At 56.6% G+C, this 144,179-nt stretch overlaps 1 protein-coding gene across 4 annotated transcripts; it reads right to left on the reverse strand.

Moving 5' to 3' along the window:
• Positions 1-16,199: 16,199 nt before the first annotated feature.
• Positions 16,200-77,476, reverse strand: LOC140119685 (uncharacterized). 4 transcript variants are annotated; one of them, XM_072138972.1, is made up of 10 exons: positions 77,392-77,476; positions 64,498-64,612; positions 64,259-64,381; positions 55,988-56,257; positions 54,001-54,243; positions 51,796-52,047; positions 37,837-38,088; positions 37,475-37,729; positions 17,449-17,629; positions 16,200-16,772 (listed from the first exon to the last, which is right to left on the reverse strand). In XM_072138972.1, the coding sequence occupies exons 2-9, from the start codon at positions 64,520-64,522 to the stop codon at positions 17,496-17,498; spliced, it is 1,554 nt and encodes a 517-aa protein (XP_071995073.1). In that variant the 5' UTR covers positions 64,523-64,612; positions 77,392-77,476; the 3' UTR covers positions 16,200-16,772; positions 17,449-17,495. The 4 variants fall into 4 exon arrangements, with proteins under 4 accessions (XP_071995073.1, XP_071995072.1, XP_071995071.1 ...); XM_072138971.1 differs by having other exon boundaries at positions 17,492-17,629; positions 64,259-64,612; XM_072138970.1 differs by having other exon boundaries at positions 64,259-64,612.
• Positions 77,477-144,179: the final 66,703 nt, after the last annotated feature.

The following is a 144,179-nucleotide window of genomic DNA, read 5'->3' on the forward strand; positions in this document are numbered from 1 at the left end:
GGGACAGAGTGCACATTACTGGGGGGCAGAGTGCACATTACTGGGGGTCAGAGGGCACATTACTGGGGGGCAGAGGGCACATTACTAAGGTGGCAGAAGACACATTACTGGGGGGAGAGTGCACATTACTGGGGGGAAGAGGGCACATTACTGGGGTGGCAGAAGACACATTACTGGGGGGAGAGTGCACATTACTGGGGGGGGGCAGAGGGCACATTACTGGGGGGCAGAGGGCACATTACTGGGGGGCAGAGGGCACATTACTGGGGTGGCAGAGGGCACATTACTGGGGGGGCAGAGGGGACAATACTGGGGTGGCAGAGGGCACATTACTGGGGGGGGGGAGAGTGCACATTACTGGGGGGGCAGAGGGCACATTACTGGTGGGAAGGCAGAGTGCACATTACTGGGGAAAGCAGAGGGCACATTACTGGGGGGCAGAAGGCACATTACTGGGGTGGCAGAGGGCACATTACTGGGGGGGGAGTGCACATTACTGGGGGGAAGAGTGCACATTACTGGGGGGGAGAGTGCACATTACTGGGGGGGGCAGAGGGCACATTACTGGGGGGTCAGAGGGCACATTACTTGTTGGCAGAGTGCACATTACTGGGTGGGGGGCAGAGGGCACATTACTGGGTGGGGGGCAGAGGGCACATTACTGGGGGGGGGCAGAGGGCACATTACTGGGGGGGCAGTGGGCACATTACTGGGGGGGCAGAGGGCACATTACTGGGGGGGCAGAGGGCACATTACTGGTGGGGAGGCAGAGTGCACATTACTGGGGGGGCAGAGGGCACAATACTGGGGTGGCAGAGGGCACATTACTGGGGGGGCAGAGGGCACATTACTGGGGTGGCAGAGGGCACATTACTGGGGGGGGGAGAGTGCACATTACTGGGGGGCAGAGTGCACATTACTGGGGGGGCAGAGGGCACATTACTGGGGGCATAGTGCACATTACTGGGGGGGGCAGAGGGCACATTACTGGGGGGGAGGCAGAGGACACATTACTGGGGGGGGCAGAGTGCACATTACTGGGGGGCAGAGTGCACATTACTGTGGGGCAGAGGGCACATTACTGGGGGGGCAGAGGGCACATTACTGGGGTGGCAGAGGGCACATTACTGGAGGCAGAGGGCACATTACTGGGGGGACAGAGGGCACATTACTGGGGAGGCAGAGTGCACATTACTGTGGAAGGGCAGAGTGCACATTACTGGGGGAGCAGATGGTACATTACTGAGGGGCAGAGTGCACATTACTGGGGGCAGAGTGCACATTACTGGGGGGGGCAGAGGGCACATTACTGGGGGGGCCGAGGGCACATTACTGGGGTGGCAGAGGACACATTACTGGAGGTTGAGGGCACACTACTGGGGGGCAGAGTGCACATTACTGGGGGTCAAAGGGCACATTACTGGGGTGGCAGAAGACACATTACTGGGGGGAGAGTGCACATTACTGGGGGGGGGCAGAGGGCACATTACTGGGGGGCAGAGGACACATTACTGGGGGGCAGAGGGCACATTACTGGGGTGGCAGAGGGCACATTACTGGGGGGTAGAGGGGACAATACTGGGGTGGCAGAGGGCACATTACTGGGGGGCAGAGGGCACATTACTGGGGTGGCAGAGGGCACATTACTGGGGGGGCAGTGGGCACATGACTGGGGGGGCAGAGGGCACATTACTGGGGGGGGCAGAGGGCACATTACTGGGGGAGCAGAGGGCACATTACTGGGTGGACAGCGAGCACACTACTGGGGGGCAGAGTGCACATTACTGGGGGTCAGAGGGCACATTACTGGGGTGGCAGAAGACACATTACTGGGGGGAGAGTGCACATTACTGGGGGGGGCAGAGGGCACATTACTGGGGGGCAGAGGGCACATTACTGGGGGGCAGAGGGCACATTACTGGGGTGGCAGAGGGCACATTACTGGGGGGTAGAGGGGACAATACTGGGGTGGCAGAGGGCACATTACTGGGGGGGGAGAGTGCACATTACTGGGGGGGCAGAGGGCACATTACTGGTGGGAAGGCAGAGTGCACATTACTGAGGAAAGCAGAGGGCACATTACTGGGGGGCAGAGGGCACATTACTGGGGTGGCAGAGGGCACATTACCGGGGGGGCAGTGGGCACATGACTGGGGGGGCAGAGGGCACATTACTGGGGGGGGACAGAGGGCAAATTACTGGGGGAGCAGAGGGCACATTACTGGGTGGACAGCGAGCACACTACTGGGGGGCAGAGTGCACATTACTGGGGGTCAGAGGGCACATTACTGGGGGACAGAGTGCACATTACTGGGGGGCAGAGTGCACATTACTGGGGGTCAGAGGGCACATTACTGGGGGGCAGAGGGCACATTACTAAGGTGGCAGAAGACACATTACTGGGGGGAGAGTGCACATTACTGGGGGGAAGAGGGCACATTACTGGGGTGGCAGAAGACACATTACTGGGGGGAGAGTGCACATTACTGGGGGGGGGCAGAGGGCACATTACTGGGGGGCAGAGGGCACATTACTGGGGGGCAGAGGGCACATTACTGGGGTGGCAGAGGGCACATTACTGGGGGGGCAGAGGGGACAATACTGGGGTGGCAGAGGGCACATTACTGGGGGGGGGAGAGTGCACATTACTGGGGGGGCAGAGGGCACATTACTGGTGGGAAGGCAGAGTGCACATTACTGGGGAAAGCAGAGGGCACATTACTGGGGGGCAGAAGGCACATTACTGGGGTGGCAGAGGGCACATTACTGGGGGGGGGAGTGCACATTACTGGGGGGAAGAGTGCACATTACTGGGGGGGAGAGTGCACATTACTGGGGGGGGCAGAGGGCACATTACTGGGGGGTCAGAGGGCACATTACTTGTTGGCAGAGTGCACATTACTGGGTGGGGGGCAGAGGGCACATTACTGGGTGGGGGGCAGAGGGCACATTACTGGGGGGGGCAGAGGGCACATTACTGGGGGGGCAGTGGGCACATTACTGGGGGGGCAGAGGGCACATTACTGGGGGGGCAGAGGGCACATTACTGGTGGGGAGGCAGAGTGCACATTACTGGGGGGGCAGAGGGCACAATACTGGGGTGGCAGAGGGCACATTACTGGGGGGGCAGAGGGCACATTACTGGGGTGGCAGAAAGCACATTACTGGGGGGGGGAGAGTGCACATTACTGGGGGGCAGAGTGCACATTACTGGGGGGGCAGAGGGCACATTACTGGGGGCATAGTGCACATTCCTGGGGGGGGCAGAGGGCACATTACTGGGGGGGAGGCAGAGGACACATTACTGGGGGCTGCAGAGTGCACATTACTGGGGGGCAGAGTGCACATTACTGTGGGGCAGAGGGCACATTACTGGGGGGGCAGAGGGCACATTACTGGGGTGGCAGAGGGCACATTACTGGAGGCAGAGGGCACATTACTGGGGGGACAGAGGGCACATTACTGGGGAGGCAGAGTGCACATTACTGTGGAAGGGCAGAGTGCACATTACTGGGGGAGCAGATGGTACATTACTGAGGGGCAGAGTGCACATTACTGGGGGCAGAGTGCACATTACTGGGGGGGGCAGAGGGCACATTACTGGGGGGGCCGAGGGCACATTACTGGGGTGGCAGAGGACACATTACTGGAGGTTGAGGGCACACTACTGGGGGGCAGAGTGCACATTACTGGGGGTCAAAGGGCACATTACTGGGGTGGCAGAAGACACATTACTGGGGGGAGAGTGCACATTACTGGGGGGGGGCAGAGGGCACATTACTGGGGGGCAGAGGACACATTACTGGGGGGCAGAGGGCACATTACTGGGGTGGCAGAGGGCACATTACTGGGGGGTAGAGGGGACAATACTGGGGTGGCAGAGGGCACATTACTGGGGGGGCAGAGGGCACATTACTGGGGTGGTAGAGGGCACATTACTGGGGGGGGGAGAGTGCACATTACTGGGGGGCAGAGTGCACATTACTGGGGGGGAAGAGGGCACATTACTGGGGGCATAGTGCACATTACTGGGGGGGGCAGAGGGCACATTACTGGGGGGGAGGCAGAGGACACATTACTGGGGGGGGCAGAGTGCACATTTCTGGGGGGCAGAGTGCACATTACTGTGGGGCAGAGGGCACATTACTGGGGGGGCAGAGGGCACATTACTGGGGTGGCAGAGGGCACATTACTGGAGGCAGAGGGCACATTACTGGGGGGACAGAGAGCACATTACTGGGGGGACAGAGGGCACATTACTGGGGAGGCAGAGTGCACATTACTGTGGAAGGGCAGAGTGCACATTACTGGGGGAGCAGATGGTACATTACTGAGGGGCAGAGTGCACATTACTGGGGGCAGAGTGCACATTACGGGGGGGGGCAGAGGGCACATTACTGGGGGGGCCGAGGGCACATTACTGGGGTGGCAGAGGACACATTACTGGAGGTTGAGGGCACATTACTGGTGGGACAGAGGGCACATTACTGGGGAGGCAGAGTGCACATTACTGGGGGTAGGCAGAGTGCACATTACTGGGGGGGGCAGAGGGCATATTGCTGGGGGGGGGCAGAGGGCACATTACTGGGGGGGCAGAGGGCACATTACTGGTGGGGAGGCAGAGTGCACATTACTGGGGGGGCAGAGGGCACAATACTGGGGTGGCAGAGGGCACATTACTGGGGGGGGGGGAGTGCACATTACTGGGGGGCAGAGTGCACATTACTGGGGGGGCAGAGGGCACATTACTGGGGGCATAGTGCACATTACTGGGGGGGGCAGAGGGCACATTACTGGGGGGGAGGCAGAGGACACATTACTGGGGGGGGGCAGAGTGCACATTACTGGGGGGCAGAGTGCACATTACTGTGGGGCAGAGGGCACATTACTGGGGGGGCAGAGGGCACATTACTGGGGTGGCAGAGGGCACATTACTGGAGGCAGAGGGCACATTACTAGGGGGACAGAGGGCACATTACTGGGGAGGCAGAGTGCACATTACTGTGGAAGGGCAGAGTGCACATTACTGGGGGAGCAGATGGTACATTACTGAGGGGCAGAGTGCACATTACTGGGGGCAGAGTGCACATTACTGGGGGGGGCAGAGGGCACATTACTGGGGGGGCCGAGGGCACATTACTGGGGTGGCAGAGGACACATTACTGGAGGTTGAGGGCACACTACTGGGGGGCAGAGTGCACATTACTGGGGGTCAGAGGGCACATTACTGGGGTGGCAGAAGACACATTACTGGGGGGAGAGTGCACATTACTGGGGGGGGGGCAGAGGGCACATTACTGGGGGGCAGAGGGCACATTACTGGGGGGCAGAGGGCACATTACTGGGGTGGCAGAGGGCACATTACTGGGGGGTAGAGGGGACAATACTGGGGTGGCAGAGGGCACATTACTGGGGGGGCAGAGGGCACATTACTGGGGTGGCAGAGGGCACATTACTGGGGGGGGGAGAGTGCACATTACTGGGGGGCAGAGTGCACATTACTGGGGGGGCAGAGGGCACATTACTGGGGGCATAGTGCACATTACTGGGGGGGGCAGAGGGCACATTACTGGGGGGGAGGCAGAGGACACATTACTGGGGGGGGCAGAGTGCACATTACTGGGGGGCAGAGTGCACATTACTGTGGGGCAGAGGGCACATTACTGGGGGGGCAGAGGGCACATTACTGGGGTGGCAGAGGGCACATTACTGGAGGCAGAGGGCACATTACTGGGGGGACAGAGGGCACATTACTGGGGGGACAGAGGGCACATTACTGGGGAGGCAGAGTGCACATTACTGTGGAAGGGCAGAGTGCACATTACTGGGGGAGCAGATGGTACATTACTGAGGGGCAGAGTGCACATTACTGGGGGCAGAGTGCACATTACTGGGGGGGGCAGAGGGCACATTACTGGGGGGGCCGAGGGCACATTACTGGGGTGGCAGAGGACACATTACTGGAGGTTGAGGGCACATTACTGGTGGGACAGAGGGCACATTACTGGGGAGGCAGAGTGCACATTACTGGGGGTAGGCAGAGTGCACATTACTGGGGGGCAGAGGGCATATTGCTGGGGGGGGGCAGAGGGCACATTACTGGGGGGAAGAGTGCACATTACTAGGGGAGGCATAGGGAACATTACTAGGGGGGCAGAGTGCACATTACTTGGGGCAGAGTGCATATTACTGGGGGGCAGAGTGCACATTACTGTGGGGGGGAGGCAGTGGGCACATTACTGGAGGGCAGAGTGCACATTACTGGGGGGGCAGATGGCACATTACTGGGAGGGCAGAGGGCACATTACTGGGGTGGCAGAGGGCACATTGCTGGAGGCAGAGGGCACATTACTGGGGGGGCAGAGTGCACATTACTGGGGGGAGCAGAGGGCATATTACTGGCGGGCAGAGGGCACATAACTTGGGGCAGAGTCCCCTTTACTGGGGGGGGGCAGAGGGCACATTACTGGGGGGTCAGAGGGCACATTACTTGTTGGCAGAGGGCACATTACTGGGGGGTCAGTGTGCACATTACTGGGGGCAGAGTGCACATTACTGGGGGGGGGCAGAGGGCACATTACTGGGGGGGGGCAGAGTGCACATTACTGGGGGCAGAGTGCTCATTACTGGGGGTGCAGAGGGCACATTACTGGGGTGGCAGAGGGCACATTACTGGAGGCAGAGGGCACATTCCTGGGGGGAAAAGGGCAAATTACTGGGGAGGCAGAGTGCACATTACTGGGGGGGGGAAGAGGGCACATTACTGGGGGGGGCAGAGGGCACATTACTGGGGGGGGCAGAGGGCACATTTCTGGGGGGCAGAGTGCACTTTACTGCGGGGACAGAGTGCACATTACTGGGGGTCAGAGGGCACATTACTGGGGGGCAGAGAGCACATTACTGGGGTGGCAGAAGACACATTACTGGGGGGAGAGGGCACATTACTGGGGGAGGCAGAGGGCACATTACTGAGGGGGCAGAGGGCACATTACTGGGGGGGCAGTGGGCACATGACTGGGGGGCAGAGGGCACATTACTGGGGGGGGCAGAGGGCACATTACTGGGGGAGCAGAGGGCACATTACTGGGTGGACAGCGAGCACACTACTGGGGGGCAGAGTGCACATTACTGGGGGTCAGAGGGCACATTACTGGGGTGGCAGAAGACACATTACTGGGGGGAGAGTGCACATTACTGGGGGGGGCAGAGTGCACATTACTGGGGGGCAGAGGGCACATTACTGGGGGGCAGAGGGCACATTACTGGGGTGGCAGAGGGCACATTACTGGGGGGGCAGAGGGGACAATACTGGGGTGGCAGAGGGCACATTACTGGGGGGGGGGGAGTGCACATTACTTGGGGGGCAGAGGGCACATTACTGGTGGGGAGGCAGAGTGCACATTACTGGGGAAAGCAGAGGGCACATTACTGGGGGGCAGAGGGCACATTACTGGGGTGGCAGAGGGCACATTATTGGGGGGACAGCGAGCACACTACTGGGGGACAGAGTGCACATTACTGGGGGTCAGAGGGCACATTACTAGGGGACAGAGTGCACATTACTGGGGGGCAGAGTGCACATTACTGGGGGTCAGAGGGCACATTACTAAGGTGGCAGAAGACACATTACTGGGGGGAGAGTGCACATTACTGGGGGGAAGAGGGCACATTACTGGGGTGGCAGAAGACACATTACTGGGGGGAGAGTGCACATTACTGGGGGGGGGCAGAGGGCACATTACTGGGGGGGCAGAGTGCACATTACTGGGGGAGGCAGAGTGCACATTACTGGGGGAGGCAGAGGGCACATTACTGGGGGAGGCAGAGTGCACATTACTGGGGGAGGCAGAGGGCACATTACTGGGGGGGCAGAGTGCACATTACTGGGGGGGGCAGAGGGCACATTACTGGGGGGGCAGAGGGCACATTACTGGGGGGGGCAGAGGGCACATTACTGGGGGGCAGAGGGTTCATTACTGGGGGCAGAGGGTACATTACTGGGGGAGCAGAGTGCACATTACGGGGGGGCAGAGGGTACATTACTGGGGGGCAGAGGGTTCATTACTGGGGGCAGAGGGTACATTACTGGGGGAGCAGAGGGCACATTACTGGGGGGGCAGTGTGCACATTACTGGGTGGAAGAGGGCACATTACTGGGGGGGCAGAGGGCACATTACTGGGGGAGCAGAGGGCACATTACTGGGGGGGCAGTGTGCACATTACTTGGGGGCGGAGGGCACATTACTGGGGGGCAGAGGGCACATTACTGGAGGCAGAGGGCACATTACTTGGGGCAGAGGGCAGATTACTGGGGGGACAGAGGGCACATTACTGGGGGCAGAGGGTACATTACTAGGGGGCAGAGTGCCAATTACAGGGGGGCAGAGGGTACATTGCTGGGGGGCAGAGGGTTTATTACTGGGGGCAGAGGGTACATTTCTGGGGAGCCGAGTGCACATTACGGGGGTTCAGAGGGTACATTACTGGGGGACAGAGGGTTCATTACTGGGGGGCAGAGGATACATTACTGGGGGGCAGAGGGTATATTTCTGGGGGGACAGAGGGCACATTACTGGGGGGGCAGAGGGCACATTACTGGGGGGGCAGTGTGCACATTACTGGGGGGCAGAGTGCACATTACTGGGGGGGCAGAGGGCACATTACTGGGGGGCAGTGTGCACATTACTGGAGGGCAGAGGGCACATTACTGGGGGGCAGAGGGTATATTTCTGGGGGGACAGAGGGCACATTACTGGGGGGGCAGAGGGCACATTACTGGGGGGGGCAGTGTGCACATTACTGGGGGGCAGAGGGCACATTACTGGGGGGGTAGAGGGCACATTATTGGGGGCAGTGTGCACATTATTGGAGGGCAGAGGCCACATTTCTGGGGGGCAGAGGGTACATTACTGGTGGGCAGAGGATACATTACTGGGGGGCAGAGGGTATATTTCTGGGGGGACAGAGGGCACATTACTGGGGGGGCAGAGGGCACATTACTGGGGATGCAGTGTGCACATTACTGGGGGGCAGAGTGCACATTACTGGGGGGGCAGAGGGCACATTACTGGGGGGCAGTGTGCACATTACTGAAGGGCAGAGGGCACATTACTGGGGGGCAGAGGGTATATTTCTGGGGGGACAGAGGGCACATTACTGGGGGGGCAGAGGGCACATTACTGGGGGGGCAGTGTGCACATTACTGGGGGCAGAGTGCACATTACTGGGGGGGCAGAGGGCACATTACTGGGGGGCAGTGTGCACATTACTGGAGGGCAGAGGGCACATTTATGGGGGGCAGAGGGTACATTACTGGTGGGCAGAGGGTACATTACTGGGGGGAAAGAGGGCACATTACTGGGGGGGCAGAGGGCACATTAATGGGGGAGCAGAGGGCACATTACTGGGGGGGCAGTGTGCACATTACGGGAGGACAGAGGACACATTACTGGGGGACAGAGTGCACATTACGGGGGGGAAGAGGGTACATTACTGGGGGGGCAGAGTGCTCAATACGGGGGGCAGATGGCACATTACTGGTGGGGGGGCAGTGGGCACATTACTGGGGGGGCAAAGTGCACATTACTGGGGGGCAGAGTGCACATAACGGGTGGCAGAGGGTACATTACTGGGGGGGGGGCAGAGGGCACATTACTGGGGGGCAGAGGGCACATTACTGGGGGGCAGAGTGCACATTACGGGGGGGCAGAGGGTACATTACTGGGGGGCAGAGGGCACATTGCTGGAGGCAGAGGGCACATTACTGGGGGGGCAGAGTGCACATTACTGGGGGCAGAGCGTACATTACTGGGGGGCAGAGTGCACATAACGGGGGGGCAGAGGGTACATTACTGGGGGGCAGAGGGTTCATTACTGGGGGCAGAGGGTACATTACTTTGGGGCAGAGTGCACATTACTGGGGGGAAGAGGGCACATTACTGGGGGGGCAGAGGGCACATTACTGGGGGAGCAGAGGGCACATTACTGGGGGGGCAGTGTGCACATTAATTGGGGGCGGAGGGCACATTACTGGGGGGCAGAGGGCACATTACTGGAGGCAGAGGGCACATTACTTGGGGCAGAGGGCAGATTACTGGGGGGACAGAGGGCACATTACTGGGGGCAGAGGGTACATTACTGGGGGAGCAGAGGGCACATTACTGGGGGGGTAGTGTGCACATTACTTGGGGGCGGAGGGCACATTACTGGGGGGCAGAGGGCACATTACTGGAGGCAGAGGGCACATTACTTGGGGCAGAGGGCAGATTACTGGGGGGACAGAGGGCACATTACTGGGGGCAGAGGGTACATTACTAGGGGGCAGAGTGCCAATTACAGGGGGGCAGAGGGTACATTGCTGGGGGGCAGAGGGTTTATTACTGGGGGCAGAGGGTACATTTCTGGGGAGCCGAGTGCACATTACGGGGGTTCAGAGGGTACATTACTGGGGGACAGAGGGTTCATTACTGGGGGGCAGAGGATACATTACTGGGGGGCAGAGGGTATATTTCTGGGGGGACAGAGGGCACATTACTGGGGGGGCAGAGGGCACATTACTGGGGGGCAGTGTGCACATTACTGGAGGGCAGAGGGCACATTACTGGGGGGCAGAGGGTATATTTCTGGGGGGACAGAGGGCACATTACTGGGGGGGCAGAGGGCACATTACTGGGGGGCCAGTGTGCACATTACTGGGGGGCAGAGTGCACATTACTGGGGGGGCAGAGGGCACATTATTGGGGGCAGTGTGCACATTACTGGAGGGCAGAGGGCACATTTCTGGGGGGCAGAGGGTACATTACTGGTGGGCAGAGGATACATTACTGGGGGGCAGAGGGTATATTTCTGGGGGGACAGAGGACACATTACTGGGGGGGCAGAGGGCACATTACTTGGGGGGCAGTGTGCACATTACTGGGGGGCAGAGTGCACATTACTGGGGGGGCAGAGGGCACATTACTGGGGGGCAGTGTGCACATTACTGGAGGGCAGAGGGCACATTACTGGGGGGCAGAGGGTATATTTCTGGGGGGACAGAGGGCACATTACTGGGGGGGCAGAGGGCACATTACTACGGGGGCAGTGTGCACATTACTGGGGGGCAGAGTGCACATTACTGGGGGGGCAGATGGCACATTACTGGGGGGCAGTGTGCACATTACTGGAGGGCAGAGGGCACATTTCTGGGGGGCAGAGGGTACATTACTGGTGGGCAGAGGGTACATTACTGGGGGGAAAGAGGGCACATTACTGGGGGGGCAGAGGGCACATTAATGGGGGAGCAGAGGGCACATTACTGGGGGGGCAGTGTGCACATTACGGGAGGACAGAGGACACATTACTGGGGGACAGAGTGCACATTACGGGGGGGAAGAGGGTACATTACTGGGGGGGCAGAGTGCTCAATACGGGGGGCAGATGGCACATTACTGGGGGGGGCAGTGGGCACATTACTGGGGGGGCAAAGTGCACATTACTGGGGGGCAGAGTGCACATAACGGGTGGCAGAGGGTACATTACTGGGGGGGGGGCAGAGGGCACATTACTGGGGGGGCAGAGGGCACATTACTGGGGGGCAGAGGGCACATTACTGGGGGGCAGAGTGCACATTATGGGGGGGCAGAGGGTACATTACTGGGGGGCAGAGGGCACATTGCTGGAGGCAGAGGGCACATTGCTGGAGGCAGAGGGCACATTACTGGGGGGGCAGAGTGCACATTACTGGGGGCAGAGGGTACATTACTGGGGGGCAGAGTGCACATAACGGGGGGGCAGAGGGTACGTTACTGGGGGGCAGAGGGTTCATTACTGGGGGCAGAGGGTACATTACTTTGGGGCAGAGTGCACATTACTGGGGGGAAGAGGGCACATTACTGGGGGGGCAGAGGGCACATTACTGAGGGAGCAGAGGGCACATTACTGGGGGGGCAGTGTGCACATTACTTGGGGGCGGAGGGCACATTACGGTGGGGCAGAGGGTACATTACTGGGGGGCAGAGGGCACATTACTGGAGGCAGAGGGCACATAACTTGGGGCAGAGGGCAGATTACTGGGGGGAAAGAGGGCACATTACTGGGGGCAGAGGGTACATTACTAGGGGGCAGAGTGCACATTACAGGGGGGCAGAGGGTACATTACTGGGGGGCAGAGGGTTCATTACTGGGGGCAGAGGGTACATTTTTGGGGAGCCGAGTGCACATTATGGGGGTTCAGAGGGTACATTACTGGGGGACAGAGGGTACATTACTGGGTGGCAGAGGATACATTACTGGGGGGCAGAAGGTTTATTTCTGGGGGGACAGAGGGCACATTACTGGGGGGGCAGAGGGCACATTACTAGGGGGGCAGTGTGCACATTACTGGGGGGCAGAGTGCAAATTACTGGGGGGGCAGAGGGCACATTACTGGGGGACAGTGTGCACATTACTGGAGGGCAGAGGGTACATTTCTGGGGGGCAGAGGGTACATTACTGGTGGGCAGAGGGCACATTACTGGGGGAGGAAGAGGGCACATTACTGGGGGGGCAGAGGGCACATTAATGGTGGAGCAGAGGGCACATTACTGGGGGGGCAGTGTGCACATTACGGGAGGACAGAGGACACATTACTGGGGGACAGAGTGCACATTACGGGGGGGAAGAGGGTACATCACTGGGGGGGCAGAGTGCACATTACGGGTGGCAGAGGGTACATTACTGGGGGGGGCAGAGGGCACATTACTGGGGGGGCAGAGGGCACAGTACTGGGGGACAGATGGCACATTACTGGTGGGCAAAGGGCACATTACTGGGGGGCAGAGGGCACATTACTGGGGGGGCAGAGGGCACATTACTGGGGGGGCAGAGGGCACATTACTGGGGGGCAGAGGACACATTACTGGGGGGGAAGAGGGCACATTACTGGGGGGGCAGAGGGCACATTACTGGGGGGGCAGTGTGCACATTACTGGGGGGCAGAGTGCACATTACTGGGGGGGCAGAGGGCACATTACTGGGGGGCAGTGTTCACATTACTGGAGGCAGAGGGTACATTTCTGGGGGGCAGAGGGTACATTACTGGTGGGCAGAGGGTACATTACTGGGGGGACAGAGGGCACATTACTGGGGGGGCAGAGGGCACATTAATGGGGGAGCAGAGGGCACATTACTGGGGAGACAGTGTGCACATTACGGGAGGACAGAGGACACATTACTGGGGGACAGAGCGCATATTACGGGGGGGAAGAGGGTACATTACTGGGGGGCAGAGTGCTCATTACGGGGGGCAGATGGCACATTACTGGGGGGGCAGTGGGCACATTACTGGGGGGACAAAATGCACATTACTGGGGGCAGAGTGCACATTACGGGTGGCAGAGGGTACATTACTGGGGGGGCAGAGGGCACATTACTGGGGGACAGATGGCACATTACTGGGGGGCAGAGGGCACATTACTGGGGGGCAGAGGGCACATTACTGGGGGACAGAGGGCACATTACTAGGGGGGCAGTGTGCACATTACTGGGGGGCAGAGTGCAAATTACTGGGGGGGCAGAGGGCACATTACTGGGGGGCAGTGTGCACATTACTGGAGGGCAGAGGGTACATTTCTGGGGGGCAGAGGGTACATTACTGGTGGGCAGAGGGCACATTACTGGGGGGGCAGAGGGCACATTAATGGTGGAGCAGAGGGCACATTACTGGGGGGGCAGTGTGCACATTACGGGAGGACAGAGGACACATTACTGGGGGACAGAGTGCACATTACGGGGGGAAGAGGGTACATTACTGGGGGGGCAGAGTTCTCATTACGGGGGGCAGATGGCACATTACTGGCGGGGGCAGTGGGCACATTACTGGGGGGGCAAAGTGCACATTACTGGGGGGCAGAGTGCACATTACGGGTGTCAGAGGGTACATTACTGGGGGGGGGCAGAGGGCACATTACTGGGGGGGCAGAGGGCACATTACTGGGGGACAGATGGCACATTACTGGGGGGCAAAGGGCACATTACTGGGGGGCAGAGGGCACATTACTGGGGGGGCAGAGGGCACATTACTGGGGGGGCAGAGGGCACATTACTGGGGGGCAGAGGACACATTACTGGGGGGGCAGAGGGCACATTACTGGGGGGGCAGAGGGCACATTACTGGGGGGGCAGTGTGCACATTACTGGGGGGCAGAGTGCACATTACTGGGGGGGCAGAGGGCACATTACTGGGGGGCAGTGTTCACATTACTGGGGGCAGAGGGTACATTTCTGGGGGGCAGAGGGTACATTACTGGTGGGCAGAGGGTACATTACTGGGGGGACAGAGGGCACATTACTGGGGGGGCAGAGGGCACATTAATGGGGGAGCAGAGGGCACATTACTGGGGGGACAGTGTGCACATTACGGGAGGACAGAGGACACATTACTGGGGGACAGAGCGCACATTACGGGGGGGAAGAGGGTACATTACTGGGGGGCAGAGTGCTCATTACGGGGGGCAGATGGCACATTACTGGGGGGGGCAGTGGGCACATTACTGGGGGGACAAAGTGCACATTACTGGGGGCAGAGTGCACATTACGGGTGGCAGAGGGTACATTACTGGGGGGGCAGAGGGCACATTACTGGGGGACAGATGGCACATTACTGGGGGGCAGAGGGCACATTACTGGGGGGCAGAGGGCACATTACTGGGGGACAGAGGGCACATTACTGGGGGCAGAGGGCACATTACTGGGGGGGCAGAGGGCTAATTAGTGAGGGAAAGAAGGACCTTTTTTGATGTTACCAATTGGCCGCATTCAAACAAAGAGTGAAAAATGTGAAGGGGTCTGATTACTTTCCGTCCCCCCTGTAGATGAGGCTGAAATCATTGCCCTTGTTAGGGCTTTGTGAAGAGCTGCATTGAGCTACTGTTAGGCAGGACCAGACTTACTATCAGCAGCTCCAGCATCATTCACAATGTTTCTATCATTTTGTATTAAAATCTTAAAGGTTCTGTAAGAGAATATGTTCAGGTCCTGCATCATCCAGCAACATCTTAAAGACACAATGTAATGAAGGGACTGGGTTCCATGGGTACAAATAGTACAGTGATCCCTAAACTCCAGCCCCCCGTAGCCCTGCCTGCTTGCCTCTGCATATCCTAGGTGATACGAAACAACTATAAAGACAGACACGAAATACAACAAACAGATGAACACAATAAGATGGTAAACAATCCGGGTCACAGCTGATGCGGCATATCAGCACAGAATGACACACACAAGGGAATAGTCACAGAACAACAGCCAAATATCAGAAAACCAGCCGTGCAGAGGCACAGCGGGAGGAGCCGGATAGCAGCCAGCAATGACCGGGCAGCACCAGAGGACTGGCAGCGCCTCTCATCACAGCAGCTGAACCATTGCTGGACCAGAACCAGCACAGCAGCTGAACCATTGCTGGACCAGAACCTGCACAGCAGCCTCTTAATATTTCATGTCCGGTATCAGTGACGTCGTTGTGCTGCTTGTGTCGAGTCGTTTCTCGATCTTTGTTGCTCTTTGTATTTGAATCCTTAAGATGCACAATCCCCCAATTTGGTTGGAAGGTTTATCTACACGCACCTACCCCTGGTACTGGCTCTACGGTATAAGTGTACTGAGCTTTGTGCTGGTGCTGTGTGAGTGTGGTTGTAGTACTGAGTCTGGATCTCTAGTTACGTTGTATACCTGGTTCTGTATTGATTAAATGAATATGGTTTTAATTCTGTATTCAGCTCTTGTGTTGGTTTGTCTCAGAGCTTGGCTCTGGTGCTTTATTTATGTACAGAGCGTGGTTCTGGTGCTATTTTCATGTACAGAGCTTGGTTCTGGTGCTATTTTCATGTACAGAGCTTGGTTCTGGTGCTATTTTCATATACAGAGCTTGGTTCTGGTGCTATTTTCATATACAGAGCTTGGTTCTGGTGCTATTTTCATATACAGAGCTTGGTTCTGGTGCTATTTTCATGTACAGAGCTTGGTTCTGGTGCTATTTTCATGTACAGAGCTTGGTGAACTCACCCTGCGATGTCCCTGTGGCTACACCTGCAGCAGATAAGCTGTCCTGACAAGGACGACCCCACTATCGACCCCACAGGGTGGGTTCTGGGCTTCTGTTATGATCTTGGTTCCTTTACTTTATCCTTATAGTTTCTATTTCCCGTTTTCCTTGCGGCGCCACCTATAGGACTTTATCAATATAACAGAAAACCTCTTTTTTTACTTTCTTTTGATTACATGAGAAGAAGTATTGTAATATATAATTTCATATCACAGAGTACCCCGTAGTGATGGGGTGATGGGGGATGGGCACATTCTCGGGGTCACTGGCCATGGCTGAAGTATTTTCCAGCAGTTGTTCCCAGAATATTGACCACATTGGGGATAATGGTGACATTACTTCCAATCGCTGGACCCCCTTTGGTTGGAGAAGTTGGAGGACTGATCAAAAGGTCCTAAAGCGACTCCCAAAGATTTGATACAACATTTTTGGGCAGAATTGGAATCACACAGAAGGAGGAGTCCTGAGTGTGGACTGTGGTGGTCTCCTCCTCTCATGTCTTCTCACCACACCTGGTGGATCTCACAGGCTTTCTTCAGGACCACAGAAATTAAAAACAGAGAATAAAAGTCAAGGCGGTGGCCAAGCTCTGCGCCGATTCCAAATGCTAAGATTGGAGATGTCCAACAATTCATGGTCAGTATCAATGAAAGTGAGGAACATCACAGGCTGGTGACCAACAGGACATCTCAGGAGGCCTCACAAGAAGGTCCTGTGGACAGAGGAGACAATAAGAATCCTGCACCATAAGACTTTATGTGGTGGATATCTGGGGCATAGAGGGTGATGGGTGCTCCAGCACATGATGCCCAGTAGTCATCCATGTGACCGCGACAATCCATCAGCACCCACCAGCACCTTGTGTGGAGATTTACCCTTCCATCTTCTGGGTTAAACAGCAATGACCTGCCGTCTGTTGCTTTATATAATTCTTGTTAGCATAGCAGAGTTTCCCTGTACCGTGCCTTGTAGAGACTTCTCACTTTCTAGCAGAAGATCAGGTCATCTCGTCAGTCACTCCTTAGCAGAGACGGCGCTCGCATGATTATTGTGACGTTTCGGAGGTCACGCCTCCTTCCTCATGATATCAGTCTGCATTTAGAGGTATATCCTCAGAAGAGATTTATAAGAACAAGTGTTTCTGCGTATTGTACTGTTTATAACAAGAATTATATAAAGCAAAGACATTTTTAAAAAAAGAAAACTATTTTTGGTGGTTGGTTTTTTGCTTATATACTGATATTTCTGGACAAAGCAGGAAGTCCAGTGTGTCCCACTATCTATAAAGATTTTTGCCAAGTAATATTTATATATGGACATTACATCTAACCATATTATTATCATCATCATCATCAATCTTACATCATCATCATCATCATCAATCTTACATCATCATCATCATCATCCAGCTTGCATCATCTTAGGTCTTACATCATCACTGCTCCTTTATGGTGTTACGTCCAATGTAAAACGCAGCGATGAAGAGCGGAGAAGTGGTGACAACGAGGGCCACAAAGCCACCAATTAATGACTTCTGCAAACAGCTGAGGCACAGGGAGGCAGAGGCCACTGCAAAACAGAACGACTTTAGTAACAAGATAGAAGGAGAGCGAACGGGAGGAAGGAGCAGACAGAGGGAGAGCAGATGGGAGGAAGGAGCAGGCAGAGAGAGAGCCGACGGGAGGAAGGAGCAGGCAGAGGGAGAGCGGACAGGAGGAAGGAGCAGACAGAGGGAGAGCAGATGGGAGGGAGGAGCAGACAGAGGGAGAGCGGACGGGAGGAAGGAGCAGACAGAGGGAGAGCGGACGGGAGGAAGGAGAAGACAGAGGGAGAGCGAACGGGAGGAAGGAGCAGACAGATGGAGAGCTGACGGGAGGAAGAAGCAGACAGGAGGAGAGCGAACGGGAGGAAGGTTTAGATAGTTGGAAGAAGCAGACAGAAGGAGAGCGGACAGAGGAAAGAGCAGACAGAGGGAGAGCGGACGGGAGGAAGGAGCAGACAGAGGGAGAGCGGACGGGAGAAAGGAGCAGACAGAGGGAGAGCGGACGGAAGGAAGGAGCAGACAGAGGGAGAGCGGACGGGAGGAAGGAGCAGACAGAAGGAGAGTGGCGGAAGGAAGAAGCAGACAGAGGTAAAGCAGACGAGAGGAAGGAGCAGACAGAAGGAGGGCGGTGGGAGGAAGGAGCAGACAGAGGGAGAGCAGACGCGAGGAAGGAGCAGAAAGAGGGAGAGCGGACGGGAGGAAGGAGCAGACAGAGGGAGAGCAAAAGGGACGAAGGAGCAGACAGATGGAGAGCTGACGGGAGGAAGCAGCAGACAGAGGGAGAGCGGACGGGAGGAAGGAGCAGACAGAGGGAGAGCGGACGGGAGGAAGGAGCAGACAGAGGGAGAGCAAAAGGGACGAAGGAGCAGACAGATGGAGAGCTGACGGGAGGAAGCAGCAGACAGAGGGAGAGCGGACGGGAGGAAGGAGCAGACAGAGGGAGAGCAAAAGGGACGAAGGAGCAGACAGATGGAGAGCTGACGGGAGGAAGGAGCAGACAGAGGGAGAGCAGACAAGAGGAAGGAGCAGACAGAGGGAGAGCGGACGGGAAGAAGGAGCAGACAGAAGGTAAACGGACAAGAAGAAGGAGCAGACAGAGGGAGAGTGGACGAGAGGAAGGAGTAGACAGATGGAGAGTGGACGGGAGGAAGGAGTAGACAGATGGAGAGTCTATGGGAGGAAGGAGCAGACAGAGGGAGAGTGGACCGGGAGATAGGAGTAGACAGATGGAGAGCTGACGGGAGGAAGGAGTAGACAGATGGAGAGCGGACGAGAGGAAGGAGTAGAGAGATGGAGAGTGGACGGGAGGAAGGAAGAGACAGAAGGAGAGCGGAAAGGAGGAAGGAGCAGACAGAGGGAGAGCGGACGGGAGGAAGCAGCAGAAAGAGGGAGAGCTGACGGGAGGAAGGAGCAGACAGAGGGAGAGCAGACAAGAGGAAAGAGTAGACAGAGGGAGAGCGGACGGGAAGAAGGAGCAGACAGAAGGTAAACGGACGGGAGGAAGGAGAAGACAAAGGGAGAGCAGACGGGAGGAAAGAGCAGACAGAGGGAGAGCGGACGGGAGGAAGGAGCAGACAGAGGGAGAGCGGACGGGAGGAAGGAGCAGACAGAGGGAGAGCGGACGGGAGGAAGGAGCAGACAGAGGGAGAGCTGACGGGAGGAAGGAGCAGACAATGTTGGCAGACGGGAGGAAGGAGCAGACAGAAGGAGAGCGGACGAGAGGAAGGAGGAAACAGCAGGAGAGCGGACGGGAGGAAGGAGAAGACAAAGGGAGAGCAGACGGGAGGAAGGAGCAGACAGACGGAAAGCGGACGTGAGGAAGGAGCAGACAGAGGGAGATCTGACGGGAGGAAGGAGCAGACAGAGGGAGAGCAGACAAGAGGAAGGAGCAGACAGAGGGAGAGCGGACGGGAAGAAGGAGCAGACAGAGGGAGAGCGGACGGGAGGAAGGAGGAAACAGCACGAGAGCGGACGGGAGGAAGGAGCAGACAGAGGGAGAGCGGACGGGAGGAAGGAGCAGACAGAGGGAGAGCGGACGGGAGGAAGGAGCAGACAGAGGGAGAGCTGACGGGAGGAAGGAGCAGACAGAGGGAGAGCAGACAAGAGGAAGGAGCAGACAGAGGGAGAGCGGACGGGAAGAAGGAGCAGACAGAAGGTAAACGGACAAGAAGAAGGAGCAGACAGAGGGAGAGCTGACGGGAGGAAGGAGCAGACAGAAGGAGAGCGGACGGGAGGAAGGAGGAAACAGCAGGAAAGCGGACGGGAGGAAGGAGAAGACAAAGGGAGAGCAGACGGGAGGAAAGAGCAGACAGAGGGAGAGCGGACGGGAGGAAGGAGCAGACAGAGGGTGAGCTGACGGGAGGAAGGAGCAGACAGAGGGAGAGCGGACGGGAGGAAGGAGCAGACAGAGGGAGAGCTGACGGGAGGAAGGAGCAGACAGAGGGAGAGCAGACGGGAGGAAGGAGCAGACAGAGGGAGAGCGGACGGGAAGAAGCAGCAGACAGAGGCAGAGCGGACGGGAGGAAGGAGGAAACAGCAGGAGAGCAGACGGGAGGATGGAGCAGACAGAGAGAGAGCGGACGGGAGGAAGAAGCAGACAGAGGGAGAGTTGACGGGAGGAAGGAGCAGACAGAGGGAGAGCAGACAGGAGGAAGGAGCAGACAGAGGGAGAGCGGACGGGAAGAAGGAGCAGACAGAAGGTAAACGGACAAGAGGAAGGAGCAGACAGAGGGAGAGTGGACGAGAGGAAGGAGTAGACAGATGGAGAGTGGACGGGAGGAAGGAGTAGACAGATGGAGAGCTTATGGGAGGAAGGAGCAGACAGAGGGAGAGTGGACGGGAGATAGGAGTAGACAGATGGAGAGCTGACGGGAGGAAGGAGTAGACAGATGGAGAGCGGACGGGAGTAAGGAGCAAACAGAGGGAGAGCGGAAGAGAGGAAGGAAGAGACAGAAGGAGAGCGGACAGAAGGAAGGAGCAGACAGAGGGAGAGCGGACGGGAGGAAGGAGCAGACAGATGGAGAGCGGACGGGAGGAAGGAGCAGACAGAGGGAGAGCAGACGGGAGGAAGGAGAAGACAATGTTGGCGGACGGGAGGAAGGAGCAGACAGAGAGAGAGCGGACGGGAGGAAGGAGCAGACAGAGGGAGAGCGGACGGGAGGAAGGAGCAGACAGAAGGAGAGCGGACGGGAGGAAGGAGGAAACAGCAGGAGAGCGGACGGGAGGAAGGAGCAGACAGAGGGAGAGCAAACGGGAGGAAGGAGCAGACAGATGGAGAGCGGACGGGAGGAAGGAGAAGACAGAGGGAGAGCAGACAGGAGGAAGGAGCAGACAGAGGGAGAGCGAAAGGGAGGAAGGAGCAGACAGATGGAGAGCTGAAGGGAGGAAGGAGCAGACAGATGGAGAGCTGACAGGAGGAAGGAGCAGACAGGAGGAGAGCGAACGGGAGGAAGGAGTAGATAGTTGGAAGAAGCAGACAGAACAAAAGCGGAGAGAGGAAAGAGCAGACAGAGAGAGAGCAGATGGGAGGAAGGAGCAGACATAGGGAGATGAACAGGAGGAAGGAGAAGACAGATGGAGAGCTGACGGGAGGAAGGAGCAGACAGATGGAGAGCGGACGGGAGGAAGGAGCAGACAGAGGGAGAGCGGACGGGAGGAAGGAGGAAACAGCACGAGAGCGGACGGGAGGAAGGAGCAGACAGAGGGAGAGCTGACGGGAGGAAGGAGCAGACAGATGGAGAGCTGTCGGGAGGAAGGAGCAGACAGAGGGAGAGCGGACGGGAGGAAGGAGCAGACAGAAGGTGAGCGGACAAGAGGAAGGAGCAGACAGAGGGAGAGTGGACGGGAGGAAGGAGTAGACAGATGGAGAGCAGACGGGAGGAAGGAGTAGACAGATGGAGAGCTGATGGGAGGAAGGAGCAGACAGAGGGAGAGTGGACAGGAGATAGGAGTAGACAGAGGGAGAGCAGATGGGAGGAAGGAGCAGACAGAAAAAGAGCGGACAGGAGGAAGGAGTAGACAGAAGTAGAGCGGACCGGAGGAAGGAGCAGACAGAGGGAGAGCGGACGGGAGGAAGGAGTAGACAGATGTAGAGCGGACGGGAGGAAGGAGCAGACAGAGGGAGAGTGGAAGGGAGGAAGGAGCAGACAGATGGAGAGCTGATGGGAGGAAGGAACAGACAGAAGAAGAGAGGACGGGAGGAAGGAGCAGACAGAGGGAGAGCAGATGGGAGGAAGGAGTAGACAGAGGGAGAGCGGACAGGAGGAAGGAGTAGACAGAAGGAGAGCGGACGGGAGGAAGGAGCAGACAGAGGGAGAGCGGAAGGGAGGAAGGAGCAGACAGAGGGAATGCGGACGGGAGGAAGGAGCAAACAGAGGGAGAGCGGACGGGAGGAAGGAGTAGACAGATGGAGAGCGGACGGGAGGAAGGAGCAGACAGAGGGAGAGTGGACGAGAGGAAGGAGTAGACAGATGGAGAGTGGACGGGAGGAAGGAGCAGACAGAAGGTGAGCGGACAAGAGGAAGGAGCAGACAGAGGGAGAGTGGACGGGAGGAAGGAGTAGACAGATGGAGAGCAGACGGGAGGAAGGAGTAGACAGATGGAGAGCAGACGGGAGGAAGGAGTAGACAGATGGAGAGCTGATGGGAGGAAGGAGCAGACAGAGGGAGAGTGGACGGGAGATAGGAGTAGACAGAGGGAGAGCAGATGGGAGGAAGGAGCAGACAGAAAAAGAGCGGACAGGAGGAAGAAGTAGAGCGGACGGGAGGAAGGAGCAGACAGTGGGAGAGCGGAAGGGAGGAAGGAGCAGACAGAGGGACAGCGGACGGGAGGAAGGAGTAGACAGATGTAGAGCGGACGGGAGGAAGGAGCAGACAGAGGGAGAGTGGAAGGGAGGAAGGAGCAGACAGATGGAGAGCTGATGGAAGGAAGGAACAGACAGAAGAAGAGAGGACGGGAGGAAGGAGCAGACAGAGGGAGAGCAGATGGGAGGAAGGAGCAGACAGAGGGAGAGCGGACAGGAGGACGGAGTAGACAGAAGGAGAGCGGACGAGAGGAAGGAGCAGACAGAGGGACTGCGGACGGGAGGAAGGAGCAGACAGAGGGAGAGCGGACGGGAGGAAGGAGTAGACAGATGGAGAGCGGACGGGAGGAAGGAGCAGACAGAGGGAGAGTGGACGAGAGGAAGGAGTAGACAGATGGAGAGTGGACGGGAGGAAGGAGTAGACAGATGGAGAGCTTATGGGAGGAAGGAGCAGACAGAGGGAGAGTGGACCGGGAGATAGGAGTAGACAGATGGAGAGCTGACGGGAGGAAGGAGTAGACAGATGGAGAGCGGACGAGAGGAAGGAGTAGACAGATGAAGAGTGGACGGGAGGAAGGAAGAGACAGAAGGAGAGCGGAAAGGAGGAAGGAGCAGACAGAGGGAGAGCGGACGGGAGGAATCAGCAGACAGAGGGAGAGCGGAGAGGAGGAAGGAGCAGACAGATGGAGAGCGGACGGGAGGAAGGAGCAGACAGAGGGAGAGCAGACGGGAGGAAGGAGCAGACAATGTTGGCAGACGGGAGGAAGGAGCAGACAGAGAGAGAGCGGACGGGAGGAAGGAGCAGACAGAGGGAGAGCGGACGGGAGGAAGGAGCAGACAGAAGGAGAGTGGACGGTAGGAAGGAGGAAACAGCAGGAGAGCGGACGGGAGGAAGGAGCAGACAGAGGGAGAGTGGACCGGGAGATAGGAGTAGACAGATGGAGAGCTGACGGGAGGAAGGAGTAGACAGATGGAGAGCGGACGAGAGGAAAGAGTAGACAGAGGGAGAGTGGACGAGAGGAAGGAAGAGACAGAAGGAGAGCGGAAAGGAGGAAGGAGCAGACAGATGGAGAGTGGACGGGAGGAAGGAAGAGACAGAAGGAGAGCGGAAAGGAGAAAGGAGCAGACAGAGGGAGAGCGGACGGGAGGAAGCAGCAGACAGAGGGAGAGCGGAGAGGAGGAAGGAGCAGACAGATGGAGAGCGGACAGGAGGAAGGAGCAGACAGAGGGAGAGCAGACGGGAAGAAGGAGCAGACAATGTTGGCAGACGGGAGGAAGGAGCAGACAGAGAGAGAGCGGACGGGAGGAAGGAGCAGACAGAGGGAGATCAGACAGGAGTAAGGAGTAGACAGAAGGAGAGCGGACGGGAGGAAGGAGCAGACAGAGGGAGAGCGGAAGGGAGGAAGGAGCAGACAGAGGGAATGCGGACGGGAGGAAGGAGCAGACAGAGGGAGAGCGGACGGGAGGAAGGAGTAGACAGATGGAGAGCGGACTGGAGGAAGGAGCAGACAAAGGGAGAGTGGACGAGAGGAAGGAGTAGACAGATGGAGAGTGAACGGGAGGAAGGAGTAGACAGATGGAGAGCTTATGGGAGGAAGGAGCAGACAGAGGGAGAGTGGACCGGGAGATAGGAGTAGACAGATGGAGAGCGGACGAGAGGAAGGAGTAGACAGATGAAGAGTGGACGGGAGGAAGGAAGAGACAGAAGGAGAGCGGAAAGGAGGAAGGAGCAGACAGAGGGAGAGCGGACGGGAGGAAGCAGCAGACAGAGGGAGAGCGGAGAGGAGGAAGGAGCAGACAGATGGAGAGCGGACGGGAGGAAGGAGCAGACAGAGGGAGAGCAGACGGGAGGAAGGAGCAGACAATGTTGGCAGACGGGAGGAAGGAGCAGACAGAGAGAGAGCGGACGGGAGGAAGGAGCAGAAAGAGGGAGAGCGGACGGGAGGAAGGAGCAGACAGAAGGAGAGCGGACGGTAGGAAGGAGGAAACAGCAGGAGAGCGGACGGGAGGAAGGAGCAGACAAAGGGAGAGCAGACGGGAGGAAGGAGCAGACAGAGGGAAAGCGGACGGGAGGAAGGAGCAGACAGAGGGAGAGCTGACGGGAGGAAGGAGCAGACAGAGGGAGAGCAGACAAGAGGAAGGAGCAGACAGAGGGAGAGCGGACGGGAAGAAGGAGCAGACAGAGGGAGAGCGGACGGGAGGAAGGAGGAAACAGCACGAGAGCGGACGGGAGGAAGGAGCAGACAGAGGGAGAGCGGACGGGAGGAAGGAGCAGACAGAGGGAGAGCTGAGGGAAGGAAGGAGCAGACAGAGGGAGAGCAGACGGGAGGAAGGAGCAGACAATGTTGGCAGACGAGAGGAAGGAGCAGACAGAGAGAGAGCGGACGGGAGGAAGGAGCAGACAGAGGGAGAGCGGACGGGAGGAAGGAGCAGACAGAAGGAGAGCGGACGGTAGGAAGGAGGAAACAGCAGGAGAGCGGACGGGAGGAAGGAGCAGACAAAGGGAGAGCAGACGGGAGGAAGGAGCAGACAGAGGGAAAGCGGACGGGAGGAAGGAGCAGACAGAGGGAGAGCTGACGGGAGGAAGGAGCAGACAGAGGGAGAGCAGACAAGAGGAAGGAGCAGACAGAGGGAGAGCAGACGGGAAGAAGGAGCAGACAGAGGGAGAGCGGACGGGAGGAAGGAGGAAACAGCACGAGAGCGGACGGGAGGAAGGAGCAGACAGAGGGAGAGCGGACGGGAGGAAGGAGCAGACAGAGGGAGAGCTGACGGGAGGAAGGAGCAGACAGAGGGAGAGCAGACAAGAGGAAGGAGTAGACAGAGGGAGAGCGGACGGGAAGAAGGAGCAGACAGAATGTAAACGGACAAGAAGAAGGAGCAGACAGAGGGAGAGCGGACGGGAGGAAGGAGCAGACAGAAGGAGAGCGGACGGGAGGAAGGAGCAGACAGAGGGAGAGCTAACGGCAGGAAGGAGCAGACAGAGGGAGAGCGGACGGGAGGAAGGAGCAGACAGAGGGAGAGCTGACGGGAGGAAGGAGCAGACAGAGGGAGAGCAGACAAGAGGAAGGAGCAGACAGAGGAAGAGCGGACGGGAAGAAGGAGCAGACAGAGGGAGAGCGGACGGGAGGAAGGAGGAAACAGCAGGAGAGCGGACGGGAGGAAGGAGAAGACAAAGGGAGAGCAGACGGGAGGAAAGAGCAGACAGAGGGAGAGCGGACGGGAGGAAGGAAGGAGCAGACAGAGGGAGAGCTAACGGCAGGAAGGAGCAGACAGAGGGAGAGCGGACGGGAGGAAGGAGCAGACAGAGGGAGAGCTGACGGGAGGAAGGAGCAGACAGAGGGAGAGCAGACAAGAGGAAGGAACAGACAGAGGAAGAGCGGACGGGAAGAAGGAGCAGACAGAGGGAGAGCGGACGGGAGGAAGGAGGAAACAGCAGGAGAGCGGACGGGAGGATGGAGCAGACAGAGGGAGAGCGGACGGGAGGAAGGAGCAGACAGAGGGAGAGCTGACGGGAGGAAGGAGCAGACAGAGGGAGAGCAGACAGGAGGAAGGAGCAGATAGAGGGAGAGCGGACGGGAAGAAGGAGCAGACAGAAGGTAAACGGACAAGAGGAAAGAGCAGACAGAGGGAGAGCGGACGGGAGGAAGGAAGGAGCAGACAGAGGGAGAGCTAACGGCAGGAAGGAGCAGACAGAGGGAGAGCGGACGGGAGGAAGGAGCAGACAGAGGGAGAGCTGACGGGAGGAAGGAGCAGACAGAGGGAGAGCAGACAAGAGGAAGGAACAGACAGAGGAAGAGCGGACGGGAAGAAGGAGCAGACAGAGGGAGAGCGGACGGGAGGAAGGAGGAAACAGCAGGAGAGCGGACGGGAGGATGGAGCAGACAGAGGGAGAGCGGACGGGAGGAAGGAGCAGACAGAGGGAGAGCTGACGGGAGGAAGGAGCAGACAGAGGGAGAGCAGACAGGAGGAAGGAGCAGATAGAGGGAGAGCGGACGGGAAGAAGGAGCAGACAGAAGGTAAACGGACAAGAGGAAGGAGCAGACAGAGGGAGAGCAGACGGGAAGAAGGAGCAGACAGAGGGAGAGCGGACGGGAGGAAGGAGGAAACAGCACGAGAGCGGACGGGAGGAAGGAGCAGACAGAGGGAGAGCGGACGGGAGGAAGGAGCAGACAGAGGGAGAGCTGACGGGAGGAAGGAGCAGACAGAGGGAGAGAAGACAAGAGGAAGGAGTAGACAGAGGGAGAGCGGACGGGAAGAAGGAGCAGACAGAATGTAAACGGACAAGAAGAAGGAGCAGACAGAGGGAGAGCGGACGGGAGGAAGGAGCAGACAGAAGGAGAGCGGACGGGAGGAAGGAGCAGACAGAGGGAGAGCTAACGGCAGGAAGGAGCAGACAGAGGGAGAGCGGACGGGAGGAAGGAGCAGACAGAGGGAGAGCTGACGGGAGGAAGGAGCAGACAGAGGGAGAGCAGACAAGAGGAAGGAGCAGACAGAGGAAGAGCGGACGGGAAGAAGGAGCAGACAGAGGGAGAGCGGACGGGAGGAAGGAGGAAACAGCAGGAGAGCGGACGGGAGGAAGGAGAAGACAAAGGGAGAGCAGACGGGAGGAAAGAGCAGACAGAGGGAGAGCGGACGGGAGGAAGGAAGGAGCAGACAGAGGGAGAGCTAACGGCAGGAAGGAGCAGACAGAGGGAGAGCGGACGGGAGGAAGGAGCAGACAGAGGGAGAGCTGACGGGAGGAAGGAGCAGACAGAGGGAGAGCAGACAAGAGGAAGGAACAGACAGAGGAAGAGCGGACGGGAAGAAGGAGCAGACAGAGGGAGAGCGGACGGGAGGAAGGAGGAAACAGCAGGAGAGCGGACGGGAGGATGGAGCAGACAGAGGGAGAGCGGACGGGAGGAAGGAGCAGACAGAGGGAGAGCTGACGGGAGGAAGGAGCAGACAGAGGGAGAGCAGACAGGAGGAAGGAGCAGATAGAGGGAGAGCGGACGGGAAGAAGGAGCAGACAGAAGGTAAACGGACAAGAGGAAGGAGCAGAAAGAGGGAGAGTGGACGGGAGGAAGGAGTAGACAGATGGAGAGCTGACGGGAGGAAGGAGTAGACAGATGGAGAGCGGACGGGAGTAAGGAGCAAACAGAGGGAGAGCGGACGAGAGGAAGGAAGAGACAGAAGGAGAGCGGACAGAAGGAAGGAGCAGACAGAGGGAGAGCGGACGGGAGGAAGGAGCAGACAGATGGAGAGCGGACGGGAGGAAGGAGCAGACAGAGGGAGAGCAGACGGGAGGAAGGAGAAGACAATGTTGGCGGACGGGAGGAAGGAGCAGACAGAGAGAGAGCGGACGGGAGGAAGGAGCAGACAGAGGGTGAGCTGACGGGAGGAAGGAGCAGACAGAAGGAGAGCGGAAGGGAGGAAGGAGGAAACAGCAGGAGAGCGGACGGGAGGAAGGAGCAGACAGAGGGAGAGCAAACGGGAGGAAGGAGCAGACAGATGGAGAGCGGACGGGAGGAAGGAGAAGACAGAGGGAGAGCAGACAGGAGGAAGGAGCAGACAGAGGGAGAGCGAAAGGGAGGAAGGAGCAGACAGATGGAGAGCTGAAGGGAGGAAGGAGCAGACAGATGGAGAGCTGACAGGAGGAAGGAGCAGACAGGAGGAGAGCGAAAGGGAGGAAGGATTAGATAGTTGGAAGAAGCAGACAGAACGAGAGCGGAGGGAGGAAAGAGCAGACAGAGGGAGAGCAGATGGGAGGAAGGAGCAGACAGAGGGAGAGCGGACGGGAGGAAGGAGCAGACAGAGGGAGACGAACAGGAGGAAGGAGAAGACAGATGGAGAGCTGACGGGAGGAAGGAGCAGACAGATGGAGAGCGGACAGGAGGAAGGAGCAGACAGAGGGAGAGCGGGCGGGAGGAAGGAGCAGACAGATGGAGAGCTGACGGGAGGAAGGAGCAGACAGATGGAGAGCTGACGGGAGGAAGGAGCAGACAGATGGAGAGCTGTCGGGAGGAAGGAGCAGACAGAGGGAGAGCGGACGGGAGGAAGGAGCAGACAGAAGGTGAGCGGACAAGAGGAAGGAGCAGACAGAGGGAGAGTGGACGGGAGGAAGGAGTAGACAGATGGAGAGCAGATGGGAGGAAGGAGTAGACAGATGGAGAGCTGATGGGAGGAAGGAGCAGACAGAGGGAGAGTGGACGGGAGATAGGAGTAGACAGAGGGAGAGCAGATGGGAGGAAGGAGCAGACAGAAGGAGAGCGGACAGGAGGAAGGAGTAGACAGAAGTAGAGCGGACGGGAGGAAGGAGCAGACAGAGGAAGAGTGGAAGGGAGGAAGGAGCAGACAGAGGGAGAGCAGACGGGAGGAAGGAGTAGACAGATGTAGAGCAGACGGGAGGAAGGAGCAGACAGAGGGAGAGAGCGGAAGGGAGGAAGGAGCAGACAGATGGAGAGCTGATGGGAGGAAGGAACAGACAGAAGGAGAGAGGACGGGAGGAAGGAGCAGACAGAGGGAGAGCAGATGGGAGGAAGGAGTAGACAGAGGGAGAGCGGACAGGAGGAAGGAGTAGAGAGAAGGAGAGTGGACGGGAGGAAGGAGCAGACAGAGGGAGAGCGGAAGGGAGGAAGGAGCAGACAGAGGGAATGCGGACGGGAGGAAGGAGCAGACAGAGGGAGAGCGGACGGGAGGAAGGAGTAGACAGATGGAGAGCGGACCGGAGAAAGGAGCAGACAGAGGGAGAGCGGACGGGTGGAAGGAGCAGACAGAGGGAGAGCGGACGGGAGGAAGGAGCAGACAGAAGGTGAGCGGATGGGAGGAAGGAGCAGACAGAGGGAGAGCGGACGGGAGGAAGGAGCAGACAGAGAGAGAGCGGACAGGAGGAAGGAGCAGACAGAGGGAGAGCGAAGAGGAGGAAGAAGCAGACAGAGGGAGAGCAGACGGGAGGAAGGAGCAGACAGAAGGAGAGCGGCAGGAGGAAGGAGCAGACAAAAAGAGATCGGACGGGAGGAAGGAGCAGACAGAGGGAGAGCGGACGGGAGGAAGGAGTAGACAGATGTAGAGCGGACGGGAGGAAGGAGCAGACAGAGGGAGAGCGGAAGGGAGGAAGGAGCAGACAGATGGAGAGCTGATGGGAGGAAGGAACAGACAGAAGGAGAGAGGACGGGAGGAAGGAACAGACAGAGGGAGAGCAGATGGGAGGAAGGAGCAGACAGAGGGAGAGCGGACAGGAGGAAGGAGTAGACAGAAGGATAGCGGACGGGAGGAAGGAGCAGACAAAGAGAGAGCGGAAGGGAGGAAGGAGTAGACAGAGGGAATGCGGACGGGAGGAAGGATTAGACAGATGGAGAGCGGACGGGAGGAAGGAGCAGACAGAGGGAGTGCGGAAGGGAGGAAGGAGCAGACAGAGGGAGAGCGGACGGGAGGAAGGAGTAGACAGATGGAGAGCGGACGGGAGGAAGGAGCAGACAGAGGGAGAGCGGACGGGTGGAAGGAGCAGACAGAGGGAGAGCGGAAGGGAGGAAGGAGCAGACAGAAGGTGAGCGGATGGGAGGAAGAAGCAGACAGAGGGAGAGCGGACGGGAGGAAGGAGCAGACAGAGAGAGAGCGGACAGGAGGAAGGAGCAGACAGAGGGAGAGCGGAGAGGAGGAAGAAGCAGACAGAGGGAGAGCAGACGGGAGGAAGGAGCAGACAGAAGGTGAGCGGATGGGAGGAAGGAGCAGACAAAGAGAGAGCGGACGGGAGGAAGGAGCAGACAGAGAGAGAGCGGACAGGAGGAAGGAGCAGACAGAGGGAGAGCGGAGAGGAGGAAGAAGCAGACAGAGGGAGAGCAGACGGGAGGAAGGAGCAGACAGAAGGATAGCGGCAGGAGGAAGGAGCAGACAAAGAGAGAGCGGACGGGAGGAAGGAGCAGACATAGGGAGAGAGGACCTGAGGAAGGAGCAGACAGAGAGAGAGCGGACAGGAGGAAGGAGCAGACAGAGGGAGAGCGGACGGGAGGAAGGAGTAGACAGATGTAGAGCGGACGGGAGGAAGGAGCAGACAGAGGGAGAGCGGAAGGGAGGAAGGAGCAGACAGATGGAGAGCTGATGGGAGGAAGGAACAGACAGAAGGAGAGAGGACGGGAGGAAGGAACAGACAGAGGGAGAGCAGATGGGAGGAAGGAGCAGACAGAGGGAAAGCGGACAGGAGGAACGAGTACACAGAAGGAGAGCGGACGGGAGGAAGGAGCAGACAAAGAGAGAGCGGAAGGGAGGAAGGAGTAGACAGAGGGAATGCGGACGGGAGGAAGGATTAGACAGATGGAGAGCGGACGGGAGGAAGGAGCAGACAGAGGGAGAGTGGAAGGGAGGAAGGAGCAGACAGAGGGAGAGCGGACGGGAGGAAGGAGTAGACAGATGGAGAGCGGACGGGAGGAAGGAGCAGACAGAGGGAGAGCGGACGGGTGGAAGGAGCAGACAGAGGGAGAGCGGAAGAGAGGAAGGAGCAGACAGAAGGTGAGCGGATGGGAGGAAGGAGCAGACAGAGGGAGAGCGGACGGGAGGAAGGAGCAGACAGAGAGAGAGTGGACAGGAGGAAGGAGCAGACAGAGGGAGAGCGGAGAGGAGGAAAAAGCAGACAGAGGGAGAGCAGACGGGAGGAAGGAGCAGACAGAAGGAGAGCGGCAGGAGGAAGGAGCAGACAAAGAGAGAGCGGACGGGAGGAAGGAGCAGACATAGGGAGAGAGGACGTGAGGAAGGAGCAGACAGAGAGAGAGCGGACAGGAGAAAGGAGCAGACAGAGAGAGAGCGGACGGGAGGAAGGAGCAGACAGAGGGTGAGAGGACAGGAGGAAGAAGCAGACAGAAGGAGAGCAGACGGGAGGAAGGAGCAGACAGAGGGAGAGCGGACGGGAGAAAGGAGCAGACAGAGAGAGAGCGGATGGGAGGAAGGAGCAGACAGAGGCAGAGCGGATGGGAGGAAGGAGCAGACAGAAGGAGAGCGGACGAGAGGAAGGAGGAAACAGCAGGAGAGCGGACGGGAGGAAGGAGCAGACAGAGGGAGAGCGGACGGGAGGAAGGAGCAGACAGAGGGAGAGCGGACGGGAGAAAGGAGAAGACAGAGGGAGAGCAGGCAAGAGGAAGGAGCAGACAGAGTGAGAGCGGACGGGAAGAAGGAGCAGACAGAGGGAGAGCGGACGGGAGGAAGGAGAAGACAGAGGGAGAGCAAACGGGAGGAAGGAGCAGACAGATGGAGAGCAGACGGGAGGAAGGAGAAGACAAAGGGAGAGCAGACGGAAGGAAGGAGCAGACAGAGGGAGAGCGAACGGGAGGAAGGAGCAGACAGATCGAGAGCTGACGGGAGGAAGGAGCAGACAGATGGAGAGCTGACGGGAGGAAGGAGCAGATAGGAGGAGAGCGAACGGGAGGAAGGATTAGATAGTTGGAAGAAGCAGACTAAGGGAGAGCGGACAGAGGAAAGAGCAGAAAGAGGGAGAGCGTACTGGAGGAAGGAAGGAGCAGACAGAGTTAGAACAAACGGGAGGAAGGAGCAGACAGATGGAGAGCTGACGGGAGGAAGGAGCAGACAGATGGAGAGCTGACGGGAGGAAGGAGCAGACAGGAGGAAAGCTGACGGGAGGAAGGAGCAGACAGAGGGAGAGCAGATGGGAGGAAGGAGCAGACAGAGGGAGAGCGGACGGGAGGAAGGAGCAGACAGAGGGAGAGCGGACGGGAGGAAGGAGCAGACAGAGGGAGAGCGGACGGGAGGAAGGAGCAGACAGAGGGAGAGAAGACGGGAGGAAGGAGCAGACAGGAGGAGAGCTGACGAGATGAAGGAGCAGACAGAGGGAGAGTGGACGGGAGGAAGGAGCAGACAGATGGAGAGCTGTCGGGAGGAAGGAGCAGACAGGAGGAGAGCTGACGGAAGGAAGGAACAGACAGAGGAAGAGCGGACAGGAGGAAGGAGCAGACAGAGGGAGAGCGGACGGGAGGAAGGAGCAGACAGAGGGAGAGCAGATGGGAGGAAGGAACAGACAGAGGGAGAACGGACGGGAGGAAGAGCAGACAGAGGGAGAGCAGATGGGAGGAAGGAGCAGACAGAGGGAGAGCGGACGGGAGGAAGGAGTAGACAGAAGGAGAGCGGACGGGAGGAAGGAGCAGACAAAGAGAGAGAGCGGACGGGAGGAAGGAGCAGACAGATGGAGAGCTGACGGGAGGAAGGAGCAGACAGAGGGAGAGCTGACGGGAGGAAGGAGCAGACAGAGGGAGAGCGGACAAGAGGAAGGAGCAGACAGAGGGAGAGTGGACAGGAGGAAGGAGTAGACAGATGGAGAGTGGACGGGAGGAAGGAGTAGACAGAAGGAGAGCGGACGGGAGGAAGGAGCAGACAAAGAGAGAGCAGAAGGGAGGAAGGAGCAGACAGATGGAGAGCTGACAGGAGGAAGGAGCAGACAGTGGGAGAGCGGACGGGAGGAAGGAGCAGACAGAAGGTGAGCGGACAAGAGGAAGGAGCAGACAGAGGGAGAGTGGACAGGAGGAAGGAGTAGACAGATGGAGAGTGGACGGGAGGAAGGAGCAAACAGAAGGTGAGCGGACAAGAGGAAGGAGCAGACAGAGGGAGAGTGGACGGGAGGAAGGAGTAGACAGATGGAGAGCGGACGGGAGAAGGGAGCAGATAGAGGGAGAGCAGATGGGAGGAAGGAGCAGACAGAGTTTGCGGACGGGAAAAAGGAGCAGACAGAGAGAGAGCGGACGGGAGGAAGGTGCAGACAGAGGGAGAGCGGACGGGAGGAAGGAGCAGACAGAAGGAGAGCGGAAGGGAGGAAGGAGGAAACAGCAGGAGAGCGGACGGGAGGAAGGAGCAGACAGAGGGAGAGCGGATGGGAGGAAGGAGCAGACAGAGGGAGAGCGGACGGGAGGAAGGAGAAGACAGAGGGAGAGCAGGCAAGAGGTAGAAGCAGACAGATGGAGAGCAGACGGGAGGAAGGAAAAGACAAAGGGAGAGCAGACGGGAGGAAGGAGCAGACAGAGGGAGAGCGAACGAAAGGAAGGAGCAGACAGATCGAGAGCTGACGGGAGGAAGGAGCAGACAGATGGAGAGCTGACGGGAGGAAGGAGCAGACAGGAGGAGAGCGAACGGGAGGAAGGATTAGATAGTTGGAAGAAGCAGACAGAAGGAGAGCGGACAGAGGAAAGAGCAGACAGAGGGAGAGCAGATGGGAGGAAGGAGCAGACAGAGGGAGAGCGGACGGGAGGAAGGAGCAGGCAGAGGGAGAGCGGACGGGAGGAAGGAGCAGACAGAGGGAGAGCGAACGGGAGGAAGGAGCAGACAGATGGAGAGCTGACGGGAGGAAGGAGCAGACAGTTGGAGAGCTGACGGGAGGAAGGAGCAGACAGAGGGAGAGCAGATGGGAGGAAGGAGCAGATAGAGGGAGAGCGGACGGGAGGAAGGAGCAGACAGAGGGAGAGCGGACGGGAGGAAGGAGCAGACAGAGAGAGAGAAGACGGGAGGAAGGAGCAGACAGGAGGAGAGCTGACGGGAGGAAGGAGCAGACAGAGGGAGAGTGGACGGGAGGAAGGATCAGACAGAGGGAGAGCGTACAGGAGGAAGGAGCAGACACAGGGAGAGCGAACGGGAGGAAGGAGCAGACAGATGGAGAGCTGACGGGAGGAAGGAGCAGACAGGAGGAGAGCTGACGTGAGGAAGGAGCAGACAGAGGGAGAGCGGACAGGAGGAAGGAGCAGACAGAGGGAGAGCGGACGGGAGGAAGGAGCAGACAAAGAGAGAGCAGAAGGGAGGAAGGAGCAGACAGATGGAGAGCTGACAGGAGGAAGGAGCAGACAGTGGGAGAGCGGACGGGAGGAAGGAGCAGACAGAAGGTGAGCGGACAAGAGGAAGGAGCAGACAGAGGGAGAGTGGACAGGAGGAAGGAGTAGACAGATGGAGAGTGGACGGGAGGAAGGAGCAAACAGAAGGTGAGCGGACAAGAGGAAGGAGCAGACAGAGGGAGAGTGGACGGGAGGAAGGAGTAGACAGATGGAGAGCGGACGGGAGAAGGGAGCAGATAGAGGGAGAGCAGATGGGAGGAAGGAGCAGACAGAGTTTGCGGACGGGAAAAAGGAGCAGACAGAGAGAGAGCGGACGGGAGGAAGGTGCAGACAGAGGGAGAGCGGACGGGAGGAAGGAGCAGACAGAAGGAGAGCGGAAGGGAGGAAGGAGGAAACAGCAGGAGAGCGGACGGGAGGAAGGAGCAGACAGAGGGAGAGCGGATGGGAGGAAGGAGCAGACAGAGGGAGAGCGGACGGGAGGAAGGAGAAGACAGAGGGAGAGCAGGCAAGAGGTAGAAGCAGACAGATGGAGAGCAGACGGGAGGAAGGAGAAGACAAAGGGAGAGCAGACGGGAGGAAGGAGCAGACAGAGGGAGAGCGAACGAAAGGAAGGAGCAGACAGATCGAGAGCTGACGGGAGGAAGGAGCAGACAGATGGAGAGCTGACGGGAGGAAGGAGCAGACAGGAGGAGAGCGAACGGGAGGAAGGATTAGATAGTTGGAAGAAGCAGACAGAAGGAGAGCGGACAGAGGAAAGAGCAGACAGAGGGAGAGCAGATGGGAGGAAGGAGCAGACAGAGGGAGAGCGGACGGGAGGAAGGAGCAGGCAGAGGGAGAGCGGACGGGAGGAAGGAGCAGACAGAGGGAGAGCGAACGGGAGGAAGGAGCAGACAGATGGAGAGCTGACGGGAGGAAGGAGCAGACAGTTGGAGAGCTGACGGGAGGAAGGAGCAGACAGAGGGAGAGCAGATGGGAGGAAGGAGCAGATAGAGGGAGAGCGGACGGGAGGAAGGAGCAGACAGAGGGAGAGCGGACGGGAGGAAGGAGCAGACAGAGAGAGAGAAGACGGGAGGAAGGAGCAGACAGGAGGAGAGCTGACGGGAGGAAGGAGCAGACAGAGGGAGAGTGGACGGGAGGAAGGAGCAGACAGAGGGAGAGCGTACAGGAGGAAGGAGCAGACAGAGGGAGAGCGAACGGGAGGAAGGAGCAGACAGATGGAGAGCTGACGGGAGGAAGGAGCAGACAGGAGGAGAGCTGACGTGAGGAAGGAGCAGACAGAGGGAGAGCGGACAGGAGGAAGGAGCAGACAGAGGGAGAGCGGACGGGAGGAAGGAGCAGACAGAGGGAGAGCAGATGGGAGGAAGGAACAGACAGAGGGAGAACGGACGGGAGGGAGAGCAGACAGAGGGAGAGCAGATAGGAGGATGGAGCAGACAGAAGTAGAGCGGACAGGAGGAAGGAGTAGGCAAAGGGATGAGCGGACAGGAGGAAGGAGTAGACTGGAGGAAGGAGCAGACAGAGGGAGAGTGGACAGGAGGAAGTAGCAGACATAGGGATGAGCGGACGGGAGGGAGGAGCAGACAGAAGGAGAGCGAACGGGAGGAAGGAGTAGAAGGGAGGAAGAAGCAGACAGAGGGAGAGCGGACGGGAGGAAGGAATAGACGGAAGGAAGGAGCAGACAGATGTAGAGCGAACGGGAGGAAGGAGCAGACAGGAGGAGAGCAGATTGGAGGAAGGAGCAGACAGAGGGAGAGCAGATGGGAGGAAGGAGCAGACAGAGGGAGAGCGGACGGGAGGAAGGAGCAGACAGATGGAGAGCGGACGGGAGGAAGGAGCAGACAGAGGGAGAGCAGATGGGAGGAAGGAGCAGACAGAGGGAGAGCGGACGGGAGGAAGGAGCAGACAGATGGAGAGTGGACGGGAGGAAGGAGCAGACAGAGGGAGAGCGGACGGGAGGAAGGAGCAGACAGGAGGAGAGCAGATTGGAGGAAGGAGCAGAGAGATGGAGAGCGGACGGGAGGAAGGAGCAGACAGATGGAGAGCTGACGGGAGGAAGGAGCAGACAGAGGGAGAGCAGATGGGAGGAAGGAGCAGACAGAGGGAGAGCGGACGGGAGGAAGGAGCAGACAGAGGGAGAGCAGATGGGAGGAAGGAGCAGATAGGAGGAGAGCGGACGGGACTAGAGTGGACAGAAGTAACATCTGAAAAGTCCTTAATATTTTAGAGCCATATCACACAATCCATGTTTATTCTCCAATTAAACGGTGTAAATTGATCCTGTCATCAGGAAACCTTATTGCAGTTTCCACAGACACTAAACATTATTTCCCTAAAAGCTTTTATAAAATTCCTGCCATTTACTGTTTATAAGATAAATTAGATCAAATTTTAACCCGGCTCCCTACCAGCAAGCTTTCTGTGGCCCCCAGCTGCGGGAGCAGTTTCCACCCCCTCTGGAAAGATCTTGTCATGCTGGATTTTTAAAATAAAAACCTTTCCCCTTCCTCCTCCTATTCCTGTACTCACTGACCGCAAAAAGCGAAACTCGCAGTTGGGCGGTGACCTTCTTCTGCACCGCACAGATAGAGGAGAGACGGCTGGACCATCCTCACTGCTATCTGTGCATGCACCCCAGTGAGCCGCCTAATCAGGACCTCAGCCCTAGTCCAGTAGGGCTGGCTAGCTAGAGCCAGATTGTCTCTGCTGCTTGGGCACCAGGACACAAACTTCTCAAAAGGGAGTCTGATAAGTCTAACAAGAACTAAGCAGAAACACCCAGTAGCTTGGAATAAGCTCCTATCTGTAACCTATTACAGAAGTTTTTAAAGTATGGTGAGTCACCGATCATCAGCCTGGGATACTGTAGAGAAGACACCAAATGTTGTCACATAATGGAAACATCTTAACCTTTCAGTAGTAGGTATAGTGTACTGAAGGTGCCAATACTACAATCAGCAGTAGGGGGCAGCAAAGGATAGCTATGATGTCATATCAGGGGAACTCCAGTCTTAAAGGAGAAGATAGTTTGAAGGTGGCCAGACCCTCTCCAGCCAACAGGAAACCAACAGAAGCTAAATCAGTGATAACCCATCCAACAGGATATTACATGCCCTCATCTATTTTTGTCCTGTCCTAGGTGCAATGGGATGACCGCCATCGTTACCAGAGGACATGTGCATCAGGGTTATGGGGGTTCATATTAGGATGATCACTGATATTCTGCTTAGTCACGAATACCACAATATCACATAAGACAGGTGAAGCCATCACACACTCACCAGGACATGAATGACTTGTAGTATTGGTCACAGATTTCATAAACTTCTCCACAGAACAGGAAATATTCCATGGGCCTTTTGTGGACAATGTATAATTAAACCCCAGGGGAGATGATCTGTTATACGGAGGATCGATCTCTTCTCTATTCACAGTCAGGAGGAATGTGGGGGCGCTGCCACGGACCACCCAGCAGGTGACCACAGCACTGCCATTACTGAGGCAGGAGGCCTTCATTACAGGATCGGACAAGGGGGCTGTGCCAGGAAAAGAGAGAAGATGAGACTCACGGGAGAGGAGGAAGTGTGATGGCGTCGGGGGGACGAGTCTTTGCACCAGCGATTAGCGCTTGTGTGTAACTCACCTTCACAGAATACATAGGTGTCATTACTGTGCTCCTGGCTGTAGGAGTTCTGTGCAGAGCAGCTCACATTCACCGCCCCAGAAGTGAAAGCTATAGCATTTAGGGTGATATTTGGAACAATTAATCCATGACGGATTTCCCCATTCACAATCCAGCTATATGTGGCATTGTTCTCATTCTCTACTTCGCAGGCGACTCTGGCGGACCCATCGCTTTGACATGAGGTGGTAATGATGGGTACTGAGAGGGGCACTAGGGAGAAATTCAGGGAAGGGTGAGACAATCATGTGTGGTCCAGGTCATTCACAATGTCTGCACAGGTTATGACTTGAGGCTAATGTGTGGACAACTGGACAGATATTAGAGAGTGTTTCATCAAGAACTGGTGCACCCAAAAATACCGACGTCTGCATATTGTAGAGTGTAAGAAGTGAGAGAGGATGAAACGAATAGTGGGACGATAACAGAGTGTGTGAGTGTCAAGACAGAGCAGAGTCTGAGGAGTGAACAGAGTGAGAGAGTGCTGATCACTGGTACAAGCTGAGCACCGGCCCTGACCAGTGCTCAGTCCTGACTGAGCAGCTGGTCCGGGCTGAGCACTGGTCAGGGCCGAGCACTGGTGCGGACCGAGCACTGGTCCGGGCCGAGCACTGGTCCGGGCCGAGGACTGGTCCAGGCCGAGCACTGGTCCAGGCTGAGCACTGGGGCAGACTGAGCACTGGTACAAGCTGAGCACTGGGGCGGGCTGATCACTGGGGCGGACTGAGCACTGCTACAAGCAGAGCACCCGGGCAGGCTGAGCACTGGTACAAGCTGGACACTGGTCAGGGCTGAGCATTGTTCAGGGCAGACAACTGGGGCGGGCTGAGCACTGGTCCGGGCTGATCACTGAGGCGGACTGAGCACTGGTCGGGGCTGAGCACTGGTCGGGGCTGAGCACGGGAGGGGGAGAGCGCTGGTCGGGGCTGAGCACTGGTCGGGGCTGAGCACTGGTCGGGGCTGAGCACTGGTCGGGGCTGAGCACTGGTCGGGGCTGATCACTGGTCCGGTCTGAGCACTGGTCCGGTCTGAGCACAGGTACAAGCTGAGCACTGGTCCGGACCGAGCACTGGTCCGGACTGAGCAATGGTACAAGCTGAGCACTGGTACAAGCTGAGCACTGGTACAAGCTGAGCACTGGTCCGGACTGAGCACTGGTCCGGGCTGAGCACTGGTCCGAGCTGAGCACTGGTCTGAGCTAAGCACTGGTCCTGGCTGAGCAGCTGGTCCAGGTTGAGCAGCTGGTCTGGGCTGAGCACTAGTCCGGCCTGAGCACTGGTCCTTGCTGAGCACTGGTCCGGGCTGAGCACTGGTCCGGGCCAAGCACTGGTCCAGGCTGAGCACTGGTCCTTGCAGAGCAATAGTCCGGGCTGAGCACTGGTCTGCACTGAGCACTAGTCCAGGCTGAGCACCAGGGAGGGGCTGAGCACTGGTGGGGGCTGATCACTGGTCGGGGCTGAGCACTGGTGGGGGCTGAGCACTGGTGGGGGCTGAGCACTGGTCCGGGCTGAGAACTGGTCCGGGCTGAGTACTGGTCCGGGCTGAGCAGCTGGTCCTTGCTTAGAACTGGTCCTTGCTGAGCACTGGTTCTTTGCTGAGCAAGGGAGGGGGAGAGCACTGGTCGGGGCTGAGCGCTGGTCGGGGCTGAGCACTGGTCGGGGCTGAGCACTGGTCTGGGCTGAGCACTGGTACAAGCTGATCACTGGTCCGGTCTGAGCACTGGTCCAGTCTGAGCACTGGTACAAGCTGAGCACTGGTCCGGACTGAGCACTAGTCCGGACTGAGAACTGGTCCGGGCTGAGCACTGGTCCAGGCTGAGCACTGGTCCGAGCTGAGCACTGGTACAAGCTGAGCACTGGTACAAGCTGAGCACTGGTACAAGCTGAGCACTGGTTCGGACTGAGCACTGGTCCGGGCTGAGCACTGGTCCGAGCTGAGCACTGGTCTGGGCTGAGCAGCTGGTCCGGGTTGAGCAGCTGGTCCGGGTTGAGCACTAGTCCTTGCTGAGCACTGGTCCTTGCTGAGCACTGGTCCTTGCTGAGCACTGGTCCGGGCTGAGCACTGGCCCTTGCAGAGCGATGGTCCGAGCTGAGCACTGGTCCGTGCTGAGCACTGGTCCAGGCTGAGCACCAGGGAAGGGCTGAGCACTGGTGGGGGCTGATCACTGGTCGGGGCTGAGCAATGGTGGGGGCTGAGCACTGGTCCGGACTGAGAACTGGTCCGGGCTGAGTACTGGTCCGGGCTGAGCAGCTGGTCCTTGCTGAGAACTGGTCCTTGCTGAGCACTGGTCCTTGCTGAGCACGGGAGGGGGAGAGCACTGGTCCGGGCTGAGCACTGTTTGGGGCTGAGCACTAGTCGGGGCTGAGCACTGGTACAAGCTGATCACTGGTCCGGTCTGAGCACTGGTCCAGTCTGAGCACTGGTACAAGCTGAGCACTGGTCCGGACTGAGCACTGGTCCGGACTGAGCACTAGTCCGGACTGAGCACTGGTCCGGGCTGAGCACTGGTCCGGGCTGAGCACTGGTCCGAGCTGAGCACTGGTACAAGCTGAGCACTGGTACAAGCTGAGCACTGGTTTGGACTGAGCACTGGTCCGAGCTGAGCACTGGTCCGGGCTGAGCAGCTGGTCCTGGTTGAGCAGCTGGTCCGGGCTGAGCACTAGTCCGGCCTTAGCACTAGTCCGGCCTGAGCACTAGTTCTTGCTGAGCACTGGTCCTTGCTGAGCACTGGTCCGGGCCGGGCACTGGTCCGGGCTGAGCACTGGTCCTTGCTGAGCGATGGTCCGGGCTGAGCACTGGTCCGCGCTGAGCACCACTGGTACAACCACTGGTACAACCGGGCTGAGCACCAGGGAGGGGCTGAGCGCTGGTGGGGGCTGATCACTGGTCGGGGCTGAGCACTGGTGGGGGCTGATCACTGGTCGGGGCTGAGCACTGGTACAAGCTGAGCAATGGTCCGGGCTGAGCAATGGTCTGGGCTGAGCAATAGTCCGGGCTGAACACTTGCCCGGGCAGAGCAATGGTCTGGGCTGAGCACTGGTACAAGCTGATCACTGGTCGCGGCAGAGCACTGGTCGGGGCTGAGCACTGGTCGGGGCTGAGCACTTGTCGGAGCTGATCACTGGTGGGGGCTGAGCACTGGTGGGGGCTGAGCACTGATACGGGCTGAGCAATGCTCAGGGCTGAGCAATGGTCAGGGCTGAGCAATGGTCCGGGCTGAGCACTGGTCCGGGCTGAGCCCGGGGCGGACTGAGCACTGGTACAAGCTGAGCACTGGGACGGGCTGATCACTGGGGCGGACTGAGCACTGGTACAAGCAGAGCACCCGGGCGGTGCGGAGCACTGGTACAAGCTGGACACTGGTCAGGGCTGAGCATTGTTCAGGGCAGACAACTGGGGTGGGCTGAGCACTGGTCCGGGCTGATCACTGGGGCGGACTGAGCACTGGTACAAGCTGATCACTGGTCCAGTCTGAGCACTGGTCCGGTCTGAGCACTGGTACGGACTGAGCACTGGTCCGGGCTGAGCACTAGTCCGGACTGAGCACTGGTCCGGGCTGAGCACTGGTCCCGGCTGAGCACTGGTCCGAGCTGAGCACTGGTACAAGCTGAGCACTGGTCCAGTCTGAGCACTGGTCCGGACTGAGCACTGGTCCGGGCCGAGCACTGGTCCTTGCTGAGCGATGGTCTGGGCTGAGCACTGGTCCGTGCTGAGCACTAGTCCGGGCTGAGCTCCAGGGAGAGGCTGAGCACTGGTGGGGGCTGATCACTGGTCGAAGCTGAGCACTGGTGGGGGCTGATCACTGGTCAGGGCTGAGCACTGGTACAAGCTGAGCAATGGTCTGGGCTGAGCAATGGTCTGGGCTGAGCAATGGTCTGGGCTGAGCACTGGTACAAGCTGATCACTGGTCGCGGCAGAGTACTGGGGCGGGCTGAGCACTGGTTGGGGCAGAGCACTGGTCTGGGCTGAGCACTGGTACGAGCTGAGCACTGGTTGGGGCAGAGCACTGGTCGGGGCTGAGCACTGGTTGGGGCACAGCACTGGTCGGGGCTAAGCACTGGTCAGGGCAGAGCACTGGTCGGGGCTGAGCACTGGTCAGGGCTGAGCACTTGTACAAGCTGAGCTCTGGTGGGGGCTGAGCACTGGTGGGGGCTGAGCACTGATACGGGCTGAGCAATGGTCCGGGCTGAGCGATGGTCCGGGCTGAGCACTGGCCCGGGCTGAGCAATGGTCCGGGCTGAACACTGGTTTGGGCTGAGCACTGGACAGGATTGAGCACTGGATGGGGTTGAACATTGGGTGGACTGAGCACTAGACGGGCTGAGCACTGGACGGGGCTGAGCACTGGGGCATGCTGAGCACTGGTCGGGGCTGAGCACTGAGGCAGGCTGAGCAATGGTACAAGCTGGGCACTGATACAAGCGGGGCACTGGTCGAGTCTGAGCACTGTTCCGTGCTGACAACTGGGGTGGGCTGAGCACTGGTACAAGCTGAGCACTGGGACGGGCTGATCACTGGGGCGGACTGAGCACTGGTACAAGCAGAGCACCCGGGCGGTGCGGAGCACTGGTACAAGCTGGACACTGGTCAGGGCTGAGCATTGTTCAGGGCAGACAACTGGGGTGGGCTGAGCACTGGTCCGGGCTGATCACTGGGGCGGACTGAGCACTGGTACAAGCTGATCACTGGTCCGGTCTGAGCACTGGTACAAGCTGAGCACTGGTCCGGGCTGAGCACTAGTCCGGACTGAGCACTGGTCTGGGCTGAGCACTGGTCCCGGATGAGCACTGGTCTGGGCTGAGCACTGGTCCCGGCTGAGCACTGGTCAGAGCTGAGCACTGGTACAAGCTGAGCACTGGTGCAAGCTGAGCACTGGTCGGGGCTGAGCACTGGTCCGGGCTGAGCACTGGTCCGGGCTGAGCAGCTGGTTCGGGCTGAGCAGCTGGTCCGGGTTGAGCAGCTGGTCCGGGTTGAGCAGCTGGTCCGGGCTGAGCACTGGTCCGGCCTGAACATTGGTCCTTGCTGAGCACTGGTCCTTGCTGAGCACTGGTCCGGGCCAAGCACTGGTCCGGGCCGAGCGCTGGTCCTTGCTGAGCGATGGTCCGGGCTGAGCACTGGTCCGCGCTGAGCACTAGTCCGGGCTGAGCACCAGGGAGGGGCTGAGCACTGGTGGGGGCTGATTACTGGTCGGGGCTGAGCACTGGTGGGGGCTGATCACTGGTCGGGGCTGAGCACTGGTACAAGCTGAGCAATGGCCCGGGCTGAGCAATGGTCTGGGCTGAGCAATGGTCCGGGATGAACACTGGCCCGGGCTGAGCAATGGTCTGGGCTGAGCACTGGTACAAGCTGATCACTGGTGGCGGCAGAGCACTGGTTGGGGCAGAGCACTGGTCGGGGCTAAGCACTGGTCAGGGCAGAGCACTGGTCAGGGCTGAGCACTGGGGCGGGCGGAGCACTGGTTGGGGCAGAGCACTGGTCTGGGCTGAGCACTGGTACGAGCTGAGCACTGGTTGGGGCAGAGCACTGGTCGGGGCTGAGCACTGGTTGGGGCACAGCACTGGTCGGGGCTAAGCACTGGTCAGGGCAGAGCACTGGTCGGGGCTGAGCACTGGTCAGGGCTGATCACTTGTACAAGCTGAGCTCTGGTGGGGGCTGAGCACTGGTGGGGGCTGAGCACTGATACGGGCTGAGCAATGGTCCGGGCTGAGCGATGGCCCGGGCTGAGCACTGGCCCGGGCTGAGCAATGGTCCGGGCTGAACACTGGTTTGGGCTGAGCACTGGACAGGATTGAGCACTGGATGGGGTTGAACATTGGGTGGACTGAGCACTAGACGGGCTGAGCACTGGACGGGGTTGAGCACTGGGGCATGCTGAGCACTGGTCGGGGCTGAGCACTGAGGCAGGCTGAGCAATGGTACAAGCTGGGCACTGATACAAGCGGGGCACTGGTCGAGTCTGAGCACTGTTCCGTGCTGACAACTGGGGTGGGCTGAGCACTGGTACAAGCTGAGCACTGGGACGGGCTGATCACTGGGGTGGACTGAGCACTGGTACAAGCAGAGCACCCGGGCGGTGCGGAGCACTGGTACAAGCTGGACACTGGTCAGGGCTGAGCATTGTTCAGGGCAGACAACTGGGGTGGGCTGAGCACTGGTCCGGGCTGATCACTGGGGCGGACTGAGCACTGGTACAAGCTGATCACTGGTCCGGTCTGAGCACTGGTACAAGCTGAGCACTGGTCCGGGCTGAGCACTAGTCCGGACTGAGCACTGGTCTGGGCTGAGCACTGGTCCCGGATGAGCACTGGTCTGGGCTGAGCACTGGTCCCGGCTGAGCACTGGTCAGAGCTGAGCACTGGTACAAGCTGAGCACTGGTACAAGCTGAGCACTGGTCGGGGCTGAGCACTGGTCCGGGCTGAGCACTGGTCCGGGCTGAGCAGCTGGTTCGGGCTGAGCAGCTGGTCCGGGTTGAGCAGCTGGTCCGGGTTGAGCAGCTGGTCCGGGCTGAGCACTGGTCCGGCCTGAACATTGGTCCTTGCTGAGCACTGGTCCTTGCTGAGCACTGGTCCGGGCCAAGCACTGGTCCGGGCCGAGCGCTGGTCCTTGCTGAGCGATGGTCCGGGCTGAGCACTGGTCCGCGCTGAGCACTAGTCCGGGCTGAGCACCAGGGAGGGGCTGAGCACTGGTGGGGGCTGATTACTGGTCGGGGCTGAGCACTGGTGGGGGCTGATCACTGGTCGGGGCTGAGCACTGGTACAAGCTGAGCAATGGTCCGGGCTGAGCAATGGTCTGGGCTGAGCAATGGTCCGGGCTGAACACTGGCCCGGGCTGAGCAATGGTCTGGGCTGAGCACTGGTACAAGCTGATCACTGGTGGCGGCAGAGCACTGGTTGGGGCAGAGCACTGGTCGGGGCTAAGCACTGGTCAGGGCAGAGCACTGGTCGGGGCTGAGCACTGGGGCGGGCTGAGCACTGGTTGGGGCAGAGCACTGGTCTGGGCTGAGCACTGGTACGAGCTGAGCACTGGTTGGGGCAGAGCACTGGTCGGGGCTGAGCACTGGTTGGGGCACAGCACTGGTCGGGGCTAAGCACTGGTCAGGGCAGAGCACTGGTCGGGGCTGAGCACTGGTCAGGGCTGAGCACTTGTACAAGCTGAGCTCTGGTGGGGGCTGAGCACTGGTGGGGGCTGAGCACTGATACGGGCTGAGCAATGGTCCGGGCTGAGCGATGGCCTGGGCTGAGCACTGGCCCGGGCTGAGCAATGGTCCGGGCTGAACACTGGTTTGGGCTGAGCACTGGACAGGATTGAGCACTGGATGGGGTTGAACATTGGGTGGACTGAGCACTAGACGGGCTGAGCACTGGACGGGGCTGAGCACTGGGGCATGCTGAGCACTGGTCGGGGCTGAGCACTGAGGCAGGCTGAGCAATGGTACAAGCTGGGCACTGATACAAGCGGGGCACTGGTCGAGTCTGAGCACTGTTCCGTGCTGACAACTGGGGTGGGCTGAGCACTGGTACAAGCTGAGCACTGGGACGGGCTGATCACTGGGGCGGACTGAGCACTGGTACAAGCAGAGCACCCGGGCGGTGCGGAGCACTGGTACAAGCTGGACACTGGTCAGGGCTGAGCATTGTTCAGGGCAGACAACTGGGGTGGGCTGAGCACTGGTCCGGGCTGATCACTGGGGCGGACTGAGCACTGGTACAAGCTGATCACTGGTCCGGTCTGAGCACTGGTACAAGCTGAGCACTGGTCCGGGCTGAGCACTAGTCCGGACTGAGCACTGGTCTGGGCTGAGCACTGGTCCCGGATGAGCACTGGTCTGGGCTGAGCACTGGTCCCGGCTGAGCACTGGTCAGAGCTGAGCACTGGTACAAGCTGAGCACTGGTACAAGCTGAGCACTGGTCAGGGCTGAGCACTGGTCCGGGCTGAGCACTGGTCCGGGCTGAGCAGCTGGTTCGGGCTGAGCAGCTGGTCCGGGTTGAGCAGCTGGTCCGGGTTGAGCAGCTGGTCCGGGCTGAGCACTGGTCCGGCCTGAACATTGGTCCTTGCTGAGCACTGGTCCTTGCTGAGCACTGGTCCGGGCCAAGCACTGGTCCGGGCCGAGCGCTGGTCCTTGCTGAGCGATGGTCCGGGCTGAGCACTGGTCCGCGCTGAGCACTAGTCCGGGCTGAGCACCAGGGAGGGGCTGAGCACTGGTGGGGGCTGATTACTGGTCGGGGCTGAGCACTGGTGGGGGCTGATCACTGGTCGGGGCTGAGCACTGGTACAAGCTGAGCAATGGTCCGGGCTGAGCAATGGTCTGGGCTGAGCAGAGGTCCGGGCTGAACACTGGCCCGGGCTGAGCAATGGTCTGGGCTGAGCACTGGTACAAGCTGATCACTGGTGGCGGCAGAGCACTGGTTGGGGCAGAGCACTGGTCGGGGCTAAGCACTGGTCAGGGCAGAGCACTGGTCGGGGCTGAGCACTGGTCAGGGCTGAGCACTTGTCGGGGCTGATCACTGGTACAAGCTGAGCACTGGTGGGGGCTGAGCACTGGTGGGGGCTGAGCACTGATACGGGCTGAGCAATGGTCCGGGCTGAGCAATGGTCGGGGCTGAACACTGGTTTAGGCTGAGCACTGGACAGGACTGAGCACTGGATGGGGTTGAACATTGGGTGGACTGAGCACTAGACGGGCTGAGCACTGGACGGGGATGAGCATTGGGGCATGCTGAGCACTGGTCGGGGCTGAGCACTGAGGCGGGCTGAGCAATGGTACAAGCTGGGCACTAATACAAGCGGGGCACTGGTCGAGTCTGAGCACTGTTCCGTGCTGACAACTGGGATGGGCTGAGCACTGGGCGAGTCTGAGCACTGGTCTGGGCTGAGCACTGGTCGAGGCTGAGCACTGGTCCGGGCTGAGCACTGGTCGAGGCTGAGCACTGGTCCGGGCTGAGCCCGGGGCGGACTGAGCACTGGTACAAGCTGAGCACTGGGGCGGGCTGATCACTGGGGCGGACTGAGCACTGGTACAAGCAGAGCACCCGGGCGGGGCTGAGCACTGGTACAAGCTGGACACTGGTCAGGGCTGAGCATAGTTCAGGGTAGACAACTGGGGCGGGCTGAGCACTGGTCCGGGCTGATCACTGAGGCGGACTGAGCACTGGTCGGGGCTGCGCACTGGTCGGAGCTGAGCACTGGTCCGGGCTGAGCAATGGTCCGAGCTGAGCACTGGTCCGGGCTGAGCACTGGTCTGGGCTGAGCACTAGTCTGGGCTGAGCACTGGTCTGGGCTGAGCACTGATGCGTGCTGAGCACTGCTCCGGGCTGAGCACTGGTCCAGGCTGAGCAGCTGGTCCTTGCTGAGAACTGGTCCTTGCTGAGCACTGGTCCTTCCTGAGTACGGGAGGGGGAAAGCACTGGTACAAGCTGATCACTGGTCCGGACTGAGCACTGGTCCGGGCTGAGCACTGGTCCGGGCTGAGCACTGGTCCGAGCTGAGCACTGGTACAAGCTTAGCACTGGTACAAGCTGAGCACTGGTCCGGGCTGAGCACTGGTCCGAGCTGAGCACTGGTCCGAGCTGAGCACTGGTCCGGGCTGAACAGCTGGTCCGGGTTGAGCAGCTGGTCCGGGCTGAGCACTGGTCCTTGCTGAGCACTGGTCCTTGCTGAGCACTGGTCCTTGCTGAGTGATGGTCCGGGCTGAGCAATGGTCCGCGCTGAGCACTGGTCTGGGCTGAGCACCAGGGAGGGGCTGAGCACTGGTGGGGGCTGATCACTGGTCGGGGCTGAGCACTGGTGGGGGCTGATCACTGGTCGGGGCTGAGCACTGGTGGGGGCCGATCACTGGTCGGGGCTGAGCACTGGTACAAGCTGAGTAATGGTCCGGGCTGAGCAATTGTCTGGGCTGAGCAATGGTCCGGGCTGAGCAATTGTCTGGGCTGAGCAATGGTCCGGGCTGAACACTGGCCCGGGCTGAGCAATGGTCGAGGCTGAGCACTGGTCTGGGATGAGCTATGATCCGGGCTGAGCAGCTTGTAAAAGCTGAGTTCTGATCCGGGCTGAGCACTGGCCCCGGCTGAGCACTGGCCCGGGCAGAGCACTGGCCCAGGCTGAGCACTGGTCCGCTCTGAGCACTGGTCCGGGCTGAGCACTGGTCCGGGCTGAGCACTGGTCCAGGCTGAGCACTGGTCAAGGTTGAGCACTGGTCGAGGCTGAGCACTGGTCCGGGCTGAGCACTGGTCCGGGCTGAGCACTGGTCCAGGCTCAGCACTAGTCAAGGCTGAGCACTGGTCTGGGCTGAGCACTGGGTCCAGGCTGAGCACTGGTCCGGGCTGAGCACTGGTCCGGGCTGAGCACTAGGGTGGGCTGAGCACCCTTGACAGGACACTGCACATAGTACACCCTCCTCTTAGTACACACTACTCAAAGTACACACTACACAGGACATTGCACACAGTGCACACTCCCTGCGCATAGTACACAGGGCACTGCACACAGTGCACCCTGCACATAATACACACCCTGCACATAGTACACACTACACAGGACACTGCACATTGTACACACTGCACAGAACACTGCATATACTACACCCTGCTCTTAGTACACACTACTGATAGTACACAGGACACTGCACATACTACACCCTGCACATACTACACTCTACACAGGTAACTGCACATAGTACACTCTACACAGGTAACTGCACATAGTACACACTACACAGGTAACTGCACATAGTATACATTACACAGGTAGCTGCACATAGTACACACTACACAGGTAACTGCACATAGAACACACTACACAGGTAACTACACATAGTACACACTACACAGGTAGCTGCACATAGTACACACTACACAGGTAACTACACATAGTACACACTACACAGGTAACTACACATAGTACACACTACACAGGTAACTACACATAGAACACACTGCACAGGTAGCTGCACATAGTACACCCTGCACTGCTCTTAGTATATGTGCCCTGTTGTGCATTGGATTTCCTGTGATCTCTGACCACAATCCTGACCTGATCCTCCCTCTATGACCCGGGTAGGTCCTGGACTTGTGCTGCCTGCCCTGACCCTCTCCTGGCTGCCTGGTTCTGCCACTTTTCCTGACAGCATGCATGCCCGGTGTCTCTGTGCCCACTGGGCCAGCTGCTATCCACACCGGGACCACCACAGGACAAAGAGTGAGAATAAAGAAGAGAGAAAAGGAGAGGGCAGAACAAGACTGGAGAATAGAACACAATTATCAGTGCAGGGTGTACTATGTGCAGTGTCCTGTGCAGTGTGTACTATGTGCAGTGTGTACTATGTGCAGTGTGTACTATGTGCAGTGTGTACTATGTGCAGGGTGTACTATGTGCAGGGTGTGTTATATGTGCAGGGGGTGTACTATGTGCAGGGTGTACTATGTGCAGTGTCCTGTGCAGTGTGTACTATGTGCAGTGTGTACTATGTGCAGTGTGTACTATGTGCAGGGTGTACTATGTGCCGTGTGTACTATGTGCCGTGTGTACTATGTGCAGTGTCCTGTGCAGTGTGTACTATGTGCAGTGTCCTGTGCAGTGTGTACTATGTTCGGAATGTGTACTATGTGCAGGGTCCTGTGTACTATGTGCAGTGTGTCCTGTGTACTATGTGCAGGGTCCTGTGTACTATGTGCAGGGTCCTGTGTACTATGTGCAGTGTCCTGTGCAGTGTGTACTATGTGCCGTGTGTACTATGTTCGGAATGTGTACTATGTGCAGGGTCCTGTGTACTATGTGCAGTGTGTCCTGTGTACTATGTGCAGGGTCCTGTGTACTATGTGCAGTGTCCTGTGCAGTGTGTACTATGTGCCGTGTGTACTATGTACGGAATGTGTACTATGTGCAGGGTCCTGTATACTATGTGCAGTGTCCTGTGCAGTGTGTACTATGTGTGGAATGTGTACTATGTGCAGAGTCCTGTGTACTATGTGCAGTGTCCTGTGCAGTGTGTACTATGTGCCCTGTGTACTATGTGCAGTGTCCTGTGCAGTGTGTACTATGTGCAGTGTCCTGTGCAGTGTGTACTATGTGCAGGGTCCTGTGTACTATGTGCAGTGTCCTGTGCAGTGTGTACTATGTGCCGTGTGTACTATGTGCAGTGTCCTGTGCAGTGTGTACTATGTGCCGTGTGTACTATGTGCAGTGTCCTGTGCAGTGTGTACTATGTGCAGGGTCCTGTGTACTATGTGCAGTGTCCTGTGCAGTGTGTACTATGTGCCGTGTGTACTATGTGCAGGGTCCTGTGTACTATGTGCAGTGTGTCCTGTGTACTATGTGCAGGGTCCTGTGTACTATGTGCAGGGTCCTGTGTACTATGTGCAGTGTCCTGTGCAGTGTGTACTATGTGCCGTGTGTACTATGTTCGGAATGTGTACTATGTGCAGGGTCCTGTGTACTATGTGCAGTGTCCTGTGCAGTATGTACTATGTGTGGAATGTGTACTATGGTCCTGTGCAGTGTGTACTATGTGCAGGGTCCTGTGTACTATGTGCAGTGTCCTGTGCAGTGTGTACTATGTGCCGTGTGTACTATGTGCAGGGTCCTGTGTACTATGTGCAGTGTGTCCTGTGTACTATGTGCAGGGTCCTGTGTACTATGTGCAGTGTCCTGTGCAGTGTGTACTATGTGCCGTGTGTACTATGTTCGGAATGTGTACTATGTGCAGGGTCCTGTGTACTATGTGCAGTGTCCTGTGCAGTGTGTACTATGTGCCGTGTGTACTATGTGCAGGGTCCTGTGTACTATGTGCAGTGTGTCCTGTGTACTATGTGCAGGGTCCTGTGTACTATGTGCAGGGTCCTGTGTACTATGTGCAGTGTCCTGTGCAGTGTGTACTATGTGCCGTGTGTACTATGTTCGGAATGTGTACTATGTGCAGGGTCCTGTGTACTATGTGCAGTGTCCTGTGCAGTATGTACTATGTGTGGAATGTGTACTATGTGCAGAGTCCTGTGTACTATGTGCAGTGTCCTGTGCAGTGTGTACTATGTGCCGTGTGTACTATGTGCAGTGTCCTGTGCAGTGTGTACTATGTGCCGTGTGTACTATGTGCAGTGTCCTGTGCAGTGTGTACTATGTGCCGTGTGTACTATGTGCAGTGTCCTGTGCAGTGTGTACTATGTGCAGGGTCCTGTGTACTATGTGCAGTGTCCTGTGCAGTGTGTACTATGTGCCGTGTGTACTATGTGCAGGGTCCTGTGTACTATGTGCAGTGTGTCCTGTGTACTATGTGCAGGGTCCTGTGTACTATGTGCAGTGTCCTGTGCAGTGTGTACTATGTGCCGTGTGTACTATGTTCGGAATGTGTACTATGTGCAGGGTCCTGTGTACTATGTGCAGTGTGTCCTGTGTACTATGTGCAGGGTCCTGTGTACTATGTGCAGTGTCCTGTGCAGTGTGTACTATGTGCCGTGTGTACTATGTTCGGAATGTGTACTATGTGCAGGGTCCTGTGTACTATGTGCAGTGTGTCCTGTGTACTATGTGCAGGGTCCTGTGTACTATGTGCAGTGTCCTGTGCAGTGTGTACTATGTGCCGTGTGTACTATGTTCGGAATGTGTACTATGTGCAGGGTCCTGTGTACTATGTGCAGTGTCCTGTGCAGTGTGTACTATGTGCGGAATGTGTACTATGTGCAGAGACCTCTTATACGTCTTGTAATGTGATGATCATGTAGGTCACTGGGGAATGTGCAGCGCCTCACACAAGGGACATGCATGAAGATTGGGGCCCGGGCCCTGTATTCGGGGGTCCCCTGTGTGAGTCTGGGCAGGACCCTGTTTTGGGGATGAGAAGTTACAGGGTGAGAACCTCATGTTGGTGACACACGTATGGATGTAGGCAGGTTCCTGGGGTCTGCTAGTAGGACATGTCCGCACTCACGTGGACAGGCCTGGAAGATCTGTGTAGCATTCTTCTCCTGGAGGTGGTTTCTCACTGAGCAGTGCACGTCCCAGGGACCAGGAGATGACACTGGGGCCCTCGTCCTTCTCTCGTCCTTTGTGGTATTTTCTGATATTATTTCTCCATTCACAGACAGTGAGAAGACGAGGTCTGTTCCCTTCTCCGTCATGCAGGACACCTCCAGGCTGCCATTGTGACAGGAGAACTTCAGGACTGGGACCGATGGAGGAACTAGGAGACACAAACATCTCTGGTGAGAAGAGGGCACCACACGTGGGCCTCAGAGCTAACACTCATCATCATCATCCATCCCCACCACGTCCTCATCAACATTGTTCTCAATCTAATAATAGTGGATGAGTGCACGCGCCGCGGCCTTTATTTACTACCGGACATAAATCTGCAAAACCAACCTAGAAAAAACTTTATTCACCAGAACTTTGTATCAAACTTTATTAACAAACCTCAGATTCGCCATAAGACAAACTGAATTCAACCTAACAGGGAACTTTCCCCGGTACATAAACCAAAGGCCGTGACAAGAAGACAAGAAATCTTACAATACAATCACAAGGGCGGGTGACACGGTCAGGGGGTCCGGGGTTCAGTACTACAAAAGGGAGACTTAGCACTAACCCCGGACATGTGACCTTACTAGTAGCCAATGAATCCCTGTCACCAAGGGGCAGAAGAAGAGATCCCCCAGTGACAGCCTCCCATTGGCTCTGACATCACCGGGCAGACTTCAGCCCAGGAGGCAACAACAAAGAGCGGGAAAATTTTTCCCGCCAAATGACCTCAAACAGTTCACCATATACCTGCCCCTCATCCCTCAGGAACCCTCCTTATTGTCCGGATCCCCCACATTTCCAAGATAGGGTTAAGGGGTTTTACTGTATTTGTCTCTTAAATTTCAAAAATTTTGCTATGTGGGAACCTGGTCAAATCACAGAACCCCCCTGATTTTAAGCCGAACCACCCCAAGTTTAGTACGAGGTGAGAGGTAAAGGGATTCACAGTTGATTGGAGGGAATAGCACAGTTATCATCAAAAGTTATGGGGGATTTCATCAACTCGTCCTTAAAGTGGACCTCACTGAGGGGGGGGGGGTTGCATTAGCATGCGGACCTCCTCCTCTCTGATGTCACAAGCTGAGAGGAAGACCCTCCGTCTATAAATGCTGGGCTTATGGTGATGGACATTGCCAGTCATAGGGGGTCATTTATTAAGGGCCCGATTCGCGTTTTCCCGACGTGTTACCCGAATATTTCCGTTTTGCGCCGCTTGTACTTAAATTGCCCCGGGATTTTGGCGCACGCGATCGGATTGTGGCGCATCGGCGCTGGCATGCGCGCGACGGAAATCGGGGGGCGTGGCCGAACGAAAACCCGACGTATTCGGAAAAACCGCCGCATTTAAAAACCGAAAATGTGTCGCATAAGGACCGCTTACCTTCACCTGGTCCAGCTCGGTGCATTCCGGCGCGATGAGTTTACTTTCAGCGCAGCAGCGCCACCTGGTGGACGGCGGAAGAACTACCTTATTAAATCCCGGCCGGACCCGAATCCAGAGCGGAGAAGCCGCCGCTGGAACGCGAATGGACCGGGTAAGTAAATTTGCCCCATAGTCTATATGTTATGTGTGCATTGTACTTTTTGGTATATTAAATTTTACAATTTAATAAGTCTCTGCTTGTAGCCTTGGAGAAGTTTCGGAGGAGATTTACCAGAGGAAGTTGTCTGTGAGAATGAGGTGCCTAGAGTTTTCTTAGTAATGTGGCAGCTTGTCTTTGGGAGCTTAAATCCACCATCTCGGATATCTAGGTGGGGTTTATGTTGTTACACTACCTCCTGTAAGTGTAGCCACTGACTGAACTCAAGAGTGGGGGTTCATCACAATTCAACCTTCATCATTGGGATCTCCAGAGAAGACCCGAGAACCTCCACTTATATCACTGATCTCGTGGCAAAGGAGGAACTTCAGAGAATATAAATCTCAGACTGGATGTGGACATCGACCTCCTCATCAGTCATACTCAAGTTTAGTTCCTCAGTATCGTGATAAGCCATGTGTGGGCCCCCGCAACTATAACACACGTAGTCATGAGGAGAAGATCTCCTACACATAACCCACCATTCTTCTGTTAAGACATCCATAACCTTCATAGATGGACAGAAGACTCACCTGGACAGGCTCGGAAGGTTAAGTTCTTCTGCTTCTCCCCCAGGTTGTTCCTCACAGAACAATGAGCACTCCCAGATCCAGGTGATGACAAAGTGACATTAACTTCTGTAACATCTATTTGGACAACTGTTCCATTCACAGACAGTGAGAATATGGGGTCTGTGCCGTTCTCCACAGAGCAGGAGATCCTGGGGCTTCCATCGTCAAGACACTGAGCCTTTATCACAGGATCCGAGAGAGGAACTAGGAGACAGAAGAATAGCTAATGTGAAGAAACATATAGAAGGTGGTCAGCTGGGCTGTAACAATCTCCTGGTAGTCCACCTGCTGCATCAGGAGCACAAACTCAATGCTCAGTTTGGCAGAAGACACAAATCCCAGAATCCCAAATCTATATTTATAGACTTTTAACACAGCTCTGGAAGGTTCTAAGGAGCCAGCCGATCACAGCCTGCTTTACCCTAGAAAAGATAAATTTAGCATAAAACAAAGCATTAAAGGAAATCTACAATTACCAAAAAGTAAACAAAATCTGCAAATACCCACCTGCCCTCTTCATCTTGATCCTGGCACTTGACATGCTGGAATCACCATAATTAGCAGCCTGGAGCACAAGGATGAGATGGCCGATGCTTCGGGCTGCTTATTATTATGCATGCCTCCTCCATGATGTCACCTCCCTCTCCAATCATGCGAGAGGGGCAGTCCGGGGGCGTGCATAATTAGCAGTCTGGAGCACAAGGATGAGATGTCCGATGCTTCGGGCTGCTTATTATTATGCATGTCTCCTGCATGATGTCACCTCCCTCTCCAAGCATGCGAGAGGGGCGGTCCGGGGGCGTGCATAATTAGCAGCCTGGAGCACAAGGATGAGATGGCCGATGCTTCGGGCTGCTTATTATTATGCATGCCTCCTGCATGATGTCATAATTAGCAGCCTGGAGCGCCAGACACCTCATCATATAATTATAAGTCTTTTTTTTTAGGTAATCCCGGCGTGTTAAGATCCAGCGCACGGATCAAGATGAAGGATTTTTTTACTTTTTGATACTGGTGGATTTCCTTTAACTCTTTATGGTGTCCATTATACCGTAGCGCAGAGCAATGCGGCCCACCCAGAGGATTTATGTACTCGGATAGTGTGGGGTCTCTCCATGTCTGAGCCTCGTGAAAGCTGCATAAACAAAACCCATGAGAAAATGGCGCAAATTTCACCAATTTCACCGCATTTGGAATTTTATTCCCCAGGACACGGTACGGATAATAAATACCATCACTAAGAAGGACAAGTTTTTATGCAAACAATAAGCCCCCAACAGCTCTGTGCATGGAAAAATAAAAACGTTAGAGATTTTTGACAGTAAGAAGGGAAAAAAAAATTTAAATTTAAAAACCAAAAAAGGGGTAAAATGTGTGAGGAGTGAAAGGGGCTGGACCAGAGTCATTCTATATAAAAGGGGAGGGGTTAGCAATGTTATGTTTTTTGGTATGTTTTCTATTTTAAATATTAACCCCTTAATGACCGACGTATCGGGATTCTCCAGCCGCCATACTTCTTCTGATGCAATACCCTTCTACTGCGCCGCGTTTCTATAGAAACTCATGTGATCGGTAACCAGAACCCGTGTCTTGGTTTGTGAACAGAAAATTCCCGTCATATTCGTAGCACCAGTGCAGGGGGCGGGCCTCGCGTTTGCATGTGATTGGCAATAGATTGCATTCATTGGACGAGCAGCGCGCATGTGATCAGACCGAGCCCCGCCCCCTGCACTAGCGGTACGCGTGACCGCACCCTCAGGATCAGACAACAAACCATCGGGGAGTGATTGGTTCTCATTCAATGTTTTAATGTGAGACGTTTGGGGTGAGGCCGGTGACATCACAAGTTGGGGAAACCCCTAAGCACCCCTAAGAAGCCTCATCCCCTCCCCCATGAGAAGACCCTGGACTGATCCCCGTGGGGGTCTTCAGCAGGGGCAGCACTCACCTGGACAGGTCACTGGAGATTTCCAGATTCCTCGCTGACTGACCCCATTTCTCACAGAACATGTAATATTCCAGGGTCCTGGAGAGGTCACGGTATCATTGACCTCAGCAAAACCCCCCATAGACCTCCATGAAAGGGAGTTCTCCTTCAGTAACTCTCCATTCACCAAAATGGAAAAGCTTGGCTGGTCCCCGGCATCGGACTTACAGACAATGTCCAATCCACCATCCAGACGGCAGGAAAGGTTCAGGAGCGGCTCTGATACCGGTGCTGAGGAGAGAGGAAACATCAGGACCAAGACCTCCATCATCCATGATCCCTGAGGGACATGGACCACAGAGGGGTCCCCTATAGCTCCATGGTACCTCCACAATGGGGCTCAGGTGTAAGGTAAAGGGGTTATTTCCTCTATACGCCCCACTCATTCCTCTATACACTACACCCCTCCCCTGCTCATCCCTCTATACACTACACCCCTCCCCTGCTCATTCCTCTATACACTACACCCCTCCCCTGCTCATCCCTCTATACACTACACCCCTCCCCGCTCATTCCTCTATACACTACACCCCTCCCCTGCTCATGCCTCTATACACTACACCCCTCCCCTGCTCATTCCTCTATACACTACACACATCCCCCTCCCCCGCTCATTCCTCTATACACTACACACATCCCCCTCCCCCGCTCGTTCCTCTATACACTACACCCCTCTCCTGCTCAGCCCTCTATACACTACACCCCTCCCCGCTCATTCCTCTATACACTACACCCCTCCCCTGCTCATCCCTCTATACACTGCACCACTCCCCGCTCATTCCTCTATACACTACAGACATCCCCTCCCCTGCTCATTCCTCTATACACTACACCCCTCTCCTGCTCATCCCTCTATACACTACACCCCTCCCCTGCTCATTCCTCTATACACTACACCCCTCCCCTGCTCATTCCTCTATACGCTACACCTCTCCCCTGCTCATCCCTCTATACACTACACCCCTCCCCTGCTCATTCCTCTATACACTACACCCCTCTCCTGCTCATTCCTCTATACACTACAACCCTCCCCTGCTCATCCCTCTATACACTACACACATCCCCTGCCCCCGCTCATTCCTCTATACACTACGCCCCACCCCTGCTCATCCCTCTATACACTACACACATCCCCTGCCCCCGCTCATTCCTCTATACACTACGCCCCACCCCTGCTCATTCCTCTATACACTACACCCCTCCCCTGCTCATTCCTCTATACACTACACCCCTCCCCTGCTCATTCCCCTATACACTACACCCCTCCCCTGCTCATTCCTCTATACACTACACCCCTCCCCTGCTCATTCCTCTATACACTACACCCCTCCCCTGCTCATTCCTCTATACACTACACCCCTCCCCTGCTCATTCCTCTATACACTACACTCCACCCCACTCATTCCTCTATACACTACACCCCTCCCCTGCTCATTCCTCTATACACTACACTCCACCCCACTCATTCTTCTATACACTACACTCCGCCCCGCTCATTCCTCTATACACTACACCCCTCTCCTGCTCATTCCTCTATACACTACAACCCTCCCCTGCTCATCCCTCTATACACTACACACATCCCCTGCCCCCGCTCATTCCTCTATACACTACGCCCCACCCCTGCTCATCCCTCTATACACTACACACATCCCCTGCCCCCGCTCATTCCTCTATACACTACGCCCCACCCCTGCTCATTCCTCTATACACTACACCCCTCCCCTGCTCATTCCTCTATACATTACACCCCTCCCCTGCTCATTCCCCTATACACTACACCCCTCCCCTGCTCATTCCTCTATACACTACACCCCTCCCCTGCTCATTCCTCTATACACTACACCCCTCCCCTGCTCATTCCTCTATACACTACACCCCTCCCCTGCTCATTCCTCTATACACTACACTCCACCCCACTCATTCCTCTATACACTACACCCCTCCCCTGCTCATTCCTCTATACACTACACTCCACCCCACTCAGTCTTCTATACACTACACTCCGCCCCGCTCATTCCTCTATACACTACACTCAGCCTCCGCTCATTCCTCTATACACTACACCGCTCCCCTGCTCATTCCTCTATACACTACACACAACACCCGCCCCCGCTCATTCCTCTATACACTACGCCCCTCCCCTGCTCATTCCTCTATACACTACACACATCCCCCGCTCATTCCTCTATACACTACACCCCTCCCCTGCTCATTCCTCTATACACTACACTCCGCCCCACTCATTCCTCTATACACTACACCCCTCCCCCGCTCATTCCTCTATACACTACACCCCTCCCCTGCTCATTCCTCTATACACTACACCCCTCCCCTCCTCATTCCTCTATACACTACACTCCGCCCCACTAATTCCTCTATACACTACACCCCTCCCCTGCTCATTCCTCTATACACTACACTCCGCCCCGCTCATTCCACTATACACTACACTCAGCCCCCGCTCATTCCTCTATACACTACACCCCTCCCCTGCTCATTCCTCTATACACTACACCCCTCCCCTGCTCATTCCTCTATACACTACACACATCCCCCGCCCCCGCTCATTCCTCTATACACTACACCCCTCCCCTGCTCATTTCTCTATACACTACACCCCTCCCCTGCTCATTCCTCTATACAATACACCCCTCCCCTGCTCATTCCTCTATACACTACACTCCGCCCCACTCATTCCTCTATACACTACACCCCTCCCCTGCTCATTCCTCTATACACTACACTCCGCCCCGCTTATTCCTCTATACATTACACTCTGCCCCCGCTCATTCCTCTATACACTACACCCCTCCCCCACTCATTCCTCTATACACTACACCCCTCCCCTGCTCATTCCTCTATACACTACACCCCTCCCCCGCTCATTCCTCTATACACTACACCCCTCCCCTGCTCATTCCTCTATACACTACACCCCTCCCCTGCTCATTCCTCTATACACTACACCCCTCCCCTGCTCATTCCTCTATACACTACACTCCACCCCACTCATTCCTCTATACACTACACTCCGCCCCACTCATTGCTCTATACACTACACTCAGCCCCCGCTCATTCCTCTATACACTACACACATCCCCCGCCCCGCTCATTCCTCTATACATTACACACATCCCCCGCCCCCGCTCAATCCTCTATTCACTACACCCCTCCCCTGCTCATTCCTCTACACACTACACTCCACCCCACTCATTCCTCTATACACTACACTCCGCCCCACTCATTGCTCTATACACTACACCCCTCCCCTGCTCATTCCTCTATACACTACACCCCTTCCCTGCTCATTCCTCTATACACTACACTCCGCCCCACTCATTGCTCTATACACTACACCCCTCCCCTGCTCATTCCTCTATACACTACACCCCTCCCTCGCTCATTCCTCTATACACTACACCCCTCCCCTGCTCATTCCTCTATGCATTACACTCCTCCCCACTCTTCCCTCTATACACTACACTCCGCCCCACTCATTCCTCTATACACTACACCCCTCCCCTGCTCATTCCTCTATACACTACACTCCGCCCCACTCATTCCTCTATACACTACACCCCTCCCCCGCTCATTCCTCTATACACTACACCCCTCCCCGGCTCATTCCTCTATACACTACACCCCTCCCCTGCTCATTCCTCTATACACTACACACATCCCCCTCCCCCGCTCATTCCTCTATACACTACACACATCCCCCTCCCCCGCTCGTTCCTCTATACACTATACACATCCCCTTCCCCCGCTCATTCCTCTATACACTATACACATCCCCTGCTCATTCCTCTATACCCTACACCCCTCCCCTGCTCATTCCTCTATACACTACACCCCTCCCCTGCTCATTCCTCTATACACTATACACATCCCCCTCCCCCGCTCAATCCTCTATACACTATACACATCCCCCTCCCCCGCTCATACCTCTATACACTACACACATCCCCCTCCCCCGCTCGTTCCTCTATACACTATACACATCCCCTTCCCCCGCTCATTCCTCTATACACTATGCACATCCCCCTCCCCTGCTCATTCCTCTATACACTATACACATCCCCCTTCCCTGCTCATTCCTCTATACACTATACACATCCCCCTTCCCCTGCTCATTCCTCTATACACTATACACATCCCCCTCCCCCGCTCATTCCTCTATACACTATACACACCCCCCTCCCCCGCTCATTCCTCTATACACTATACACATCCCCCTCCCCTGCTCATTCCTCTATACACTATACACACCCCCCTTCCCTGCTCATTCCTCTATACACTATACACATCCCCCTTCCCCTGCTCATTCCTCTATACACTATACACATCCCCCTCCCCCGCTCATTCCTCTATACACTATACACACCCCCCTCCCCTGCTCATTCCTCTATACACTATACACACCCCCCTCCCCCGCTCATTCCTCTATACACTATACACACCCCCCTCCCCCGCTCATTCCTCTATACACTATACACATCCCCCTCCCCTGCTCATTCCTCTATACACTACACACATCCCCCTCCCCTGCTCATTCCTCTATACACTATACACATCCCCCTCCCCTGCTCATTCCTCTATACACTACACCCCTCCCCTGCTCATTCCTCTATACACTACACCCCTCCCCTGCTCATTCCTCTATACACTACACCCCTCCCCTGCTCATTCCTCTATACACTACACCCCTCCCCTGCTCATTCCTCTATACACTACACCCCTCCCCTGCTCATTCCTCTATACACTACACCCCTCCCCTGCTCATTCCTCTATACACTACACCCCTCCCCTGCTCATTCCTCTATACACTATACACATCCTCCTCCCCTGCTCATTCCTCTATACACTATACACATCCCCCTCCCCTGCTCATTCCTCTATACACTATACACATCCCCCTCCCCTGCTCATTCCTCTATACACTACAGCCCTTCCCTGCTCATTCCTCTATACACTATACACATCCTCCGCCCCCGCTCATTCTTCTATACACTATACACATCCTCCTCCCCTGCTCATTCCTCTATACACTATACACATCCTCCTCCCCTGCTCATTCCTCTATACACTATACACATCCTCCTCCCCTGCTCATTCCTCTATACACTATACACATCCTCCTCCCCTGCTCATTCCTCTATACACTATACACATCCTCCTCCCCTGCTCATTCCTCTATACACTATACACATCCTCCTCCCCCGCTCATACCTCTATACACTATACACATCCCCCTCCCCTGCTCATTCCTCTATACACTATACACATCCCCCTCCCCTGCTCATTCCTCTATACACTATACACATCCCCCTCCCCCGCTCATTCCTCTATACACTACACCCCTCCCCTGCTCATTCCTCTATACACTACACCCCTCCCCTGCTCATTCCTCTATACACTATACACATCCCCCTCCCCTGCTCATTCCTCTATACACTACAGCCCTCCCCTGCTCATTCCTCTATACACTATACACATCCTCCTCCCCTGCTCATTCCTCTATACACTATACACATCCTCCTCCCCTGCTCATTCCTCTATACACTATACACATCCCCCTCCCCCGCTCATTCCTCTATACACTATACACATCCTCCTCCCCTGCTCATTCCTCTATACACTATACACATCCTCCTCCCCTGCTCATTCCTCTATACACTATACACATCCTCCTCCCCTGCTCATTCCTCTATACACTATACACATCCTCCTCCCCTGCTCATTCCTCTATACACTTCACACATCCCCCTCCCCCGCTCGTTCCTCTATACACTACACACATCCCCCTCCCCCGCTCGTTCCTCTATACACTATACACATCCCCCTCCCCTGCTCATTCCTCTATACACTATACACATCCCCCTCCCCCGCTCATTCCTCTATACACTACACCCCTCCCCTGCTCATTCCTCTATACACTACACCCCTCCCGTGCTCATTCCTCTATACACTATACACATCCCCCTTCCCCTGCTCATTCCTCTATACACTATACACATCCCCCTCCCCCGCTCATTCCTCTATACACTACACACATCCCCCTCCCCCGCTCGTTCCTCTATACACTACACACATCCCCCTCCCCTGCTCATTCCTCTATACACTATACACATCCTCCTCCCCTGCTCTTTCATCTATACACTACACCCCTCCCCTGCTCATTCCTCTATACACTACACCCCTCCCCTGCTCATTCCTCTATACACTATACACATCCTCCTCCCCCGCTCATTCCTCTATACACTATACACATCCTCCTCCCCTGCTCATTCCTCTATACACTATACACATCCTCCTCCCCTGCTCATTCCTCTATACACTATACACATCCTCCTCCCCTGCTCATTCCTCTATACACTATACACATCCTCCTCCCCTGCTCATTCCTCTATACACTTCACACATCCCCCTCCCCCGCTCGTTCCTCTATACACTACACACATCCCCCTCCCCCGCTCGTTCCTCTATACACTATACACATCCCCCTCCCCTGCTCATTCCTCTATACACTATACACATCCCCCTCCCCCGCTCATTCCTCTATACACTACACCCCTCCCCTGCTCATTCCTCTATACACTACACCCCTCCCCTGCTCATTCCTCTATACACTATACACATCCCCCTTCCCCTGCTCATTCCTCTATACACTATACACATCCCCCTCCCCCGCTCATTCCTCTATACACTACACACATCCCCCTCCCCCGCTCGTTCCTCTATACACTACACACATCCCCCTCCCCTGCTCATTCCTCTATACACTATACACATCCTCCTCCCCTGCTCATTCCTCTATACACTATACACATCCTCCTCCCCCGCTCATACCTCTATACACTATACACATCCCCCTCCCCTGCTCATTCCTCTATACACTATACAAATCCCCCTCCCCTGCTCATTCCTCTATACACTACACCCCTCCCCTGCTCATTCCTCTATACACTATACACATCCCCCTTCCCCTGCTCATTCCTCTATACACTACACCCCTCCCCTGCTCATTTCTCTATACACTACACCCCTCCCCTGCTCATTCCTCTATACACTATACACATCCCCCTCCCCCGCTCATTCCTCTATACACTACACCCCTCCCCTGCTCATTCCTCTATACACTACACCCCTCCCCCGCTCATTCCTCTATACACTATACACATCCTCCTCCCCTGCTCATTCCTCTATACACTATACACATCCCCCTTCCCCTGCTCATTCCTCTATACACTACACCCCTCCCCTGCTCATTCCTCTATAAACTATACACATCCCCCTTCCCTGCTCATTCCTCTATACACTATACACATCCCTCTTCCCCTGCTCATTCCTCTATACACTATACACATCCCCCTTCCCCTGCTCATTCCTCTATACACTATACACATCCTCCTCCCCTGCTCATTCCTCTATACACTACACACATCCCCCTCCCCTGCTCATTCCTCTATACACTATACACATCCCCCTTCCCCTGCTCATTCCTCTATACACTATACACATCCCCCTCCCCTGCTCATTCCTCTATACACTATACACATCCCCCTCCCCTGCTCATTCCTCTATACACTATACACATCCCCCTTCCCCTGCTCATTCCTCTATACACTACACCTCTCCCCTGCTCATTCCTCTATACACTATACACATCCCCCTTCCCCTGCTCATTCCTCTATACACTACACCCCTCCCCTGCTCATTCCTCTATACACTATACACATCCCCCTTCCCCTGCTCATTCCTCTATACATTATACACATCCCCCTCCCCCGCTCATTCCTCTATACACTATACACATCCCCCTTCCCCTGCTCATTCCTCTATACACTATACACATCCCCCTCCCCCGCTCATTCCTCTATACACTACACCCCTCCCCTGCTCATTCCTCTATACACTATACACATCCCCCTCCCCCGCTCATTCCTCTATACACTATACACATCCCCCTCCCCCGCTCATACCTCTATACACTACACACATCCCCCTTCCCCTGCTCATTCCTCTATACACTATACACATCCCCCTTCCCCTGCTCATTCCTCTATACACTACACCCCTCCCCTGCTCATTCCTCTATACACTACACCCCTCCCCTGCTCATACCTCTATACACTACACACATCCCCCTTCCCCTGCTCATTCCTCTATACACTACACACATCCCCCGCCCCCGCTCATTCCTCTATACACTACACCCCTGTCACTCACCTTGTACATGGAGGGTGTAGTTGTGGCTGTATACCTCCTCTCCGGTGTTTGGGCTGTATACAGTGATTCTGTATTTCCCGCTGATCCTCCGGGTGACATTGAGCAGGGTCAGGTTCCCGGCCCCTGATGTCGAGTAGTTAGAGTGTATACTGAAGTTATAATCTTTCCTCTCACATCGTGGAGTATAACTGAGGATCCTCAGGGCTGGCGGTGACAATCCCTCATATTCCCAGTCATACCTGTCACATCGCTTGTTACTCTCATCTCTGTTCAAGCTGTATTTCAGGGGAAGGAGAACATCGAAGCCTGAAAGGGAGAATACCTCTGTGCTGACCCCGCCCCTGAGGAGCTGTCCTGCAGATAGAGAGACATTACACTATTGAGCTGGCAAGGAATGAGCATGCAAGGAATGAGCTGGCAAGGAATGAGCATGCCAGGAATGAGCGTGAAAGGAATGAGCGTGCAAGGAATGAGCAGGCATGGAATGAGCGTGCAAGGAATGAGCATGCAAGGAATGAGCTGGCAAGGAATGAGCATGCCAGGAATGAGCGTGAAAGGAATGAGCGTGCAAGGAATGAGCATGCATGGAATGAGCGTGCAAGGAATGAGCGTGCAAGGAATGAGCTGGCAAGGAATGAGCATGCCAGGAATGAGCGTGAAAGGAATGAGCGTGCAAGGAATGAACAGGCATGGAAAGAGCGTGCAAGGAATGAGCTGGCAAGGTATGAGCATGCCAGCAATGAGCTGGCAAGGAATGAGCGTGAAAGGAATGAGCATGCAAGGAATGAGCGTGCAAGGAATGAGCGTGCAAGGAATGAGCGTGCAAGGAATGAGCGGGCAAGGAATGAGCGGCCAAGGAATGAGCGTGCAAGGAATGAGCATGCAAGGAATGAGCGGGCAAGGAATGAGCGTCCAATGAATGAATGGGCAAGGAATGACCTGCCAAGGAATGAGTGTGCAAGGAATGAGCGTGCCAGGAAAGAGCTGGCAAGGAATAAGTGTGCAAGGAATGAGCGTCCAAGGAATAAGCATCCAAGGAATGAGCATCCAAGGAATGAGCGTGCCCCTGGCAAGGAAAGAGCATGCTCTCAGCCCCTGGCAAGGAATGAGCATGCACTCAGCCTCTGGTATGTGATGAGCATGCACTCAGCCTCTGGTATGTAATGAGCTTGCACTCAGCCTCTGGTATGTGATGAGTGTGCACTCAGCCTCTGGTATGTGAGGAGCATGTACTCAGCCTCTGGTATGTGATGAGCATGCACTCGGCCTCTGGTATGTGATGAGCATGTACTCGGCCTCTGGTATGTGATGAGCATGTACTCGGCCTCTGGTATGTGATGAGCATGCACTCAGCCTCTGGTATGTGATGAGCATGCACTCAGCCTCTGGTAAGTAATGAGCGTGCACTCAGCCTCTGGTATGTGATGAGCATGCACTCAGCCTCTGGTATGTGATGATCGTGCAACTCAGCCTCTGGTATGTGATGAGCGTACACTCAGCCTCTGGTATGTAATGAGCATGCACTCAGCCTCTGGTATGTAATGAGTGTGCACTCAGCCTCTGGTATGTAATGAGTGTGCACTCAGCCTCTGGTATGTAATGAGCTTGCCCTCAGCCTCTGGTATGTAATGAGCATGCACTCAGCCTCTGGTATGTAATGAGCGTGCACTAAGCCTCTGGTATGTAATGAGCGTGCACTCAGCCTCTGGTATGTAATGAGCGTGCAGTCAGCCTCTGGTAATTAATGAGCATGCACTCAGCCTCTGGTAAGTAATGAGCGTGCACCCGGCCTCTGGTATGTGATGAGCATGCACTCAGCCTCTGGTATGTGATGAGCATGTACTCGGCTTCTGGTAAGTAATGAGCATGTACTCGGCCTCTGGTATGTGATGAGCATGCACTCGGCCTCTGGTATGTGATGAGCATGCACTCAGCCTCTGGTATGTGATGAGCATGCACTCAGCCTCTGGTATGTGATGAGCATGTACTCGGCCTCTGGTATGTAATGAGCGTGCACTCAGCCTCTGGTATGTGATGAGCATGTACTCGGCCTCTGGTATGTGATGAGCATGCACTCGGCCTCTGTTATATGATGAGCATGCACTCGGCCTCTGGTATGTGATGAGCATGCACTCAGCCTCTGGTATATGATGAGCATGTACTCGGCCTCTGGTATGTGATGAGCATGTACTCGGCCTCTGGTATGTGATGAGCATGCACTCGGCCTCTGTTATATGATGAGCATGCACTCGGCCTCTGGTATGTGATGAGCATGTACTCGGCCTCTGGTATGTGATGAGCATGTACTCGGCCTCTGGTATGTGATGAGCATGCACTCAGCCTCTGGTATGTGATGAGCATGTACTCAGCCTCTGGTATGTGATGAGCTATCACTCAGCCTCTGGTATGTGATGAGCATGCACCCGGCCTCTGGTATGTGATGAGCATGTACTCGGCCTCTGGTATGTGATGAGCATGTACTCGGCCTCTGGTATGTGATGAGCATGCACTCAGCCTCTGGTATGTGATGAGCATGTACTCAGCCTCTGGTATGTGATGAGCTATCACTCAGCCTCTGGTATGTGATGAGCATGCACCCGGCCTCTGGTATGTGATGAGCATGCACCCGGCCTCTGGTATGTGATGAGCATGTACTCGGCCTCTGGTATGTGATGAGCATGCACTCAGCCTCTGGTATGTGATGAGCATGTACTCGGCCTCTGGTATGTGATGAGCATGCACTCGGCCTCTGGTATGTGATGAGCATGCACTCGGCCTCTGGTATGTGATGAGCATGCACTCAGCCTCTGGTATGTGATGAGCTATCACTCAGCCTCTGGTATGTGATGAGCATGCACTCGGCCTCTGGTATGTGATGAGCTATCACTCAGCCTCTGGTATGTGATGAGCATGTACTCGGCCTCTGGTATGTGATGAGCATGTACTCGGCCTCTGGTATGTGATGAGCATGTACTCAGCCTCTGGTATGTGATGAGCATGCACTCGGCCTCTGGTATGTGATGAGCATGCACTCGGCCTCTGGTATGTGATGAGCATGTACTCGGCCTCTGGTATGTGATGAGCATGTACTCGGCCTCTGGTATGTGATGAGCATGTACTCGGCCTCTGGTATGTGATGAGCATGTACTCAGCCTCTGGTATGTGATGAGCATGCACTCGGCCTCTGGTATGTGATGAGCATGCACTCGGCCTCTGGTATGTGATGAGCATGCACTCGGCCTCTGGTATGTGATGAGCATGCACTCAGCCTCTGGTATGTGATGAGCATGCACTCGGCCTCTGGTATGTGATGAGCATGTACTCAGCCTCTGGTATGTGATGAGCTATCACTCAGCCTCTGGTATGTGATGAGCATGCACTCGGCCTCTGGTATGTGATGAGCATGCACTAAGCCTCTGGTATGTGATGAGCATGCACTCGGCCTCTGGTATGTGATGAGCATGTACTCGGCCTCTGGTATGTGATGAGCATGTACTCGGCCTCTGGTAAGTGATGAGCATGCACTCGGCCTCCGGTAAGTAATGAGCATGGCCTGTGTGTTATACACTGTACCTACATCCTCTGTCTGGTGAAGTGTGCAGGTATCTATGATCTGTATACATAGTGACATACTGTAATAATGATACACAGCAGACTGATACCAGAATCTCTAGGTTCTGCTTCTATGCATGTTCTCCATAGTCTGCTCTACATGAATGGCATTGGAGAGTGATCCTCTCATATCCCGGCAGCAGAACTCCTCATACAGTGATGTTACCTGCATATGGCTTGTCTGTCACATCTTACCTCATACTAATGTGTCCTCTCCTGAGCGGCTGTCACACACCCCTATGAGAGGAGGAAAGAGGAGGAAAACTAGGCCGAGGTTATGTCCTCACCCATTGTCTCATATCTATTCTCCTGTGTTACCCCAGGATACAGATCCAGAGATCCACACAGATCCCAGGCCCAAGCGTTCCTATCATGGATCATCTCCAGACATCATTCTCTATTGCAGATTCTTGTCTATAGGAATATTACATCTCAGAGATGAAATCTGATGCCCCAGACCAGATCTTCCTTCTGAGGAAGGAGAATGTAACCACCAGTGGAATCCACTAAAGATCCTGAAGGGAAACAACAGGGAAAGGATGATTCTACTCTCCAGTCACTGATGATGACGTCTTCCCTACTCACCCAGTCCTGTCTATATATTCTCAGCGTGGATGGACCACACCTGATAACGGCATTAGAGGTCCAGTGACCGAGGGATGAAATCCTACTCTGTGCCACCATTGGCCATGTGACCTGTCACAATAGCTATCTGATGCTTCTGTTACCAGCATTAAGGATTCCTCTGAAGTCCTGGTGGCTTTGGTCGTGGTAAGAAGATCTGTATGGACAAAGCTCTGGAATAAGGACGCTCCACCAAAAGGATTATTGGGATTTGCAAGGTTTTTTGTTTAGGGCCCCCTGGAACATTTGTGAAGGGGACGCATGGTGAGATAGCCCCTTATATTACTTTTTATTCATGGGTTATTGTTTTATGTGGTGGTACTTAAGTGGTTAATCGGGAAGTCTATATTTCCCGCTTTTGGCAGGGTTTTTGCCGGTTACTGCTCACTTGTTCAGATTCTGAGGGCCTGAGGTACGCTCAGCCCGGATTGGCTATGGGCTGGAGCAATGAAATCGTTGTTACTATACTAGCTGGGCACGCTCAGCCCGGATTGGTTATGGGCTGGAGCAATGAAATCGTTGTTACTATACTAGCTGGGAACGCTCAGCCCGGATTGGCTATGGGCTGGAGCAATGAAATCGTTGTTACTATACTAGCTGGGCACGCTCTGCCCGGATTGGTTATGGGCTGGAGCAATGAAATCGTTGTTACTATACTAGCTGGGTACGCTCAGCCCGGATTGGCTATGGGCTGGAGCAATGAAATCGTTGTTACTATACTAGCTGGGAACGCTCAGCCCGGATTGGTTATGGGCTGGAGCAATGAAATAGTTGTTACTATACTAGCTGGGTACGCTCAGCCCGGATTGGTTATGGGCTGGAGCAATGAAATCGTTGTTACTATACTAGCTGGGTACGCTCAGCCCGGATTGGTTATGGGCTGGAGCAATGAAATCGTTGTTACTATACTAGCTGGGCACGCTCAGCCCGGATTGGTTATGGGCTGGAGCAATGAAATCGTTGTTACTATACTAGCTGGGTACGCTCAGCCCGGATTGGTTATGGGCTGGAGCAATGAAATCATTGTTACTATACTAGCTGGGTACGCTCAGCCCGGATTGGTTATGGGCTGGAGCAATGAAATCGTTGTTACTATACTAGCTGGGAACGCTCAGCCCGGATTGGTTATGGGCTGGAGCAATGAAATCGTTGTTACTATACTAGCTGGGTACGCTCAGCCCGGATTGGTTATGGGCTGGAGCAATGAAATCGTTGTTACTATACAAGCTGGGTACGCTCAGCCCGGATTGGTTATGGGCTGGAGCAATGAAATCGTTGTTACTATACTAGCTGGGAACGCTCAGCCCGGATTGGTTATGGGCTGGAGCAATGAAATCGTTGTTAATATAGTAGCTGGGTACGCTCAGCCAAGATTGGCTATGGGCTGGAGCAATGAAATCGTTGTTACTATACTAGCTGGGTACGCTCAGCCCGGATTGGCTATGGGCGGGAGCAATGAAATCGTTGTTACTATACTAGCTGGGTACGCTCAGCCCGGATTGGCTATGGGCGGGAGCAATGAAATCGTTGTTACTATACTAGCTGGGAACGCTCAGCCCGGATTGGTTATGGGCTGGAGCAATGAAATCGTTGTTACTATACTAGCTGGGTACGCTCAGCCCGGATTGGTTATGGGCTGGAGCAATGAAATCGTTGTTACTATACAAGCTGGGTACGCTCAGCCCGGATTGGTTATGGGCTGGAGCAATGAAATCGTTGTTACTGTACTAGCTGGGTACGCTCAGCCCGGATTGGTTATGGGCTGGAGCAATGAAATCGTTGTTACTATACTAGCTGGGAACGCTCAGCCCGGATTGGTTATGGGCTGGAGCAATGAAATCGTTGTTACTATACTAGCTGGGTACGCTCAGCCCGGATTGGTTATGGGCTGGAGCAATGAAATCGTTGTTACTATACAAGCTGGGTACGCTCAGCCCGGATTGGTTATGGGCTGGAGCAATGAAATCGTTGTTACTGTACTAGCTGGGTACGCTCAGCCCGGATTGGTTATGGGCTGGAGCAATGAAATCGTTGTTACTATACTAGCTGGGTACGCTCAGCCCAGATTGGTTATGGGCTGGAGCAATGAAATCGTTGTTACTATACTAGCTGGGCACGCTCAGCCCGGATTGGTTATGGGCTGGAGCAATGAAATCGTTGTTACTATACTAGCTGGGAACGCTCAGCCCGGATTGGTTATGGGCTGGAGCAATGAAATCGTTGTTACTATACTAGCTGGGTACGCTCAGCCCGGATTGGTTATGGGCTGGAGCAATGAAATCGTTGTTACTATACTAGCTGGGAACGCTCAGCCCGGATTGGTTATGGGCTGGAGCAATGAAATCGTTGTTACTATACTAGCTGGGTACGCTCAGCCCGGATTGGTTATGGGCTGGAGCAATGAACTCGTTGTTACTATACTAGCTGGGTACGCTCAGCCCGGATTGGTTATGGGCTGGAGCAATGAAATTGTTGTTACTATACTAGCTGGGTACGCTCAGCCCGGATTGGTTATGGGCTGGAGCAATGAAATCATTGTTACTATACTAGCTGGGTAGGCTCAGCCCGGATTGGTTATGGGCTGGAGCAATGAAATCATTGTTACTATAGTAGCTGGGTACGCTCAGCCCGGATTGGTTATGGGCTGGAGCGATGAAATCGTTGTTACTATACTAGCTGGGTACGCTCAGCCCGGATTGGTTATGGGCTGGAGCAATGAAATCGTTGTTACTATACTAGCTGGACACGCTCAGCCCGCATTGGTTATGGGCTGTAGCAATGAAATCAATGTTACTATACTAGCTGGGTAGGCTCAGCCCGGATTGGTTATGGGCTGGAGCAATGAAATCGTTGTTACTATACTAGCTGGGAACGCTCAGCCCGGATTGGTTATGGGCTGGAGCAATGAAATCGTTGTTACTATACTAGCTGGGTACGCTCAGCCCGGATTGGTTATGGGCTGGAGCAATGAAATCGTTGTTACTATACTAGCTGGGTATGCTCAGATTTGATTGGTTATGGGCTGGAGCAATGAAATCGTTGTTACTATACTAGCTGGGTACGCTCAGCCCGGATTGGCTATGGGCTGGAGCAATGCAATCGTTGTTACTATACTAGCTGGGTACGCTCAGCCCGGATTGGCTATGGGCTGGAGCAATGAAATCGTTGTTACTATACTAGCTGGGTACCCTCAGCCCGGATTGGTTATGAGCTGGAGCAATGAAATCATTGTTACTATAGTAGCTGGGTACGCTCAGCCCGGATTGGTTATGGGCTGGAGCAATGAAATCGTTGTTACTATACTAGCTGGGTACGCTCTGCCCGGATTGGTTATGGGCTGGAGCAATGAAATCGTTGTTACTATACTAGCTGGGTATGCTCAGCCCGGATTGGTTATGGGCTGGAGCAATGAAATCGTTGTTACTATACTAGCTGGGTACGCTCAGCCCGGATTGGTTATGGGCTGGAGCAATGAAATCGTTGTTACTATACTAGCTGGGTACGCTCAGCCCGGATTGGTTATGGGCTGGAGCAATGAAATCGTTGTTACTATACTAGCTGGGTACGCTCAGCCCGGATTGGTTATGGGCTGGAGCAATGAAATCGTTGTTACTATACTAGCTGGGTACGCTCAGCCCGGATTGGTTATGGGCTGGAGCAATGAAATCGTTGTTACTATACAAGCTGGGTATGCTCAGCCCGGATTGGTTATGGGCTGGAGCAATGAAATCGTTGTTACTATACTAGCTGGGTACGCTCAGCCCGGATTGGTTATGGGCTGGAGCAATGAAATCGTTGTTACTATACAAGCTGGGTACGCTCAGCCCGGATTGGTTATGGGCTGGAGCAATGAAATCGTTGTTAATATAGTAGCTGGGTACGCTCAGCCCGGATTGGTTATGGGCTGGAGCAATGAAATCGTTGTTACTATACTAGCTGGGTACGCTCAGCCCGGATTGGTTATGGGCTGGAGCAATGAAATCGTTGTTACTATACTAGCTGGGTACGCTCAGCCCGGATTGGTTATGGGCTGGAGCAATGAAATCGTTGTTACTATACTAGCTGGGTACGCTCAGCCCGGATTGGTTATGGGCTGGAGCAATGAAATCGTTGTTACTATACAAGCTGGGTACGCTCAGCCCGGATTGGTTATGGGCTGGAGCAATGAAATCGTTGTTACTGTACTAGCTGGGTACGCTCAGCCCGGATTGGTTATGGGCTGGAGCAATGAAATAGTTGTTACTATACTAGCTGGGTACGCTCAGCCCAGATTGGTTATGGGCTGGAGCAATGAAATCGTTGTTACTATACTAGCTGGGCACGCTCAGCCCGGATTGGTTATGGGCTGGAGCAATGAAATCGTTGTTACTATACTAGCTGGGAACGCTCAGCCCGGATTGGTTATGGGCTGGAGCAATGAAATCGTTGTTACTATACTAGCTGGGAACGCTCAGCCCGGATTGGTTATGGGCTGGAGCAATGAAATCGTTGTTACTATACTAGCTGGGTACGCTCAGCCCGGATTGGTTATGGGCTGGAGCAATGAAATCGTTGTTACTATACTAGCTGGGCACGCTCAGCCCGGATTGGTTATGGGCTGGAGCAATGAAATCGTTGTTACTATACTAGCTGGGTACGCTCAGCCCGGATTGGTTATGGGCTGGAGCAATGAACTCGTTGTTACTATACTAGCTGGGTACGCTCAGCCCGGATTGGTTATGGGCTGGAGCAATGAAATTGTTGTTACTATACTAGCTGGGTACGCTCAGCCCGGATTGGTTATGGGCTGGAGCAATGAAATCATTGTTACTATACTAGCTGGGTAGGCTCAGCCCGCATTGGTTATGGGCTGTAGCAATGAAATCATTGTTACTATACTAGCTGGGTAGGCTCAGCCCGGATTGGTTATGGGCTGGAGCAATGAAATCGTTGTTACTATACTAGCTGGGAACGCTCAGCCCGGATTGGTTATGGGCTGGAGCAATGAAATCGTTGTTACTATACTAGCTGGGTACGCTCAGCCCGGATTGGTTATGGGCTGGAGCAATGAAATCGTTGTTACTATACTAGCTGGGTATGCTCAGATTTGATTGGTTATGGGCTGGAGCAATGAAATCGTTGTTACTATACTAGCTGGGTACGCTCAGCCCGGATTGGCTATGGGCTGGAGCAATGCAATCGTTGTTACTATACTAGCTGGGTACGCTCAGCCCGGATTGGCTATGGGCTGGAGCAATGAAATCGTTGTTACTATACTAGCTGGGTACCCTCAGCCCGGATTGGTTATGAGCTGGAGCAATGAAATCATTGTTACTATAGTAGCTGGGTACGCTCAGCCCGGATTGGTTATGGGCTGGAGCAATGAAATCGTTGTTACTATACTAGCTGGGTACGCTCTGCCCGGATTGGTTATGGGCTGGAGCAATGAAATCGTTGTTACTATACTAGCTAGGTATGCTCAGCCCGGATTGGTTATGGGCTGGAGCAATGAAATCGTTGTTACTATACTAGCTGGGTACGCTCAGCCCGGATTGGTTATGGGCTGGAGCAATGAAATCGTTGTTACTATACTAGCTGGGTACGCTCAGCCCGGATTGGTTATGGGCTGGAGCAATGAAATCGTTGTTACTATACTAGCTGGGAACGCTCAGCCCGGATTGGTTATGGGCTGGAGCAATGAAATCGTTGTTACTATACTAGCTGGGTACGCTCAGCCCGGATTGGCTATGGGCTGGAGCAATGAAATCGTTGTTACTATACTAGCTGGGTACGCTCAGCCCGGATTGGTTATTGGCTGGAGCAATGAAATCGTTGTTACTATACTAGCTGGGTACGCTCAGCCCGGATTGGTTATGGGCTGGAGCAATGAAATCGTTGTTACTATACTAGCTGGGTACGCTCAGCCCGGATTGGCTATGGGCTGGAGCAATGAAATCGTTGTTACTATACTAGCTGGGCACGCTCAGCCCGGATTGGTTATGGGCTGGAGCAATGAAATCGTTGTTACTATACTAGCTGGGTACGCTCAGCCCGGATTGGTTATGGGCTGGAGCAATGAAATCGTTTTTACTATACTGGCTGGGAACGCTCAGCCCGGATTGGTTATGGGCTGGAGCAATGAAATCGTTGTTACTATACTAGCTGGGTACGCTCAGCCCGGATTGGTTATGGGCTGGAGCAATGAAATCGTTGTTACTATACTAGCTGGGTACGCTCAGCCCGGATTGGTTATGGGCTGGAGCAATGAAATCGTTGTTACTATACTAGCTGGGTACGCTCAGCCCGGATTGGCTATGGGCTGGAGCAATGAAATCGTTGTTACTATACTAGCTGGGTACGCTCAGCCCAGATTGGTTACGGGCTGGAGCAATGAAATTGTTGTTACTATACTAGCTGGGTACGCTCAGCCCGGATTGGTTATGGGCTGGAGCAATGAAATCGTTGTTACTATACTAGCTGGGTACGCTCAGCCCGGATTGGTTATGGGCTGGAGCAATGAAATCGTTGTTACTATACTAGCTGGGTACGCTCAGCCCGGATTGGTTATGGGCTGGAGCAATGAAATCGTTGTTACTATACTAGCTGGGTACGCTCAGCCCGGATTGGCTATGGGCTGGAGCAATGAAATCGTTGTTACTATACTGGCTGGGAACGCTCAGCCCGGATTGGTTATGGGCTGGAGCAATGAAATCGTTGTTGCTGGAGTGGTTTGAGTAAGCGTATTTCTAATTGGCTAATAGTTCTGTAGCCTCACCTTTATAAGAAGCAGTGGCCGGTGATCTTGGCCGGTCTTCAAGAAGAAGTAAATGAATACACACTATTTAAATCGTAAACATAACGGTTAGTGTAAACTATACCAATAACTTATTGATGAGGGACACGAAGTGCTCCTCTCACCTAATAAAAGGGTTCACTAGCACAACAAAAAAGGACATGTGAGAGGAATAATATGCACAAAAGTTTCAAACATTAATAAACAATTTTTATTAGTCAAAAATACATAGTAAAATTACATGTTTAAAAGGTGGCTTCAGGAAAGTAGAAATTCACATATACAACAGCCATGATACACAGGGACAATAATAAATTTTAGAAAAGGCAAATAAGGTAACCAACCTTTGTAAACTATGCCCATCCAGACCTCAAGATATCATCATCATTATCCATATAAATAGTAACAAAAAAAGCCCTAAGCGTGCATACATAAGTTAAATGTAGTGGTCTGGGTCCTTGTGACCATGAGTACCTGGCTGCAGGAGTCCCCCAACGCGCGTTTCAACCCGCTGGTCTTTCTCAAGGGATCCCTTGAGAAAGACCAGCGGGTTGAAACGCGCGTTGGGGGACTCCTGCAGCCAGGTACTCATGGTCACAAGGACCCAGACCACTACATTTAACTTATGTATGCACGCTTAGGGCTTTTTTTGTTACTATTTATATGGATAATGATGATGATATCTTGAGGTCTGGATGGGCATAGTTTACAAAGGTTGGTTACCTTATTTGCCTTTTCTAAAATTTATTATTGTCCCTGTGTATCATGGCTGTTGTATATGTGAATTTCTACTTTCCTGAAGCCACCTTTTAAACATGTAATTTTACTATGTATTTTTGACTAATAAAAATTGTTTATTAATGTTTGAAACTTTTGTGCATATTATTCCTCTCACATGTCCTTTTTTGTTGTTCAAGAAGAAGTAGTTTGGAGCGCCCGCCCGGCCAGTGTCGTCGCGGTGTTTATTAGTGGGAGCCGTTGCTGGGGAGACTTGGTTTAGTTTATTAAATACTTTGTGATTTTAGATATTGATGTATGTAAAATATTATGTAATGTATTGCTTTGAATTATTTAATTATTTATGGATTTATTTAATTAATAAATATTTTATGGTTACCTTTTAATAAACATCGCGGCCAATTTATTCCACTAAACTTAAGGAGTCGTGTCTATTTATTGTTATTGCGCATGATTGAGTGGGGCTTATGTCACCATGCCAGTCTAATTGGTTAGGTCCAGTCCAGTGCTGCCCCCCGAGGGCGGGACGTGTGTCGGGGTTCTTGTGGTAGGTGACTATTGGTCCTCATTGTGATGCTTATAGGTTCCTGTATTGGATTAGTAGGCACCTTGTATATACTGTATATATATATTGGATATTTATTTTGCTCTGCGCTGAGCACTTGTGTATCACATTCATAGATTTCTTCTTTTTCCTGTACTTTGTATTCTCTTTATACTAAGGTGTCCGTACTATAGAATTACGTCATTGGGACTAGTGGAGTATTTTGGGCTGTTTTTGTGACTATACATCAGTTATTTTGTGATTATTGGATAAATCTTATACTTTCTGATAAATCACTTGGTGACCAGACGCCTTTTTGGATTCAGTCTGAGTGTAGGTGTATCTAAGGCTGCGTTCACACGTTCAGTTTTTCAGATGCAGTTTTTGATGTCTAAACCAGGGATGGAGAAAGTGTAGGAGCAGCTTCTCTCCGTGATAATTTCTCACCTGCTTCTTGGCTTCAAAAACTGCGTCTGAAAAGTGAATGTGTGAATTCAGCCTAAACTGCGCGCCAGAATTTTTAGTGCGCGGATGACTTCCTGCGAGCCGCGCCTCTTTCTCACGAGCTCACGCTAATGGCGGCGCTGCCTTAGTCAGAAAAGTCGGAAAAGTTCAGAAAAAAGGTCTAAAAGCCTTGAAAAATGTGCTGCGAGGTGTATGAGAGCAGAATTGTACAACCTTGAGGTGTCTGGACCTGGTGGCAGCCATGACATTAGCATCTTCATGTGTAGGTGAGGTCCAGCTCCCAGATCCTCCCTGGTGGAGGTCTACTGAGGGCCCGGAGCCACCATTCTCCCCCATACACCTAGTAGACCCTGCACCGTCCTCTATGGGGTCACGTACCTTGTACCGGGGGCAGGAGGACGCACAGGAGGCAGAGACACCACATATTCCTGCTGCTCGCTCACAACCAAAAGGAGAAGTGAGAAGCGGAAGAAGTAGTGTCCTCCAGCAGCTCCACCGGACTTCCTGACCCTCCACATGTCTATACACGTCCCTGTCCTGGGAAATATATGCAGTATATACATGGTGTGGAATGTAACGACCCCCCCCCCCCCCATCACACGGTCCACAGAACCGACCCATATCATCCCCAATAAGAATGACTGTGCAGGTGGTGGCCACAAACTGAACCCTCTCCTCACCCTTCCCCATTCTTCTCCAGTTTCCTTGTCCCTACTGGTGGCCTGAGATGGTTTCTGCAGCCATTGCGCAGCACCAGAACCGCTGCAGCCCAGTCCAGTGGCTCCGCTAGACCCGCTCCAGGGTGGTACATCCGTATTTGGCATCAAGAAAAGGTATAATGTCGCTCCAGAGCAGATACCAGGACAATGCTGGAAACATAAGGTGGTTGCTGCAGTCCATCCTGGTGACCCAGCAAGTCCATGATCTCATATGTGACATCACGGTATGGGTGCTGGGTGTCCCCGATGTCATGGCTGCCATCAGAGCAATAACTCTCAAGGTTATATAATGTCTCCAGACAGCAGCATTTCTGGCCAACAGGATCCTGATACTGACACTATGTGAGATGTCCGAGGCCGTCACCCTGCAGAAGAATGGAATCTGCCAGGAGGGACCTGACACAATGACCCCCGGTGCCCCTGAGGCTGCTGAGGCTCATGACAAGGAGTCAGGATGAGATTCTTTTGGATCCAGTTCTGATGTATCGCAGAGAAGACTTAGGGGTCTGAAAAATCAAGGACAGATGCTTGGATACGAGAGGTCTGGTGGGGAGAGGAGACTGCAAAGACAATACTACAAGAGATCCTACAGCCTCTCCTGCTGCCGGTGACTGATCCTACAGCCTCTCCTGCTGCCTCTGACTGATCCTACAGCCTCTCCTGCTGCCAGTGACAGATCCTACAGCCTCTCCTGCTGCCGGTGACTGATCCTACAGCCTCTCCTGCTGCCAGTGACTGATCCTACAGCCTCTCCTGCTGCCAGTGACTGATCCTACAGCCTCTCCTGCTGCCAGTGACTGATCCTACAGCCTCTCCTGCTGCCAGTGACTGATCCTACAGCGTCTCCTGCTGCCTCTGACTGATCCTACAGCCTCTCCTGCTGCCAGTGACTGATCCTACAGCCTCTCCTGCTGCCAGTGACTGATCCTACAGCCTCTCCTGCTGCCTGTGACTGATCCTACAGCCTCTCCTGCTGCCAGTGACAGATCCTACAACCTCTCCTGCTGCCAGTGACAGATCCTACAGCCTCTGCTGCTGCCAGTGACGGATCCTACAGCCTCTCCTGCTGCCAGTGACTGATCCTACAGCCTCTCCTGCTGCCAATGATGGATGCTACAGCCTCTCCTGCTGCTAGGGACAGATCCTACAGCCTCTCCTGCTGCCAGTGACTGATCCTACAGCCTCTCCTGCTGCCTGTGACTGATCCTACAGCCTCTCCTGCTGCCTCTGACTGATCCTACAGCCTCTCCTGCTGCCAGTGACAGATCCTACAGCCTCTCCTGCTGCCAGTGACGGATCCTACAGCCTCTCCTGCTGCCAGTGACAGATCCTACAGCCTCTCCTGCTGCCAGTGACGGATCCTACAGCCTCTCCTGCTGCCTGTGACAGATCCTACAGCCTCTCCTGCTGCCAGTGACAGATCCTACAGCCTCTCCTGCTGCCAGTGACTGGTCCTACAGCCTCTCCTGCTGCCAGTGACTGATCCTACAGCCTCTCCTGCTGCCAGTGACAGATCCTACAGCCTCTCCTGCTGCCAGTGACTGATCCTACAGCCTCTTCTGCTGCCAGTGACTGATCCTACAGCCTCTCCTGCTGCCAGTGACTGATCCTACAGCCTCTCCTGCTGCCAGTGATGGACCCGACAGCCTCTTCTGCTGCCAGTGACTGATCCTACAGCCTCTCCTGCTGCCAGTGACGGACCCTACAGCCTCTCCTGCTGCCAGTGACGGAACCTACAGCCTCTCCTGCTGCCAGTGACTGATCCTACAGCCTCTCCTGCTGCCTGTGACTGATCCTACAGCCTTTCCTGCTGCCAGTGACTGATCCTACAGCCTCTCCTGCTGCCAGTGACACATCCTTCAGCCTCTCCTGCTGCCAGTGACTGATCCTACAGCCTCTCCTGCTGCCAGTGACAGATCCTACAGCCTCTCCTGCTGCCAGTGACAGATCCTACAGCCTCTCCTGCTGCCAGTGACTGATCTTACAGCCTCTCCTGCTGCCAGTGACTGATCCTACAGCCTCTCCTGCTGCCAGTGACTGATCCTACAGCCTCTCCTGCTGCCTGTGACTGATCCTACAGCCTCTCCTGCTGCCTGTGACTGATCCTACAGCATCTCCTGCAGCCAGTGACTGATCTTACAGCCTCTTCTGCTGCCAGTGATGGACCCTACAGCCTCTCCTGCTGCCAGTGACTGATCCTACAGCCTCTCCTGCTGCCAGTGACTGATCCTACAGCCTCTCCTGCTGCCAGTGACGGATCCTACAGCCTCTCCTGCTGCCAGTGACGGATCCTACAGCCTCTCCTGCTGCCAGTGACTGATCCTACAGCCTCTCCTGCTGCCAGTGACAGATCCTACAGCCTCTCCTGCTGCCAGTGACTGATCCTCCAGCCTCTCCTGCTGCCAGTGACAGATCCTACAGCCTCTCCTGCTGCCAGTGACTGATCCTACAGACTCTCCTGCTGCCAGTGACAGATCCTACAGCCTCTCCTGCTGCCAGTGACAGATCCTACAGCCTCTCCTGCTGCCGGTGACTGATCCTACAGCCTCTCCTGCTGCCAGTGACTGATCCTACAGCCTCTCCTGCTGCCGGTGACGGATCCTACAGCCTCTTCTGCTGCCAGTGACTGATCCTACAGCCTCTCCTGCTGCCAGTGACTGATCCTACAGCCTCTCCTGCTGCCAGTGATGGACCCTATAAGCCTCTTCTGCTGCCAGTGACTGATCCTACAGCCACTCCTGCTGCCAGTGACGGACCCTACAGCCTCTTCTGCTGCCAGTGACTGATCCTACAGCCTCTCCTGCTGCCAGTGACAGATCCTACAGCCTCTCCTGCTGCCAGTGACGGACCCTACAGCCTCTCCTGCTGCCATTGACGGATCCTACAGCCTCTCCTGCTGCCAGTGACTGATCTTACAGCCTCTCCTGCTGCCAGTAACGGATCCTACAGCCTCTCCTGCTGCCAGTGACTGACCCTACAGCCTCTCCTGCTGCCAGTGACTGATCCTACAGCCTCTCCTGCTGCCAGTGACTGATCCTACAGCCTCTCCTGCTGCCAGTGACAGATCCTACAGCCTCTCCTGCTGCCAGTGATGGATGCTACAGCCTCTCCTGCTGCCAGTGATGGATGCTACAGCCTCTCCTGCTGCCAGTGACTGATCTTACAGCCTCTCCTGCTGCCAGTGACTGATCCTACAGCCTCTCCTGCTGCCAGTGACTGATCCTACAGCCTCTCCTGCTGCCAGTGACTGATCCTACAGCCTCTCCTGCTGCCAGTGACTGATCCTACAGCCTCTCCTGCTGCCAGTGACTGATCCTACAGCCTCTCCTGCTGCCAGTGACTGATCCTACAGCCTCTCCTGCTGCCTCTGACTGATCCTACAGCCTCTCCTGCTGCCAGTGACTGATCCTACAGCCTCTCCTGCTGCCAGTGACGGATCCTACAGCCTCTCCTGCTGCCAGTGACTGATCCTACAGCCTCTCCTGCTGCCAGTGACTGATCCTACAGCCTCTCCTGCTGCCAGTGACGGATCCTACAGCCTCTCCTGCTGCCAGTGACGGATCCTACAGCCTCTCCTGCTGCCAGTGACGGATCCTACAGCCTCTCCTGCTGCCAGTGACTGATCCTGCAGCCTCTCCTGCTGCCAGTGACAGATCCTACAGCCTCTCCTGCTGCCAGTGACTGATCCTCCAGCCTCTCCTGCTGCCAGTGACAGATCCTACAGCCTCTCCTGTTGCCAGTGACGGATCCTACAGCCTCTCCTGCTGCCAGTGACTGATCCTACAGCCTCTCCTGCTGCCAGTGACTGATCCTACAGCCTCTCCTGCTGCCAGTGACGAATCCTACAGCCTCTCCTGCTGCCAGTGACACATCCTACAGCCTCTCCTGCTGCCAGTGAGGGATCCTACAGCCTCTCCTGCTGCCAGTGACGAATCCTACAGCCTCTCCTGCTGCCAGTGACTGATCCTATAGCCTCTCCTGCTGCCGGTGACGGATCCTACAGCCTCTTCTGCTGCCAGTGACTGATCCTACAGCCTTTCCTGCCGCCAGTGACTGGTCCTACAGCCTCTCCTGCTGCCAGTGACGGATCCTACAGCCTCTCCTGCTGCCAGTGACTGATCCTACAGCCTCTCCTGCTGCCAGTGATGGACCCTACAGCCTCTTCTGCTGCCAGTGACTGATCCTACAGCCTCTCCTGCTGCCAGTGACTGATCCTACAGCCTCTCCTGCTGCCAGTGACTGATCCTACAGCCTCTCCTGCTGCCAGTGACTGATCCTACAGCCTCTCCTGCTGCCAGTGACGGATGCTACAGCCTCTCCTGCTGCCAGTGACGGATCCTACAGCCTCTCCTGCTGCCAGTGACTGATCCTACAGCCTCTCCTGCTGCCAGTGACGGATCCTACAGCCTCTCCTGCTGCCAGTGACGGATGCTACAGCCTCTCCTGCTGCCAGTGACTGATCCTACAGCCTCTCCTGCTGCCAGTGACTGCTCCTACAGCCTCTCCTGCTGCCAGTGACTGATCCTACAGCCTCTCCTGCTGCCAGTGACGGATCCTACAGCCTCTCCTGCTGCCAGTGACTGATCCTACAGCCTCTCCTGCTGCCAGTGACGGATCCTACAGCCTCTCCTGCTGCCAGTGACGGATGCTACAGCCTCTCCTGCTGCCAGTGACTGATCCTACAGCCTCTCCTGCTGCCAGTGACTGCTCCTACAGCCTCTCCTGCTGCCGGTGACTGATCCTACAGCCTCTCCTGCTGCCAGTGACTGATCCTACAGCCTCTCCTGCTGCCAGTGACTGATCCTACAGCCTCTTCTGCTGCCGGTGACTGATCCTGCAGCCTCTCCTGCTGCCAGTGACGGATCCTACAGCCTCTCCTGCTGCCAGTGATGGATCCTACAACCTCTCCTGCTGCCAGTGACGGATCCTACAGCCTCTCCTGCTGCCAGTGACGGATCCTACAACCTCTCCTGCTGCCAGTGACGGATCCTACAGCCTCTCCTGCTGCCAGTGATGGATCCTACAACCTCTCCTGCTGCCAGTGACGCATCCTACAGCCTCTCCTGCTGTCAGTGACTGATCCTACAGCCTCTCCTGCTGCCAGTGACTGATCCTACAGCCTCTCCTGCTGCCAGTGACGGATCCTACAGCCTCTCCTGCTGCCAGTGACGGATCCTACAGCCTCTCCTGCTGCCAGTGACGGATGCTACAGCCTCTCCTGCTGCCAGTGACTGATCCTACAGCCTCTCCTGCTGCCAGTGACGGATCCTACAGCCTCTCCTGCTGCCAGTGACGGATCCTACAGCCTCTCCTGCTGCCAGTGACGGATCCTACAGCCTCTCCTGCTGCCAGTGACAGATCCTACAGCCTCTCCTGCTGCCAGTGACGGATCCTACAGCCTCTCCTGCTGCCAGTGACTGATCTTACAGCCTCTCCTGCTGCCAGTAACGGATCCTACAGCCTCTCCTGCTGCCAGTGACTGATCCTACAGCCTCTCCTGCTGCCAGTGACTGATCCTACAGCCTCTCCTGCTGCCAGTGACGGATGCTACAGCCTCTCCTGCTGCCAGTGACTGATCCTACAGCCTCCCCTGCTGCCAGTGACTGATCCTACAGCCTCTACTGCTGCCGGTGACTGATCCTACAGCCTCTCCTGCTGCCAGTGACTGATCCTACAGCCTCTCCTGCTGCCAGTGACTGATCCTACAGCCTCTTCTGCTGCCGGTGACTGATCCTACAGCCTCTCCTGCTGCCAGTGACTGATCCTACAGCCTCTCCTGCTGCCAGTGACTGATCCTACAGCCTCTCCTGCTGCCGGTGACTGATCCTACAGCCTCTCCTGCTGCCAGTGACTGATCCTACAGCCTCTCCTGCTGCCAGTGACTGATCCTACAGCCTCTTCTGCTGCCGGTGACTGATCCTACAGCCTCTCCTGCTGCCAGTGACGGATCCTACAGCCTCTCCTGCTGCCAGTGATGGATCCTACAACCTCTCCTGCTGCCAGTGACGGATCCTACAGCCTCTCCTGCTGCCAGTGATGGATCCTACAACTTTTCCTGCTGCCAGTGACGGATCCTACAGCCTCTCCTGCTGCCAGTGATGGGTCCTACAACCTCTCCTGCTGCCAGTGACGGATCCTACAGCCTCTCCTGCTGCCAGTGACAGATCCTACAGCCTCTCCTGCTGCCAGTGACTGATCCTACAGCCTCTCCTGCTGCCAGTGACTGATCCTACAGCCTCTCCTGCTGCCGGTGACGGATCCTACAGCCTCTCCTGCTGCCGGTGACTGATCCTACAGCCTCTTCTGCTGCCGGTGACTGATCCTACAGCCTCTCCTGCTGCCAGTGACTGATCCTACAGCCTCTCCTGCTGCCAGTGACGGATCCTACAGCCTCTCCTGCTGCCAGTGACTGATCCTACAGCCTCTCCTGCTGCCAGTGACTGATCCTACAGCCTCTCCTGCTGCCAGTGACGGATCCTACAGCCTCTCCTGCTGCCAGTGACGGATCCTACAGCCTCTCCTGCTGCCAGTGACTGATCCTGCAGCCTCTCCTGCTGCCTGTGACAGATCCTACAGCCTCTCCTGCTGCCAGTGACAGATCCTACAGCCTCTCCTGCTGCCGGTGACAGATCCCACAGCCTCTCCTGCTGCCAGTGACTGATCCTACAGCCTCTCCTGCTGCCAGTGACTGATCCTACAGCCTCTCCTGCTGCCAGTGACGGATCCTACAGCCTCTCCTGCTGCCAGTGACGGATCCTACAGCCTCTCCTGCTGCCAGTGACGGATGCTACAGCCTCTCCTGCTGCCAGTGACTGATCCTACAGCCTCTCCTGCTGCCAGTGACGGATCCTACAGCCTCTCCTGCTGCCAGTGACGGATCCTACAGCCTCTCCTGCTGCAAGTGACGGATCCTACAGCCTCTCCTGCTGCCAGTGACAGATCCTACAGCCTCTCCTGCTGCCAGTGACGGATCCTACAGCCTCTCCTGCTGCCAGTGACTGATCTTACAGCCTCTCCTGCTGCCAGTAACGGATCCTACAGCCTCTCCTGCTGCCAGTGACTGATCCTACAGCCTCTCCTGCTGCCAGTGACTGATCCTACAGCCTCTCCTGCTGCCAGTGACGGATGCTACAGCCTCTCCTGCTGCCAGTGACTGATCCTACAGCCTCCCCTGCTGCCAGTGACTGATCCTACAGCCTCTCCTGCTGCCGGTGACTGATCCTACAGCCTCTCCTGCTGCCAGTGACTGATCCTACAGCCTCTCCTGCTGCCAGTGACTGATCCTACAGCCTCTTCTGCTGCCGGTGACTGATCCTACAGCCTCTCCTGCTGCCAGTGACTGATCCTACAGCCTCTCCTGCTGCCAGTGACTGATCCTACAGCCTCTCCTGCTGCCGGTGACTGATCCTACAGCCTCTCCTGCTGCCAGTGACTGATCCTACAGCCTCTCCTGCTGCCAGTGACTGATCCTACAGCCTCTTCTGCTGCCGGTGACTGATCCTACAGCCTCTCCTGCTGCCAGTGACGGATCCTACAGCCTCTCCTGCTGCCAGTGATGGATCCTACAACCTCTCCTGCTGCCAGTGACGGATCCTACAGCCTCTCCTGCTGCCAGTGATGGATCCTACAACTTTTCCTGCTGCCAGTGACGGATCCTACAGCCTCTCCTGCTGCCAGTGATGGGTCCTACAACCTCTCCTGCTGCCAGTGACGGATCCTACAGCCTCTCCTGCTGCCAGTGACAGATCCTACAGCCTCTCCTGCTGCCAGTGACTGATCCTACAGCCTCTCCTGCTGCCAGTGACTGATCCTACAGCCTCTCCTGCTGCCGGTGACGGATCCTACAGCCTCTCCTGCTGCCGGTGACTGATCCTACAGCCTCTTCTGCTGCCGGTGACTGATCCTACAGCCTCTCCTGCTGCCAGTGACTGATCCTACAGCCTCTCCTGCTTCCAGTGACGGATCCTACAGCCTCTCCTGCTGCCAGTGACTGATCCTACAGCCTCTCCTGCTGCCAGTGACTGATCCTACAGCCTCTCCTGCTGCCAGTGACGGATCCTACAGCCTCTCCTGCTGCCAGTGACGGATCCTACAGCCTCTCCTGCTGCCAGTGACTGATCCTGCAGCCTCTCCTGCTGCCAGTGACTGATCCTACAGCCTCTCCTGCTGCCAGTGACTGATCCTAAAGCCTCTCCTGCTGCCTGTGACTGATCCTACAGCCTCTCCTGCTGCCAGTGACTGATCCTACAGCCTCTTCTGCTGCCAGTGACTGATCCTACAGCCTCTCCTGCTGCCAGTGACTGATCCTACAGCCTTTCCTGCTGCCAGTGACTGATCCTACAGCCTCTCCTGCTGCCATTGACACATCCTTCAGCCTCTCCTGCTGCCAGTGACTGATCCTACAGCCTCTCCTGCTGCCAGTGACTGATCCTACAGCCTCTCCTGCTGCCAGTGACTGATCCTACAGCCTCTCCTGCTGCCAGTGACTGATCCTACAGCCTCTCCTGCTGCCAGTGACTGATCCTACAGCCTCTCCTGCTGCCAGTGACGGATCCTACAGCCTCTCCTGCTGCCAGTGACGGATCCTACAGCCTCTCCTGCTGCCAGTGACTGATCCTACAGCCTCTCCTGCTGCCAGTGACAGATCCTACAGCCTCTCCTGCTGCCAGTGACTGATCCTACAGCCTCTCCTGCTGCCAGTGACAGATCCTACAGCCTCTCCTGCTGCCAGTGACAGATCCTACAGCCTCTCCTGCTGCCAGTGACTGATCCTACAGCCTCTCCTGCTGCCAGTGAGGGATCCTACAGCCTCTCCTGCTGCCAGTGACTGATCCTACAGCCTCTCCTGCTGCCAGTGACTGATCCTACAGCCTCTCCTGCTGCCAGTGATGGACCCTACAGCCTCTTCTGCTGCCAGTGACTGATCCTACAGCCTCTCCTGCTGCCAGTGACGGACCCTACAGCCTCTCCTGCTGTCAGTGACGGATCCTACAGCCTCTCCTGCTGCCAGTGACTGATCCTACAGCCTCTCCTGCTGCCAGTGACGGATCCTACAGCCTCTCCTGCTGCCAGTGACTGATCCTACAGCCTATCCTGCTGCCAGTGATGGACCCTACAGCCTCTTCTGCTGCCAGTGACTGATCCTACAGCCTCTCCTGCTGCCAGTGACTGATCCTACAGCCTCTCCTGCTGCCAGTGACTGATCCTACAGCCTCTCCTGCTGCCAGTGACTGATCCTACAGCCTCTCCTGCTGCCTCTGACTGATCCTACAGCCTCTCCTGCTGCCAGTGACTGATCCTACAGCCTCTCCTGCTGCCAGTGACGGATCCTACAGCCTCTCCTGCTGCCAGTGACTGATCCTACAGCCTCTCCTGCTGCCAGTGACTGATCCTACAGCCTCTCCTGCTGCCAGTGACGGATCCTACAGCCTCTCCTGCTGCCAGTGACGGATCCTACAGCCTCTCCTGCTGCCAGTGACTGATCCTGCAGCCTCTCCTGCTGCCAGTGACTGATCCTACAGCCTCTCCTGCTGCCAGTGACTGATCCTACAGCCTCTCCTGCTGCCAGTGACTGATCCTAAAGCCTCTCCTGCTGCCTGTGACTGATCCTACAGCCTCTCCTGCTGCCAGTGACTGATCCTACAGCCTCTTCTGCTGCCAGTGACTGATCCTACAGCCTCTCCTGCTGCCAGTGACTGATCCTACAGCCTTTCCTGCTGCCAGTGACTGATCCTACAGCCTCTCCTGCTGCCAGTGACACATCCTTCAGCCTCTCCTGCTGCCAGTGACTGATCCTACAGCCTCTCCTGCTGCCAGTGACTGATCCTACAGCCTCTCCTGCTGCCAGTGACTGATCCTACAGCCTCTCCTGCTGCCAGTGACTGATCCTACAGCCTCTCCTGCTGCCAGTGACGGATCCTACAGCCTCTCCTGCTGCCAGTGACGGATCCTACAGCCTCTCCTGCTGCCAGTGACTGATCCTACAGCCTCTCCTGCTGCCAGTGATGGACCCTACAGCCTCTTCTGCTGCCAGTGACGGATCCTACAGCCTCTCCTGCTGCCAGTGACTGATCCTACAGCCTCTCCTGCTGCCAGTGATGGACCCTACAGCCTCTTCTGCTGCCAGTGACTGATCCTACAGCCTCTCCTGCTGCCTCTGACTGATCCTACAGCCTCTCCTGCTGCCAGTGACTGATCCTACAGCCTCTCCTGCTGCCAGTGACGGATCCTACAGCCTCTCCTGCTGCCAGTGACTGATCCTACAGCCTCTCCTGCTGCCAGTGACTGATCCTACAGCCTCTCCTGCTGCCAGTGACGGATCCTACAGCCTCTCCTGCTGCCAGTGACGGATCCTACAGCCTCTCCTGCTGCCAGTGACTGATCCTACAGCCTCTCCTGCTGCCAGTGACTGATCCTACAGCCTCTCCTGCTGCCAGTGACTGATCCTACAGCCTCTCCTGCTGCCAGTGACAGATCCTACAGCCTCTCCTGCTGCCAGTGACTGATCCTACAGCCTCTCCTGCTGCCAGTGACTGATCCTACAGCCTCTCCTGCTGCCAGTGACGGATCCTACAGCCTCTCCTGCTGCCAGTGACAGATCCTACAGCCTCTCCTGCTGCCAGTGACTGATCCTACAGCCTCTCCTGCTGCCAGTGACTGATCCTACAGCCTCTCCTGCTGCCAGTGATGGACCCTACAGCCTCTTCTGCTGCCAGTGACTGATCCTACAGCCTCTCCTGCTGCCAGTGACGGACCCTACAGCCTCTTCTGCTGCCAGTGACTGATCCTAAAGCCTCTCCTGCTGCCTGTGACTGATCCTACAGCCTCTCCTGCTGCCAGTGACTGATCCTACAGCCTCTTCTGCTGCCAGTGACTGATCCTACAGCCTCTCCTGCTGCCAGTGACTGATCTTACAGCCTCTCCTGCTGCCAGTAACGGATCCTACAGCCTCTCCTGCTGCCAGTGACTGACCCTACAGCCTCTCCTGCTGCCAGTGACTGATCCTACAGCCTCTCCTGCTGCCAGTGACTGATCCTACAGCCTCTCCTGCTGCCAGTGACAGATCCTACAGCCTCTCCTGCTGCCAGTGATGGATGCTACAGCCTCTCCTGCTGCCAGTGATGGATGCTACAGCCTCTCCTGCTGCCAGTGACTGATCTTACAGCCTCTCCTGCTGCCAGTGACTGATCCTACAGCCTCTCCTGCTGCCAGTGACTGATCCTACAGCCTCTCCTGCTGCCAGTGACTGATCCTAAAGCCTCTCCTGCTGCCAGTGACTGATCCTACAGCCTCTCCTGCTGCCAGTGACTGATCCTACAGCCTCTCCTGCTGCCTCTGACTGATCCTACAGCCTCTCCTGCTGCCAGTGACTGATCCTACAGCCTCTCCTGCTGCCAGTGACGGATCCTACAGCCTCTCCTGCTGCCAGTGACTGATCCTACAGCCTCTCCTGCTGCCAGTGACTGATCCTACAGCCTCTCCTGCTGCCAGTGACGGATCCTACAGCCTCTCCTGCTGCCAGTGACGGATCCTACAGCCTCTCCTGCTGCCAGTGACGGATCCTACAGCCTCTCCTGCTGCCAGTGACTGATCCTGCAGCCTCTCCTGCTGCCAGTGACAGATCCTACAGCCTCTCCTGCTGCCAGTGACTGATCCTCCAGCCTCTCCTGCTGCCAGTGACAGATCCTACAGCCTCTCCTGTTGCCAGTGACGGATCCTACAGCCTCTCCTGCTGCCAGTGACTGATCCTACAGCCTTTCCTGCCGCCAGTGACTGGTCCTACAGCCTCTCCTGCTGCCAGTGACGGATCCTACAGCCTCTCCTGCTGCCAGTGACTGATCCTACAGCCTCTCCTGCTGCCAGTGATGGACCCTACAGCCTCTTCTGCTGCCAGTGACTGATCCTACAGCCTCTCCTGCTGCCAGTGACTGATCCTACAGCCTCTCCTGCTGCCAGTGACTGATCCTACAGCCTCTCCTGCTGCCAGTGACTGATCCTACAGCCTCTTCTGCTGCCGGTGACTGATCCTACAGCCTCTCCTGCTGCCAGTGACGGATCCTACAGCCTCTCCTGCTGCCAGTGATGGATCCTACAACCTCTCCTGCTGCCAGTGACGGATCCTACAGCCTCTCCTGCTGCCAGTGATGGATCCTACAACTTTTCCTGCTGCCAGTGACGGATCCTACAGCCTCTCCTGCTGCCAGTGATGGGTCCTACAACCTCTCCTGCTGCCAGTGACGGATCCTACAGCCTCTCCTGCTGCCAGTGACAGATCCTACAGCCTCTCCTGCTGCCAGTGACTGATCCTACAGCCTCTCCTGCTGCCAGTGACTGATCCTACAGCCTCTCCTGCTGCCGGTGACGGATCCTACAGCCTCTCCTGCTGCCGGTGACTGATCCTACAGCCTCTTCTGCTGCCAGTGACTGATCCTACAGCCTCTCCTGCTGCCAGTGACTGATCCTACAGCCTCTTCTGCTGCCGGTGACTGATCCTGCAGCCTCTCCTGCTGCCAGTGACGGATCCTACAGCCTCTCCTGCTGCCAGTGATGGATCCTACAACCTCTCCTGCTGCCAGTGACGGATCCTACAGCCTCTCCTGCTGCCAGTGACGGATCCTACAACCTCTCCTGCTGCCAGTGACGGATCCTACAGCCTCTCCTGCTGCCAGTGATGGATCCTACAACCTCTCCTGCTGCCAGTGACGCATCCTACAGCCTCTCCTGCTGTCAGTGACTGATCCTACAGCCTCTCCTGCTGCCAGTGACTGTTCTACAGCCTCTCCTGCTGCCAGTGACAGATCCTACAGCCTCTCCTGCTGCCAGTGACTGATCCTACAGCCTCTCCTGCTGCCGGTGACGGATCCTACAGCCTCTCCTGCTGCCGGTGACTGATCCTACAGCCTCTTCTGCTGCCGGTGACAGATCCTACAGCCTCTCCTGCTGCCAGTGATGGATCCTACAGCCTCTCCTGCTGCCTGTGACAGATCCTACAGCCTCTCCTGCTGCCAGTGACAGATCCTACAGCCTCTCCTGCTGCCGGTGACAGATCCCACAGCCTCTCCTGCTGCCAGTGACTGATCCTACAGCCTCTCCTGCTGCCAGTGACTGATCCTACAGCCTCTCCTGCTGCCAGTGACGGATCCTACAGCCTCTCCTGCTGCCAGTGACGGATCCTACAGCCTCTCCTGCTGCCAGTGACGGATGCTACAGCCTCTCCTGCTGCCAGTGACTGATCCTACAGCCTCTCCTGCTGCCAGTGACGGATCCTACAGCCTCTCCTGCTGCCAGTGACGGATCCTACAGCCTCTCCTGCTGCCAGTGACGGATCCTACAGCCTCTCCTGCTGCCAGTGACAGATCCTACAGCCTCTCCTGCTGCCAGTGACGGATCCTACAGCCTCTCCTGCTGCCAGTGACTGATCTTACAGCCTCTCCTGCTGCCAGTAACGGATCCTACAGCCTCTCCTGCTGCCAGTGACTGATCCTACAGCCTCTCCTGCTGCCAGTGACTGATCCTACAGCCTCTCCTGCTGCCAGTGACGGATGCTACAGCCTCTCCTGCTGCCAGTGACTGATCCTACAGCCTCCCCTGCTGCCAGTGACTGATCCTACAGCCTCTCCTGCTGCCGGTGACTGATCCTACAGCCTCTCCTGCTGCCAGTGACTGATCCTACAGCCTCTCCTGCTGCCAGTGACTGATCCTACAGCCTCTTCTGCTGCCGGTGACTGATCCTACAGCCTCTCCTGCTGCCAGTGACTGATCCTACAGCCTCTCCTGCTGCCAGTGACTGATCCTACAGCCTCTCCTGCTGCCGGTGACTGATCCTACAGCCTCTCCTGCTGCCAGTGACTGATCCTACAGCCTCTCCTGCTGCCAGTGACTGATCCTACAGCCTCTTCTGCTGCCGGTGACTGATCCTACAGCCTCTCCTGCTGCCAGTGACGGATGCTACAGCCTTTCCTGCTGCCAGTGATGGATGCTACAGCCTCTCCTGCTGCCAGTGACTGATCTTACAGCCTCTCCTGCTGCCAGTGACTGATCCTACAGCATCTCCTGCTGCCAGTGACTGATCCTACAGCCTCTCCTGCTGCCAGTGACTGATCCTACAGCCTCTTCTGCTGCCGGTGACTGATCCTACAGCCTCTCCTGCTGCCAGTGACGGATCCTACAGCCTCTCCTGCTGCCAGTGATGGATCCTACAACCTCTCCTGCTGCCAGTGACGGATCCTACAGCCTCTCCTGCTGCCAGTGATGGATCCTACAACTTTTCCTGCTGCCAGTGACGGATCCTACAGCCTCTCCTGCTGCCAGTGATGGGTCCTACAACCTCTCCTGCTGCCAGTGACGGATCCTACAGCCTCTCCTGCTGCCAGTGACAGATCCTACAGCCTCTCCTGCTGCCAGTGACTGATCCTACAGCCTCTCCTGCTGCCAGTGACTGATCCTACAGCCTCTCCTGCTGCCGGTGACGGATCCTACAGCCTCTCCTGCTGCCGGTGACTGATCCTACAGCCTCTTCTGCTGCCGGTGACTGATCCTACAGCCTCTCCTGCTGCCGGTGACAGATCCCACAGCCTCTCCTGCTGCCAGTGACTGATCCTACAGCCTCTCCTGCTGCCAGTGACTGATCCTACAGCCTCTCCTGCTGCCAGTGACGGATCCTACAGCCTCTCCTGCTGCCAGTGACGGATCCTACAGCCTCTCCTGCTGCCAGTGACGGATCCTACAGCCTCTCCTGCTGCCAGTGACACATCCTACAGCCTCTCCTGCTGCCAGTGATGGATCCTACAGCCTCTCCTGCTGCCAGTGACGGATCCTACAGCCTCTCCTGCTGCCAGTGACGGATCCTACAGCCTCTCCTGCTGCCAGTGACTGATCCTACAGCCTCTCCTGCTGCCAGTGACGGATCCTACAGCCTCTCCTGCTGCCAGTGACTGATCTTACAGCCTCTCCTGCTGCCAGTAACGGATCCTACAGCCTCTCCTGCTGCCAGTGACTGACTCTACAGCCTCTCCTGCTGCCAGTGACTGATCCTACAGCCTCTCCTGCTGCCAGTGACTGATCCTACAGCCTCTCCTGCTGCCAGTGACAGATCCTACAGCCTCTCCTGCTGCCAGTGATGGATGCTACAGCCTTTCCTGCTGCCAGTGATGGATGCTACAGCCTCTCCTGCTGCCAGTGACTGATCTTACAGCCTCTCCTGCTGCCAGTGACTGATCCTACAGCCTCTCCTGCTGCCAGTGACTGATCCTACAGCCTCTCCTGCTGCCAGTGACTGATCCTACAGCCTCTCCTGCTGCCTCTGACTGATCCTACAGCCTCTCCTGCTGCCAGTGACTGATCCTACAGCCTCTCATGCTGCCTGTGACTGATCCTACAGCCTCTGCGGCAGCCAGTGACTGATCCTACAGCCTCTCCTGCTGCCAGTGACTGATCCTACAGCCTCTCCTGCTGCCAGTGACGGATCCTACAGCCTCTCCTGCTGCCAGTGACTGATCCTACAGCCTCTCCTGCTGCCAGTGACTGATCCTACAGCCTCTCCTGCTGCCAGTGACGGATCCTACAGCCTCTCCTGCTGCCAGTGACGGATCCTACAGCCTCTCCTGCTGCCAGTGACTGATCCTGCAGCCTCTCCTGCTGCCAGTGACAGATCCTACAGCCTCTCCTGCTGCCAGTGACTGATCCTCCAGCCTCTCCTGCTGCCAGTGACAGATCCTACAGCCTCTCCTGCTGCCAGTGACTGATCCTACAGCCTCTCCTGCTGCCAGTGACTGATCCTACAGCCTCTCCTGCTGCCAGTGACTGATCCTACAGCCTCTCCTGCTGCCAGTGACAGATCCTACAGCCTCTCCTGCTGCCAGTGACTGATCCTACAGCCTCTCCTGCTGCCAGTGACTGATCCTACAGCCTCTCCTGCTGCCAGTGACGGATCCTACAGCCTCTCCTGCTGCCAGTGACAGATCCTACAGCCTCTCCTGCTGCCAGTGACTGATCCTACAGCCTCTCCTGCTGCCAGTGACTGATCCTACAGCCTCTCCTGCTGCCAGTGATGGACCCTACAGCCTCTTCTGCTGCCAGTGACTGATCCTCCAGCCTCTCCTGCTGCCAGTGACGGACCCTACAGCCTCTTCTGCTGCCAGTGACTGATCCTACAGCCTCTCCTGCTGCCAGTGACAGATCCTACAGCCTCTCCTGCTGCCAGTGACGGACCCTACAGCCTCTCCTGCTGCCAGTGACGGATCCTACAGCCTCTCCTGCTGCCAGTGACTGATCTTACAGCCTCTCCTGCTGCCAGTAACGGATCCTACAGCCTCTCCTGCTGCCAGTGACTGACCCTACAGCCTCTCCTGCTGCCAGTGACTGATCCTACAGCCTCTCCTGCTGCCAGTGACTGATCCTACATCCTCTCCTGCTGCCAGTGACAGATCCTACAGCCTCTCCTGCTGCCAGTGATGGATGCTACAGCCTCTCCTGCTGCCAGTGATGGATCCTACAGCCTCTCCTGCTGCCAGTGACTGATCCTGCAGCCTCTCCTGCTGCCAGTGACGGATCCTACAGCCTCTCCTGCTGCCAGTGACTGATCCTACAGCCTCTCCTGCTGCCAGTGACTGATCCTACAGCCTCTCCTGCTGCCAGAGACGGATCCTACAGCCTCTCCTGCTGCCAGTGACGGATCCTACAGCCTCTCCTGCTGCCAGTGACTGATCCTACAGCCTCTCCTGCTGCCAGTGACTGATCCTACAGCCTCTCCTGCTGCCAGAGACGGATCCTACAGCCTCTCCTGCTGCCAGTGACGGATCCTACAGCCTCTCCTGCTGCCAGTGACTGATCCTGCAGCCTCTCCTGCTGCCAGTGACAGATCCTACAGCCTCTCCTGCTGCCAGTGACTGATCCTCCAGCCTCTCCTGCTGCCAGTGACAAATCCTACAGCCTCTCCTGTTGCCAGTGACGGATCCTACAGCCTCTCCTGCTGCCAGTGACTGATCCTACAGCCTCTCCTGCTGCCAGTGACTGATCCTACAGCCTCTCCTGCTGCCAATGACGGATGCTACAGCCTCTCCTGCTGCCACTGACTGATCCTACAGCCTCTCCTGCTGCCAGTGACGAATCCTACAGCCTCTCCTGCTGCCAGTGACTGATCCTACAGCCTCTCCTGCTGCCGGTGACGGATCCTACAGCCTCTTCTGCTGCCAGTGACTGATCCTACAGCCTTTCCTGCCGCCATTGACTGGTCCTACATCCTCTCCTGCTGCCAGTGACTGATCCTACAGCCTCTCCTGCTGCCAGTGATGGACCTTACAGCCTCTTCTGCTGCCAGTGACTGATCCTACAGCCTCTCCTGCTGCCAGTGACTGATCCTACAGCCTCTCCTGCTGCCAGTGACTGATCCTACAGCCTCTCCTGCTGCCAGTGACTGATCCTAAAGCCTCTCCTGCTGCCAGTGACGGATGCTACAGCCTCTCCTGCTGCCAGTGATGGACCCTACAGCCTCTTCTGCTGCCAGTGACGGATGCTACAGCCTCTCCTGCTGCCAGTGATGGACCCTACAGCCTCTTCTGCTGCCAGTGACTGATCCTACAGCCTCTCCTGCTGCCAGTGACGGATCCTACAGCCTCTCCTGCTGCCAGTGACTGATCCTACAGCCTCTCCTGCTGCCAGTGACGGATCCTACAGCCTCTCCTGCTGCCAGTGACGGATCCTACAGCCTCTCCTGCTGCCAGTGACTGATCCTACAGCCTCTCCTGCTGCCAGTGACGGATCCTACAGCCTCTCCTGCTGCCAGTGACTGATCTTACAGCCTCTCCTGCTGCCAGTAACGGATCCTACAGCCTCTCCTGCTGCCAGTGACTGACCCTACAGCCTCTCCTGCTGCCAGGGACTGATCCTACAGCCTCTCCTGCTGCCAGTGACTGATCCTACAGCCTCTCCTGCTGCCAGTGACAGATGCTACAGCCTCTCCTGCTGCCAGTGACTGATCCTACAGCCTCTCCTGCTGCCGGTGACTGATCCTACAGCCTCTCCTGCTGCCAGTGACTGATCCTACAGCCTCTCCTGCTGCCAGTGACTGATCCTACAGCCTCTCCTGCTGCCAGTGACTGATCCTACAGCCTCTCCTGCTGCCAGTGACTGATCCTACAGCCTCTCCTGCTGCCAGTGACTGATCCTACAGCCTCTCCTGCTGCCGGTAAATGATCCTACAGCCTCTCCTGCTGCCAGTGACTGATCCTACAGCCTCTCCTGCTGCCAGTGACTGATCCTACAGCCTCTTCTGCTGCCGGTGACTGATCCTACAGCCTCTCCTGCTGCCAGTGACGGATCCTACAGCCTCTCCTGCTGCCAGTGATGGATCCTACAACCTCTCCTGCTGCCAGTGACGGATCCTACAGCCTCTCCTGCTGCCAGTGATGGATCCTACAGCCTCTCCTGCTGCCGGTGACTGATCCTACAACCTCTCCTGCTGCCAGTGACGGATCCTACAGCCTCTCCTGCTGCCAGTGACTGATCCTACAGCCTCTCCTGCTGCCAGTGACACATCCTACAGCCTCTCCTGCTGCCAGTGACACATCCTACAGCCTCTCCTGCTGCCAGTGATGGATCCTACAGCCTCTCCTGCTGCCAGTGACGGATCCTACAGCCTCTCCTGCTGCCAGTGACGGATCCTACAGCCTCTCCTGCTGCCAGTGACGGATCCTACAGCCTCTCCTGCTGCCAGTGACTGATCCTACAGCCTCTCCTGCTGCCAGTGACTGACCCTACAGCCTCTCCTGCTGCCAGTGACTGATCCTACAGCCTCTCCTGCTGCCAGTGACTGACCCTACAGCCTCTCCTGCTGCCAGTGACTGATCCTACAGCCTCTCCTGCTGCCAGTGACTGATCCTACAGCCTCTCCTGCTGCCAGTGACAGATCCTGCAGCCTCTCCTGCTGCCAGTGATGGATGCTACAGCCTCTCCTGCTGCCAGTGATGGATGCTACAGCCTCTCCTGCTGCCAGTGACTGATCTTACAGCCTCTCCTGCTGCCAGTGACTGATCCTACAGCCTCTCCTGCTGCCAGTGACTGATCCTACAGCCTCTCCTGCTGCCAGTGACGGATCCTACAGCCTCTCCTGCTGCCAGTGACTGATCCTACAGCCTCTCCTGCTGCCTCTGACTGATCCTACAGCCTCTCCTGCTGCCAGTGACTGATCCTACAGCCTCTCCTGCTGCCAGTGACGGATCCTACAGCCTCTCCTGCTGCCAGTGACTGATCCTACAGCCTCTCCTGCTGCCAGTGACTGATCCTACAGCCTCTCCTGCTGCCAGTGACGGATCCTACAGCCTCTCCTGCTGCCAGTGACGGATCCTACAGCCTCTCCTGCTGCCAGTGACTGATCCTGCAGCCTCTCCTGCTGCCAGTGACTGATCCTACAGCCTCTCCTGCTGCCAGTGACTGATCCTACAGCCTCTCCTGCTGCCACTGACTGATCCTAAAGCCTCTCCTGCTGCCTGTGACTGATCCTACAGCCTCTCCTGCTGCCAGTGACTGATCCTACAGCCTCTTCTGCTGCCAGTGACTGATCCTACAGCCTCTCCTGCTGCCAGTGACTGATCCTACAGCCTTTCCTGCTGCCAGTGACTGATCCTACAGCCTCTCCTGCTGCCAGTGACACATCCTTCAGCCTCTCCTGCTGCCAGTGACTGATCCTACAGCCTCTCCTGCTGCCAGTGACTGATCCTACAGCCTCTCCTGCTGCCAGTGACTGATCCTACAGCCTCTCCTGCTGCCAGTGACTGATCCTACAGCCTCTCCTGCTGCCAGTGACTGATCCTACAGCCTCTCCTGCTGCCAGTGACGGATCCTACAGCCTCTCCTGCTGCCAGTGACGGATCCTACAGCCTCTCCTGCTGCCAGTGACTGATCCTACAGCCTCTCCTGCTGCCAGTGACTGATCCTACAGCCTCTCCTGCTGCCAGTGACGGATCCTACAGCCTCTCCTGCTGCCAGTGACTGATCCTACAGCCTCTCCTGCTGCCTCTGACTGATCCTACAGCCTCTCCTGCTGCCAGTGACTGATCCTACAGCCTCTCCTGCTGCCAGTGACGGATCCTACAGCCTCTCCTGCTGCCAGTGACTGATCCTACAGCCTCTCCTGCTGCCAGTGACTGATCCTACAGCCTCTCCTGCTGCCAGTGACGGATCCTACAGCCTCTCCTGCTGCCAGTGACGGATCCTACAGCCTCTCCTGCTGCCAGTGACTGATCCTGCAGCCTCTCCTGCTGCCAGTGACTGATCCTACAGCCTCTCCTGCTGCCAGTGACTGATCCTACAGCCTCTCCTGCTGCCAGTGACTGATCCTAAAGCCTCTCCTGCTGCCTGTGACTGATCCTACAGCCTCTCCTGCTGCCAGTGACTGATCCTACAGCCTCTTCTGCTGCCAGTGACTGATCCTACAGCCTCTCCTGCTGCCAGTGACTGATCCTACAGCCTTTCCTGCTGCCAGTGACTGATCCTACAGCCTCTCCTGCTGCCAGTGACACATCCTTCAGCCTCTCCTGCTGCCAGTGACTGATCCTACAGCCTCTCCTGCTGCCAGTGACTGATCCTACAGCCTCTCCTGCTGCCAGTGACTGATCCTACAGCCTCTCCTGCTGCCAGTGACTGATCCTACAGCCTCTCCTGCTGCCAGTGACGGATCCTACAGCCTCTCCTGCTGCCAGTGACGGATCCTACAGCCTCTCCTGCTGCCAGTGACGGATCCTACAGCCTCTCCTGCTGCCAGTGACGGATCCTACAGCCTCTCCTGCTGCCAGTGACTGATCCTACAGCCTCTCCTGCTGCCAGTGACAGATCCTACAGCCTCTCCTGCTGCCAGTGACTGATCCTACAGCCTCTCCTGCTGCCAGTGACAGATCCTACAGCCTCTCCTGCTGCCAGTGACAGATCCTACAGCCTCTCCTGCTGCCAGTGACTGATCCTACAGCCTCTCCTGCTGCCAGTGAGGGATCCTACAGCCTCTCCTGCTGCCAGTGACTGATCCTACAGCCTCTCCTGCTGCCAGTGACTGATCCTACAGCCTCTCCTGCTGCCAGTGATGGACCCTACAGCCTCTTCTGCTGCCAGTGACTGATCCTACAGCCTTCTCTGCTGCCAGTGACGGACCCTACAGCCTCTCCTGCTGTCAGTGACGGATCCTACAGCCTCTCCTGCTGCCAGTGACGGATCCTACAGCCTCTCCTGCTGCCAGTGACTGATCCTACAGCCTCTCCTGCTGCCAGTGACGGATCCTACAGCCTCTCCTGCTGCCAGTGACTGATCCTACAGCCTATCCTGCTGCCAGTGATGGACCCTACAGCCTCTTCTGCTGCCAGTGACTGATCCTACAGCCTCTCCTGCTGCCGGTGACTGATCCTACAGCCTCTCCTGCTGCCAGTGACTGATCCTACAGCCTCTCCTGCTGCCAGTGACTGGTCCTACAGCCTCTCCTGCTGCCTCTGACTGATCCTACAGCCTCTCCTGCTGCCAGTGACTGATCCTACAGCCTCTCCTGCTGCCAGTGACGGATCCTACAGCCTCTCCTGCTGCCAGTGACTGATCCTACAGCCTCTCCTGCTGCCAGTGACTGATCCTACAGCCTCTCCTGCTGCCAGTGACGGATCCTACAGCCTCTCCTGCTGCCAGTGACGGATCCTACAGCCTCTCCTGCTGCCAGTGACTGATCCTGCAGCCTCTCCTGCTGCCAGTGACTGATCCTACAGCCTCTCCTGCTGCCAGTGACTGATCCTACAGCCTCTCCTGCTGCCAGTGACTGATCCTAAAGCCTCTCCTGCTGCCTGTGACTGATCCTACAGCCTCTCCTGCTGCCAGTGACTGATCCTACAGCCTCTTCTGCTGCCAGTGACTGATCCTACAGCCTCTCCTGCTGCCAGTGACTGATCCTACAGCCTCTCCTGCTGCCAGTGATGGACCCTACAGCCTCTTCTGCTGCCAGTGACTGATCCTACAGCCTCTCCTGCTGCCTCTGACTGATCCTACAGCCTCTCCTGCTGCCAGTGACTGATCCTACAGCCTCTCCTGCTGCCAGTGACGGATCCTACAGCCTCTCCTGCTGCCAGTGACTGATCCTACAGCCTCTCCTGCTGCCCGTGACTGATCCTACAGCCTCTCCTGCTGCCAGTGACGGATCCTACAGCCTCTCCTGCTGCCAGTGACGGATCCTACAGCCTCTCCTGCTGCCAGTGACTGATCCTACAGCCTCTCCTGCTGCCAGTGACTGATCCTACAGCCTCTCCTGCTGCCAGTGACTGATCCTACAGCCTCTCCTGCTGCCAGTGACTGATCCTAAAGCCTCTCCTGCTGCCTGTGACTGATCCTACAGCCTCTCCTGCTGCCAGTGACTGATCCTACAGCCTCTTCTGCTGCCAGTGACTGATCCTACAGCCTCTCCTGCTGCCAGTGACTGATCCTACAGCCTTTCCTGCTGCCAGTGACTGATCCTACAGCCTCTCCTGCTGCCAGTGACACACCCTTCAGCCTCTCCTGCTGCCAGTGACTGATCCTACAGCCTCTCCTGCTGCCAGTGACTGATCCTACAGCCTCTCCTGCTGCCAGTGACTGATCCTACAGCCTCTCCTGCTGCCAGTGACTGATCCTACAGCCTCTCCTGCTGCCAGTGACTGATCCTACAGCCTCTTCTGCTGCCGGTGACTGATCCTGCAGCCTCTCCTGCTGCCAGTGACGGATCCTACAGCCTCTCCTGCTGCCAGTGATGGATCCTACAACCTCTCCTGCTGCCAGTGACGGATCCTACAGCCTCTCCTGCTGCCAGTGACGGATCCTACAACCTCTCCTGCTGCCAGTGACGGATCCTACAGCCTCTCCTGCTGCCAGTGATGGATCCTACAACCTCTCCTGCTGCCAGTGACGCATCCTACAGCCTCTCCTGCTGTCAGTGACTGATCCTACAGCCTCTCCTGCTGCCAGTGACTGTTCTACAGCCTCTCCTGCTGCCAGTGACAGATCCTACAGCCTCTCCTGCTGCCAGTGACTGATCCTACAGCCTCTCCTGCTGCCGGTGACGGATCCTACAGCCTCTCCTGCTGCCGGTGACTGATCCTACAGCCTCTTCTGCTGCCGGTGACAGATCCTACAGCCTCTCCTGCTGCCAGTGATGGATCCTACAGCCTCTCCTGCTGCCTGTGACAGATCCTACAGCCTCTCCTGCTGCCAGTGACAGATCCTACAGCCTCTCCTGCTGCCGGTGACAGATCCCACAGCCTCTCCTGCTGCCAGTGACTGATCCTACAGCCTCTCCTGCTGCCAGTGACTGATCCTACAGCCTCTCCTGCTGCCAGTGACGGATCCTACAGCCTCTCCTGCTGCCAGTGACGGATCCTACAGCCTCTCCTGCTGCCAGTGACGGATGCTACAGCCTCTCCTGCTGCCAGTGACTGATCCTACAGCCTCTCCTGCTGCCAGTGACGGATCCTACAGCCTCTCCTGCTGCCAGTGACGGATCCTACAGCCTCTCCTGCTGCCAGTGACGGATCCTACAGCCTCTCCTGCTGCCAGTGACAGATCCTACAGCCTCTCCTGCTGCCAGTGACGGATCCTACAGCCTCTCCTGCTGCCAGTGACTGATCTTACAGCCTCTCCTGCTGCCAGTAACGGATCCTACAGCCTCTCCTGCTGCCAGTGACTGATCCTACAGCCTCTCCTGCTGCCAGTGACTGATCCTACAGCCTCTCCTGCTGCCAGTGACTGATCCTACAGCCTCTCCTGCTGCCAGTGACTGATCCTACAGCCTCTCCTGCTGCCAGTGACTGATCCTACAGCCTCTCCTGCTGCCGGTGACTGATCCTACAGCCTCTCCTGCTGCCAGTGACTGATCCTACAGCCTCTCCTGCTGCCAGTGACTGATCCTACAGCCTCTTCTGCTGCCGGTGACTGATCCTACAGCCTCTCCTGCTGCCAGTGACGGATCCTACAGCCTCTCCTGCTGCCAGTGATGGATCCTACAACCTCTCCTGCTGCCAGTGACGGATCCTACAGCCTCTCCTGCTGCCAGTGATGGATCCTACAACTTTTCCTGCTGCCAGTGACGGATCCTACAGCCTCTCCTGCTGCCAGTGATGGGTCCTACAACCTCTCCTGCTGCCAGTGACGGATCCTACAGCCTCTCCTGCTGCCAGTGACAGATCCTACAGCCTCTCCTGCTGCCAGTGACTGATCCTACAGCCTCTCCTGCTGCCAGTGACTGATCCTACAGCCTCTCCTGCTGCCGGTGACGGATCCTACAGCCTCTCCTGCTGCCGGTGACTGATCCTACAGCCTCTTCTGCTGCCGGTGACTGATCCTACAGCCTCTCCTGCTGCCAGTGACTGATCCTACAGCCTCTCCTGCTGCCAGTGACGGATCCTACAGCCTCTCCTGCTGCCAGTGACTGATCCTACAGCCTCTCCTGCTGCCAGTGACTGATCCTACAGCCTCTCCTGCTGCCAGTGACGGATCCTACAGCCTCTCCTGCTGCCAGTGACGGATCCTACAGCCTCTCCTGCTGCCAGTGACTGATCCTGCAGCCTCTCCTGCTGCCTGTGACAGATCCTACAGCCTCTCCTGCTGCCAGTGACAGATCCTACAGCCTCTCCTGCTGCCGGTGACAGATCCCACAGCCTCTCCTGCTGCCAGTGACTGATCCTACAGCCTCTCCTGCTGCCAGTGACTGATCCTACAGCCTCTCCTGCTGCCAGTGACGGATCCTACAGCCTCTCCTGCTGCCAGTGACGGATCCTACAGCCTCTCCTGCTGCCAGTGACGGATGCTACAGCCTCTCCTGCTGCCAGTGACTGATCCTACAGCCTCTCCTGCTGCCAGTGACGGATCCTACAGCCTCTCCTGCTGCCAGTGACGGATCCTACAGCCTCTCCTGCTGCCAGTGACGGATCCTACAGCCTCTCCTGCTGCCAGTGACAGATCCTACAGCCTCTCCTGCTGCCAGTGACGGATCCTACAGCCTCTCCTGCTGCCAGTGACTGATCTTACAGCCTCTCCTGCTGCCAGTAACGGATCCTACAGCCTCTCCTGCTGCCAGTGACTGATCCTACAGCCTCTCCTGCTGCCAGTGACTGATCCTACAGCCTCTCCTGCTGCCAGTGACGGATGCTACAGCCTCTCCTGCTGCCAGTGACTGATCCTACAGCCTCCCCTGCTGCCAGTGACTGATCCTACAGCCTCTCCTGCTGCCGGTGACTGATCCTACAGCCTCTCCTGCTGCCAGTGACTGATCCTACAGCCTCTCCTGCTGCCAGTGACTGATCCTACAGCCTCTCCTGCTGCCAGTGACTGATCCTACAGCCTCTTCTGCTGCCGGTGACTGATCCTACAGCCTCTCCTGCTGCCAGTGACGGATCCTACAGCCTCTCCTGCTGCCAGTGATGGATCCTACAACCTCTCCTGCTGCCAGTGACGGATCCTACAGCCTCTCCTGCTGCCAGTGATGGATCCTACAACTTTTCCTGCTGCCAGTGACGGATCCTACAGCCTCTCCTGCTGCCAGTGATGGGTCCTACAACCTCTCCTGCTGCCAGTGACGGATCCTACAGCCTCTCCTGCTGCCAGTGACAGATCCTACAGCCTCTCCTGCTGCCAGTGACTGATCCTACAGCCTCTCCTGCTGCCAGTGACTGATCCTACAGCCTCTCCTGCTGCCGGTGACGGATCCTACAGCCTCTCCTGCTGCCGGTGACTGATCCTACAGCCTCTTCTGCTGCCGGTGACTGATCCTACAGCCTCTCCTGCTGCCAGTGACTGATCCTACAGCCTCTCCTGCTGCCAGTGACGGATCCTACAGCCTCTCCTGCTGCCAGTGACTGATCCTACAGCCTCTCCTGCTGCCAGTGACTGATCCTACAGCCTCTCCTGCTGCCAGTGACGGATCCTACAGCCTCTCCTGCTGCCAGTGACGGATCCTACAGCCTCTCCTGCTGCCAGTGACTGATCCTGCAGCCTCTCCTGCTGCCAGTGACTGATCCTACAGCCTCTCCTGCTGCCAGTGACTGATCCTAAAGCCTCTCCTGCTGCCTGTGACTGATCCTACAGCCTCTCCTGCTGCCAGTGACTGATCCTACAGCCTCTTCTGCTGCCAGTGACTGATCCTACAGCCTCTCCTGCTGCCAGTGACTGATCCTACAGCCTTTCCTGCTGCCAGTGACTGATCCTACAGCCTCTCCTGCTGCCATTGACACATCCTTCAGCCTCTCCTGCTGCCAGTGACTGATCCTACAGCCTCTCCTGCTGCCAGTGACTGATCCTACAGCCTCTCCTGCTGCCAGTGACTGATCCTACAGCCTCTCCTGCTGCCAGTGACTGATCCTACAGCCTCTCCTGCTGCCAGTGACTGATCCTACAGCCTCTCCTGCTGCCAGTGACGGATCCTACAGCCTCTCCTGCTGCCAGTGACGGATCCTACAGCCTCTCCTGCTGCCAGTGACTGATCCTACAGCCTCTCCTGCTGCCAGTGACAGATCCTACAGCCTCTCCTGCTGCCAGTGACTGATCCTACAGCCTCTCCTGCTGCCAGTGACAGATCCTACAGCCTCTCCTGCTGCCAGTGACAGATCCTACAGCCTCTCCTGCTGCCAGTGACTGATCCTACAGCCTCTCCTGCTGCCAGTGAGGGATCCTACAGCCTCTCCTGCTGCCAGTGACTGATCCTACAGCCTCTCCTGCTGCCAGTGACTGATCCTACAGCCTCTCCTGCTGCCAGTGATGGACCCTACAGCCTCTTCTGCTGCCAGTGACTGATCCTACAGCCTCTCCTGCTGCCAGTGACGGACCCTACAGCCTCTCCTGCTGTCAGTGACGGATCCTACAGCCTCTCCTGCTGCCAGTGACGGATCCTACAGCCTCTCCTGCTGCCAGTGACTGATCCTACAGCCTCTCCTGCTGCCAGTGACGGATCCTACAGCCTCTCCTGCTGCCAGTGACTGATCCTACAGCCTATCCTGCTGCCAGTGATGGACCCTACAGCCTCTTCTGCTGCCAGTGACTGATCCTACAGCCTCTCCTGCTGCCAGTGACTGATCCTACAGCCTCTCCTGCTGCCAGTGACTGATCCTACAGCCTCTCCTGCTGCCAGTGACTGATCCTACAGCCTCTCCTGCTGCCTCTGACTGATCCTACAGCCTCTCCTGCTGCCAGTGACTGATCCTACAGCCTCTCCTGCTGCCAGTGACGGATCCTACAGCCTCTCCTGCTGCCAGTGACTGATCCTACAGCCTCTCCTGCTGCCAGTGACTGATCCTACAGCCTCTCCTGCTGCCAGTGACGGATCCTACAGCCTCTCCTGCTGCCAGTGACGGATCCTACAGCCTCTCCTGCTGCCAGTGACTGATCCTGCAGCCTCTCCTGCTGCCAGTGACTGATCCTACAGCCTCTCCTGCTGCCAGTGACTGATCCTACAGCCTCTCCTGCTGCCAGTGACTGATCCTAAAGCCTCTCCTGCTGCCTGTGACTGATCCTACAGCCTCTCCTGCTGCCAGTGACTGATCCTACAGCCTCTTCTGCTGCCAGTGACTGATCCTACAGCCTCTCCTGCTGCCAGTGACTGATCCTACAGCCTTTCCTGCTGCCAGTGACTGATCCTACAGCCTCTCCTGCTGCCAGTGACACATCCTTCAGCCTCTCCTGCTGCCAGTGACTGATCCTACAGCCTCTCCTGCTGCCAGTGACTGATCCTACAGCCTCTCCTGCTGCCAGTGACTGATCCTACAGCCTCTCCTGCTGCCAGTGACTGATCCTACAGCCTCTCCTGCTGCCAGTGACGGATCCTACAGCCTCTCCTGCTGCCAGTGACGGATCCTACAGCCTCTCCTGCTGCCAGTGACTGATCCTACAGCCTCTCCTGCTGCCAGTGATAGACCCTACAGCCTCTTCTGCTGCCAGTGACTGATCCTACAGCCTCTCCTGCTGCCTCTGACTGATCCTACAGCCTCTCCTGCTGCCAGTGACTGATCCTACAGCCTCTCCTGCTGCCAGTGACGGATCCTACAGCCTCTCCTGCTGCCAGTGACTGATCCTACAGCCTCTCCTGCTGCCAGTGACTGATCCTACAGCCTCTCCTGCTGCCAGTGACGGATCCTACAGCCTCTCCTGCTGCCAGTGACGGATCCTACAGCCTCTCCTGCTGCCAGTGACTGATCCTACAGCCTCTCCTGCTGCCAGTGACTGATCCTACAGCCTCTCCTGCTGCCAGTGACTGATCCTACAGCCTCTCCTGCTGCCAGTGACTGATCCTACAGCCTCTCCTGCTGCCAGTGACTGATCCTACAGCCTCTCCTGCTGCCAGTGACTGATCCTACAGCCTCTCCTGCTGCCAGTGACGGATCCTACAGCCTCTCCTGCTGCCAGTGACAGATCCTACAGCCTCTCCTGCTGCCAGTGACTGATCCTACAGCCTCTCCTGCTGCCAGTGACTGATCCTACAGCCTCTCCTGCTGCCAGTGATGGACCCTACAGCCTCTTCTGCTGCCAGTGACTGATCCTACAGCCTCTCCTGCTGCCAGTGACGGACCCTACAGCCTCTTCTGCTGCCAGTGACTGATCCTAAAGCCTCTCCTGCTGCCTGTGACTGATCCTACAGCCTCTCCTGCTGCCAGTGACTGATCCTACAGCCTCTTCTGCTGCCAGTGACTGACCCTACAGCCTCTCCTGCTGCCAGTGACTGATCCTACAGCCTCTCCTGCTGCCAGTGACTGATCCTACAGCCTCTCCTGCTGCCAGTGACAGATCCTACAGCCTCTCCTGCTGCCAGTGATGGATGCTACAGCCTCTCCTGCTGCCAGTGATGGATGCTACAGCCTCTCCTGCTGCCAGTGACTGATCTTACAGCCTCTCCTGCTGCCAGTGACTGATCCTACAGCCTCTCCTGCTGCCAGTGACTGATCCTACAGCCTCTCCTGCTGCCAGTGACTGATCCTAAAGCCTCTCCTGCTGCCAGTGACTGATCCTACAGCCTCTCCTGCTGCCAGTGACTGATCCTACAGCCTCTCCTGCTGCCTCTGACTGATCCTACAGCCTCTCCTGCTGCCAGTGACTGATCCTACAGCCTCTCCTGCTGCCAGTGACGGATCCTACAGCCTCTCCTGCTGCCAGTGACTGATCCTACAGCCTCTCCTGCTGCCAGTGACTGATCCTACAGCCTCTCCTGCTGCCAGTGACGGATCCTACAGCCTCTCCTGCTGCCAGTGACGGATCCTACAGCCTCTCCTGCTGCCAGTGACGGATCCTACAGCCTCTCCTGCTGCCAGTGACTGATCCTGCAGCCTCTCCTGCTGCCAGTGACAGATCCTACAGCCTCTCCTGCTGCCAGTGACTGATCCTCCAGCCTCTCCTGCTGCCAGTGACAGATCCTACAGCCTCTCCTGTTGCCAGTGACGGATCCTACAGCCTCTCCTGCTGCCAGTGACTGATCCTACAGCCTTTCCTGCCGCCAGTGACTGGTCCTACAGCCTCTCCTGCTGCCAGTGACGGATCCTACAGCCTCTCCTGCTGCCAGTGACTGATCCTACAGCCTCTCCTGCTGCCAGTGATGGACCCTACAGCCTCTTCTGCTGCCAGTGACGGATCCTACAGCCTCTCCTGCTGCCAGTGACTGATCCTACAGCCTCTCCTGCTGCCAGTGACTGATCCTACAGCCTCTCCTGCTGCCAGTGACTGATCCTACAGCCTCTCCTGCTGCCAGTGACGGATGCTACAGCCTCTCCTGCTGCCAGTGATGGACCCTACAGCCTCTTTTGCTGCCAGTGACTGATCCTACAGCCTCTCCTGCTGCCAGTGACGGATCCTACAGCCTCTCCTGCTGCCAGTGACGGATCCTACAGCCTCTCCTGCTGCCAGTGACGGATCCTACAGCCTCTCCTGCTGCCAGTGACTGATCCTACAGCCTCTCCTGCTGCCAGTGACTGATCCTACAGCCTCTCCTGCTGCCAGTGACTGATCCTACAGCCTCTCCTGCTGCCAGTGACGGATGCTACAGCCTCTCCTGCTGCCAGTGACTGATCCTACAGCCTCTCCTGCTGCCAGTGACTGCTCCTACAGCCTCTCCTGCTGCCGGTGACTGATCCTACAGCCTCTCCTGCTGCCAGTGACTGATCCTACAGCCTCTCCTGCTGCCAGTGACTGATCCTACAGCCTCTTCTGCTGCCGGTGACTGATCCTGCAGCCTCTCCTGCTGCCAGTGACGGATCCTACAGCCTCTCCTGCTGCCAGTGATGGATCCTACAACCTCTCCTGCTGCCAGTGACGGATCCTACAGCCTCTCCTGCTGCCAGTGACGGATCCTACAACCTCTCCTGCTGCCAGTGACGGATCCTACAGCCTCTCCTGCTGCCAGTGATGGATCCTACAACCTCTCCTGCTGCCAGTGACGCATCCTACAGCCTCTCCTGCTGTCAGTGACTGATCCTACAGCCTCTCCTGCTGCCAGTGACTGTTCTACAGCCTCTCCTGCTGCCAGTGACAGATCCTACAGCCTCTCCTGCTGCCAGTGACTGATCCTACAGCCTCTCCTGCTGCCGGTGACGGATCCTACAGCCTCTCCTGCTGCCGGTGACTGATCCTACAGCCTCTTCTGCTGCCGGTGACAGATCCTACAGCCTCTCCTGCTGCCAGTGATGGATCCTACAGCCTCTCCTGCTGCCTGTGACAGATCCTACAGCCTCTCCTGCTGCCAGTGACAGATCCTACAGCCTCTCCTGCTGCCGGTGACAGATCCCACAGCCTCTCCTGCTGCCAGTGACTGATCCTACAGCCTCTCCTGCTGCCAGTGACTGATCCTACAGCCTCTCCTGCTGCCAGTGACGGATCCTACAGCCTCTCCTGCTGCCAGTGACGGATCCTACAGCCTCTCCTGCTGCCAGTGACGGATGCTACAGCCTCTCCTGCTGCCAGTGACTGATCCTACAGCCTCTCCTGCTGCCAGTGACGGATCCTACAGCCTCTCCTGCTGCCAGTGACGGATCCTACAGCCTCTCCTGCTGCCAGTGACGGATCCTACAGCCTCTCCTGCTGCCAGTGACAGATCCTACAGCCTCTCCTGCTGCCAGTGACGGATCCTACAGCCTCTCCTGCTGCCAGTGACTGATCTTACAGCCTCTCCTGCTGCCAGTAACGGATCCTACAGCCTCTCCTGCTGCCAGTGACTGATCCTACAGCCTCTCCTGCTGCCAGTGACTGATCCTACAGCCTCTCCTGCTGCCAGTGACGGATGCTACAGCCTCTCCTGCTGCCAGTGACTGATCCTACAGCCTCCCCTGCTGCCAGTGACTGATCCTACAGCCTCTCCTGCTGCCGGTGACTGATCCTACAGCCTCTCCTGCTGCCAGTGACTGATCCTACAGCCTCTCCTGCTGCCAGTGACTGATCCTACAGCCTCTTCTGCTGCCGGTGACTGATCCTACAGCCTCTCCTGCTGCCAGTGACTGATCCTACAGCCTCTCCTGCTGCCAGTGACTGATCCTACAGCCTCTCCTGCTGCCGGTGACTGATCCTACAGCCTCTCCTGCTGCCAGTGACTGATCCTACAGCCTCTCCTGCTGCCAGTGACTGATCCTACAGCCTCTTCTGCTGCCGGTGACTGATCCTACAGACTCTCCTGCTGCCAGTGACGGATCCTACAGCCTCTCCTGCTGCCAGTGACTGATCCTACAGCCTCTCCTGCTGCCAGTGACGGATCCTACAGCCTCTCCTGCTGCCAGTGACTGATCTTACAGCCTCTCCTGCTGCCAGTAACGGATCCTACAGCCTCTCCTGCTGCCAGTGACTGACTCTACAGCCTCTCCTGCTGCCAGTGACTGATCCTACAGCCTCTCCTGCTGCCAGTGACTGATCCTACAGCCTCTCCTGCTGCCAGTGACAGATCCTACAGCCTCTCCTGCTGCCAGTGATGGATGCTACAGCCTTTCCTGCTGCCAGTGATGGATGCTACAGCCTCTCCTGCTGCCAGTGACTGATCTTACAGCCTCTCCTGCTGCCAGTGACTGATCCTACAGCCTCTCCTGCTGCCAGTGACTGATCCTACAGCCTCTCCTGCTGCCAGTGACTGATCCTACAGCCTCTTCTGCTGCCGGTGACTGATCCTACAGCCTCTCCTGCTGCCAGTGACGGATCCTACAGCCTCTCCTGCTGCCAGTGATGGATCCTACAACCTCTCCTGCTGCCAGTGACGGATCCTACAGCCTCTCCTGCTGCCAGTGATGGATCCTACAACTTTTCCTGCTGCCAGTGACGGATCCTACAGCCTCTCCTGCTGCCAGTGATGGGTCCTACAACCTCTCCTGCTGCCAGTGACGGATCCTACAGCCTCTCCTGCTGCCAGTGACAGATCCTACAGCCTCTCCTGCTGCCAGTGACTGATCCTACAGCCTCTCCTGCTGCCAGTGACTGATCCTACAGCCTCTCCTGCTGCCGGTGACGGATCCTACAGCCTCTCCTGCTGCCGGTGACTGATCCTACAGCCTCTTCTGCTGCCGGTGACTGATCCTACAGCCTCTCCTGCTGCCGGTGACAGATCCCACAGCCTCTCCTGCTGCCAGTGACTGATCCTACAGCCTCTCCTGCTGCCAGTGACTGATCCTACAGCCTCTCCTGCTGCCAGTGACGGATCCTACAGCCTCTCCTGCTGCCAGTGACGGATCCTACAGCCTCTCCTGCTGCCAGTGACGGATCCTACAGCCTCTCCTGCTGCCAGTGACACATCCTACAGCCTCTCCTGCTGCCAGTGATGGATCCTACAGCCTCTCCTGCTGCCAGTGACGGATCCTACAGCCTCTCCTGCTGCCAGTGACGGATCCTACAGCCTCTCCTGCTGCCAGTGACTGATCCTACAGCCTCTCCTGCTGCCAGTGACGGATCCTACAGCCTCTCCTGCTGCCAGTGACTGATCTTACAGCCTCTCCTGCTGCCAGTAACGGATCCTACAGCCTCTCCTGCTGCCAGTGACTGACTCTACAGCCTCTCCTGCTGCCAGTGACTGATCCTACAGCCTCTCCTGCTGCCAGTGACTGATCCTACAGCCTCTCCTGCTGCCAGTGACAGATCCTACAGCCTCTCCTGCTGCCAGTGATGGATGCTACAGCCTTTCCTGCTGCCAGTGATGGATGCTACAGCCTCTCCTGCTGCCAGTGACTGATCTTACAGCCTCTCCTGCTGCCAGTGACTGATCCTACAGCCTCTCCTGCTGCCAGTGACTGATCCTACAGCCTCTCCTGCTGCCAGTGACTGATCCTACAGCCTCTCCTGCTGCCTCTGACTGATCCTACAGCCTCTCCTGCTGCCAGTGACTGATCCTACAGCCTCTCATGCTGCCTGTGACTGATCCTACAGCCTCTCCGGCAGCCAGTGACTGATCCTACAGCCTCTCCTGCTGCCAGTGACTGATCCTACAGCCTCTCCTGCTGCCAGTGACGGATCCTACAGCCTCTCCTGCTGCCAGTGACTGATCCTACAGCCTCTCCTGCTGCCAGTGACTGATCCTACAGCCTCTCCTGCTGCCAGTGACGGATCCTACAGCCTCTCCTGCTGCCAGTGACGGATCCTACAGCCTCTCCTGCTGCCAGTGACTGATCCTGCAGCCTCTCCTGCTGCCAGTGACAGATCCTACAGCCTCTCCTGCTGCCAGTGACTGATCCTCCAGCCTCTCCTGCTGCCAGTGACAGATCCTACAGCCTCTCCTGCTGCCAGTGACTGATCCTACAGCCTCTCCTGCTGCCAGTGACTGATCCTACAGCCTCTCCTGCTGCCAGTGACTGATCCTACAGCCTCTCCTGCTGCCAGTGACAGATCCTACAGCCTCTCCTGCTGCCAGTGACTGATCCTACAGCTTCTCCTGCTGCCAGTGACTGATCCTACAGCCTCTCCTGCTGCCAGTGACGGATCCTACAGCCTCTCCTGCTGCCAGTGACAGATCCTACAGCCTCTCCTGCTGCCAGTGACTGATCCTACAGCCTCTCCTGCTGCCAGTGACTGATCCTACAGCCTCTCCTGCTGCCAGTGACTGATCCTACAGCCTCTCCTGCTGCCAGTGATGGACCCTACAGCCTCTTCTGCTGCCAGTGACTGATCCTACAGCCTCTCCTGCTGCCAGTGACGGACCCTACAGCCTCTTCTGCTGCCAGTGACTGATCCTACAGCCTCTCCTGCTGCCAGTGACAGATCCTACAGCCTCTCCTGCTGCCAGTGACGGACCCTACAGCCTCTCCTGCTGCCAGTGACGGATCCTACAGCCTCTCCTGCTGCCAGTGACTGATCTTACAGCCTCTCCTGCTGCCAGTAACGGATCCTACAGCCTCTCCTGCTGCCAGTGACTGACCCTACAGCCTCTCCTGCTGCCAGTGACTGATCCTACAGCCTCTCCTGCTGCCAGTGACTGATCCTACATCCTCTCCTGCTGCCAGTGACAGATCCTACAGCCTCTCCTGCTGCCAGTGATGGATGCTACAGCCTCTCCTGCTGCCAGTGATGGATCCTACAGCCTCTCCTGCTGCCAGTGACTGATCCTGCAGCCTCTCCTGCTGCCAGTGACGGATCCTACAGCCTCTCCTGCTGCCAGTGACTGATCCTACAGCCTCTCCTGCTGCCAGTGACTGATCCTACAGCCTCTCCTGCTGCCAGAGACGGATCCTACAGCCTCTCCTGCTGCCAGTGACGGATCCTACAGCCTCTCCTGCTGCCAGTGACTGATCCTACAGCCTCTCCTGCTGCCAGAGACGGATCCTACAGCCTCTCCTGCTGCCAGTGACGGATCCTACAGCCTCTCCTGCTGCCAGTGACTGATCCTACAGCCTCTCCTGCTGCCAGTGACTGATCCTACAGCCTCTCCTGCTGCCAGAGACGGATCCTACAGCCTCTCCTGCTGCCAGTGACGGATCCTACAGCCTCTCCTGCTGCCAGTGACTGATCCTGCAGCCTCTCCTGCTGCCAGTGACAGATCCTACAGCCTCTCCTGCTGCCAGTGACTGATCCTCCAGCCTCTCCTGCTGCCAGTGACAAATCCTACAGCCTCTCCTGTTGCCAGTGACGGATCCTACAGCCTCTCCTGCTGCCAGTGACTGATCCTACAGCCTCTCCTGCTGCCAGTGACTGATCCTACAGCCTCTCCTGCTGCCAATGACGGATGCTACAGCCTCTCCTGCTGCCACTGACTGATCCTACAGCCTCTCCTGCTGCCAGTGACGAATCCTACAGCCTCTCCTGCTGCCAGTGACTGATCCTACAGCCTCTCCTGCTGCCGGTGACGGATCCTACAGCCTCTTCTGCTGCCAGTGACTGATCCTACAGCCTTTCCTGCCGCCATTGACTGGTCCTACATCCTCTCCTGCTGCCAGTGACTGATCCTACAGCCTCTCCTGCTGCCAGTGATGGACCTTACAGCCTCTTCTGCTGCCAGTGACTGATCCTACAGCCTCTCCTGCTGCCAGTGACTGATCCTACAGCCTCTCCTGCTGCCAGTGACTGATCCTACAGCCTCTCCTGCTGCCAGTGACTGATCCTAAAGCCTCTCCTGCTGCCAGTGACGGATGCTACAGCCTCTCCTGCTGCCAGTGATGGACCCTACAGCCTCTTCTGCTGCCAGTGACGGATGCTACAGCCTCTCCTGCTGCCAGTGATGGACCCTACAGCCTCTTCTGCTGCCAGTGACTGATCCTACAGCCTCTCCTGCTGCCAGTGACGGATCCTACAGCCTCTCCTGCTGCCAGTGACTGATCCTACAGCCTCTCCTGCTGCCAGTGACGGATCCTACAGCCTCTCCTGCTGCCAGTGACGGATCCTACAGCCTCTCCTGCTGCCAGTGACTGATCCTACAGCCTCTCCTGCTGCCAGTGACGGATCCTACAGCCTCTCCTGCTGCCAGTGACTGATCTTACAGCCTCTCCTGCTGCCAGTAACGGATCCTACAGCCTCTCCTGCTGCCAGTGACTGACCCTACAGCCTCTCCTGCTGCCAGTGACTGATCCTACAGCCTCTCCTGCTGCCAGTGACTGATCCTACAGCCTCTCCTGCTGCCAGTGACAGATGCTACAGCCTCTCCTGCTGCCAGTGACTGATCCTACAGCCTCTCCTGCTGCCAGTGACTGATCCTACAGCCTCTCCTGCTGCCGGTGACTGATCCTACAGCCTCTCCTGCTGCCAGTGACTGATCCTACAGCCTCTCCTGCTGCCAGTGACTGATCCTACAGCCTCTTCTGCTGCCGGTGACTGATCCTACAGCCTCTCCTGCTGCCAGTGACTGATCCTACAGCCTCTCCTGCTGCCAGTGACTGATCCTACAGCCTCTCCTGCTGCCGGTAAATGATCCTACAGCCTCTCCTGCTGCCAGTGACTGATCCTACAGCCTCTCCTGCTGCCAGTGACTGATCCTACAGCCTCTTCTGCTGCCGGTGACTGATCCTACAGCCTCTCCTGCTGCCAGTGACGGATCCTACAGCCTCTCCTGCTGCCAGTGATGGATCCTACAACCTCTCCTGCTGCCAGTGACGGATCCTACAGCCTCTCCTGCTGCCAGTGATGGATCCTACAGCCTCTCCTGCTGCCGGTGACTGATCCTACAACCTCTCCTGCTGCCAGTGACGGATCCTACAGCCTCTCCTGCTGCCAGTGACTGATCCTACAGCCTCTCCTGCTGCCAGTGACACATCCTACAGCCTCTCCTGCTGCCAGTGACACATCCTACAGCCTCTCCTGCTGCCAGTGATGGATCCTACAGCCTCTCCTGCTGCCAGTGACGGATCCTACAGCCTCTCCTGCTGCCAGTGACGGATCCTACAGCCTCTCCTGCTGCCAGTGACGGATCCTACAGCCTCTCCTGCTGCCAGTGACTGATCCTACAGCCTCTCCTGCTGCCAGTGACTGACCCTACAGCCTCTCCTGCTGCCAGTGACTGATCCTACAGCCTCTCCTGCTGCCAGTGACTGACCCTACAGCCTCTCCTGCTGCCAGTGACTGATCCTACAGCCTCTCCTGCTGCCAGTGACTGATCCTACAGCCTCTCCTGCTGCCAGTGACAGATCCTACAGCCTCTCCTGCTGCCAGTGATGGATGCTACAGCCTCTCCTGCTGCCAGTGATGGATGCTACAGCCTCTCCTGCTGCCAGTGACTGATCTTACAGCCTCTCCTGCTGCCAGTGACTGATCCTACAGCCTCTCCTGCTGCCAGTGACTGATCCTACAGCCTCTCCTGCTGCCAGTGACGGATCCTACAGCCTCTCCTGCTGCCAGTGACTGATCCTACAGCCTCTCCTGCTGCCTCTGACTGATCCTACAGCCTCTCCTGCTGCCAGTGACTGATCCTACAGCCTCTCCTGCTGCCAGTGACTGATCCTACAGCCTCTCCTGCTGCCAGTGACTGATCCTACAGCCTCTCCTGCTGCCAGTGACGGATCCTACAGCCTCTCCTGCTGCCAGTGACGGATCCTACAGCCTCTCCTGCTGCCAGTGACTGATCCTACAGCCTCTCCTGCTGCCAGTGACTGATCCTACAGCCTCTCCTGCTGCCAGTGACTGATCCTACAGCCTCTCCTGCTGCCAGTGACTGATCCTAAAGCCTCTCCTGCTGCCTGTGACTGATCCTACAGCCTCTCCTGCTGCCAGTGACTGATCCTACAGCCTCTTCTGCTGCCAGTGACTGATCCTACAGCCTCTCCTGCTGCCAGTGACTGATCCTACAGCCTTTCCTGCTGCCAGTGACTGATCCTACAGCCTCTCCTGCTGCCAGTGACACATCCTTCAGCCTCTCCTGCTGCCAGTGACTGATCCTACAGCCTCTCCTGCTGCCAGTGACTGATCCTACAGCCTCTCCTGCTGCCAGTGACTGATCCTACAGCCTCTCCTGCTGCCAGTGACTGATCCTACAGCCTCTCCTGCTGCCAGTGACTGATCCTACAGCCTCTCCTGCTGCCAGTGACGGATCCTACAGCCTCTCCTGCTGCCAGTGACGGATCCTACAGCCTCTCCTGCTGCCAGTGACTGATCCTACAGCCTCTCCTGCTGCCAGTGACTGATCCTACAGCCTCTCCTGCTGCCAGTGACGGATCCTACAGCCTCTCCTGCTGCCAGTGACTGATCCTACAGCCTCTCCTGCTGCCTCTGACTGATCCTACAGCCTCTCCTGCTGCCAGTGACTGATCCTACAGCCTCTCCTGCTGCCAGTGACGGATCCTACAGCCTCTCCTGCTGCCAGTGACTGATCCTACAGCCTCTCCTGCTGCCAGTGACTGATCCTACAGCCTCTCCTGCTGCCAGTGACGGATCCTACAGCCTCTCCTGCTGCCAGTGACGGATCCTACAGCCTCTCCTGCTGCCAGTGACTGATCCTGCAGCCTCTCCTGCTGCCAGTGACTGATCCTACAGCCTCTCCTGCTGCCAGTGACTGATCCTACAGCCTCTCCTGCTGCCAGTGACTGATCCTAAAGCCTCTCCTGCTGCCTGTGACTGATCCTACAGCCTCTCCTGCTGCCAGTGACTGATCCTACAGCCTCTTCTGCTGCCAGTGACTGATCCTACAGCCTCTCCTGCTGCCAGTGACTGATCCTACAGCCTTTCCTGCTGCCAGTGACTGATCCTACAGCCTCTCCTGCTGCCAGTGACACATCCTTCAGCCTCTCCTGCTGCCAGTGACTGATCCTACAGCCTCTCCTGCTGCCAGTGACTGATCCTACAGCCTCTCCTGCTGCCAGTGACTGATCCTACAGCCTCTCCTGCTGCCAGTGACTGATCCTACAGCCTCTCCTGCTGCCAGTGACGGATCCTACAGCCTCTCCTGCTGCCAGTGACGGATCCTACAGCCTCTCCTGCTGCCAGTGACGGATCCTACAGCCTCTCCTGCTGCCAGTGACGGATCCTACAGCCTCTCCTGCTGCCAGTGACTGATCCTACAGCCTCTCCTGCTGCCAGTGACAGATCCTACAGCCTCTCCTGCTGCCAGTGACTGATCCTACAGCCTCTCCTGCTGCCAGTGACAGATCCTACAGCCTCTCCTGCTGCCAGTGACAGATCCTACAGCCTCTCCTGCTGCCAGTGACTGATCCTACAGCCTCTCCTGCTGCCAGTGAGGGATCCTACAGCCTCTCCTGCTGCCAGTGACTGATCCTACAGCCTCTCCTGCTGCCAGTGACTGATCCTACAGCCTCTCCTGCTGCCAGTGACTGATCCTACAGCCTCTCCTGCTGCCAGTGACGGATCCTACAGCCTCTCCTGCTGCCAGTGACGGATCCTACAGCCTCTCCTGCTGCCAGTGACGGATCCTACAGCCTCTCCTGCTGCCAGTGACGGATCCTACAGCCTCTCCTGCTGCCAGTGACTGATCCTACAGCCTCTCCTGCTGCCAGTGACAGATCCTACAGCCTCTCCTGCTGCCAGTGACTGATCCTACAGCCTCTCCTGCTGCCAGTGACAGATCCTACAGCCTCTCCTGCTGCCAGTGACAGATCCTACAGCCTCTCCTGCTGCCAGTGACTGATCCTACAGCCTCTCCTGCTGCCAGTGAGGGATCCTACAGCCTCTCCTGCTGCCAGTGACTGATCCTACAGCCTCTCCTGCTGCCAGTGACTGATCCTACAGCCTCTCCTGCTGCCAGTGATGGACCCTACAGCCTCTTCTGCTGCCAGTGACTGATCCTACAGCCTTCTCTGCTGCCAGTGACGGACCCTACAGCCTCTCCTGCTGTCAGTGACGGATCCTACAGCCTCTCCTGCTGCCAGTGACGGATCCTACAGCCTCTCCTGCTGCCAGTGACTGATCCTACAGCCTCTCCTGCTGCCAGTGACGGATCCTACAGCCTCTCCTGCTGCCAGTGACTGATCCTACAGCCTATCCTGCTGCCAGTGATGGACCCTACAGCCTCTTCTGCTGCCAGTGACTGATCCTACAGCCTCTCCTGCTGCCAGTGACTGATCCTACAGCCTCTCCTGCTGCCAGTGACTGATCCTACAGCCTCTCCTGCTGCCAGTGACTGATCCTACAGCCTCTCCTGCTGCCTCTGACTGATCCTACAGCCTCTCCTGCTGCCAGTGACTGATCCTACAGCCTCTCCTGCTGCCAGTGACGGATCCTACAGCCTCTCCTGCTGCCAGTGACTGATCCTACAGCCTCTCCTGCTGCCAGTGACTGATCCTACAGCCTCTCCTGCTGCCAGTGACGGATCCTACAGCCTCTCCTGCTGCCAGTGACGGATCCTACAGCCTCTCCTGCTGCCAGTGACTGATCCTGCAGCCTCTCCTGCTGCCAGTGACTGATCCTACAGCCTCTCCTGCTGCCAGTGACTGATCCTACAGCCTCTCCTGCTGCCAGTGACTGATCCTAAAGCCTCTCCTGCTGCCTGTGACTGATCCTACAGCCTCTCCTGCTGCCAGTGACTGATCCTACAGCCTCTTCTGCTGCCAGTGACTGATCCTACAGCCTCTCCTGCTGCCAGTGACTGATCCTACAGCCTTTCCTGCTTCCAGTGACTGATCCTACAGCCTCTCCTGCTGCCAGTGACACATCCTTCAGCCTCTCCTGCTGCCAGTGACTGATCCTACAGCCTCTCCTGCTGCCAGTGACTGATCCTACAGCCTCTCCTGCTGCCAGTGACTGATCCTACAGCCTCTCCTGCTGCCAGTGACTGATCCTACAGCCTCTCCTGCTGCCAGTGACGGATCCTACAGCCTCTCCTGCTGCCAGTGACGGATCCTACAGCCTCTCCTGCTGCCAGTGACTGATCCTACAGCCTCTCCTGCTGCCAGTGATGGACCCTACAGCCTCTTCTGCTGCCAGTGACTGATCCTACAGCCTCTCCTGCTGCCTCTGACTGATCCTACAGCCTCTCCTGCTGCCAGTGACTGATCCTACAGCCTCTCCTGCTGCCAGTGACGGATCCTACAGCCTCTCCTGCTGCCAGTGACTGATCCTACAGCCTCTCCTGCTGCCCGTGACTGATCCTACAGCCTCTCCTGCTGCCAGTGACGGATCCTACAGCCTCTCCTGCTGCCAGTGACGGATCCTACAGCCTCTCCTGCTGCCAGTGACTGATCCTGCAGCCTCTCCTGCTGCCAGTGACTGATCCTACAGCCTCTCCTGCTGCCAGTGACTGATCCTACAGCCTCTCCTGCTGCCAGTGACTGATCCTAAAGCCTCTCCTGCTGCCTGTGACTGATCCTACAGCCTCTCCTGCTGCCAGTGACTGATCCTACAGCCTCTTCTGCTGCCAGTGACTGATCCTACAGCCTCTCCTGCTGCCAGTGACTGATCCTACAGCCTTTCCTGCTGCCAGTGACTGATCCTACAGCCTCTCCTGCTGCCAGTGACACACCCTTCAGCCTCTCCTGCTGCCAGTGACTGATCCTACAGCCTCTCCTGCTGCCAGTGACTGATCCTACAGCCTCTCCTGCTGCCAGTGACTGATCCTACAGCCTCTCCTGCTCCCAGTGACTGATCCTACAGCCTCTCCTGCTGCCAGTGACTGATCCTACAGCCTCTCCTGCTGCCAGTGACGGATCCTACAGCCTCTCCTGCTGCCAGTGACGGATCCTACAGCCTCTCCTGCTGCCAGTGACTGATCCTACAGCCTCTCCTGCTGCCAGTGACAGATCCTACAGCCTCTCCTGCTGCCAGTGACTGATCCTACAGCCTCTCCTGCTGCCAGTGACAGATCCTACAGCCTCTCCTGCTGCCAGTGACAGATCCTACAGCCTCTCCTGCTGCCAGTGACTGATCCTACAGCCTCTCCTGCTGCCAGTGAGGGATCCTACAGCCTCTCCTGCTGCCAGTGACTGATCCTACAGCCTCTCCTGCTGCCAGTGACTGATCCTACAGCCTCTCCTGCTGCCAGTGATGGACCCTACAGCCTCTTCTGCTGCCAGTGACTGATCCTACAGCCTCTCCTGCTGCCAGTGACGGACCCTACAGCCTCTCCTGCTGTCAGTGACGGATCCTACAGCCTCTCCTGCTGCCAGTGACGGATCCTACAGCCTCTCCTGCTGCCAGTGACTGATCCTACAGCCTCTCCTGCTGCCAGTGACGGATCCTACAGCCTCTCCTGCTGCCAGTGACTGATCCTACAGCCTCTCCTGCTGCCAGTGACTGATCCTACAGCCTCTCCTGCTGCCAGTGACGGACCCTACAGCCTCTCCTGCTGCCAGTGACGGACCCTACAGCCTCTCCTGCTGCCAGTGACTGATCCTACAGCCTCTCCTGCTGCCAGTGACGGATCCTACAGCCTCTCCTGCTGCCAGTGACTGATCCTACAGCCTCTCCTGCTGCCAGTGACTGGTCCTACAGCCTCTCCTGCTGCCAGTGACTGATCCTACAGCCTCTCCTGCTGCCAGTGAGGGATCCTACAGCCTCTCCTGCTGCCAGTGACGAATCCTACAGCCTCTCCTGCTGCCAGTGACTGATCCTACAGCCTCTCCTGCTGCCGGTGACGGATCCTACAGCCTCTTCTGCTGCCAGTGACTGATCCTACAGCCTCTCCTGCTGCCAGTGACTGATCTTACAGCCTTTCCTGCTGCCAGTGACTGGTCCTACAGCCTCTCCTGCTGCCAGTGACTGATCCTACAGCCTCTCCTGCTGCCAGTGACTGATCCTACAGCCTATCCTGCTGCCAGTGATGGACCCTACAGCCTCTTCTGCTGCCAGTGACTGATCCTACAGCCTCTCCTGCTGCCAGTGACGGATCCTACAGCCTCTCCTGCTGCCAGTGACGGATCCTACAGCCTCTCCTGCTGCCAGTGACTGATCCTACAGCCTCTCCTGCTGCCAGTGACTGATCCTACAGCCTCTCCTGCTGCCAGTGACTGATCCTACAGCCTCTCCTGCTGCCAGTGACGGACCCTACAGCCTCTCCTGCTGCCAGTGACTGATCCTACAGCCTCTCCTGCTGCCAGTGACGGATCCTACAGCCTCTCCTGCTGCCGGTGACGGATCCTACAGCCTCTCCTGCTGCCAGTGACACATCCTACAGCCTCTCCTGCTGCCAGTGATGGATCCTACAGCCTCTCCTGCTGCCAGTGACGGATCCTACAGCCTCTCCTGCTGCCAGTGACGGATCCTACAGCCTCTCCTGCTGCCAGTGACTGATCCTACAGCCTCTCCTGCTGCCAGTGAGGGATCCTACAGCCTCTCCTGCTGCCAGTGACGGATCCTACAGCCTCTCCTGCTGCTAGTGACGGATCCTACAGCCTCTCCTGCTGCCAGTGACGGATCCTACAGCCTCTCCTGCTGCCAGTGACGGATCCTACAGCCTCTCCTGCTGCCAGTGATGGACCTTACAGCCTCTTCTGCTGCCAGTGACTGATCCTACAGCCTCTCCTGCTGCCAGTGACTGATCCTACAGCCTCTCCTGCTGCCAGTGACACATCCTACAGCCTCTCCTGCTGCCAGTGATGGATCCTACAGCCTCTCCTGCTGCCAGTGACGGATCCTACAGCCTCTCCTGCTGCCAGTGACGGATCCTACAGCCTCTCCTGCTGCTAGTGACGGATCCTACAGCCTCTCCTGCTGCCAGTGACGGATCCTACAGCCTCTCCTGCTGCCAGTGACGGATCCTACAGCCTCTCCTGCTGCCAGTGATGGACCTTACAGCCTCTTCTGCTGCCAGTGACTGATCCTACAGCCTCTCCTGCTGCCAGTGACTGATCCTACAGCCTCTCCTGCTGCCAGTGACTGATCCTACAGCCTCTCCTGCTGCCAGTGACTGATCCTACAGCCTCTCCTGCTGCCAGTGACGGATGCTACAGCCTCTCCTGCTGCCAGTGATGGACCCTACAGCCTCTTCTGCTGCCAGTGACTGATCCTACAGCCTCTCCTGCTGCCAGTGACGGATCCTACAGCCTCTCCTGCTGCCAGTGACTGATCCTACAGCCTCTCCTGCTGCCAGTGACGGATCCTACAGCCTCTCCTGCTGCCAGTGACGGATCCTACAGCCTCTCCTGCTGCCAGTGACGGATCCTACAGCCTCTCCTGCTGCCAGTGACTGATCCTACAGCCTCTCCTGCTGCCAGTGACGGATCCTACAGCCTCTCCTGCTGCCAGTGACTGATCTTACAGCCTCTCCTGCTGCCAGTAACGGATCCTACAGCCTCTCCTGCTGCCAGTGACTGACCCTACAGCCTCTCCTGCTGCCAGTGACTGATCCTACAGCCTCTCCTGCTGCCAGTGACTGATCCTACAGCCTCTCCTGCTGCCAGTGACAGATGCTACAGCCTCTCCTGCTGCCAGTGACTGATCCTACAGCCTCTCCTGCTGCCAGTGACTGATCCTACAGCCTCTCCTGCTGCCGGTGACTGATCCTACAGCCTCTCCTGCTTCCAGTGACTGATCCTACAGCCTCTCCTGCTGCCAGTGACTGATCCTACAGCCTCTTCTGCTGCCGGTGACTGATCCTACAGCCTCTCCTGCTGCCAGTGACTGATCCTACAGCCTCTCCTGCTGCCAGTGACTGATCCTACAGCCTCTCCTGCTGCCGGTAAATGATCCTACAGCCTCTCCTGCTGCCAGTGACTGATCCTACAGCCTCTCCTGCTGCCAGTGACTGATCCTACAGCCTCTTCTGCTGCCGGTGACTAATCCTACAGCCTCTCCTGCTGCCAGTGACGGATCCTACAGCCTCTCCTGCTGCCAGTGATGGATCCTACAACCTCTCCTGCTGCCAGTGACGGATCCTACAGCCTCTCCTGCTGCCAGTGATGGATCCTACAACCTCTCCTGCTGCCGGTGACTGATCCTACAACCTCTCCTGCTGCCAGTGACGGATCCTACAGCCTCTCCTGCTGCCAGTGACTGATCCTACAGCCTCTCCTGCTGCCAGTGACACATCCTACAGCCTCTCCTGCTGCCAGTGACACATCCTACAGCCTCTCCTGCTGCCAGTGATGGATCCTACAGCCTCTCCTGCTGCCAGTGACGGATCCTACAGCCTCTCCTGCTGCCAGTGACGGATCCTACAGCCTCTCCTGCTGCCAGTGACGGATCCTACAGCCTCTCCTGCTGCCAGTGACTGATCCTACAGCCTCTCCTGCTGCCAGTGACGGAACCTACAGCCTCTCCTGCTGCCAGTGACTGATCTTACAGCCTCTCCTGCTGCCAGTAGTGGATCCTACAGCCTCTCCTGCTGCCAGTGACTGACCCTACAGCCTCTCCTGCTGCCAGTGACTGATCCTACAGCCTCTCCTGCTGCCAGTGACTGATCCTACAGCCTCTCCTGCTGCCAGTGACAGATCCTACAGCCTCTCCTGCTGCCAGTGATGGATGCTACAGCCTCTCCTGCTGCCAGTGATGGATGCTACAGCCTCTCCTGCTGCCAGTGACTGATCTTACAGCCTCTCCTGCTGCCAGTGACTGATCCTACAGCCTCTCCTGCTGCCAGTGACTGATCCTACAGCCTCTCCTGCTGCCAGTGACTGATCCTACAGCCTCTCCTGCTGCCAGTGACTGATCCTACAGCCTCTCCTGCTGCCTCTGACTGATCCTACAGCCTCTCCTGCTGCCAGTGACTGATCCTACAGCCTCTCCTGCTGCCAGTGACGGATCCTACAGCCTCTCCTGCTGCCAGTGACGGATCCTACAGCCTCTCCTGCTGCCAGTGACTGATCCTGCAGCCTCTCCTGCTGCCAGTGATGGACCCTACAGCCTCTTCTGCTGCCAGTGACTGATCCTACAGCCTTCTCTGCTGCCAGTGACGGACCCTACAGCCTCTCCTGCTGTCAGTGACGGATCCTACAGCCTCTCCTGCTGCCAGTGACGGATCCTACAGCCTCTCCTGCTGCCAGTGACTGATCCTACAGCCTCTCCTGCTGCCAGTGACGGATCCTACAGCCTCTCCTGCTGCCAGTGACTGATCCTACAGCCTATCCTGCTGCCAGTGATGGACCCTACAGCCTCTTCTGCTGCCAGTGACTGATCCTACAGCCTCTCCTGCTGCCAGTGACTGATCCTACAGCCTCTCCTGCTGCCAGTGACTGATCCTACAGCCTCTCCTGCTGCCAGTGACTGATCCTACAGCCTCTCCTGCTGCCTCTGACTGATCCTACAGCCTCTCCTGCTGCCAGTGACTGATCCTACAGCCTCTCCTGCTGCCAGTGACGGATCCTACAGCCTCTCCTGCTGCCAGTGACTGATCCTACAGCCTCTCCTGCTGCCAGTGACTGATCCTACAGCCTCTCCTGCTGCCAGTGACGGATCCTACAGCCTCTCCTGCTGCCAGTGACGGATCCTACAGCCTCTCCTGCTGCCAGTGACTGATCCTGCAGCCTCTCCTGCTGCCAGTGACTGATCCTACAGCCTCTCCTGCTGCCAGTGACTGATCCTACAGCCTCTCCTGCTGCCAGTGACTGATCCTAAAGCCTCTCCTGCTGCCTGTGACTGATCCTACAGCCTCTCCTGCTGCCAGTGACTGATCCTACAGCCTCTTCTGCTGCCAGTGACTGATCCTACAGCCTCTCCTGCTGCCAGTGACTGATCCTACAGCCTTTCCTGCTGCCAGTGACTGATCCTACAGCCTCTCCTGCTGCCAGTGACACATCCTTCAGCCTCTCCTGCTGCCAGTGACTGATCCTACAGCCTCTCCTGCTGCCAGTGACTGATCCTACAGCCTCTCCTGCTGCCAGTGACTGATCCTACAGCCTCTCCTGCTGCCAGTGACTGATCCTACAGCCTCTCCTGCTGCCAGTGACTGATCCTACAGCCTCTCCTGCTGCCAGTGACGGATCCTACAGCCTCTCCTGCTGCCAGTGACGGATCCTACAGCCTCTCCTGCTGCCAGTGACTGATCCTACAGCCTCTCCTGCTGCCAGTGATGGACCCTACAGCCTCTTCTGCTGCCAGTGACTGATCCTACAGCCTCTCCTGCTGCCTCTGACTGATCCTACAGCCTCTCCTGCTGCCAGTGACTGATCCTACAGCCTCTCCTGCTGCCAGTGACGGATCCTACAGCCTCTCCTGCTGCCAGTGACTGATCCTACAGCCTCTCCTGCTGCCCGTGACTGATCCTACAGCCTCTCCTGCTGCCAGTGACGGATCCTACAGCCTCTCCTGCTGCCAGTGACGGATCCTACAGCCTCTCCTGCTGCCAGTGACTGATCCTGCAGCCTCTCCTGCTGCCAGTGACTGATCCTACAGCCTCTCCTGCTGCCAGTGACTGATCCTACAGCCTCTCCTGCTGCCAGTGACTGATCCTAAAGCCTCTCCTGCTGCCTGTGACTGATCCTACAGCCTCTCCTGCTGCCAGTGACTGATCCTACAGCCTCTTCTGCTGCCAGTGACTGATCCTACAGCCTCTCCTGCTGCCAGTGACTGATCCTACAGCCTTTCCTGCTGCCAGTGACTGATCCTACAGCCTCTCCTGCTGCCAGTGACACATCCTTCAGCCTCTCCTGCTGCCAGTGACTGATCCTACAGCCTCTCCTGCTGCCAGTGACTGATCCTACAGCCTCTCCTGCTGCCAGTGACTGATCCTACAGCCTCTCCTGCTCCCAGTGACTGATCCTACAGCCTCTCCTGCTGCCAGTGACTGATCCTACAGCCTCTCCTGCTGCCAGTGACGGATCCTACAGCCTCTCCTGCTGCCAGTGACGGATCCTACAGCCTCTCCTGCTGCCAGTGACTGATCCTACAGCCTCTCCTGCTGCCAGTGACAGATCCTACAGCCTCTCCTGCTGCCAGTGACTGATCCTACAGCCTCTCCTGCTGCCAGTGACAGATCCTACAGCCTCTCCTGCTGCCAGTGACAGATCCTACAGCCTCTCCTGCTGCCAGTGACTGATCCTACAGCCTCTCCTGCTGCCAGTGAGGGATCCTACAGCCTCTCCTGCTGCCAGTGACTGATCCTACAGCCTCTCCTGCTGCCAGTGACTGATCCTACAGCCTCTCCTGCTGCCAGTGATGGACCCTACAGCCTCTTCTGCTGCCAGTGACTGATCCTACAGCCTCTCCTGCTGCCAGTGACGGACCCTACAGCCTCTCCTGCTGTCAGTGACGGATCCTACAGCCTCTCCTGCTGCCAGTGACGGATCCTACAGCCTCTCCTGCTGCCAGTGACTGATCCTACAGCCTCTCCTGCTGCCAGTGACGGATCCTACAGCCTCTCCTGCTGCCAGTGACTGATCCTACAGCCTCTCCTGCTGCCAGTGACTGATCCTACAGCCTCTCCTGCTGCCAGTGACGGACCCTACAGCCTCTCCTGCTGCCAGTGACGGACCCTACAGCCTCTCCTGCTGCCAGTGACTGATCCTACAGCCTCTCCTGCTGCCAGTGACGGATCCTACAGCCTCTCCTGCTGCCAGTGACTGATCCTACAGCCTCTCCTGCTGCCAGTGACTGGTCCTACAGCCTCTCCTGCTGCCAGTGACTGATCCTACAGCCTCTCCTGCTGCCAGTGAGGGATCCTACAGCCTCTCCTGCTGCCAGTGACGAATCCTACAGCCTCTCCTGCTGCCAGTGACTGATCCTACAGCCTCTCCTGCTGCCGGTGACGGATCCTACAGCCTCTTCTGCTGCCAGTGACTGATCCTACAGCCTCTCCTGCTGCCAGTGACTGATCTTACAGCCTTTCCTGCTGCCAGTGACTGGTCCTACAGCCTCTCCTGCTGCCAGTGACTGATCCTACAGCCTCTCCTGCTGCCAGTGACTGATCCTACAGCCTATCCTGCTGCCAGTGATGGACCCTACAGCCTCTTCTGCTGCCAGTGACTGATCCTACAGCCTCTCCTGCTGCCAGTGACGGATCCTACAGCCTCTCCTGCTGCCAGTGACGGATCCTACAGCCTCTCCTGCTGCCAGTGACTGATCCTACAGCCTCTCCTGCTGCCAGTGACTGATCCTACAGCCTCTCCTGCTGCCAGTGACTGATCCTACAGCCTCTCCTGCTGCCAGTGACGGACCCTACAGCCTCTCCTGCTGCCAGTGACTGATCCTACAGCCTCTCCTGCTGCCAGTGACGGATCCTACAGCCTCTCCTGCTGCCGGTGACGGATCCTACAGCCTCTCCTGCTGCCAGTGACACATCCTACAGCCTCTCCTGCTGCCAGTGATGGATCCTACAGCCTCTCCTGCTGCCAGTGACGGATCCTACAGCCTCTCCTGCTGCCAGTGACGGATCCTACAGCCTCTCCTGCTGCCAGTGACTGATCCTACAGCCTCTCCTGCTGCCAGTGAGGGATCCTACAGCCTCTCCTGCTGCCAGTGACGGATCCTACAGCCTCTCCTGCTGCTAGTGACGGATCCTACAGCCTCTTCTGCTGCCAGTGACGGATACTACAGCCTCTCCTGCTGCCAGTGACGGATCCTACAGCCTCTCCTGCTGCCAGTGATGGACCTTACAGCCTCTTCTGCTGCCAGTGACTGATCCTACAGCCTCTCCTGCTGCCAGTGACTGATCCTACAGCCTCTCCTGCTGCCAGTGACACATCCTACAGCCTCTCCTGCTGCCAGTGATGGATCCTACAGCCTCTCCTGCTGCCAGTGACGGATCCTACAGCCTCTCCTGCTGCCAGTGACGGATCCTACAGCCTCTCCTGCTGCTAGTGACGGATCCTACAGCCTCTCCTGCTGCCAGTGACGGATCCTACAGCCTCTCCTGCTGCCAGTGACGGATCCTACAGCCTCTCCTGCTGCCAGTGATGGACCTTACAGCCTCTTCTGCTGCCAGTGACTGATCCTACAGCCTCTCCTGCTGCCAGTGACTGATCCTACAGCCTCTCCTGCTGCCAGTGACTGATCCTACAGCCTCTCCTGCTGCCAGTGACTGATCCTACAGCCTCTCCTGCTGCCAGTGACGGATGCTACAGCCTCTCCTGCTGCCAGTGATGGACCCTACAGCCTCTTCTGCTGCCAGTGACTGATCCTACAGCCTCTCCTGCTGCCAGTGACGGATCCTACAGCCTCTCCTGCTGCCATTGACTGATCCTACAGCCTCTCCTGCTGCCAGTGACGGATCCTACAGCCTCTCCTGCTGCCAGTGACGGATCCTACAGCCTCTCCTGCTGCCAGTGACTGATCCTACAGCCTCTCCTGCTGCCAGTGACGGATCCTACAGCCTCTCCTGCTGCCAGTGACTGATCTTACAGCCTCTCCTGCTGCCAGTAACGGATCCTACAGCCTCTCCTGCTGCCAGTGACTGACCCTACAGCCTCTCCTGCTGCCAGTGACTGATCCTACAGCCTCTCCTGCTGCCAGTGACTGATCCTACAGCCTCTCCTGCTGCCAGTGACAGATGCTACAGCCTCTCCTGCTGCCAGTGACTGATCCTACAGCCTCTCCTGCTGCCAGTGACTGATCCTACAGCCTCTCCTGCTGCCGGTGACTGATCCTACAGCCTCTCCTGCTTCCAGTGACTGATCCTACAGCCTCTCCTGCTGCCAGTGACTGATCCTACAGCCTCTTCTGCTGCCGGTGACTGATCCTACAGCCTCTCCTGCTGCCAGTGACTGATCCTACAGCCTCTCCTGCTGCCAGTGACTGATCCTACAGCCTCTCCTGCTGCCGGTAAATGATCCTACAGCCTCTCCTGCTGCCAGTGACTGATCCTACAGCCTCTCCTGCTGCCAGTGACTGATCCTACAGCCTCTTCTGCTGCCGGTGACTGATCCTACAGCCTCTCCTGCTGCCAGTGACGGATCCTACAGCCTCTCCTGCTGCCAGTGATGGATCCTACAACCTCTCCTGCTGCCAGTGACGGATCCTACAGCCTCTCCTGCTGCCAGTGATGGATCCTACAACCTCTCCTGCTGCCGGTGACTGATCCTACAACCTCTCCTGCTGCCAGTGACGGATCCTACAGCCTCTCCTGCTGCCAGTGACTGATCCTACAGCCTCTCCTGCTGCCAGTGACACATCCTACAGCCTCTCCTGCTGCCAGTGACACATCCTACAGCCTCTCCTGCTGCCAGTGATGGATCCTACAGCCTCTCCTGCTGCCAGTGACGGATCCTACAGCCTCTCCTGCTGCCAGTGACGGATCCTACAGCCTCTCCTGCTGCCAGTGACGGATCCTACAGCCTCTCCTGCTGCCAGTGACTGATCCTACAGCCTCTCCTGCTGCCAGTGACGGAACCTACAGCCTCTCCTGCTGCCAGTGACTGATCTTACAGCCTCTCCTGCTGCCAGTAGTGGATCCTACAGCCTCTCCTGCTGCCAGTGACTGACCCTACAGCCTCTCCTGCTGCCAGTGACTGATCCTACAGCCTCTCCTGCTGCCAGTGACTGATCCTACAGCCTCTCCTGCTGCCAGTGACAGATCCTACAGCCTCTCCTGCTGCCAGTGATGGATGCTACAGCCTCTCCTGCTGCCAGTGATGGATGCTACAGCCTCTCCTGCTGCCAGTGACTGATCTTACAGCCTCTCCTGCTGCCAGTGACTGATCCTACAGCCTCTCCTGCTGCCAGTGACTGATCCTACAGCCTCTCCTGCTGCCAGTGACTGATCCTACAGCCTCTCCTGCTGCCAGTGACTGATCCTACAGCCTCTCCTGCTGCCTCTGACTGATCCTACAGCCTCTCCTGCTGCCAGTGACTGATCCTACAGCCTCTCCTGCTGCCAGTGACGGATCCTACAGCCTCTCCTGCTGCCAGTGACTGATCCTACAGCCTCTCCTGCTGCCAGTGACTGATCCTACAGCCTCTCCTGCTGCCAGTGACTGATCCTACAGCCTCTCCTGCTGCCTCTGACTGATCCTACAGCCTCTCCTGCTGCCAGTGACTGATCCTACAGCCTCTCCTGCTGCCAGTGACGGATCCTACAGCCTCTCCTGCTGCCAGTGACTGATCCTACAGCCTCTCCTGCTGCCAGTGACTGATCCTACAGCCTCTCCTGCTGCCAGTGACGGATCCTACAGCCTCTCCTGCTGCCAGTGACGGATCCTACAGCCTCTCCTGCTGCCAGTGACTGATCCTGCAGCCTCTCCTGCTGCCAGTGACTGATCCTACAGCCTCTCCTGCTGCCAGTGACTGATCCTACAGCCTCTCCTGCTGCCAGTGACTGATCCTAAAGCCTCTCCTGCTGCCTGTGACTGATCCTACAGCCTCTCCTGCTGCCAGTGACTGATCCTACAGCCTCTTCTGCTGCCAGTGACTGATCCTACAGCCTCTCCTGCTGCCAGTGACTGATCCTACAGCCTTTCCTGCTGCCAGTGACTGATCCTACAGCCTCTCCTGCTGCCAGTGACACATCCTTCAGCCTCTCCTGCTGCCAGTGACTGATCCTACAGCCTCTCCTGCTGCCAGTGACTGATCCTACAGCCTCTCCTGCTGCCAGTGACTGATCCTACAGCCTCTCCTGCTGCCAGTGACTGATCCTACAGCCTCTCCTGCTGCCAGTGACTGATCCTACAGCCTCTCCTGCTGCCAGTGACGGATCCTACAGCCTCTCCTGCTGCCAGTGACTGATCCTACAGCCTCTCCTGCTGCCAGTGACAGATCCTACAGCCTCTCCTGCTGCCAGTGACTGATCCTACAGCCTCTCCTGCTGCCAGTGACAGATCCTACAGCCTCTCCTGCTGCCAGTGACAGATCCTACAGCCTCTCCTGCTGCCAGTGACTGATCCTACAGCCTCTCCTGCTGCCAGTGAGGGATCCTACAGCCTCTCCTGCTGCCAGTGACTGATCCTACAGCCTCTCCTGCTGCCAGTGACTGATCCTACAGCCTCTCCTGCTGCCAGTGATGGACCCTACAGCCTCTTCTGCTGCCAGTGACTGATCCTACAGCCTCTCCTGCTGCCAGTGACGGACCCTACAGCCTCTCCTGCTGTCAGTGACGGATCCTACAGCCTCTCCTGCTGCCAGTGACGGATCCTACAGCCTCTCCTGCTGCCAGTGACTGATCCTACAGCCTCTCCTGCTGCCAGTGACGGATCCTACAGCCTCTCCTGCTGCCAGTGACTGATCCTACAGCCTCTCCTGCTGCCAGTGACTGATCCTACAGCCTCTCCTGCTGCCAGTGACGGACCCTACAGCCTCTCCTGCTGCCAGTGACGGACCCTACAGCCTCTCCTGCTGCCAGTGACTGATCCTACAGCCTCTCCTGCTGCCAGTGACGGATCCTTCAGCCTCTCCTGCTGCCAGTGACTGATCCTACAGCCTCTCCTGCTGCCAGTGACTGGTCCTACAGCCTCTCCTGCTGCCAGTGACTGATCCTACAGCCTCTCCTGCTGCCAGTGAGGGATCCTACAGCCTCTCCTGCTGCCAGTGACGAATCCTACAGCCTCTCCTGCTGCCAGTGACTGATCCTACAGCCTCTCCTGCTGCCGGTGACGGATCCTACAGCCTCTTCTGCTGCCAGTGACTGATCCTACAGCCTCTCCTGCTGCCAGTGACTGATCTTACAGCCTTTCCTGCTGCCAGTGACTGGTCCTACAGCCTCTCCTGCTGCCAGTGACTGATCCTACAGCCTCTCCTGCTGCCAGTGATGGACCCTACAGCCTCTTCTGCTGCCAGTGACTGATCCTACAGCCTCTCCTGCTGCCAGTGACTGATCCTACAGCCTATCCTGCTGCCAGTGATGGACCCTACAGCCTCTTCTGCTGCCAGTGACTGATCCTACAGCCTCTCCTGCTGCCAGTGACGGATCCTACAGCCTCTCCTGCTGCCAGTGACGGATCCTACAGCCTCTCCTGCTGCCAGTGACGGATCCTACAGCCTCTCCTGCTGCCGGTGACGGATCCTACAGCCTCTCCTGCTGCCAGTGACACATCCTACAGCCTCTCCTGCTGCCAGTGATGGATCCTACAGCCTCTCCTGCTGCCAGTGACGGATCCTACAGCCTCTCCTGCTGCCAGTGACGGATCCTACAGCCTCTCCTGCTGCCAGTGACACATCCTACAGCCTCTCCTGCTGCCAGTGATGGATCCTACAGCCTCTCCTGCTGCCAGTGACGGATCCTACAGCCTCTCCTGCTGCCAGTGACGGATCCTACAGCCTCTCCTGCTGCTAGTGACGGATCCTACAGCCTCTCCTGCTGCCAGTGACGGATCCTACAGCCTCTCCTGCTGCCAGTGACGGATCCTACAGCCTCTCCTGCTGCCAGTGACGGATCCTACAGCCTCTCCTGCTGCCAGTGACGGATCCTACAGCCTCTCCTGCTGCCAGTGACTGATCCTACAGCCTCTCCTGCTGCCAGTGACTGATCCTACAGCCTCTCCTGCTGCCAGTGACGGATCCTACAGCCTCTCCTGCTGCCAGTGACTGATCCTACAGCCTCTCCTGCTGCCAGTGACGGATCCTACAGCCTCTCCTGCTGCCAGTGACGGATCCTACAGCCTCTCCTGCTGCCAGTGACACATCCTACAGCCTCTCCTGCTGCCAGTGACTGATCCTACAGCCTCTCCTGCTGCCAGTGACACATCCTACAGCCTGTCCTGCTGCCAGTGACAGATCCTACAGCCTCTCCTGCTGCCAGTGACGCATCCTTCAGCCTCTCCTGCTGCCAGGGACTGATCCTACAGCCTCTCCTGCTGCCAGTGACAGAGCCTATAGCCTCTCCTGCTGCCAGTGACTGATCCTACAGCCTCTCCTGCTGCCAGTGACTGATCCTACAGCCTCTCCTGCTGCCAGTAACACATCCTTCAGCCTCTCCTGCTGCCAAGTTCCTGCAGGTGTCGCTGCTGTTCTGAGGTCCGCTGGAGTTCACCTTCTTCTTCCTGGTGCATGTGACTGCTGATCTTGTGACACATTTCCGTTTGTAAATTCCGCGGTTTCTCCGAATCCATCGGGTTATCCGATGACCACGCCCCCCGATTTCTGTCGTATGCAAGCCGGTGCTGATGCGCCACAATACGATCGCGTGCACAAAAATCCCGGGACATTTCAGGGCAAAAGAGAAATATTCGGGAAACCCGACGGAATCGCAGCCCCATAGTCACCCTCCATTTTCCTTTTTTGGTTATGCACAGGACCGGGTAAGTTGATCTGCCCCAATGTGTCCTGGGAGCCGAGGTCCAAGGAGGAAGCAGGAAGTCAGGCCCCAGCCTTTTATGTCGGTAGCCCCTCCCCTGTGACCTCCCCCTCTCTGCTGAGCTCCGCCCCCTTTAACCACTCTGTATTTAACCCTATGCTTCCGGTCAAGACGGACATGCGGTTACTGGCTCTCCCTGACCTCCGGCCCTTCCCTGTGGTGAGCGGGGGCTTCATGGTAACCTGTAGTATCCCTCCGGATGGACGGCTCCTCGCTGATACACTGTAACAAACCATCAGAGAATCTGTGCAATGAGAGATCCTTCCACTCACTGTAGTTTCTTTCTGCCACCAGTAGGGGGCACTCGCTGCACATGAATATATTGCTGAACTCTGAGGAGGGAATCGGGGGCCAGAAATTACCTGAACTTTATAAGAATCTTGATTTATTACATTTGGGTAACGCAGAGCCCCCCCCCCCCCCCCCCCCCTCATCCTAACACATACAGCAAAGCATTAGTCCCTGCAAGATTTACAACCTCTCTAAGTGGTCATCATATTGGGGTCTGACCCCCTGCAGCACCCGAACCCTGAAAAAGACCCTCTCCTGACACCCTCACTCTGACCTCTCCTGACACCCTCACTCTGACCTCTCCTGACGCCTGCACTCTGACCTCTCCTGATGCCTGCACTCTGACCTCTCCTGATGCCTGCACTCTGACCTCTCCTGATGCCTGCACTCTGACCTCTCCTGATGCCTGCACTCTGACCTCTGCTGATGCCTGCACTCTGACCTCTGCTGATGCCTGCACTCTGACCGCTCCTGATGCCTGCACTCTGACCTCTCCTGATGCCTGCACTCTGACCTCTCCTGATGCCTGCACTCTGACCTCTCCTGATGCCTGCACTCTGACCTCTCCTGATGCCTGCACTCTGACCTCTCCTGATGCCTGCACTCTGACCTCTCCTGATGCCTGAATTCTGACCGCTCCTGATACCTGCACTCTGACCTCTCCTGATGCCTGAATTCTGACCGCTCCTGATGCCTGCACTCTGAACTCTACTGATGCCTGCACTCTGAACTCTACTGATGCCTGCACTCTGACCTCTGCTGATGCCTTTGGCCTGCCCTCTCCTGATGCCTGCACTCTGATCTCTACTGATGCCTGCACTCTAACCTCTGCTGATGCCCTTGGCCTGACCTCTCCTGATGCCTGCACTCTGATCTCTACTGATGCCTGCACTCTAACCTCTGCTGATGCCTTTGGCCTGACCTCTCCTGATGCCTGCACTCTAACCTCTGCTGATGCCCTTGGCCTGACCTCTCCTGATGCCTGCACTCTGACCTATCCCCAGGCCTGCACTCTGACCTCTCCTGATGCCTGCACTCTGACCTCTCCTGGTGCCTGCACTCTGACCTCTCCTGATGCCTTGGCATGACCTCCCCTGATGCCTGCACTCTGACCTCTCCTGATGCCCTTGGCATGACCTCTCCTCATGCCTGCACTCTGTTCTCTCCTGGTGCCTGCACTCTGACCTCTCCTGATGCCCGGGCTCTGACCTCTCCTGATGCCCTTGGCCTGACCTCTCCTGATGCCTGCACTCTGACCGCTCCTGATGCCTGCACTCTGACCTCTCCTGATGCCCTTGGCCTGACCTCTCATGATGCCTGCGCTATGATGTCTCCTGATGCCTGCACTCTGATCTCTACTGATGCCTGCACTCTGACCTCTCCTGATGCCCTTGGCATGACCTCTCCTCATGCCTGCACTCTGTTCTCTCCTGGTGCCTGCACTCTGACCTCTCCAGATGCCCTTGGCATGACCTCTCCTCATGCCTGAACTCTGACCTCTCCTGATCCATGCACTCTGACCTCTCCTGATGCCCTGAGTCTGACCTCTCCTGATCCCTGCACTCTGACCTCTCCTGACACCCTCACTCTGACCCCTCCTCATGTCTGCACTCTGACCTCTCCTGGTGCCCTTAGCCTGACCTCTCATGATCCCTGCACTCTGACCTCTCCTGATGCCCTTGGTCTGACCTCTCCTGATGCCTGAATTCTGACCACTCCTGATGCCTGCACTCTGACCTCTCCTGACACCCTCACTCTGACCCCCCCCTCATGTCTGCACTCTGATCTCTCCTGGTGCCCTTAGCCTGACCTCTCATGATCCCTGCGCTCTGACCTCTCCTGATGCCCTTGGTCTGAACTCTCCTGATGCCTGCGCTCTGACCTCTCCTGGTGCCCTTGGTCTGACCTCTCCTGATGCCTGCGCTCTGACCTCTCCTGGTGCCCTTGGTCTGACCTCTCCTGATGCCTGCGCTCTGACCTCTCCTGATGCCTGCACTCTGACCTCTCCTGATGCCTGCACTCTGACCACTCCTGATGCCTGCACTCTGTTCTCTCCTGGTGCCTGCACTCTGACCTCTCCAGATGCCCTTGGCATGACCTCTCCTCATGCCTGAACTCTGACCTCTCCTGATCCATGCACTCTGACCTCTCCTGATGCCCTGAGTCTGACCTCTCCTGATCCCTGCACTCTGACCTCTCCTGACACCCTCACTCTGACCCCTCCTCATGTCTGCACTCTGACCTCTCCTGGTGCCCTTAGCCTGACCTCTCATGATCCCTGCACTCTGACCTCTCCTGATGCCCTTGGTCTGACCTCTCCTGATGCCTGAATTCTGACCACTCCTGATGCCTGCACTCTGACCTCTCCTGACACCCTCACTCTGACCCCCCCCTCATGTCTGCACTCTGATCTCTCCTGGTGCCCTTAGCCTGACCTCTCATGATCCCTGCGCTCTGACCTCTCCTGATGCCCTTGGTCTGAACTCTCCTGATGCCTGCGCTCTGACCTCTCCTGGTGCCCTTGGTCTGACCTCTCCTGATGCCTGCGCTCTGACCTCTCCTGGTGCCCTTGGTCTGACCTCTCCTGATGCCTGCGCTCTGACCTCTCCTGATGCCTGCACTCTGACCTCTCCTGATGCCTGCACTCTGACCACTCCTGATGCCTGCACTCTGACCTCTCCTGATGCCCTTGGCCTGACCTCTCCTGATGCCTGCGCTATGAAGTCTCCTGATGCCTGCACTTTGACCGCTCCTGATACCTGCACTCTGACCTCTGCTGATGCCCTTGGCCTGACCTCTCCTGATGCCTGCACTCTGACCTCTCCTCATGCCCGGGCTCTGACTTCTACTGATGCCTGCGCTCTGACTTCTCCTGATGCCCTTGGCATGACCTCTCCTGATGTCTGAACTCTGACCTATCCTCATGCCTGCACTCTGACCTCTCCTGGTGCCTGCACTCTGACCTCTCCTGATGCCCGGGCTCTGACCTCTCCTGATGCCTGCGCTATGACGTCTCCGGATGCCTGCACTCTGACCTCTCCTGATGCCCTTGGCCTGACCTCTCCTTATGCCTGCACTCTGACCTCTCCTTATGCCTGCACTCTGACCTCTGCTGATGCCCTTGGCCTGACCTCTCCTGACGCCTGCACTCTGACCTATCTCCATGCCTGCACTCTGACCTCTCCTGATGCCTGCACTCTGACCTCTGCTGATGCCCTTGGCATGACCTCCCCTGATGCCTGAACTCTGACCTCTCCTGATGCCCTTGGCATGACCTCTCCTGATGCCTGCACTCTGACCTATCCTCATGCCTGCACTCTGACCTCTCCTGATGCCTGCGCTCTGACCTCTTCTGATGCCTGCACTGTGACCTCTGCTGATGCCTGCACTCTGACCTCTCCTGATGCCTGCACTCTGACTTCTCCTGATGCCTGCTCTCTGACCTCTACTGATGCCTGCACTCTGACCTCTCCTGATGCCTGCACTCTGACTTCTCCTGATGCCTGCTCTCTGACCTCTCCTGATGCCTGCACTCTGACCTCTCCTGATGCCTGGGCTCTTACTTCTCCTGATGCCCTTGGCATGACCTCTCATGATGCCTGCACTCTGACCTCTCCTGATGCCTGCACTCTGACCTCTGCTGATGCCCTTGGCATGACGTCTCCAGATGCCTGCACTCTGACCTCTCCTGATGCCTGCACTCTAATCTCTCCTTATGCCTGGGCTCGTTCTTCTCCTGATGCCTGCACTCTAATCTCTCCTTAAGCCCTTGGCCTGACCTCTCCTGATGCCTGCGATATGACGTCTCCTGATTCCTGCACTCTGATCTCTCCTGATGCCCTTGGCATGACCTCCCATGATGCCTGCACTCTGACCTCTCCTCATGCCCGGGCTCTAACTTCTCCTGATGCCTGCGCTGTGACCTCTCCTGATGCCTGCACTCTGATCTCTCATGATGCCCTTGGCCTGACCTCTCATGATGCCTGCACTCTGATCTCTACTGATGCCTGCACTCTGACCTCTGCTGATGCCCTTGGCCTGACCTCTCCTGAAGCCTGCACTCTGACCTATCCCCATGCCTGCACTCTGACCTCTCCTGATGCCTGCACTCTGACCTCTCCTGGTGCCTGCACTCTGACCTCTCCTGGTGCCTGCACTCTGACCTCTCCTGATGCCTGCACTGTGACCTCTCCTGATGCCTGCACTGTGACCTCTCCTGATGCCTGCACTGTGACCTCTCCTGATGCCCTTGGCATGACCTCTCCTGATGCCCTGAGTCTGACCTCTCCTGATCCCTGCACTCTGACCTCTCCTGACACCCTCACTCTAACCCCTCCTCATGTCTGCACTCTGACCTCTCCTGGTGCCCTTAGCCTGACCTCTCATGATCCCTGCACTCTGACTTCTGCTGATGCCCTTGGTCTGACCTCTCCTGATGCCTGCGCTCTGACCTCTACTGATCCCTGCACTCTGACCTCTCCTGATGCCTGCACTCTGACCACTCCTGATGCCTGCACTCTGACCTCTCCTGATGCCCTTGGCCTGACCTCTCCTGATGCCTGCACTCTGACCTCTCCTGATGCCTGCACTCTGACCTATCCTGGTACCTGCACTCTGACCTCTCCTGATGCCCTTGGCATGACCTCTCCTGATGCCTGCGCTGTGACCTCTCCTGATGCCTGCACTCTGAACTCTGCTTATGCCCTTGGCCTGACCTCTCCTGATGCCTGCGCTCTGACCTATCCCCATGCCTGCACTCTGACCTCTCCTGATGCCTGCACTCTGACCTCTCCTGATGCCTGCACTCTGACCTCTCCTGATGCCCTTGGCCTGACCTCTCCTGCTGCCTGCACTCTGACCTCTCCTGATGCCCTTGGCACGACCTCTCCTGCTGCCTGCACTCTGACCTCTCCTGATGCCCGGGCCATGACCTCTCCTGATGCCCTTGGCATGAACTCTTCTGATGCCGGAACTCTGACTTCTCCTGATGCCAGAGCTCTGACCTCTCCTGATGCCCTTGGCCTGACCTCTTGATGCCTGCACTCTGACCTCTGCTGATGCCCTTGGCCTGACCTCTCCTGATGCCTGCGCTCTGACCTATCCCTATGCCGCACTCTGACCTCTCCTGATGCCCTGAATCTGACCTCTCCTGATCCCTGCACTATGACCTCTCCTGACACCTTCACTCTGACCCCTCCTCATGCCTGCACTCTCCTGGTGCCCTTGGCCTGACCTCTCCTGATCCCTGCACTCTGATCTCTGCTGATGCCCTTGGCCTGACCCCCCTGATGCCTGCGCTCTGACCTATCCCCATGCCGCACTCTGACCTCTCCTGATGCCCTGAGTCTGACCTCTCCTGATCCCTGCACTCTGACCTCTCCTGACACCTTCACTCTGACCCCTCCTCATGCCTGACCTCTCCTGGTGCCCTTGGCCTGACCTCTCCTGATCCCTGCACTCTGACCTCTGCTGATGCCCTTGGCCTGACCTCTCCTGATGCCTGCACTCTGACCTCTCCTGATGCCTGCATTCTGACCTCTCCTGATGTCTGCACTTTGACCTCTCCTGATGCCTGCACTCTGACCTCTCCTGATGCCTGCTCTCTGACCTCTACTGATGCCTGCACTCTGACCTCTCCTGATGCCTGCACTCTGACCTCTCCTGATGCCTGCACTCTGACCTCTCCTGATACCTGCACTCTGACCTTTCCTGATGCCCTTGGCCTGACTTCTCCTGATGCCTGCACTCTGACCTCTGCTGATGCCCTTGGCCTGACCTCTCCTGATGCCTGCACTCTGACCTCTGCTGATGCCCTTGGCCTGACCACTCCTGATGCCTGCACTCTGACCTCTGCTGATGCCCTTGGCATGACTTCTCCTGATACCTGCACTCTGACCTCTCCTGGTGCCTGCTTTCTGACCTCTCCTAATGCCTGCGCTCTTACCTCTCCTGATGCCTGCGCTCTGATCTCTTCTGATTCCTGTGCTCTGACCTCTCCTGATGCCTGAGCTCTGACCTCTCCTGATGCCCTTAGTCTGACCTCTCCTGATCCCTGCACTCTGACCTCTCCTGATGCCTGCACTCTGACCTCTCCTGATGCCTGCACTCTGACCTCTCCTGGTGCCCTTGGCCTGACCTATCCTGATGCCTGCACTCTGACCTCTCCTGATGCCTGCACTCTGACCTCTCCTGATGCCCTTGGCCTGACCTCTCCTGATGCCTGCACTCTGACCTCTTCTGATGCCCTTGGCCTGACCTTTCTTTATGCCTGAGCTCTGACCTCTCCTGATGCCCTTGGTCTGACCTCTCCTGATGCCTGCACTCTGACCTCTCCTGATGCCTGCACTCTGACCTCTCCTGATGCCTGCACTCTGACCTCTCCTGATGCCCTTGGTCTGACCTCTCCTGATGCCTTTAGTCTGACCTCTCCTGATCCCTGCACTCTGACCTCTCCTGATGCCTGCACTCTGACCTCTCCTGATGCCTGCACTCTGACCTCTCCTGATGCCTGCACTCTGACCTCTGCTGATGCCCTTGGCCTGACCTCTCCTGATGCCTGCACTCTGACCTCTCCTGATGCCTGCACTCTGACCTCTGCGGATGCCCTTGGCCTGACCTCACCTGATGCGTGCACTCTGACCTCTTCTGATGTTCTTGGCCTGACCTTTCTTTATGCCTGAGCTCTGACCTCTCCTGATGCCCTTGGTTTGACCTCTCCTGATGCCTTTACTTTGACCTCTCCTGATGCCTGCACTCTGACCTCTACTGATGCCTGCACTCTGACCTCTACTGATGCCTGCACTCTGACCTCTACTGATTCCTGCCCTCTGACCTCTCCTGATGCCTTTACTATGACCTCTCCTGATGCCTGCACTCTGACCTCTACTGATTCCTGCCCTCTGACCTCTCCTGATGCCTTTACTATGACCTCTCCTGATGCCTGCACTCTGACCTCTCCTGATGCCTGCACTCTGACCTCTCCTGATGCCCTTTGTCTGACCTCTCCTGATGCCTCTCATTGACCTCTCCTGATGCCTGCACTCTGACCTCTCCTGATGCCTGCACTCTGACCTCTCCTGATGCCTGCACTCTGACCTCTCCCGATGCCTGCACTCTAACCTCTCCTGATGCCCGGGCTCTGCCCTCTCCTGATGCCTGCACTCTGACCTCTCCTGATGCCTGCACTCTGACCTCTACTGATGCCTGCACTCTGACCTCTACTGATGCCTGCATTCTGACCTCTCCTGATGCCTGCACTCTGACCTCTCCTGATGCCCTTCGTCTGACCTCTCCTGATGCCTCGTCATTAACCTCTCCTGATGCCTGCACTCTGACCTCTCCTGATGCCTGCACTCTGACCTCTCCTGATGCCTATGCTCTGACCTCTCCTGATGCCCTTTGTCTGACCTCTCCTGATGCCTCGTCATTGACGTCTCCTGATGACTGCACTCTGACCTCTCCTGATGCCCTTTGTCTGACCTCTCCTGATGCCTTGTCATTGACGTCTCCTGATGCCTGCACTCTGACCTCTGCTGATGCCTGCGCTCTGACCTCTCCTGATGCCTGCACTCTGACCTCTCCTGATGCCTGCACTCTGACCTCTCCTGATGCCTGCACTCTGACCTCTACTGATGCCTGCACTCTGACCGTTCCTGATGCCTGCACTCTGACCTCTCCTGATGCCTGCGCTATGATGTCTCCTGATGCCTGCACTCTGACCTCTGCTGATGCCTGCGCTCTGACCTCTCCTGATGCCTACACTCTGACCTCTCCTGATGCCTGCACTCTGACCTCTACTGATGCCTGCACTCTGACCTCTCCTGATGCCTGCGCTCTGACCTCTCCTGATGCCCGCTCTCTGACCTCTCCAGATGCCCGCGTTCTGACCTCTTGGGTCAAGTTTGTTTCCCGTTTCTGGTGTTCCTTGTACAGTAAATCTGGACCTCTCCTCTTGGGGACGCAACCAAGACGGCAATGTGATCAGATGTGCCATTAGTGTGCTCCCGTCATTACCTGCACACACCGCCGTACCCAGCCTGAACCCAGAATCACCTTACATGTGCCACTGACAGGGTAGACCATTCTGCACCTGCTGGAACCCCAAATTCCACCTCTACCAACCACAATGCTGGGCGGCAGAACTGGTAAGGGGATGAGGTGAGCCGCACAACATGGCACACCGAGGCCACACCTGCCGCTCCACGCACGCTGATGAGGCAGCAAGAGGGGTCACAGATCGTCTGGGACAGTTTGCCCGCACTAGGCCCACAGACTGGGAGGGCCCCAGTTACTACTCCCCTGGGAAAGCAGCTACAGATACAAGCCAGTGCAGAGACCAGGAGGACATGTCTGAGCAGAAGACTCACCAGCATCAAAACTCTTCCTCTGATACAGAAGAACCTACTTTAGAAGACATCTTTAAAGCTGTCGCCCCGTGCAATAACAGCCCTCAATTTCAAAGAGTGGTCTATGGCGGACAAGTCTATAATGCGTCCTGACTCTCCGAGCGCACCGCAGCTCTGGTAGATAGAAGATACTGAGGACTCTCTCCGGCCTCTTCCAAGATACGTTCAAACGCATCAAGAGCCCCAGACGCCATTCTGGCTAAACAGGACGACCTGGAAAACCGCCTGAGGCGGAATAACGTTCTCCTGGTGGATTGCCTGAGAAAGTAGAGGGGACGCAGCCGACTGAATGCTTTGAGGATTGGCTGCTTGAGAAATGGGCAAGGACTCGCGGAGTCTGCTATTCGCAGGGGAACAGGCCCCCTGGATCCCTACTAGTCCACCTCTACCGGGTAACGCTCCCAGACCGGTGCTGGTCTGCACTATCGTGACATCATACTGCTCAAGGCCAGAGACATGGAGGGGCTTTCGATCGATGGTCAACAGATCTCCTTCTTCCTGAATTATTCGGTAGATGTACAGAAAAGGAGACCAAAGTTCCTGGATATTAAGAGAATCTACAAGTCTCATACTCCGTTATGTGTCCGGCTCGCCTGGTCCTTGGTGGCTAGACATGCGTGAGCGACAAATACGGGATGAAACCAGGAGCAGATCAACGCCAGGAATGAGGGTTCATTGCTGCTCTGCAGGGTCCGTGCCGTGAGCAGGGTCTGACTTATGGCCGTGTTCTCACTCTGGACACTCTGATTATGGGACACGGGGTCATATCTGTTTTTTTTCTTTTTTCCTGCTTTATAAACATATTGTTTTACTGTAATTGACGCACATGTTTATTGTGTCATATGCTCCTAGCTAGGGCAGATTTACTTACACGGTCCATTCACGATCCAGTGGCGTTCTCTGTGGAGGATTCGGGTCTTCCGGCCATTCACTAAGGTAATTCCCCCGACATCCACCAGGTGTCGCTGCTGCGCCAAGGTCCGCCGGAGTTCACCATCCTATCCTGGGTGCATGTAATCGCGTGTTAAGCGACAGGTTTTTTTAAAAAATTCCACGGTTTTTCCGAAAACCCGTGGCAATGCGGCGCAAAATGGTAATTTTCGGGAAACCTGACGAAATAAAGTGATTTTGGCCCTTAGTAAATGACCCCCATTGTGTATAGGTAGCCTGGGGGGTTACGGAGAGTTTCAGTGGCCCTTCTCGTCCGGTACCATAGTGACATCTAGATAATTCCCCGAATAAGAGACAGGCAGACCTGGACACGCTCACAAACCTGCTCCTGTGATTTACTGGAAACCCATCCTAGGACAGAAACTACAAAAAGCCTGAATGTGCAGGACCATGCCACCACCCTGTAGACTCTTCTTACCTGCCATGAATCTGCCTATACGGGGAATTATACAATGGGCGCCTCACGCTGGCAGCCGTATAGTACCCCCCCCCCCCCCTCATAATCGGTGGAAGTCTTAAAGAAATCGTTTTGCTTTGTTGAAAAATGACCAGGTATCCGAATATTAGGAGATTCCAACAATGTTCTGGATGAGGCGTTAGACAAATGTAGTCATTCCTCCCTCTGCCCTGGGACTACTACCCCCACTCAGTTTTGTCGCACAGTGACTAGTGTCGGTTGTGCAATATCCCCCCCCGGGGCCTAGCCTTTTCTTGGGGCCTGGAGGGCCTTCTGTACAAGTGCAGGTTACTGGAGTGATCTTGGAGAGGAACCTCAGGAGTTGTGTCACCAGCCTGGATGCAGGGGCAGGCTGGGATGGAGCTGTGTCCAATGCTGGAAGCTGCAGCTTTGTCCTGTGTCACTCTGTGTGTAGTTGCTGAGGCCTAGGGGGCCTGTGGTCAGAGTACGAGCTCTGAGGTGCTGCTTCTCAGTCACAGGCTAGATGCTAAGAGATCTGCTCACTAGCAGAGCTGGGCCTGAAGAGAGCTAACTCCTCCCCTGACTAAGGGTTTAGTTAATCCCTGGTCAGGTGGTCTCCTCCTCCAATCACACTCCAGTTCACAATTAAGTGCATTGAGGCATATCATTGGATGATAACATTAACATTCCTTTAACCCTTGCCTATCCAGGCAGTATCTACCGCTGCTCAATTACCTCTATATGTCGGTCACCTCTCGCCATCAATGAAGGAGGCGATTATAGTAGTTCTTCTAAAACCAGGAAAAGACCCCTGTAAATGAACTCCCATCGTCCTATCGCTTCTCACAGTCAAACTAATGGCCAAAATGCTGGCGATCAGGATGTCAAACGTCCCTACATCAGTCATGGATCCAAACCAGGAAGGGTTAATGCCGATTATACTTAAATATCCAAATCTCCCGTAGACGCCTGCCGGATCCCGCGGTCGTGTCTTTTGATGGTTATATCAGGTTGTCTCTGTCTTCTCCTGGTTATATCAGGTTGTCTCTGTCTTCTCCTGGTTATATCACGTTGTCTCTGTCTTCTCCTGATATATCAGGTTGTCTCTGTCTTCTCCTGGTTATATCAGGTTGTCTCTGTCTTCTCCTGATATATCAGGTTGTCTCTGTCTTCTCCTGGTTATATCAGGTTGTCTCTGTCTTCTCCTGGTTATATCACGTTGTCTCTGTCTTCTCCTGATATATCAGGTTGTCTCTGTCTTCTCCTGATATATCAGGTTGTCTCTGTCTTCTTCTGATATATCAGGTTGTCTCTGTCTTCTCCTGTTATATCAGGTTGTCTCTGTCTTCTCCTGGTTATATCAGGTTGTCTCTGTCTTCTCCTGGTTATATCAGGCTGTCTCTGTCTTCTCCTGGTTATATCAGGCTGTCTCTGTC

This window comes from Engystomops pustulosus, chromosome 2 (genome assembly GCF_040894005.1).
Source record: "Engystomops pustulosus chromosome 2, aEngPut4.maternal, whole genome shotgun sequence".
NCBI classification, from domain to species: domain Eukaryota; kingdom Metazoa; phylum Chordata; class Amphibia; order Anura; family Leptodactylidae; genus Engystomops; species Engystomops pustulosus.

Coding starts and splice junctions, on each gene's coding strand:
- LOC140119685 (XM_072138971.1), bottom strand. CDS start 77,437: ATGTGGTGTCTCTGCCTCCTGTGCGTCCTCCTGCCCCCGGTACAAG. Junction 64,613..77,391: donor CCTCCTGCCCCCGGTACAAG/GTACGTGACCCC, acceptor CTCTATCTGCAG/GACAGCTCCTCAGGGGCGGG. Junction 17,630..37,474: donor TACAAGTCATTCATGTCCTG/GTGAGTGTGTGA, acceptor TCTGTTTTGCAG/TGGCCTCTGCCTCCCTGTGC.